This window comes from Rhamphochromis longiceps, linkage group LG11, assembly GCF_057381845.1.
Source record: "Rhamphochromis longiceps isolate RC_006_pf linkage group LG11, R_longiceps_female_GT1.1, whole genome shotgun sequence".
In the NCBI taxonomy this organism is placed as follows: domain Eukaryota; kingdom Metazoa; phylum Chordata; class Actinopteri; order Cichliformes; family Cichlidae; genus Rhamphochromis; species Rhamphochromis longiceps.
This window is the reverse complement of record NC_140567.1, coordinates 5,531,369-5,675,547: the sequence shown is the minus strand read 5'-3', so window position 1 is coordinate 5,675,547 and position 144,179 is coordinate 5,531,369. Positions and strand designations below refer to the sequence as shown.

At 43.1% G+C, this 144,179-nt stretch overlaps 1 protein-coding gene and 1 long non-coding RNA gene across 2 annotated transcripts; both read right to left on the bottom strand.

The window, feature by feature from the left end:
* Positions 1–48,072: 48,072 nt before the first annotated feature.
* Positions 48,073–110,541, bottom strand: LOC146658449 (uncharacterized). Its single transcript, XR_014913635.1, has 3 exons — positions 110,305–110,541; positions 109,562–109,643; positions 48,073–48,246 (listed from the first exon to the last, which is right to left on the bottom strand). It is a non-coding gene; the product is annotated as an uncharacterized LOC146658449 (long non-coding RNA).
* Positions 110,542–116,788: 6,247 nt separating this feature from the next.
* LOC146658448 (uncharacterized) lies at positions 116,789–120,351 on the bottom strand. The gene is made up of 4 exons (XM_085421952.1): positions 120,264–120,351; positions 119,892–119,970; positions 117,068–117,243; positions 116,789–116,969 (listed from the first exon to the last, which is right to left on the bottom strand). The coding sequence occupies exons 1-3, from the start codon at positions 120,349–120,351 to the stop codon at positions 117,108–117,110; spliced, it is 303 nt and encodes a 100-aa protein (XP_085278078.1). The 3' UTR covers positions 116,789–116,969; positions 117,068–117,107.
* Positions 120,352–144,179: the final 23,828 nt, after the last annotated feature.

The following is a 144,179-nucleotide window of genomic DNA, read 5'->3' as shown; positions in this document are numbered from 1 at the left end:
TATCATGCACATTTCAGCAGATCCAGTGGTGTTGACTAAGGCCATTCACATTACACCAGGGTGTGTTGTGCTGACCAATACCATCCATATTTTACCAGGGACAGTGTTGTTAGATGAGGCCATCCACATTACAACAGGGTCTCTGCTACTGAATTAGGCCAACTACATTTCACCTGGGTGTATGTTGCCAGCTCATGCCATCCACATTTCACCATTGCTACTGCTCCCTGTCAGGCCATATTCACCACACCACGGCCTGTGCTGCTGGCTGACACGATCCACATTTCACCCGGGCCCGCGTTGCTGGATCATGCCATCCACATTACACCTGGGCCTGTGGTGCTCATCGATATCATGCACATTACACCAGGGCCTGCGTTGCTGGCTGATGCCATCCTCATTTCACCAGGGCCTGCGTTGCTGGCTGATGCGTTCCACAATAAACAAGGGACTGTGCTGCTGGCAGAGGTAATTCACTTTACACCAGGGCCTTTGATGCCGGCTTCTACCATCCACATTACACCAGGGTATGTGGTGCTGTCCGAAACCATCCACATTTCACCAGGGCTTGTGATGCTGGCTGATGCCATCCACATTTCACCAGGGTCACTGCTCCCTGTGAGGCCATATTCACCACACCAGGGCCTGTGCTTCTGGCTGATACCATCCTCATTTCACCACGGCCTGCGTTGCTGGCTGATGCCATTGTGAGATTATTCTTTTATCATATGTTATCTTACACCTGTAGTTAAAATAGTTGAATTATGTTAACTGCTGTAGGTCATATATTATCATTTAGTTTAGATTGTGTGCTGTGTATGTAGTTTAGTTCTCATTATACTTTTGAGTTAAAAGAACATATTCACTTATTAGTTTATTAGATAAGTGTGCATCACTCTGTATCCTTGATCTGCTGTGAATGTGTTACACTGTTTTCGTGACATGCTTTACTGTTGAATCATAAAAAGAAAGATTGTTCAGGAGACTCTGTGTCTAAGACAGGGGAGATAGACCACATTCCATACCCCCACCTTACAGAAAGCAGAGAAACAACTGCCGAGGTCTTAACTTATGCGCCGTAAGGGAGAAAGAATGTGAATGTTTGGGCTTTTACGACTAGGTGGGGGCCACTAGCGGCTATAAGAAGCTGAGTAACACGTCACCATTTCGAGACTCGCTGTGACCCTCTGCAGGCGGGTCTCCCCATCATGATGGTACTAAATGCTCTTTGTGTTGAAATGTATGGAAATAAATGATTGTTGATTGAGCATTTATACACCGAGTATTGTCCTTCCTTCAGCCCAAAGATCAAAAGAATTGGGAGATTTCAACACCATCCACATTACACCAGGGTCAGTGTTGTTGGCTAAGGCCATCCACATTACACCACCGCCAATGCTTCCTGTGATGCCATCATCACCACACAAGGGGCCTGTGGTGCTGGCTGATGCCATCCACATTACACAAAGGAACAGTGCTTCCTGTGAGGCCATCTTCACCCCACCAGGGCCACTGTTGTTGGCTTAGGCCATCCACATTGCATCAGGGCCTGTGATGCTGGCTTCTACCATTCACATTACACACGGGACAGTGCTACTGGCTGAGGACATTCACATTACACCAGGGCCTTTGGTGCACAGCAAAATCTCCAGTGTTAAATTAACACTGGAGAGTGTCTATATGGGTCCACACCTCTGAGTGTTAAATAAAACACTGTTGAGTGTTAAATTAACACTTTTGACAGTGTTTTATGTTTAAAAGTAACCTAGTCAGTTTTGAAGATTAACAATGGCTAACACTGAGCAGTGCTGATTTTCTAACACTGGAATATTTCTAACATTTTGAGTTATTTTCCAGTGTTAGAAAATCAGCACTGCTCAGTGTTAGTCTTTGTTAATCTTCAAAACTGACTAGGTTACTTTTAAACATATAACACTGTCAAAAGTGTTAATTTAACACTCAACAGTGTTGTATTTAACACTCAGAGGAGTGGACCCATATAGACACTCTCCAGTGTTAATTTAACACTGGAGATTTTGCTGTGTGCTGGCCAATATCATCCACATTTCACCACGGCCAGTATGTTGGATGAGGCCATCCACATTACACCAGGGACAGTGCTTCTTTTGAGGCCATCATCACCACACCAGGGCCTGTGCTACTCGTTGATACCATCCACATTACACCAGCGCCTGTGGTGCTGGCCAATACCATCCACATTTCACTAGGGCCAGTGTTGTTGGCTGATGACATCCACATTAAACCACTGCCAATGCTTCCTGTGATGCCATCATCACCACACCAGGCCTTGTGCTTTTGGCTGAGGCCATCCACATTACATCACAGCCTGTGATGCCGGCTTCTACCATCCACATTACACCAGGGCCAGTGCTTCCTGTGAGGCCATCTTCACCACACCAGGCCTTGTGCTTTTGGCTGAGGCCATCCACATTACATCACGGCCTGTGATACCGGCTTCTACCATCCACATTGCACCAGGGACAGTGCTACAGGCTGAGGATATTTACATTTCACCAGGGCCTTTGGTCATGGCTGAGGCCAACCACATTTCACCAGGACCTGTGGTCATGGCTGAGGACATTCACATTACACCAGGGACAGTGCCTTCTGTGAAGCCATCTTCACCACACCAGGGCCTGTACTGTTGGCTGAGGCCATCCACATTACACTCACAGGGAGCACTGGCCCTGGTGTAATGTGGATGGCATCAGCCAGTAGCACAGGCTTTTGTATATTGTGGATAGGATCAGCCACCAACACAGGCCCTGGTGAAATGTATTTGGCCTCAGCCATGACCACAGGCCCTGGTGAAATGTGAAAGTCGTCAGCCAGTAGCACAGGCCATGTTGTAATGTGGATGGCCTCATCTAACACTGTCCCTGGTGAAATATGGATGGTATTGGTCAGCACCACACACCCTGGTGTAATGTGGATGGCCTTAGCCAACACCACTGGCCCTGGTGTAATGTGGATGGCATTAGCCAGTATCACATGCCCTTATGTATTGTGGATGTCATCAGCCAGCAACACAAGCCCTGGTGAAATGTAATTGGCCTCAGCCAGTAGCACAGGCCCTTGTGTAATGTAGATGGCATGAGCAAGCAACGCAGGCCCTGGTGAAATGAGGATGACCTCAGCCAGCAACAAAGGCCCTGGTGTGGTGAAGATGGCCTCACAGGGAGCACAGGCCCTGGTGTAATGTGAATGTCCTCAGCCAGCAACACAAGCCCTGGTGAGATGTGGATGGTATCAACGAGTAGCACAGGCCCTGGTGTAATATGGATGGCCTCAAAGGAAGAACTGTCCCTGGTGTAATTTGGATGGCCTCATCCAACAGTACAGGCCTTGGTGTGGTGAAGATGGCCTCACAGGAAGCAATGTCCCTGGTGTAAAGTGTATGGCCTAAGCCAACAACAGTGTCCCTGGTGAAATGTGGATGGTATTTGCCAGCACCACTGGCCCTGGTGTAATGTGAATCTCCTCAGCCAACAACAGTGGCCCTGGTGAAATGTGGATTATATTGGCCAGCCCCAAAGGCCCTGGTATAATGTGAATGTCCTCAGCCAGTAGCACAGGCCCTTGTATATTGTGGATTGCATAAGCCAGCAATACAAGCCCTGGTGAAATGTGGATTTTATCAACGAGTAGCACTGGCCCTGGTGTAATGTGGATGGCCTCACAGGAAGCACTGGAAGTGATTTAATGTGGATGGCCTCAGCCAACAACACTGGCCCTGGTGAAATGTGCATGATATCTGTCAGCACCACAGGCCCAGTAGTAATGTGGATGGCATCAACGAGCAGCAGAGGCCCTGGTGGGGTGAAGATGGCCTCACAGGAAGCACTGTCCCGTTGTAATGTGTATGGCGTCAGCCAACAACAGTGTCCCTGGTGAAATATGGATGGTATTGGTCAGCACCACACACCCCGGTGTAATGTGAATGGCCTTATCCAGTAGCACAGGCCCTTTTCTATTGTGGATCGCATCAGCCAGCAACGCAGGCCCTGGTGAAATGTGGATGGTATCAACGAGTAGCACAGGCCCTCGTGTAATGTGGATGGCCTCAGCCAGCACCACCGGCCCTGCCGTGGTGATGATGGCCTCACAGGAAGCAATGGCAGTGATGTAATGTGTATGGCCTCAGCCAAAAGCACAGGCCCTGGTGTGGTGAAGATGGCCTCACAGGAAGCACTGTCCCTGGTGTAATGTGAATGTCCTCAGCCAGTAGCACAGGCCCTTGTGTATTGTGGATGGCCTCATCCAGCACCACAGGCCCTGGTGAAATGTGGATGGCCTAAGCCAACAACAGTGGCCCTGGTGTAATGTGAATGTCCTCAGCCAACACCACTGTCCCTTGTGTAATGTGGATTGCATCAGCCAGTAACACAGCCCCCTGTGTATTGTGGATGGTTTCGGACAGCACCACATGCCCTGGTATAATGTGGATGGCATCAACGAGTAGCACAGGCCCTGGTGAAATGTAGTTGGCATCAGCCAGTAGCACAGGCTTTTGTATATTGTGGATGGGATCAGCCACCAACACAGGCCCTGGTGAAATGTATTTGGCCTCAGCCATGACCACAGGCCCTGGTGAAATGTGAATGTCGTCAGCCAGTAGCACAGGCCATGTTGTAATGTGGATGGCCTCATCTAACACTGTCCCTGGTGAAATATGGATGGTATTGGTCAGCACCACACACCCTGGTGTAATGTGGATGGCCTTAGCCAACACCACTGGCCCTGGTGTAATGTGGATGGCATTAGCCAGTATCACATGCCCTTATGTATTGTGGATGTCATCAGCCAGCAACACAAGCCTTGGTGAAATGTAATTGGCCTCAGCCAGTAGCACAGGCCCTTGTGTAATGTAGTTGGCATGAGCAAGCAACGCAGGCCCTGGTGAAATGAGGATGACCTCAGCCAGCAACAAAGGCCCTGGTGTGGTGAAGATGGCCTCACAGGGAGCACAGGCCCTGGTGTAAAATGTACGGCCTCAGCCAACAACAGTGGCCCTGGTGAAATGTGGATGGCATCAGCCAGTATCACATGTCCTTGTGTATTGTGGATGTCGTCATCCAGCAACACAAGCCCTGGTGAAATGTAGTTGGCCTCACCCAGTAGCACAGGCCCTGGTGTAATGTGGATGGCCTCAGCCAGCAACAAAGGCCCTTGTGTGGTGAAGATCGCCTCACAAGAAGCAGTCTCCCTGGTGTAAAATGTATGGCCTCAGCCAACAACAGTGGCCCTGGTGAAATGTGGATGGTATTGGCCAGCACCACTGGCCCTGGTGTAATGTGGATGGCCTCAGCCAGTAGTACAGAAACCTTGTATATTGTGGATGGCATCAGAAAGCTACACAAGCCCTGGTGTTGTGAATGGCCTCACAGGAAGCACTGGCAGTGGTGTAATGTGGATGGCGTAAGCCAACAACACTGGCACTGGTGAAATGTGGATGGTATTGGCCAGCACCAAAGGCCCTGGTGTAATGTGAATGTCCTCAGCCAAAACCACTGGCCCTGGTTTAATGTGGATGGCATCAGCCAGTATCACAGGCCCTTGTGTATTGTGGATGATTTCCGACAGCACCACATGCCCTGGCGTAATGTGGATGGCATCAACGAATAGCACAGGCCCCGGTGTAATGTGGATGGCATGAGCAAGCAACGCAGGCCCTGGTGTGGTGAAGATGGCCTCACAGGGAGCATTAGCCCTGGTGCAATGTGGATGGCCTCAGCCAGAAACGCAGGCCCTGGTGTGATGATGGCCTCACAGGAAGCACTGGCAGTGGTGTAATGTGGATGGTCTCATCCGACAACACTGGCCCTGGTGTAATGTGGATGGCATCAGCCAGTAGCACAGGCCCTTGTGTATTGTTGAACGCATCAGCCAGCAACACAAGCCCTGGTGAAATGTGGATGGTATCATCGAGTAGCACAGGCCCTAGTGTAATGTGGATGGCCTCAAAGGAAGAACTTCATGATTTGAATCCTGGGTTGTGTTAAATCTCAGAAAAGCACCCTAGACAAAGTGAATCTGTGAACTAAGGTGTAGGTGTGTTAGGTTATGTTGTGGTGATCTCGAGTTGAGGGATGGGTGTTCATACTGGAGTGCAAAATTAAAACCAATGGAAGATGGACAAGAAAAGCTCAAAGCCATCAGGTGCTCAGTTTAGAAAACAGAGAAAAGAAGAGGAGGAGAAACGAGCAAAAGATACAGGTAAGCAGATGTGTCATTGGATAATGGCAGGTCATCCTGAAACAATCAGAATCAGAATACCTTATTAATCCCAAAGGAAATTATGTGGGTTACAGTTGCTCCAAGACGAAATGGTAAAAATAGCAACAGTAACAGACTAAACCCCAAAACAATACATTATGTTACAGATTTTAATATTAATTAGTCATTGTCAATTGTTGATTTGTTCTGTTCTCATTGTATGACGAATTATGTTGGCTGTTTGGTAGCGTTTTGCATACAATGCATACTCTCTCTCCTCATATGTGTGTGTACAACAGTTTTATGTTAATGTACAATCCTTAATGTTTTCTCTGTGTGTCTGTTGTGTGTGTGTGTGTGTGTGTGGGGGGGGGGGGGGGGGGGGGGGTGCCAGAGGGAGTGTTCGCCCAGGGCGCCAAACAGGCTAGGACCGCCACTGGATGGCATAAGCCAGCAACACAGGCTCTGTTTAAATGTGGTTGGTCTGAGCCAGCAATACAGGCCCTGGTGTAATGTGGATGGCATCAGCCAGCAACGCAGGTTCTGGTGAAATGTAGATGGCCTCAGAAAGCAGTACAGGCCCTGGTGTGGTGAAGATGGCCTCAAAGGAAGTACTGTCCCTGGTGTAATGTCGATGGTAGAAGCCGGCATCACAGGCCCTTGTGTGGTGAAGATCGTCTCACAGGAAGCACTCTCCCTGGTGTAATGTGTATGGCCTCAGTCAACAACAGTGGCCCTGTTGAAATGTGGATGGTATTGGCCAGCACCAAAGGCCCTGGTGTAATGTAAATGTCCTCAGCCAGTAGCACAGGCCCTTGTGTATTGTGGATCGCATCAGCCAGCAACACAAGCCTTGGTGAAATGTGGATGGTATCAACGAGTAGCACAGGCCCTGGTGTAATGTGGATGGCCTCAGCCAGAACAACACACCCTGGTGAAATGTGCATGATATCGGTCAGCACCACAGGCCCAGGTGGAACGTGGATGGCATCAACGAGCAGCAGAGTGGGGTGAAGATGGCCTCACAGGAAGCACTGTCCCTGGTGTAATTTGTATGGCCTCAGCCAGTAGCACAGGATGGCCTCATCTAACAATACTGGCCCTGGTAAAATGTGCATGATATCGGCGCATGTAACAGTCAGAAACGCACTGTCTTGACGAAATAAAGCGTTTTTGTACAACTTCATATAAATAGCTGTAACTTTTGATAGAAGATTCAGATATACGTATTCATGGCTTTATCTTATAGAATTCAATATCCCCGTGCTGGGCAAACAGGTTTTGCAGGTGTTTGAGCTAAGATTTTCAAGTTATTCACAAAATTGTTACACACCGGCCTGGGGAAGGGGGGGGGGGGGGGGGGGGGTGGGGGCTGGAGTACAGCCACAGCTTTACAATGACTAGTCGTTTTATTAACTTGACAGGTAGCGAGCGTCAGGGTGGGCATGGCCAAAACAACAAACAAAACACACTGGAAATGAATCAGAACTAACTTACCTATAGTGAATCAACCTCAAAAGAAAATACAAACCTCTAATCTGTCTCCCTACCCGAAACAGGAGAAAAAGGTTGAAAAAGAAACGGCTTCCCACCCCTACAGCTACCATGTCCAGATACGACTCTCTAAACTGTTTTTACTGCAGCCCAGCTCTGTCACATGTGGAGTGCCAGGACTGCCATAATGAATTAATTAAATACACCATTAAATAATGAATTAAATGTGGCAATAATTAATTAAAATTGGAATTAATTAATTAAATAAATAGTTATGACACATGTAATTAATTAATTATTTACACATTTAATTAATTATCTATGTATTTCACATTTTAATTAATTATTGACACATTTAATTAATTATTTAATGATATATTTAATTAATTATTTATGTATTTCACATTTTAATTAATTATTGACACATTTAATTAATTATTGACACATTTAATTCATTATTTAATGATATATTTATTTATTTCATTTTGGCAGTCCTGGCGCCTGGCTCTCATCATGAAATAATTTTATCTGTCAGCCTCACCCATCAAACTCAGGGGGCGGGGTTAACGCTGATCGAGTCAAAACCATTGCTTTGGCCTGGTGGCCATTGTTTCTAGCACACAACAACCGGCATGTGGAAGCATTAAAAACATGTTTAAGGAGGAGAGAGAGCAAATAAATCTGTTTAACATCTGATCTTTGGGTTTTTGTTCAGTAATCAGTGTGACCTGTGTATAAACGCATAAAAGAGATAACGTTGGTGTTTCTGTCATGTAGTAACTGTTGGCTTTAACTGTACAAAGGTTGTTCGACACTATGAAACACATACAGACTTCATGATGTTCGGCTAATACTTTTATTGTGAATATTAATTATGCTGACCTCGCTTTGTACACCACGCAGCGAGGTCAGCATATGCATGATATCCACAGGTCCATGAGTTAACACAAAGTTTCCCAGCTGACTATCTAACTATTCCAGAGACGTGAAAATATACAGCATAAAGAAAAGTGTAAGAAACTCAGCAGCAGATTAGAATAACAGTTATACATTTAATAATCACCAAATGAATCCAAGAAACGAGCAAACCTGTTCCAACAATTTGAGTTTGTATTCCCTCAGCTGCAGACTCGCTGCTGTTTAAATGTTTGAAAAGGAAGATTAGATATAAAAAACGTCAAACATAGACTCAGTCTGCCTTCACATTTGATATGAGGCCAGCACGTATAGTGGCTGTGTCCTGTTTTAAGATCATACATGTAAAATTGTTGTCTGACCTCCGTCGATCCAGCCACTCAGAGTCCGTGGTTACCATGGTTACTGCATAAGCAGCTATAATGTTAACAGCTGGCACTGAGGAAACCTACCGGCAGCATGGGTGTTTATGTTTTTTATTGCAAAAGAACTGTCTGAATGGTTAACTGAAGTTAACTTGGATGAATTATAGTTAAGGAGTATCACAGATAACGCCTACGTGAGCTGTGCGACTGTTCACCACTACACTGAAATCAGCAGGCTATTACTGAAATACACGTGCTATATCATAAACTATGATATAAATAGGGAGGTTCTATTAACATGTTTAGTTTTAAAGGACACCTTCCTGCCTTTAGTCTCCTTCATGAGCAGTATTAGTTTTCTTCTAACATCCAGAAGTCTGCACGATGTGTTTCATAATTTGTAACAAGCCTTTGACAGGTAAACATAACATGACCGAAAAAGCAAAAAAAAAAAAGCAAAAAAAAAAGAGAGAGAGTGTTGACTTAAGAGGAGAAAATGCTCTCAATTATGGAGACAGGCAAATGGTTCATTTATGTTTGATGTGTGTTTATTCCTCCCTAAATATCGTCAGTGAAGTTTGCCATGCACGTCAGATTTTCCTGCGCATTTTTATACCTCTGCCAACAGAGAGAGAGAAAAAAAATCACATTCTAACAGACAGCTGGTGCTTAGAATACAGTTGAATAACTATTAAAAAACAGATGATATTTAGATGATAGTTCAGTCTAACACATGTGCCAGTGAACCATTAAACGTCTGTGAAACTATGCAGTTATGAAACGTAACTTTAACCTCAGCCAAACCGATTTGCTCAGTTGTAAATAAAACCGCGAAGTAAACGTGACCCGACAGACAGAACCTGAGTGAATGAAGTCCAGCGTTTAACCACTGAGAGCTAAAACTCAGCTGAGGTTTCAAAGCTGTGTACCGGTGATTGGACATCAGCCGCTGATGAAGCTGGTTCGCCTATAAAGTGCTCTGTAAGGAAACAAGCTCCAGCAGCTCTGCGCTCGGGGAAAACACTATATTTACTTATCTTGTGCAGAAAAATGCGCTGACATTGCTTTATATCGAGCACCGGCTGCCCAGTTAAACTGTGACTATCACCAGGTAACGTAGGCGTGTTTCTTGAATTAGCAGCAGGTGTTAAACAGCTGACAGATGAGGAGAAGAATGCATGCAGGTAAACTGAGGGTCTGTTGAGCTGATCGCTGGTTTCGTGAGAAAAATGTCAGCTCGTTCTTTATGTTACAGAAGCACAGAGACACAAGACCAGGCGGAAAGAGACGATCGTTCGGTGAAAATGAGAATCTGCGAATGCAACATGTGGAACACGGAGAGTGGAATATGTAAACAAACCGGTTAACGTAACCCCCTGGGTGCACTCTGCATGCTAATTGTTAGCAGAGCTAGTGAAATCTCTGAAAACATCTGAGCACTTTTGCAAACATGTTCTGTGTTGACAACCTGACCAGACATACGTCGCGACATTCGCGGCTAAAACACTGTTAAAAGTGTAGCTGGTGACAGAAAAACGGGGTATTTTAAAACTACACCACCACCATTGCTGCCTGTGATTTGATCTGAATTCTGGGATACCTGGCTGCCCCAAGTCTACACAAGCAATCGATTATCTAGGATCGACCTGTTTTGACTTACTTTGCATGGCAACCAATCAAATGTTAGAGAAGCTGCATGGGCAGCGTTAACCCCGCCCCCTGAGTTTGATGGGTGAGGCTGACAGATAAAATTATTATTATTATTATTTTTTTTTTTTTTTTTCGCCTGTCCCATTTGGTTCTTTAGCCATCAGAATTGTTGTCTGAAGACCAACAAGGATACCCAATGGATTTACTTTGGATCATCGTGGCATTGCCGTGTTGGTCCATTTGGTCGATCTTTGTTTTTATTATTTATTTTATTTTATTTTCAGATGTTACAGACGGGACAGACATGAGTGAGGGATAGGAAAGGGAGAAAGAAAGAGGAAAGAAAGGAAAAACAGAAGGGGAGAGGGACAGTGAGAAAGGGGGGGAGAAAAAAAAAATCTGCTGGATCACCTGTTGAGAGAAGAATAGAAAACAAGCAAAAAAAAAGACAAAAAAAACAAAGCAACATACTAAACACAACACCATCGCATTAATCTAGCTAAGTGTAAACAGCAGTAAATACTAAATATTCAATGTTGTTGTGCAGCACGCAGGACAGATGTGCTTCGAAGTAGCAGCCAAGAAAGGTGTAATTTAGGTCTACGAGCAGTGAACATGCATACCTGCATACCTGTGTGGATCAGCGCGCTTGTATTCCAAAGGTTTCTCCATGTAACGATCTGCTAGGGAGTGTGGGGGGGCCACAGCCCCGTGCTCCAGGGTGTGAAGCAGGTATGGAGGAGATCAAAAACTCCAGACATCCGGAGGTCCCCAGAACACAAGAGACCATGGAAGACCAACAGAGGGGCAGCCGCGCCACTGTTCCAGTAAGAGCTGAGGAGAGTCCCAGATGAGGGTTCACTCAGCAGCCGCGGAGCAGAAGCCAGGGGGAGTTGCAGTGACGCGCCCATGAGCTCCGCCGGCCGCCAGCTGTGCCTGAGTGACCGAGCCCCAGGCCGAGAGGCCGGGGTCACCCCACCCCTGAAGGGGCCCGAGCGAGCCCCAGGCTCCAGGCCCCGATAAGCGGCCGCCAAGGAGTGAGCCGGTGTGTACCTGGAAGCCCACCCCCAGACACAAAGAACCACCAACGCACCGACACTTGAGGGAGTCCGCCACTGGCAGGGGAAGTGGTGGTAGGTGGAGATAGGCCTCCAAACCTTGGAGGGCCTGAGGTGTCCCCAGAGAGGTGGCGTCTGATACCCAGCCTGACATATAGACACAGACATACAGGCAAACACAGACACAAACATCCATTCCCCCCCTCATGCTCTCATATGCACTTACTCCACACTCAACCAACGTGGAGACAGACATAAAGAGACGCTGTACACACGATCACACTCCCCAAGCGTACTCTACAAACCGGGTCTAGGTACCCTTGCCCCTGGAGGGGGGAACTGCACCCAGACCCAGGTGGTGTTACCCTTTTCCCTGCGGTGGGGAGAGGCAGACCACCCCGACTCCGTAGCAGCAGGGAGGCCCCACACTCCAGACCGCAGTCGGACGGCCAACTCCACCTAGCCCTCCCGCTCCAGCAGGCCACAGAGAATGGGGGTGGGAGAAGACTCCAAACCTCCCTCCTCCCGCTCATTGTAGTGTTGATGCATGTATGTTCTAAGGTGCAATTAAAACCCAGGAGGGCATGGAGCTACCTGTCAAGGAGCAGCAGGTAAGCACATAGTCCCTCCTGATAGCCCTCAATGTCTAAGTGTATTTAAAATTGAGAGGTGGGCAACGACGCCAGGGGTGAGGTGTACACCCTGATGGTAATTTGGACTCCGTGATTGTGCCCACCCCCAAGATCCTATATGTATGTGTAATGAGAGTGTGAATAATGTGAATGTCTAAGTTGTGGGATAAAATTGAGGCAGAGGCAGCCAGAAGGGGACAGAGGGGGGGGGGGGGGTGGTAGCCTCCTCTGCACCCTGGTGACATACCCCTACTCCAAGGCCCTGCATGTGTGGGTGGTTGTGGTGGAGCGGGAAGAGGGAGGCAGCTGGAGATGGGGAGGGAAGGAAGGGAGGGGCAGGTAACCCCTCTCTGGGGCCAGCTCCCCCGCTGACCCCAGTAGGCACTCCCACACTCCGCGACCCGCCAGGGAAAGGGGGCCCAGGCCCATCCAGACCGGGGCCCAGTGCAGCAGCGCCTCCCGGCCCCACAGAGCCCGGGACAGTCCACCCAACCCCACCACAGAGAAAACTGCACCTCTCCTGTATCTCCCCCTCCTGCAGAGAGAGCCCCTGAGGAGAGGAAAGCTCCTGCAAGATGTGACAATCTTCCCCACCAGTTGAAGAGCCCCCCAGGTGGCTCGATGCACCGGCGGCACCCTGCTCCAGGGCTGGGCCCCCAGGCGATCCAGTCCTAACGGCAGGAACGGCAACAGTGGGTGGCGATAGCCGCAATGCACAACAGGGCAGGGATGCCCTTCTGCCTGCATCTGACGGTGAGACGAGGGAGGCCGTGTTCAGGTGTGGAGTGGGGCGGGACTGTGCGGCGACGCGCTGTCCGGAGGAGACAGGTCTGCGATAGGAGCCTCCTCCCTGGTCTGTTGCTGGTGAGTTTCCCCATCCCGGAAGAGAAGTTCCTCTCCTGTCTCTTTCAGATAAGGACCATTCGCCCATTTGTGGCTGGATTGTGGGATTATGGGACTGTGGGAGGGTAATTTTAGCATATGGAAAACATGTTTTAGCCTTGTTTTAATAGTGTATAGTTATTTCTGCCGGCAGGGTTTTTAGCGGGTTGCAAACACTATTTTTATTGTATACTGGGATTTTTAGCTTGTATTTGGGGTTCTGACTGTGTTTATTTTATGGAAAATAATTGGTGTGTTTGAAGCCAGCTAAGTTCTGTGCCCTGAGCGCTGACCCACCCACTCCCCTTTCTCTGCTTGTATGTATACAGACGTGGTGGTGAAGATTTAGGTCCACCAGTCTTAGCGGCTACAAAGGCACAGCCATGAAGTCATCCACCAGACAGTCCCAGATGGCCGTCGCTACCTGGGGGGTGATCTGGCACACCGTGGACACACCGACTCTGAAACTGAACGCGATGGTCCTACAGGACTCCCCGGTGGCAAGGAACCTGGACAAAATTTTTCAAAATTAGTATTATGTGTACTGCAGTTACAAAATACATTATTCAAATTCCAAAATATTTTTGTGATGTCAGATTTAAAGTACAAAACATAAATCTTACATAAAACATTTTGTAATTATAAGGATAATTTAATAATAAATATTAGATATAATATAAAACAGTCAGTTGTGTTTTGTTTTAACTTTAACATGTCATAATTTGATTGGTATCAACTTTTACCACTACAGTGAGCCAATCACTCATAATTCCTAGACATCTCAATCAGGTAGGAATGAAGTAAGACATTAATAGAAAAAAAGAGTTGTATGTTGACATTGTTACGACCCCCTCTGCTAGGCATCAGGGAAGGAGTAACATACACAAGCCCCCAAACAAAATTGAGTAAAGAAAAAGGTTTTAATCTCAAACTTTGAACTGAAAACCGACAGGGCTGTTCAACAGACCACTGGGCAAACAATTATTACATAAAGAAAAAAACAGTCAAGAGTAAAAGCTAAAGGTTAACTAAGGCAAGCTGGCCACACACAAAACAAAAGCTAAAGGTTAACTAAAGCAAGCCAGCATCACAAAATTCTACTCACAGCCAGCTAGCAGCTCAAAACTCTAATCAGGCTAAGTTCAAAGCATCCACCAAGGTTTGACAAAGTTCAGCAACAGTGGCGTGCACAGACATTTTGGGGGGCAAGTGCTCCAGGGGGGAAAAAGGGCACTTTTTGCATATGTGGAAAACCTTTTCTTTTTATAATAAAAAAATCGCACAGGTTAAATGCAATTTGACTTTTATTTCAAAACATTCTCTAAAAATCAAAAATCACACCACAAAAAGATAAAATCTGTATCCAACTCTAAACTATATACATACATATTCTCAAGTGTCCATTAAATGGAGTGTACTGCTCTAAAGAAGCATCCTTCTTGGTGCCATGTCTTTGTAGATGTTGATGACCTCGTTGTAATTGATCTCCACATCTTTCTCAATGGCCAACAAGAGGAGATCAGACAACCTTTCTTCTCCACACAAACTTCTTAGTTTATTTTTGATTATTTTTAGCTTTGAAAAGGATCTTTCAACTGTCGCAGTTGTCACTGGTAGTGTTGCGTAGATCTGAATCATTTTGACAAAGGCAGGAAAGATCAGCTGGCCATTGTTTTCCCTCAGTATCAGAAATATTTCTCTGAGGTCTTTTGAACTAAAGCTGGAGTGGAAGACCTTTAATTCTGTTTTGAGCTGGTCCTCATCTTCTCCATAGAATTCACAGAGGATGTGGACAGCTTCAATGGCTTCTGGGTTTGGTGGGCCTACCCAGTTAGCATGCACAGTTAAGGGCTGGAAGGACTGAATGATTCTGGCCGTTGGGCTTCCAGTATTGTCCCCTTTGAACCTCCTGTTCAGTTCCCCAGTCATGATGTCCAGAAAGGTGAAATATACACCACTCCTGAAATATGCCTCCACTGACTCAAACTGAGCACCTACTTGAGACACTGTGGTGCTGTGTTGGAAACGCACTGGAACTTTCCGCTTTCTCTCCTGACCAGGCACCACGGTAGGTACTGGAATGTTGAAACTCTCTGCCTTCTCTGATGCACATCTAAATATCTCTCCAAATTTCTCCTCAGACCTCATGGTTTGCAATGTGTGAAGCACACCATCAATTACCTTGTAGGCAGTGGAATGGTCCAACCCTTCTTCCTGCAGAGAATCTGATGCCAAAGCAGTGACTTCGAATACTGGTGTGGTGATTTCCATGCAGAGAATGAACATAAAATTAATGGCATTTCTGTACATCTGAGCATCACCTTGGGCCAGGTCAGGTGGGTCACTGTCACTGATGTCATCAAGGAGCATCAAAATGGCTTTCAAATTTCTCTGAAGTGCCTTCAGTGCTTTTTCCCTGCAAGCCCATCGAGTATCTGACAGCTGCTGGAGCTCCATAACACGTTGTCCAGGAAAGAGAGACTCCTGAAATTTGACCAAGGCAGCATGACGCTTTGGGGAGCCTGAGCAAAAGGCATACAATTTCTCCACCAAGTTGAAAAATGTCACAAAATGCTTGCTGGACTTTGATGCCTCCACTAGTACCAAATTGAGGCAATGGGCTTTGCAGTGCACATAGAGGGCCTTCTCATTGTGTGCACGGATTCTAGCTTGGAGACCTTTATACGTGCCACTCATGTTGGCTGCTCCATCATAGCCTTGACCATACATGTTCTTCATCTCTAGGCCATTCTTTTGCAGAAGCAAGAACACTGTATTCTCCAGCTCCTGGCCTGTAGTTGTATCAACATTGCACACTTCGATGAATCTCTCCTTTATTTGCATATGATGAAAATATCGCACAACAAATGACACTTGCTCTTTGTGTGAAACATCAGAGGTTTCATCAAGTAGAATGGAATACATTTCAGCCTCTTTTATTTCACGTTGTATCTCCTTCCTGATGTAAGTTCCTAGTGCTGCAATGATGTCATTTTGACTTCTGATGGAAAGCAGTGACACCTGGGGCCTTGTCTTGGTGGCTTTAACTGTGGCAATTTTTTCCAAATGCATTTTTAGCACACTATCGTAGCGGGAAAATACATTGACTAATTCACGAAAATTGCCACGGTTATCACTGGACTCACTCTCATCATGACCTCGGAATGCTTGTCCCTGACGTGCAAGATACACTGTTAGGTCAATTAATCTTGTCAGGATTTCTTTGTTTGTCTGCCTCTCTCGCTCTCTAACTTCCACCCCTTTTACGTCTGAAACATCAAATGCAGACTGAAGGGCCTTTTTCTGGAAATTGATCCATCTAACCATGCTTGTCATGTGCATCTCTGCGCTGGAGTGTTGTTTGATTTTTTCAAGAGCAGTACTCCACTTTCTGATGCCATCAGTTGTCCAGGCTGTTCTGCTTTTATATTTTTCATCCGAGAGGAAAAGCCGACAACTAAAACAATGCATTGAATTAGCAGTGGGTGAGTATTCCAGCCACACATTAGCAGAAAACCACTGTTTCTGGAATGATCTCCCCTCAGTTTTTGGGTAAGGTATATCAGGCTGACATGGGCCCACATTGCAGCACATTGAAACGTATCTGTCATTGCGCTTTATTTTAAATGTATGGATGTGTGTTGGATCTGTTGGGTATTGTAAAGCTGCTAACTTTGACATTATGTGATCGATCTGTTCTTCCTCATTGTGGTCTTCAGAGAGCACTACATCAGTGTCTGTAGGCCTAACTGAACCTGTTGCTGCATTGGTCGCGGCTTCATCTGTTTCTATATCTCCCTCTTCTGCTATGCTGGTAGATGGCATAGAGCTGCTTCCCTGCTGTGACTGACTACAATGGAACAATAATAATAATAATAGTATTATTATTTATCATAATAATAAGCTTAAACAGATAGTTTTAATAATAACCCATACTGCAAGTCTTGTAACATAGAAATAACTTTCGTAGGTACAAAATAATAGTTAGCTCAATGCCTGCTGATTAAGTTCATTAAAAACTAAGTGTGAACAGCTTTTAAGATTTTTCAATAGAATTAACTGCAAGGAGCAGGTTACATTAAAACATTAAAATAGAACCTGACTCTGCCCTTGACTCTGACCTTTCATCTTCATTTTCCTTTGCTTTCATCCAGGAGAGCAGAGAACTGCTTCCCTGGGCTGCCTGTTGTAGATCCCTTTCTTTCCCCTTTCTCAGCCTCTCTTTCCTAGGCATTATGCTTGCTGAAATTAGTAAATAAATAGACCAAAATGTATGAGAACGAATAAGACTGACTGTGGTCATTACAAGAACAGGGCAGAATGGTCGTTTTCACAGGCAATTGGGAACTGCCTATTTTTCCTTTAGCAAATTAATGTGTTAATGTTGCCAATATGTTACACCAAAAAAAATTAACATGTCTAACCAGTGCTTCTCAAAACTTTTAACATGCACCACCCCCAACACCGTACCCTTCAAACTACCAATAACAACGTCACTGTTCTGTCACAATCAGATCACAACACAGTGCGTAGATGTCTGCAAGCATCACTGAGTCAGTAACAACCAGTTAGGCTAAAGACTGCATCTTTAGACAGTTGGACGGTGTTCTAACTTTCTCACAGGAGACACCTACTAAAGACAGTCAAAGACATTAATTTCAATCTTACCAAAGTAGGACAGTAGTTGACGTTAGTTATGGAAAGGCTAATCCACAAAAACGGAGAAACGTCCATAATTCTATTATTCATAATCATGGCAAGGTTTTAGGTTTTTCTGCAGTTCCATCTCTAAAAAGTGTGATGTCTTCCCGTCACTGACTTCAGTTTGAAAACTTTGTATTTATTCACAGATTTCCGTGAGATCATCCTAAAATTTGTAACGAAAAATGGGCTCAAAAGAGCCCTCTGCCTAACAGCATGTAGCCTATAGCATAACGTGATATTTTCAATAGTGTATGCAAAAAGGTCGGAATTGATGGAGAGTGGGGTTGCCTAAATGATTTAGGTTACATTTTAAATGTGTCCTTTTTTTGTTTTTCCATATGGATGGATGGAGGGGGCAAGCTGGCAAAGTTTGTCATGTGCAGTTTCTGACAGGCTACTTCACAACAAAACAATTGCAGGTTGGTCTTAGAGGGCAAACAGAATAATTTCACTCGATTCATGGGTTACCTGACTGGTTGGGAAGGGAAAGAGCTGCCGTGTTGTCCGCCGTGGCTCCCAGTCGCTATAGTTAGCCTACTATGCCTACTCCAAGTAGTCCTATGTCATGCCGCTGCTACACGCCTCACAACAAATGAACTGCAAGCGTGTTCACGTGACGCGGTGACAGTGAAAAAGCGACAGGGTTCGGGTGTCTTTGAAGAAGGGGCACAAATCAAGCCATTATTTTCACACCTTTTTAAATCGCGCAGCTTTAAAAAAAAAAAAAAATCACGTCTTTCAAAAGGGCACTTTTTTGGACTGAGGGCAAAAGGGCAAGTGCTTCAGCACCACCTCGTCTCTATCTGTGCACGCCAGTGTTCAGCAATATGAACTAGTTCAACAAAGATCGAAGAGGGAGGCACGAAGGGCAAACTGCATGTTCAGTCCTAAGCAGCAGCCACTGAGTGAAGGACCTCGAGCCTTTTGTAGCCACAGGTGGGCACGATCAGCCACTGATTGCCTCTTGGAGCATCACGGGATCCCCGGGCAGCCAATCGTCCGTGGCACACTTCATTCTGCATAAGAGAGGGTTGGCACGGGTCTCCCAGTAACCAATCACACACAAGTCATGGCACACATGGATTTGCATGAACACAAAAAGACAGTCTCACTCCCAGGGCCGTAACAACATGTAGCCCTTTCCTTGCTTAAATCATTGTTAATATTTTTGAAAAATTAATCCGTGATAAGACATAGCATATCAAGATAGAATATGCTAGATAGAACCATATAACTAAAGATGAACCAAACTGTTCACAATTTTATCTGGCTCTCAGTTTTAAGAAAGGCTGGTAACCCCTGTTATAGAGTCTGACAGCTGTGGGGATTATATACAAATATTCAACTTTACCAGAAATAAACCAGGTCTAAATAAAAAAAAAGGAGTGAGTATCACTACAAAGGTTAACCCACAGTGGTCCTCATACCACAGTTTGATATCAGCAAACACCAAGAGCCTACATTGATATGACACCACAGCCATGCTATCATTGCAAACACTGATAACAGCATAAATCAAATTAAATCGGGACTTGATGAGACCTTTTGAGTATCACTAGAAATATTATAAACAGTCGCATGCAGATTGACAGGCGCTCTGCAGGTGGGATTGAGCGCCTGTAGTTGGTATCTAGGCGGGCGATGCTGGGACCAACGCGGGACAGCAAGTCCTCAAACTGGGTGAGGGAAAGACGGTGGTACTGCTGAAAGCCGCGGTCGTCCAGGCGCAGCTCCTGGAGCAAATGGTGAAACTCACCAAACTGCTCACGCCTCTGGAGGACATGATGGACCCAGGTACGGCGAGGACGTCCTTAACGCCGCTGCTCTGCTCTCCACAGTAAATAGAGAAGGGAGACTCTCTCTTCAAATGCTAGCTAGACAGCTGCCATCTTGCAAAGATACCATCTGGCACAACTTCCTCACACATTCCTCCCACATTTACGGTTCACGCGCGATTGATTTGTGTTGGACACGCGTCGAGGTGCGAATGTGCTCCCGTCAAATTAGGGGCGTCTGGCGCATTTTTCATTCGCGTCTATTGCGTTCAGTGTGAACACACCGTAAAAAGAGCCGGAAATCCCATCACTAGAGCACTCGGCTGTCGGGGAAACTTGTTTTGTAAAGTCTGTTTAGCTCATCCGGGCAGGTGAATGACTTTAGCCTGATTAAAGAAATCAAGACAAAAGCACCGGGCTGCTCAGTCACTGACTAACTACCGTTACTGTACTGTAATATTAGTACTTTAGTATTATACTGTAAGAGCATCAGGCTTCAGCTCCTGTGCAGAGCCGATCATTAAATATGTGCAAACAGCAGCATGTTTTCAGTCTCTTGCCACATCTGAAAAGACAGTAACACCAAATTTTTAAAAAAGAAGCTTGCACTTAAGTACCATATTTTTCGGACCATAAGGCGCACGGGATTATAAGGCGCACTGTCCACAAGCGGGTCTGTTTTCATACATATGGCGCACAGGATTATAAAGCGCACTTTTCTATGATGCCAGGTCTCTCTTGGAAATGAGATTTTTAATCTCAATGAGATTTTTTACCTGGATAAATAAAGGATTAATAAAAATTAAATGAAACAAAACTGTCCTCTTGCTTCCTCCACTACCATTGATTAATTAATGTTGAATTCTCTGGTAGCTGCTCTATAAAGACTGGAACAACAGTATATGTTGTTCAGTATATGTATATATATAACAGTATATGTATATACACACCACTCAGGAAAAGGGCAAAGCCCACCATTAGAACTATCAACACCTTTTCTGAAGATGCTCGGGCTCAGCTGCAGGACTGTTTTGCCCTCACAGAGTGGAGTGTCTTTGGATATGTTGACATTGAGACTCACATCACTGAGGTGCTGGGTTACATCAATGGACACTGTCACCATGGAAAAGTGGGCCCGGGTGTATCCCAACCGTAAACCCTGGATGACAAGTTAGGTTCAGACACTGGCATACAACTTTGCATATAAATCTGGGGTCCAGAATATGTACAGCAGAGTAAGAGCAGACCTTAGAAAAAGCACCAGAGCAGCAAAACTGGACTATTCAAATAAACTATCGGATCATCTCTCAGATAATAACTCCAAGAAGGTATGGGAGGGCCTGAACACATCACCAACTACAAAGGCAATGGGACAAATACAGATAACATGGACATTTCATTAGCACAGGAACTTGACTACTTCTTCACCCGCTTTGAGAGAACTATAGACACCCCTACCATGCACACTGCCCTGCCCATAGCCTCCCCTGAGCACAGCCCACACACACTTACTCTCCAAGAACATCAGGTTCGCAATGTGTTCAGAGCAGTTAATCTGTCACGGTCTGGCTGGCAGACCGTGGGGGTGTAGGGAAGGAGGACCCAGGCGCGGTGCTCTGTGTATAAGCGGTGCGTTTATTTACAGTGTGGTAAATATCAATGCACAATTAATCCCTGTGTTCCCCAAAACTCCCGTGTGTGTCTTCCAGTGGCGTCCGTGTTTGTGCTCCCCACTGTCGTGGCTCTGCACACCCTGTGCGTGCTGTCCTTCCTCTCCAAGCTCCTCCTGGGGGAAAACAATGGAAGCAGCTGTTAGACACTGACCCCTGCGGGCAAACACGATCAGTATTTGTCACACTGACTTGGAAGTCTAACTCAATGATCCCGCGTCGGTGGGAGCTCCAAGACTCTCCTAAGTACCTCCCCCGATGAGCCCTGATCAGCAGCAGGTGTGTGGCTTTGGGTGTGGCCAGCAGTGTTGGTCAAGTTACTTGAAAAAAGTAATCAGTAACTAATTACTGATTACTTCCCCCAAAAAGTAAAGTTACTTTACTGATTACTTATTTTCAAAAGTAATTAATTACTTAGTTACTTTTTAAAAACACAATTTACAACCTGAATAGGTGATAAAGCGATAGATCTGTCAGCCCAATTCTATTTTTCTGCATAATACATCATACAAAATGTAATCAAATGGAAAAGTCTCTTTTTTTTAAAACTTGTTTTATCAGTTTTAATCTTTTAACTTTATGCATCAAGTAAAAATTGTATTATATGCACCATTCTCTGACTTGAAGAAATTATATTTCTGCACATTCCAGCACTTAAAATAAAATATTTTTTGTGTTTACACTGTCTTTCAAATAGATGCAAGTAAAACACAGCAGAAAAAAAAAAAAAAAAGACTAGCGGTCCTGTTGCTCTATTTTCACCTGTAAAGCAGGAGTGGGGTAGGCGGTGTGCTCTGGTGCAGCGGTCAGTTGAAGAATCCACGAGTTTCTCTGTGAATTTCCCATTACGTTGTTGCGCACTCGGAGCTTGTTTAGGGTTTTTTTTCACTGTAAAAAGAAGTTTTCTTCCCACGCACAACGGACACTAATGTTTTTGTCACTTTTTATGGAATCAAACTTAAAGTAAGGTCAGTACTTCCACGCTTTAAACGCTGCATGCTCATACTCTCTCCCGCACTCGATATATGATCCACTGTTGATCTGCACACAGCTGTTGTCAGGAATGGCGCACTCACTTACATCACTGTCATGAAACATTCTCGCAAAAAAATCACAGTTTTAGTAACTCAGTAACGCAGCCTTCCTACGGGAAAGTAACGGTAATCTAATTACCGTTTTTGCAATAGTAATCCCTTTACTCGTTACTTGACAAAAGTAATCAGATTACAGTAACGCGTTGCAAGTAACAACGCGCCTTTAAACAAGAGTTCAGACACACCTGCACCCATACACACACACACACACTCATATCTACAAACATGGAGAAGAGGGGCAGCAACACCAAAAATACATATAATATAACAAGTCCATAACTGCTCAGGGATCCTGGGTCACTCAGACCCAGGACCCTGACATAATCAGAGAAAAGCAGCTGGCCCTGACAGAATACCTGGGAGAGTTCTCCACCAGCTGGGTCCTGTGTTCACTAGACTATTCAACCTCTCCCTCACTGCCTGAAATCAGCAACAATAGTCCCAGAGATCATCCTCTCTGTCACTCAGCACTGACTCACCACAGGGATGTGTGCTGAGTCCTCTCCTATACACCATTTACACCAGTGACTGCATCTCCACACGTCCCTGCAACATCATCATCAAATTTGCAGATGACAGCACTCTGATGGGACTCATCACCAACAATGACGACACCGCCTACAGAGATGAGATCCAACGTCTGACAGAATGGTGTGACTACAATAACCTAACCCTCAACACCAGGAAAACCAAGGAAGTGGTCATGGACTTCCGCAAGACAAAAACTGATCCCCCTCCCCTCTCCATGAAAGACAACTTTGTGGAGAGAGTGTCCTCCTTTAAGTTCCTCGGTACCCACATTTTGAGGACCTTACAAACACATTAGCCCAGGTGAAGAAAACCCAGCAGAGCCTCCATTTCTTGTGGGTTCTGAGTTGTAACAGGCTGCAGACTGACCTACTAGTGTCCTTCTATCGAGCACACCATCCCCGTATGGTACGCTGGTTGCACAACACCCAATAAGAAGAGACTCCAGAGGGTCATCAGAACTGCAGAGAAGGTGATCAGGTACCCACTCTCCTCCCTGCACTCCATTGCCAACTCCATCCTAACGACCATCTAGTCAACATCCTGCCCTCTGGAAAAAGGTTTAGATACATCAGGTGCAAAACCAACAGACTAAAGAACAGCTTCTGCCCGTGGGCTGTCAGAATGCAAATTAAGAGTGTGAGCAGACCTCTCCCACACAATCATTCTGTCGCTGCTATTTGCTATTTATTATGTTGCTGCCATTTTTTTCCTATGCAATAGCCCTTCCACCCTTATTTATTATTTATCATACTTTATTACTTTATTACGATGCCCTTGTACACCCCCCCCCCCACTCCACCATTCATTCCACACAAAACAGAGATGATCTTAGAGCAGTGAAAGTTGAACAGGCGGCAGCTTGTCTATGATTCTGCTCTACGCCACCATATTTCCAACTAAAAACTTAACCACACTTAATCTATCAAATTAACCCAGCATCAACCAAATACTTCAGAGTAACAAAATTTTGCCTTGTTATGTCATCTATTATGTGTACTTGTAGACAAATATAAATGAGAAGAGAGAAAGAGAGAGAGAGAGAAAAGAGGCAGGCAGGAAGGGAGATAGGGAAAGGAAGAGAAAGGGCAAGAGAAACAGCTGAGAGGAGAGAAAAAAATGGAAAGAAAAAAGGAGACAAACAGGAAAAAATTAATTATGGGTTGACAGTAATAAGAAAAATAAGAGAAAGAGGTGTAGTTACAGAAGACATCAAGAGAGCAAAGACAATGAACAAAAGGAGAGGTTAGAGAGACAGAGAGAGATGGTGAAGGACAGCAGAAGGAAAGAAAAGTGAGGGACAGAATTTGCGGAAGATCCCATTGTCAATCCACCAGAGATCAAGAATGGAAAAAGGAGAAGAAAAAAGGAGAAGAAAGGAAAAAAAAGACAGACAGGGAGAGAGAGAGAGAGAAAAAAACAGCGAAAGGGAGAGGGAGAGAGAAACAGAAGGCTGAAGACATGGTAGTGGTAGCTGTGGTTACATCTGACAACCACAACCAGGCTTTCACTGGCTCCTCCCTCTACCTTAGCCCAACTGCAGCAAAACTGTGGTTATGGGTTTGTCTGTGAAGGTTCTCAGTCATCCAGGTCATCGTAGTCAAAGGAGCTTGCAAAGAAAAGCGTCTGGACTTCTTTAAGTTGCTTGAAGACGTTTCACCTCTCATCCGAGAAGCTTCTTCAGTTCTAAGGTCAAATGGTGGAGAGTCCCAGATATAAACCTAGTGGGAGTGACCCCCCACAGAGGGACAAAAGGACCCCCTGATGATCCTCTAATCGCCTGAGCCAAGGTGGGAAACTGGGCGTGGGTCCCAATCAGCCAGAGTTTCGGGTGTGTTCATTGTGAAACCTGGCCCCACCTTATCATGCGAATTCCTGAGGTCAGATGGCCAGGATGTGAGTGGGCGTTAAGGCGTCTGGGAAGGGATCTCAAAACTGGATTATAGATGGCAGAGAGTTGGTGTCGTAAACCCCCGCCTCTGTTCAAAGATGGTCGCTCACAGTGGACATAGATGGCTTCTTTCACTCCTCTTTCAAACCATCTGTCCTCTCTGTCCAAAATGTGAACATTGGCATCCTCGAAAGAGTGTCCTTTATCCTTAAGATGCAGATGGACTGCTGAGTCTTGTCCTGTGGAGGTGGCTCTTCTGTGTTGTGCCATGCGCTTGTGAAGTGGCTGTTTGGTCTCTCCAATGTAGAGGTCTGAGCATTCCTCGCTGCACTGTACAGCATACACCACATTGTTAAGTTTGTGTTTTAGCGTTTTGTCTTTCGGGTGAACCAGTTTCTGTCTGAGCGTGTTGCTCGGTCTGAAATACACATACATGCTTGGAGAAAACTCTCCTGAGTTTCTCTGATACACCGGCTACATAGGGGATGACAATGTTGTTGCGTCTGTCCTTCTTATCCTCCCTCGCTGGTGTCTGGTCTTCTTTTCTGTGCCTCTTTGCTGACTTTAAGAACACCCATTTAGGATAGCCGCATGTTTTGAGTGCTTCCTTTACATGTGTGTGTTCCTTCTTTTTCCCTTCAGGCTTAGAGGGAACATGTTCTGCCCGGTGGTGTAGGGTCCTGATTACTCCAAGTTTGTGTTCCAAAGGGTGATGGGAGTCAAAGAGGAGGTACTGGTCCGTGTGTGTGGGCTTCCGGTAAACTTCGATGTTGAGTTTGCCGTTCTCTTCAATGTGCACAGCGCAGTCCAGGAAAGGCAGACAGTTGTCCTTTGTGTCTTCCCTGGTGAACTTGATGTTTTTATCCATAGCGTTAATGTGCGCAGTGAAGGATTCCACTTCTTGTGTCTTGATTTTGACCCAGGTGTCGTCCACATATCTGTACCAGTGGCTGGGTACTCTTCCTTTGAAAGAGCCAAGAGCCTTCCTTTTCACTTCCTCCATGTAAAGGTTGGCTACAATAGGTGACACGGGGGAGCCCATGGCACAGCCATGTTTTTGTCTGTAAAAGCCTTCGTTATGGGTTTAAAAATCATACTCCGGGTTGCGCTCTACCTTTACGCTGCTGATTTCATTAGTTGGGAGGCCAAAGAGAAGTTGAAGACAGGGACCAGTGGTGGGAGATGTTGTTACATCTGACAAACAGAACCGTGCCACATTAGGATTTTTCAAATGGAGGACTTTGGATAGATAGCTGGGTGCTAAATTGTTTAGAATTTTAAAAGTAAGCAAAGCACATAGTTCGCGGTCTATCTTGCGTGCTGTACAATAGCATTTAATATTTAGTATCTACTGTTATCTACTGCTAGCTAGTTTATTGTAATGGTGCTGTATTTATTATGTTGCTCTTTCTTTGTTTGCTTTCTCTTCTGTTTTTTTTTCTCCATACAGGTGGATCCAGGTGTTTTTGTTTGTTTTTCTTTCTTCCTTCCCCCCTTTCTTACCATCTCTTCTCCCCTCTGTTTTTCTTTCTCTCCCTCTCTTTCTTTCATTCTTTCTCCCTGTCCTATCCTCCAGTCATGTCTGTCCTGTTTGTAGCAACCAAAAATGAAATAAATACATAATTATAATAAAGGTCAATCAAATGGACCAATATGGCAAGGCCATGATGATCCACTTGGTAAAATAAATCCGCTTGGCATCTTTATTGATCTTAAGACAACAATTCTGATGGCTAAAGATTCAAACGGGACAAAAAAAAAAAAAAGTAAGAATTTTTTAACAGGAAGCCAACCGGAACCGGAGTGATGTGATCATAGATTCTAGTACCACTTAAGAGACGCACAGCTGCATTTTGAACTAACTGGAGCCGGTAAACAGAATCGTGTTCGAGGCCCAAGTAGAGGGAGTTACAGTAGTCAAATCTGGGAGTGATAAATGTGTGAATATGCTTTTTGAGGTCCTTCAAAGGAAGGTACGGCTTTGCTTTAGATATCAGGCACAACTGGTAAAAACTGTTTTTTGTTTTTTTTTACCACAGTGGAGACCTGTTTCTCAAGTTTAAATGAGCTTTGCAGGAACACTTCAGAAACACAGGTTTCTGACGGTGGGCAAGAGATGGCTAGCAAGAGGACCTAGGGCATCAGCTAACTAGTCCTGCGGAGTGTGACTATGAAAAACTATGACTTCTGTCTTATTCTCGTTCAGTGTAAGAAAAGTATGTGATAACTAAATTTTAGCCTCATGGAGACAGTTGAACAGAGGTTGCAAAGAAGCAAAGACATCAGATGTCAAAGGAGAATAAATTTGGATATCATCACCGTAACAGTGGAAGGAGATGATATATTTTTTAAAAATTATTCTCAATGGCAGCATATACAAGAAGAAAAGAGCTGGACCGAGCACAGACCCTTGAGGCACACCACAGTAAATAGAGGCAGAGGCCGAGGAGTGTTGCCCCATGGCAACAGAGAATGACCTCTCAGAGTGATACGATTTAAACCACAACAACAACAACAACAACAAAAAAAGGAAAAAAAGATTTAAACCAGAATAAAACTATGCCTTTAAGACCAACAACATGTTCCAATCTAGATAAAAGAATGTTTTGGTCAACCGTGTCAAAAGCAGCAGTAAAGTCTAGTACAACTAAAACCGTGGAATAGCCTGAGTCAGCGGTTAACAGAAGATAATTTAAAAAAACTCCAAGTAATGCTGTCTCAGTACTGTGGTGAGGTTTAAAACCAGGCTGAAATTTTTTGTTGATGCTATTTGCATCTGAAGGTCTAAAGTTTTAAAAGTTATTTTAAAACTACTTTTTTCCAATATTTTGGATATAAAAGGGAGTTTGGAGATTGGCCTGTAGTTAGTGAGAGGTTGATAAGCAGTTAATGAGACACTTGACATCTTGAGGAATAGGAACAAGTCCAGCAAGATTTCTGTATTTGTCTCTGCTTTGCTGATCATTCACTAGCGGCATGTGATTATATTTTTTCTTTATCTTGCCAGCTTGTGCTACGTAATGTTTGCTCTAAGAGAGCCTCTTGGAGACATTAATGATGACCCAACGTTTCTTCTAACAAGCAAGAATATTTTGTGTCATGGTCCTGAATCTGGTGAGTCAGTGTTTGTGTTTTTGATTATTGATATTCTTTGTTTCAGTTAGTTTCTGGTTATACTTTTAGATCTTAGGTTTTTGTTACTTTGCCTCACGTGTGTTCCATGTGTCACATCGAATATGTTTTCTTGTCTGTTCTTTCCCAGTTTCTAAGCTCATGCATCTCCTGTGTCAGTCGTGTCTCCATGTCACAATTTGTTACTCTTGTCTCTGTGCTCCATGTTCGCCCTGTTTTCCTGTTTTATTACGACAGTCTCATGTCCTGTGTTCACTGTTTTCAGTTTTGCTTCCACCCTGTCTCATTTTGTCAGAGTATTCCCAATTGTGTGTCCCTCCTGTTTCCCATTCCATTGTTACTCCCCGGTGTAATTAAGCCCTTTTCCTCTGTCCATTGTCACGTTGTTACATCATGTCTCTGTGATTTCCCCTGTCTTCTTGTTCCCCATAGCTGAGTGTTTCCTCCGAGTTCCCAGTTTTAGTAGAACGAGAAGTTGTAGTTCCAAAGTCTCTGTTTCTAGTTTTGGTTATGTTTTCTTGTATTGAGTTTTTCACAGCTATTAAAGCTGCCTGCTACAGTTAAACTTTTTGTTTCGAGTCCTGCATTTGGGTCTTCCTGCCATACCACTAGTCATGACATTGCTGTTGGGAAGTTCAAGACATGAATTCAGGAGGCTGAAAGGTCACCCTGCCACCTATTACAACATGTAAATTCTTAACTTACTGAGATATACAGTATACAATCTGAAGGGGAGTATGTTTTTAATGAATGAGATGTTACATCAGAAGAACCATGTGAAATTACTGATCTTAGACGTGAAGGATAAGATGAAGATGAATGAAACAGTCGGAAGATAAATGGGGAGTAACCATGGAGAGCTGACAATATGTCTAAATCCTATCAGCTGGGAGCACATTCCACTGATTGATTTGGTCTGTCTGCCCTATTTGCTTTGATGGGAAGAGTTCTGGCCTGGTGAATCCACTTCATCACTTTTTTCCTGGGAAAATACAGAATGTCTGCTGAGAAAGAAAGACAAAAATAGACTATTTTAGGAAAACTCTACATTTCCCGTGATGGAGACAGATCTCCATGCTGCTGTCTGTTCCTCCTCTGGGCTGAATGCTTGAAATGACAGCTTATCCAACGGCCACTGACAAGGATGACATGCCCTCACATATACTTGTATGTTATCTTGGCTCTTGTTATCATGTTGAGAAATCTTCCCGATGCTGTCAGTCATGGTTTTATGCCATGCCCACACAGATAAAGCTATGCCAAATAGTCCGAACATTTATTCAGTTTAATCCTCTACAGCAGGGGTGTCAAACTCCAGGCCTCGAGGGCTGGTGTCCTGCAGGTTTTAGATCTCACCCTGGGTCAACACACCTGAAACAAATGATTAGTTCATTACCATAACTTAACAAGCATGACATTTATATGTGTCTACAAAGTACACATAATAGATGGCAACAAGGCAAAATTTTGTTACTCTGAAGTATTTGGTTGATGCTGGGTTAATTTGATAGATTAAGTGTGGTTAAGTTTTTAGTTGGAAATATGGTGGCGTAGAGCAGAATCATAGGCAAGCTGCCGCCTGTTCAACTTTCACTGCTCCATCTCCGTTTTGTGTGGAAACAGGGCTACCATTAGCAAGTAGACGAATAGTCTCACTTGTCATTACAAAAAATTTGTTTTCCTTTCCTACCATGTGAAAGAAATTTTAGGCAACATATGATGTGAGAAACTTTTAAAAACTTGTTTATCATGCTAGTAATGAATGCTTTGATGATGAAGCGGCGAATTTTAGGATTGATTATTAAATTCTGGCTCTTTACTCATTTACTTATGAGTGCAAAGATAATTACATCAATAATACCAGGTAATTATATATCATTATTATTATAATTATTTTTACTATTGAAATATAGTGAACTGTGAATAAAGCCTTTACCTATCCTTAAAGATGGTTCAAATAAAAATGGCTGTCCTTGTTTGTCTGTGTGTTCTAACACTGAATGTCTGCATCTGTATGTAGTCTGTGTCATATTTACTCCCCCAGGTCATATGAAAGGTGTCTGGATTGGTGTTTGAGAATAGTACACTGCACTTAGGTCTGTATTTATATTAAATATTAAATCCAATTTAAATACAAAATTACCATATGAAATATTAAGTGACATAAATATTTAATGTGAGCCCTTTACCCATGGCCTGGCATTCATTATTACGTAGTGCCAGATTTTAACAGGGAATTTCCCTTGAGACTGTGTTCACAGGGATCCGTACTCATTATGTGAAGCAGCAGGGGACGCTGTTGCTCTGCACTCCTTTCGACAGTGCCTCCAAAAATTGAAAGAAAATAGAGGAGATGAACTGAGAGACAAGTCTGAGTAAAAAACTTGCATGCTTTGCAAAGTCACAATAACTGTTATGCTAACTCTCTGACTGATGATGGATTTTTCAACGACTGAATGAAAGAAGTTACATGTATTGTATTATCTGTTTTATGTGAATTAAAATAAGCTGGAGTGAAGTCTAACTTTACAGAACAAATAGGTGCAGAAGAGAAAATATGAACTAGACTCTTTCCTGGTAACTCCTCTACAGAACCTTCAGCATTTCTATTCCCATTTCTGCCACTTGGGGTCAGGCTTACACTATGAGATGACACCTTTAAGACACAGTTTATGTTATTTAAATGACAGTTTTTAGAGGGAGAAGTGCCTGACTGTTTCTGTTTGGTTCTCTCTATGATTGATCCCTTCAGCACACAGCCCTGGCGTTTATTGTCTTGCCATATTACAGTATGAGGGGATTTCCACCTAAACCTTTGCACTGTAGTGGCTTCAAATGAAACTGGATGTACTTCTCAATACACTGTCTTTACAAAAAATTAAATCCATTATTTAGTAACAGTTGACTTGTTAGAATTGAATTAAAATAAAAGCAGATGTTTCACAAAAGAAATATAAATAAAGAAAAGACAATACGAAATGCAAAAAAAGAGAAACTGTGGGGTGAAGAAATTGGCTTTATTGAGTGCTGCGGAGGTGTCCAGGGTTAGAGATGCATAGGCATGCAACCCCTCTGAGGAAAGTCAGGGAGGAACATTAATCATTGGGAAACATCTGTTCATTCTGCTGCTTTAAAGTTCTGTCAAAGAACTTGGACTCCCCCCACCATCCCAGCCCCAAACCATCTACTCACAGAAAACTTGTCTTCTGTTAAGCATGGACAGGCAGAGTGAAACATCAGAGCTAGTCTCCACTAAGCACTGACTTCAATTTGATTTCTATTCGATTCTTTTTTAAACAAACAATACACATGAATAGAGGAAAAGGTTGCAGTACATAAATAAGTTCTGTTATCGCTGGGGCCATAAGTTTCATGGGCAGACTTGCACATCATGGGGCAAACTGCTGGGCATTCTTTTGTGATGCATGGTTAAAAGCAAACTTCAAACTGCGGTATGAAAAGGGGGGAAAAAAACCCAATACGCTTGGACACTGCTAGCACGGGCGCCCACACAAACGCAAAGCAGGAGATGAAGCATCACTGAATATGTTTCCAAACCAACTTCATTCTAAGCCAAAGACTGCACAAGTGCCAAGGTAGGTCTCCCCAGCATAATTGGTTTTCCCTTTGTCGGGAGCACACACTGGGCTCTTCAAATCACGGACAAACAGTAGCCCACATTCTTGATTTTTAGTTCACAAACACTTGTTGTAATGACTAACTATTCCTGACATTTCGGAGATGTTAGCTCTTTATACAGTAAAGTTACAGCGGGATACAAACAATATCAGGCTGATCCTGCCACGATTTGTTCCCCCGGTTCAAATCGCGGACTAACATTATCCCACCGTTGTTTATGTTTTTGAACCCATTTTGCACAGAGAGGCATTTTTTGAAAAATGTATTGATAGCAATGTTGAATATTACACAGGAAAAAAAAACAACTACACGTAAAATAATTACACTGTGACGCCTCTGCCTTTCTAAATGGAGGGACAGTAACTGCGTGTGTATATGTAAGCATGTAAAAACTGAAGATAGTCAGATTAACAGTAACAGTATTTTGTCTCTTATCTGCCATTCTGCAATTCATCTCTGTCATGGGCTGGGTCTGTGACCCAGTGTTTGAGTTCTTATATATTTTGGTATTCATTTGTGCCCTAGTTTAGTTCATCTAGTTAATTTCGAGGTTGCTGTTTAGTCCTTTGTTTCTTAGTTGTTTATGTCATCTCCTCCTGTATTCAGTCTCCCTGATCCGTGTGTCTACCTCGTCATGTCTGTGTAGTCAGTGTTGGGGAGTAACGGAATACATGTACCGCCGTTACGTATTTAAAATACAAAATATGAGTAACTGTATTCCTGTCACGGTTCTGGGTCAGTTTCCACCCAGTATTTTGAGTTTATTATGTTTTGGTTTAATTTTGCATCAGGGATTGTTTTCTTGTTCTCTTGTTGTGTTAATGATGATGATTATGATGTTTATTATTAGAGTTTCATGTTTCTGTTTGTGTTTAGGATTTGTTCTTTGGTTGTGTCTGCTTAGTATATGTCTAGTTCCATGTGTCATTTTCTGTCTGTCTCTCAATGTCGAGTCTGCGTCTTAGTGTGATGGTTTCTTGTTCCTGTTTTTTTTCCTGCGTCTCATGTGAGTGTGTTCAGTTTTACCTCTCGTCTCATTAATGACTCCCAGCTGTGTCTCCCACCTGTGTGTAATCTCCCTGTGATTCTCTGAGTGTATTTAAGTCGTGTCTTCTGTGTTTGTAGTTGCTGGTCCGTCTGCATATCCACCATGTTTCATCCGTGTGTTCACTGCCGTCATCATCATGTACCATCGTCTTCCTTCCTTCCTTCCTTCCTTCCTTTCTTTATGTTCAGGTTCGTGTTTGTGCTCAGTAGTTAGTTTGTTCCCAGTTTAGTTTAGTCATTGCTCCGTTCGCCGTTTGTCCATTTCCTTTTTGTGTTTAATAAACCACCCTCACACCTGTGCCTGCGTTTGGATCCTCCTTTATTTTCCACACGGCTCATCTCACTCGCTGTGACAATTCCCCTACAGTTACCATTTAAAAAGGTGGTATTTAGAATACAGTTACTTTGTTGAAATAAATGGATAACACGGTGGTATTTATATATATGTATATATTGTACTATTCTTAGTTAGCGTATTGTCTGTCTTGTCTTAATGTTGGTTTAAAATGGAGCACTGTAACAAAAAAAAATTTCCCCCAGGGATCAATAAAGTATTCTGATTCTGATTCTGATTCTGATATTTTCCTGTTTCATATTGTCTCAGGTCAGGACTGTTTTGGTTTTGTTTGACAGCTACAGTATGTTCTGTTGTTCCAGGCTGCAGCGTTACGGTTGCCATGGTTACAGGATGACGCGCGCTCCCTGGGACTGTTTCCTGGGTGAGAGAGCGCCTTTTTGTTGTTGTGCTAAGCTAATAGGCAGAATGCTACAGGTATAACCCTAAAGACTGTAGCCTCACGGGCAGTGTAGTCCGTGCTGCAGGGAGAATGGACTGCCATACCCGTTATGTGTCTGTGAGCGTGAGGAGGGAGAAAAAGGAGAATTGAAAAGTACGAGCTGTCATCGAGCAGAAACGGGAGCTGGAAGGATGTAAATATATTAATAACCACTGCAGCCAAGAAGAGTGCCTGATGAGCCCAGTTGCAAGTAAGCTATTAAGACTCGACTGTACACTGTGTTCGTGTTTTCCTCTGAAACAATAAGCTCCTTTGGAGCAGCCTTTCACCGCCTCTCTCTGTCTCTGGCTAACAAAGTTGACCCAGACAACAAAGTAAAGCCAGTTTTCGGCTACGAACCCGACGTATTAGCAAGAGGTCCCTTTGCTACGGTTCGGAGCCGCGGACCTTCAGTAATAGTAATACATCACACAGCAATAGTACATTCATGTAGTTGTAAAAAGCATGATAATATATTAAGTAATCTCATTGAGTAACGGAATACGTTAAATACATTTTGGGGCATGTATTCTGTAATCTGTAGTGGAATACATTTTAAAAGTAACCTTCCCAACACTGTGTGTTGTTATGTTCAGTTCAGGTCACGTCTAATCCCCATGTTTCCTGTTTTACTTTGAAAGTCTGTGTCTAATTTCAGTATATGTAGTTTCACTTTCCCTGTCCTGTCATTAGGTTCATGTGTATCAGCTGTTCCCCCTCATGTGTTTCCACTTCCCTTGATCATCCCTTATGTGTATTTAGTCTCTGTGTTTCATTCAGTCTGTGTCATGTCGTCTGTGTTCCCACCCTCCATGTTTTCACAGCCAGTCTTTGCAGTCATTGTCATAGTTCTCTGGGTCTCCATAATTTATCACAGTATTAGTTTCCCAGTTTAGCTATAGTTTAGTCACTGTATTTCTGCTTTGTTTGAACTCTGTGTCATCAGCCATAATAAAGGCTTGCTTTCAGTTTAAGTTCACTCCCGTCTACTCAGTTGTGTACGCACCTGGGTCCATCACACACACCACCGCACGGCCTGTCTCCACAGACTGTGACAGTACGGCGCAACCAGCGACACAAGAGAAGGAGATCACCCGGACAGTGGAGTCGCTATGCGGCAAATGGCTGCAGTGTTCCAGAGAGGAGGAACGGGAAAAGTTAGCTCGCCAAGTAGGGGTATGCGTGTCCGTATTCCCCTGCTCGCAACAGCCGCTGCCCTTCGTGCGTGCTTCGTCGCCAGAGCCATGCTGTTGCGCTGTTTCTCCGCTGCCTTGGGAGCCAGAAGCAGTCAGAGTCGGAACGGTGAGACTCGCTGCCGACACACAGTTGGCTCACGCTTCATCGGCTTCCGCATCTTCGCCACCGCCTGACTGCACTACGCAGGAGGAGCTCTCGCCAGCCGCCCCGCCTCGAACCGGCCGCCCACCCTCCTGCTACCTTTCTATCATGGATGTGGTCGGAGGACAAGGAGCCGGTCGCCATGGAAAGTCACGTCTTGTCCACGGCCGCTTCAAAGAGGAAGCGGCGTTCACGCCGCCGCGCATCACTATGGCATGTCTCGCCCTCCACAGTGCGACAGGAAGCTGCTGTGGAGATCATAGACTTGGACCTTGTTGAGCGGCAGTGGGCCGCATGTGCTCAACTAGAGGAGGAGGTCCAGTGGAAGCTGTGGCTCACTCCTAACTATGAGGAGGTTTTCCACAGTACACGCGTGGCTCTTGGGGGCCCCCGGAGTTTCTAGGAGCTCCCACCTACCGCTCCGCCAACACTCGCCTCCCCAGCCTCTGTGACGCTGCAAGAGGCTCCACCGTCTATTTCAACGAGGTCCACAGCCAAGAAAAAGCGGCGTTCGCATCGCCGTCACACCGCCCAGCACTTGGAGGTGAGTGAAGGTGTTCTGTCAACCAAGCCACAGTCTAGAAACATTTCTTCTCAATCAGTCATGAATAATTCACTCAATCTTGTAGGGACCTCAGAATCTACACATAGACTAAAAGAGACTTCCACTGATTCTCATGTTAATAGCGTGAGTAGTGGGATGGAGGTGCTTCCTTTTGTGTCTTCATCAGACAAGTTCAGACAAGTCTGAGCTGTCTGTGGCAAATATCTTCCTTCCTGAGTCGGCTCTGCTCCTCCGCCAGTCACTTAATGAAGGTAATGATAGTATAACTCAGTCACTGGTGAAGGTCATGTCTGAAGACCATGTTCAAAATAAAGGTTCAAATGTACCAGAGCTGACCGGCTCCCAAGCCACACCCTTCATCAATGGGCCAACAGGTGTGTCGGTGTCGGAGCCAGACCTCAAGAACTGTGTTTTCCCATCTCCGGGGCCCTCTGAAGCCACTGTAAGCAAGGATATTGCAGAAGTGGCAAATCATGAATTAAAGTGTGACATGACTAGTGATCCTGTTTTCCCAGCTACTCGTGTTTCATGAACTGAAAACTGTAAACGCTGATCATGAACTCATGTTAATTCATCAAGATGAAAACATAACTGCAGATCATGGCCCTTGAGGGCCCGAGGAGCCCGTCCAGCCTCAAGTCTCATCAGCTGGAGGGCCTGAGGTGTCACGGTTCTGGGTCCGTTGGACCCAGTATTTTGAGTTTATTATGTTTTGGTGTAATTTTGCATCATGGATTGTTTTCTTGTTCTCTTGTTGTGGTTGTGATGATTATTATTAGAGTTTCATGTTTTTGTTATCCATGTTTTAGGTATTGTGGTTTCATGTATAGTTCAGTTCCATGTGTCATTTTCTGTCTCTGTGTTGAGTCCGTGTCTCTGAGTTGTGATTCATGTTTCCTGTTTTATTGTGAAAGTCTGTCTTATGTTAGTGTGTGCAGCTTTGTTCCCCCCGTCTCGTTAGCCCTGATCTCCCCCAGCTGTGTCTCCCTTCTGTGGCCCATTCCCTCATTACTACCCTGTGTATTTAAGCCCTGTGTTTTCCCATGCTCGGTGTCGCGTCGTACCCTCAGACCCTGCCTGTGTGTTCTAGTTAGTGTTTTCATGTTTGGTTTCTGTTTTGTTGGTGCCAGCAATAAAGCTGTGGTTTTCAGTTATATTTCCGTCTCAGAGTCCTGCACTTGGATCCACATCTCCACCTCCCCGCACACAGAGCCCTGACAGAACGACGCGACCATAAGATGGATCCAGCGGACTCACTTTTTGCCTCAGAGGGAAAGTACCTCGCACAGTTGTGGGATTATTGCTGGCGCATAATTCACGCTGTGGATAACTACAAGAGGCTTCCAGAGGTAGTGTTTCTAGACAACTTCTTGTCATCCCCTACCTTCACCATAACCTTTCTGGACATTAACGGATTAAAAACAATAGTAACAGCTCTGAGAGCCAGTTTTTGTTTTGAACTGTTTGGCATGGGCGGCCCAGGGAAGGAGGATTCAGCTGCTCTCCTGGAGGCCCTCGCCACTTGGTGCTCTCGACGTCAGCAGTATGTTTTGCCAAGGTTCATTGCCAAGTCGTTCGATCCACCTTTAAAGAAGAAATGCAACCCTCACCATCATCATCCAACCACACTTCCATTCTCTCCTGTGGTACGGACTGAAGCAGTTGTCATTTTCACACCACAGCAGGAGCAGCCACAGCAGAATTTCTCCAAGCCGCCTTCAGCTCAGTTAGCTGATCAGCAGCCGCCTTCAGCTCAGTTAGCTGATCAGCAGCCGCCTTCAGCTCAGTTAGCTGATCAGCAGCCGCCTTCAGCTCAGTTAGCTGCCCAGCAGCCGCCTTCAGCTCAGTTAGCTGCCCAGCAGCCGCCTTCAGCTCAGTTAGCTGCCCAGCAGCCGCCTTCAGCTCAGTGTCCAGTGTTTCCTGCCCAGCAGCCGCCTTCAGCTCAGTGTCCAGTGTTTCCTGCCCAGCAGCCGCCTTCAGCTCAGTGTCCAGTGTTTCCTGCTCAGCAGCCGCCTGTAGCCCAGTCACCAACTCCACCACCATCACTTTCATCTCAAGTTCAGTCACCCATAGCTCAGTCTTCACCCCCGCTATCCATAGCTCAGGCTCTACCACAATCAGACTTTCTCCAAACCTTGTTACAGTCCATAGCCCAGTCAGTAGCACAGTTAGTGGAGGAATCATTAGCTTTGTCATCTGCTAAGTCAGCCACTCATCTTCACCCTCAGTCAGAGGTCCCTATTGCCTCTGGCCCTGCATCTGCTCCAGCTGGAGGGCCCGAGGAGCCCGTCCAGCCTACAGTTTCGTCTGCTGGGGGTTCGGGAGAACCCAGCCAGCCTCATGTCACGTCTGCTGGAGGGCCCGAGCCGCCCATTCAGCTTCAAGCCAAGTTAGCTGGTGGGTCCGAGGAGCCCGCCCAGCACATCCTCACATCTGCTGACGGTCCGGGGAAGTCTGTTCAGCCGTCATCTGCTGAATCATCCCCCGCGACTTCTACATCATCACCATTCGCATCACCAACTGCAGCATCGCTGCCGTCAGGTTCCGCAGCCGTCCCGCTGCCGTCATCCACGCCTGGTCCAGCCTCCGCGTCTTCATCCACGCCTGGTCCAGCCTCCGCGTCTTCATCCTCGCCTGGTCCTGCCTCGCCTGGTCCTGCCTCGCCTGGTCCTGCCTCGCCTGGTCCTGCCTCGCCTGGTCCTGCCTCGTCTGGTCCTGCCTCGTCTGGTCCTGCGGTTGCCACACCGCCGTCAGAGCCAGCTCGACCCGTTCCGCCTCGCCTCTGCCGGCTGTTTTCCGGGCCTCTAAGTTGGTATCATGGCCTTCGGGGACGGCCTCCGGAAGGAGTTTATCGCCGCGGCTGGCATCGCGGCCGACCTCCGGACCTGCTCAGTGGCCGCCACTGCCTTCCAAGTGGTCGGCCTCCTGATTGGTTTTGCCTGCGCTGCAGCCGTTGCCGTGTGCACCGTCGGCCTCCAGAACTGTTCGCCCGCCGTTGCCGTGTGCACGGTCGGCCCCCAGAACTGTTCGCCCGCCGTTGCCGTGTGCACGGTCGGCCCCCAGAACTGTTTGCCTGCCGTTGCCGTGTGCACGGTCGGCCCCCTGAACTCTTCGTGGACTCTCGTTGAGCTCTGGTTTCGTTTTGTTTTTGATGTGCTTTCCTGCGTTTTTGGACTCTGGTGCTCCTTGTTTTTTGTTTGGCCGTCTCCACAGGCGTTTCAGAGAATATGGCAGCACATCCAACCGGCCTCACAAGCGCAGACCTCATGTAACCACACCAGCCCCGGACCTCCACATCCAGCAGGTTCACCTCCAAGATCGTCTGAGACCAGCCACCCAGATAGCTGCTGGAACAATTGGTTTGCACAACCAAACAATTTCTGCACAAACTGTCAGAAACCGTCTCAGGGACGCTCAACTGCATGCCCGTCGTCCTCATCGGGGTCTTGACCTGACTCCAGCTCGTCGCCGTAACAGACTTGTGTGGGCAAATGCTCACATTCGATGGCGTCTGGCACGTTGGAGAGGTGTGCGCTTCACGGATGAATCATGGTTCACATTGTTCAGGGCAGATGGCAGCTGAGAATGTCCCAGTTCTTGCATGGCCAGCATACTCACCGGACATGTCACCCATTGAGCATGTTCGGGATGTGCTTGACCGGCGTATACGACAGCGTGTACCAGTTCCCACGTACACTCAACAAAAATATAAATGCAACACCTTTGTTACTGCTCCCATTCCCCATGGGATGGACGTAGAGACCTAAAATTCATTCCAGATACACAATATAACCATCCCTCCCAAACAGTGGTCACAAATCAGTCCAAATGTGTGGTAGTGGGCACATCTGCCATATTGAGATAATCCATCCCACCTCACAGGTGTGCCACATCAGGATGCTGATCTGACATCATGAGTAGTGCACAGGTGTACCTCAGACTGCCCACAACAAAAGGCCACCCTGGAATGTGCAGTTTTTTGCGCTATTGGGGGTCTGGGGACCCAGAACCGGTCAGTATCTGGTGTGACCACCATTTGCCTCATGCAGTGCAACACATCGTCGCATGGAGTCTATCAGATTGTCAATTGTGGCCTGTGGAATGTTGGTCCACTCCACTTCAATGGCTGTGCGAGGTTGTTGGATATTCGTGGGAACTGGTACACGCTGTCGTATACGCCGGTCAAGCACATCCCGAACATGCTCAATGGGTGACATGTCCGGTGAGTATGCTGGCCATGCAAGAACTGGGACATTCTCAGCTGCCATCTGCCCTGAACAATGTGAACCATGATTCATCCGTGAAGCGCACACCTCTCCAACGTGCCAGACGCCATCGAATGTGAGCATTTGCCCACACAAGTCTGTTACGGCGACGAGCTGGAGTCAGGTCAAGACCCCGATGAGGACGACGGGCATGCAGTTGAGCGTCCCTGAGACGGTTTCTGACAGTTTGTGCAGAAATTGTTTGGTTGTGCAAACCAATTGTTCCAGCAGCTGTCTGGGTGGCTGGTCTCAGACGATCTTGGAGGTGAACCTGCTGGATGTGGAGGTCCTGGGCTGGTGTGGTTACACGAGGTCTGCGGTTGTGAGGCCGGTTGGATGTGCTGCCATATTCTCTGAAACGCCTGTGGAGACGGCTTATGGTTGAGAAATGAACATTCAATGCACGGGCGACAGATCTGGTTGACATTCCTGCTGTCAGCATGCCAGTTGCACGCTCCCTCATTGCTTGTGGCATCTGTGGCATTTTGCTGTGAGACAAAACTGCACATTCCAGGGTGGCCTTTTGTTGTGGGCAGTCTGAGGTACACCTGTGCACTACTCATGATGTCAGATCAGCATCCTGATGTGGCACACCTGTGAGGTGGGATGGATTATCTCAATATGGCAGATGTGCCCACTACCACACATTTGGACTGATTTGTGACCACTGTTTGGGAGGGATGGTTATATTGTGTATCTGGACTGAATTTTAGGTCTCTACGTCCATCCCATGGGGAATGGGAGCAGTAACAAAGGTGTTGCGTTTATATTTTTGTTGAGTGTATATATATTGGTTGGATGATGTCAGCATCCAACTGAATATTCTGACTGAATAATTTCATTTTACATAATCTGAAACAAACACATACAGACAGAAACTATTTATAAATTAACGTTCAATAAAATCTAAGAATTAATCATTTATTAGATGCCAATATAAATCTGTCTACCATAAAACTTGTGTGGAGTGAAGTTACATTCAATCAAGATGGTCTCTCAATGTCTTCGATACAGATGTAATAATTGGCTTATCTGTCATTTCGTATTTTTTTACCCTCAAAGTCTTACTTTTAACTTATGCTATCTGTTTAAGTTTAGATAGTATTTGTAAAGATATTGATCATATCCTTTTCTGAAAGTGTGGGTGTAACGGATGGGGTTAGGTACTGGCATGCTACAACTTTATTGTTGTTAAATTCTGGGTACAAGTATACATGCCCATCGTGTACATGTTTTTTCATATTATTATTATTATCATCCTACCCAATTAAATGTTTCTTTTCATCAGAGTATGCTGTTTTAATGAATTTACAATATAATTTACATTGTGCTCCTTCAGTTTTCCCTAATTGTATGTTATATTAATCCTATATTTCCGTTTTAATATTTCTAATGTTTGCCTTGTTTTCACTGTCTGGTCTGCCTCTGTCTCGCCTGTATGGATGCATTTACACCTAAATTTCCCCAACAAAGGATGTTTTAATTCACCACTATTCCAGTGAAACATGAGTCTCCCATCTTCCTGCTACCGGTCTAGAGTTTTTGTGCATCAAAGCACACACCAACTTCATACTGACAGACATATCACTGCCCTATTCCTGCCTTTTCTGACCGTGTTTTGTAGCTTTGGTTCACTTCACCTCACTTTTCCCCATTCTTGTCATTAAATCAGGCTGTTCTGCAACCATGGCAGCCATTCACTCTATGGCTTTATTCATGGTGTATTTTACCCCTTCACCAAATGCCGTTCTCGTTTCCAACCTTTTATTTGCATTGTTCATCTACCTATCAATATCTGCGGAGTATGGTTTTGTACCGAGTGTCCTATTTTCTAAAGCACAGCATGTAAAGGGTAGCTCGGTTAGCAGGATGCTAGCATGTTGTGCTTAGTAGGACACGCCTCAGACGAGTTGAGCAAAGACCCTGTCTGTGTACTTTATAAGTAAGCAACGGATTTAAATAAAATTAACGTTTCAAAAGACAAACTTGAAGATAAGAAACAATATACTTACTGGAGAATCGCCAGGGTTTGCCGCCGCCATCTTCAAAACTGCCTCTGCAGACAGAGAGGGGAGGCGCGGAAATTGTCTGTGGGTTAGTCAAACGTTTTCCTCAGTTCAAGTAGATGATAAAATAAAAGGAAAATGAATGGGATTTTAAGTAGGACTAGGCAGACTGTAATGATCTCTATTTAGGAGAAAAACTTCACACTTCACTCACCTTTAAACAGCTCTCTTTTAGGAGACACACTGCTGGCTAACAGTGGCATGTGATCAAACAGCGTGATTTAATTGGCTGAGAGCCGCTCAACTCGATTTAGTGCTGATTGCTCTCGTTTGGGTCATTTAAGTTCATCACTTTTGCAGTTGAATTTTTGCAGGTGGATATTTTTGCAGGGAAATTTGGAGGATAAAAATTCAGTGTAATAAATTCAATGTCTAAAAATAGTTGAATTCTGATGATACTTGGTCTTTTTTATAAATGATCATTTAAATGACCGTTTATAATTTATTTATTTTTTTTATAAGATTAGTTAATACTAGCAGGCTTGGCATGCATTGGAGAAACCAAATAGCCACTCCATAAAAGCATGGCACAATATAGAAGAGCCAACTCAAAAGGATGAGACTCAGCTATACGTATGCATCTAAAGCAGGGGTCGGCAACCCTGGGCACATGTGCCACAGCTGGCACGTGAAGGGTTAACTGATGGCACGACCATAGCTGGACTGGCCATCAGGCATACCCAGTGGGCTGATGGTGATTTTGGTGGTGGATTGGCCAGATGCTGGCCGATGTGTAAAAATAACTCAGTTGTTTGGTGGTGGCTATGGTCAAGCTTTCACAGAGGCCAGCAGGTGAATGAGGGAAAGGGGAGGAGGTCTCCAGCCACTCTGTGCTGGGGGAGGTTTTATTGCAGATACATTCTATCTGGAAGATCTGTTTCTTGTGACGCTGCTTCCTGCTTTTATAATCCTTTTGGTGAGCAGGAAGTCATGCATACAGAGTAGTGATGGGATTTCCGGCTCTTTTTAGAGAACCGGCTTTTTCGGCTCGGCTCACTAAAAAGAGCCGGCTCTTTCAGCTCCGAACCGGCTCTTTAGGTTGTTTTGTTGCTTTAATTAATTTATTATTAACAACAATATAAAATTATGCACAAAAATATTAATAATGTAAAAAAAGAAGTGGTTTTATTTATACATGTTTATATATAAATATATGCGGTGGCCCCTAGAGACAAAGCACGTACAAACTACAAAACACATTTCTAGCGTTAACTGAACTTCCAAAACAGAGCTACCTAGATCACTTAAATTACACAATTGAAAGCATATGTGTATTGTTTGTGTATTTATACACATGCACTCATATATATTCAAATAATTCAAAAAATTCATTTACCTGTTACTACCACACACCAAATCCGGTCGCTGGTACTTGCTGGCTTGTGTAGCCACTAGGTAACAAAAGCTCAACACTGCGCCTAGCATCCTGGAGCACTTCTGTTGTCTTTTGTACGTGTTTTTACGTGTTTTGGAGTTTGTACGTGCTTCAGGGTTTGTACGTGCTTCAGAGTTGAGACGTATTTTAAAGTTTGTACGTGCTTTGTCTCTAGGGGCCACCATAAAAAATGTAATAAATAAATAAATAAAATAAAAATAAATAAATCATATAATACAAAAACCAACTATTCACATTTCAACTTTTAACTATTTAAATTTTCAGCTTTTTCCTTTTAAACAAATTTAAAGTGAAACAACACAAAACACTGCAAACCACAACGCAATTAAATATAAATTCAAATATGAAAACAAAAAGAAGATGCACATTCTCTGTCATATGGGCCTGCATGAATAAACTTTCCTTTATCATCCGCAACTGAAAATAGTTGTGGATGATTACCTATACCTTTCTAATGTGACGTTGTTGTCCCTGGCTCTCTTTCTCTGTCTCTCCCTCCCGCTCTGTTCCTGTGCTACTGCGACTGTAACTACCGCCCCTACCCCGTCTTCCCAGCGCAAGCACAAGACTCGCGTGCAGAGTGAAGCGAAAAACAGTGCGAGAGAGAGGGTGAGAGAAAGGAAAAAAAAAAAGCCCACGGCTCGCGATAAGGAGCTGGCTCGCGTCGTTCACATCAAAGATCCTTCTCTAAGAGCCATTTAGTTCGCGACCGACACATCACTAATACAGAGACACATGCATACAGAGAGGCACACACACACACACACACACACACACACACACACACACACACATTCTCACATGACACACACACACACACACACACATTCTCACATGACACACACACACACACACACACGTTCTTACACATGCATACGTGCTTACACACACACACATAGTGCCTTGTCTTAGAACCATTGGGGGGTTTTACGGTGGGAGGTGCTTGTGTTGTATTGTGTATTGTAACTGTCATGTTAATAAATAGCTATGGGGACAGCTGCTCTCTGAAGGATTTTGGGCTGGAGACAGGTTAGGAGCGTGAGCTCCAAGAGCTGGTTCTTGACCAAAAACTTCCCTAGCGGGTTGAAGATGTTCTGTTAGTCTCTAAACTAGCGGGGCTTGTGGAAACACAGATCCAACATTTATTTGGTCCTCTGAGCCAGAACCCAACACATCACATCCACCGAGGAGAGGGAGATGACGCCGCCAAAGTCTGCTAGCAGCCAGCGTCTGGGACGCCTGTTGAAAGAACTGGTGCTTAACTTTGTCACCAGGTGGACAGTTTGCGTCTGAACTCCCCTCAGGCTGGATGGCGATTGATGGGATCCAGAGACTCTTCCCGTGAACGAAAACAACACGAACAGTGAGTACAGAAGGCCTTATGGTGTGTTCACACCGAACGCGATGGACACGAACAAAACGCCCCAAACGCCCCTAATTTGACGCGTGCACATTCGCACCTCTACGCGTGTCCAAGAAAAATCCATAGCGCGTCATTTTGACGCGCGTGAACCGGAAATGTGGGAGGAATGTGGGAGGAAGTTGTGCCAGACCGGTATCTTTGCAAGATGGCAGCTGTCGAGCTAGCGCTTGAAGAGAGAGTCTCCCTTCTCTATGTACTGTGGAGAGCAGAGCAGCGGCGTAAAAGACGTCCTCGCCGTACCTGGGTCCATCATGTCCTCCAGAGGCTTGAGCAGTTTGGTGAGTTTCACCATTTGCTCCAGGAGCTGCGCCTGGATGACGGCGGATTCCAGCGCTATCACCGTCGTTCACTCTGCCAGTTTGAGGACCTGCTTTCCTGCGTCAGTCCCAGAATCGCCCGCCTAGACACCAATTACAGGCGCTCAATCCCACCTGCAGAGCGCCTGTCCATCTGCCTGAGGTTAGTAAAAGTGTTTAATACGGTAGTCCTTTATTGATACCTGTGCTAATATATGCTAAACTATCGTTTATACACTGCTAACATGAATGTGATATGCTAACAGTGAATGCTGTCGGTGTTTACTGATAGAAAACTGTGGTACGGAGTAGAGATGGACCGATCCGATATTACGTATCGGTATCGGTCCGATACTGACCTAAATTACTGGATCGGATATCGGAGAAAAATAAAAAATGTAATCCGATCCATTAAATATCACGAAAGCACCTCACAAAACTTGCAACACGCCGTAACTCGCCTCAGAACGTTAGCACGTCGGAGCAGTATGCATCACGTGATAGAGCGGCTGTGGCATGCGGGACCTGTCGGTGGTCTGGATAGCATGTGGAGCTTCGCTAGCAACCCGGCATTTCATCTCCGACAAAGTTATCCCCGAGAGAAGTAAAGCAAGTGTGTAAGTCCATCTCTGAATGTAAAGCATTCCTGCGTTAAGTTTACCAAACGATATATGGAGCGACTGCCTCTCGCTCTCCGGCTGCTACTTCAATCGTGAAACTGCTTAATGATCAGCTGATCGGCTTTTCTGTCGCGACTCCGTCTCTCTTCTTTGTTTTTGGCCCACTTTGCACCAGAAAGAGGAAACCAGCAGCTGAACAACAGCAGCACGTTTAAGCTTGATAAGCTGTTGTTAGAATGTATTTAATATTACTTTCTACTCGAGGATCTTTTTCTACGTAGCTGACACTGGTAACTGTGCAGGGTCTAGCAAAGTTTAGCCAGGGGGGCCGATAGGGCATGAACAGGGAAAAGGGGGCACAAAGACATACTTTTCTTTCTTATTCTCATTTAAAATGTCTAGCTTTTAATAAATAATTATCTGACACCCAAAGTTTTAATTTGATGTAAAAGGAATAGAAGTCAATTACTGTATATAGTGACTATTAAGTCTAATATATATACCCTAGTAAGCTATAGTACTTTTTCCTTTGGGAAGGTACCATCTGTGCAGTCTGCAATTGTGTTGAAGAAAGATGTTGAATCTATTTAATATTTCTTGAAAAATAATTGATTTCTGTGCATTTTTTTTTCACACTGCATCAAATTAAGGTTGATTACGTCGATTAAGCATCATGAGGTGGCGCGTGAGGGGTGGTTCCCTATTTTTTATTTATTTATTTTTGTTGTTGCTGGGGGTTGGAACCCTATTAGTTAGGTTGCTTAATATTTACGCTAAGTACTCTTTAAAATACCAGAATAGGGAGGATGGTGTAGGTTTAAGTTTATTAGATTGATCAGTATTGCTGAACTATGAAATATTTTTTTTTGCATACAGGTATAACAGAATAGCTTTAGTGTAGTTGTTGTTTTAAACTTGAGTATGAACTTGCAGACTTGCAAAATGCAGCAAGATATTTTAAAAAACACTTTTGTTGATTAAAAAAACACTATCGGATTTATATCGGTATCGGCAGATATCCAAATTTATGATATCGGTATCGGACATAAAAAAGTGGTATCGTGCCATCTCTAGTACGGAGACGACTGTTTATAATATTTCTAGTGATACTCAGAAGCTCTCATCAAGTCCCGATTTAATTCAATTTATGCTGTTATCAGTGTTTGCAATGATAGCATGGCTGTGGTGTCACATCAATGTATGTGCTCGGGGTTTGCTGATATCAAACTGTAGCATTAGGACCACTGAGATAACCTTTGTAGTGATACTCACTCCTTTTTATTTAGACCTGGTTTAATTCTGGTATAGTTGAATATTTGTATATAATCCCCACAGCTGTCAGACTCTATAGCAGGGGTCGCCAGCCTTTATTAAAACAGACTTAGATAAAACTGAACAGTTTGGTTCATCTTTGGTTCTATCTTGATAAGCTATGTCTTATCACAGATTAATTTTTCAAACATATTAATGGTAAATGGCCTGCATTTGTATAGCGCTTTTCTAGTCCGTAAGGACCCCAAAGCGCTTCACACTACATTCAGTCATTCACCCATTCACACACACATTTCTTGCTTAATGATTTAAGCAAGGAAAGGGCTACATGTCAACATACAACTCTTTATTTCTATTAATGTCTCACTTCATTCCTACCTGATTGACATGTTTAGGAATTATGAGTGATTGGCTCACTGTAGTTGTGAAAGTTGCTACCAATCAAATTATGATATGTTAAAGTTAAAACAAAACACAACTGTTTTAGATATTATCTAATATACATTTTGTAATTATCCTTATAATTACAAAATGTTTTATGTAAGATTTAAGTTTTGTGACTTAAATCTGACATCACAAAAGTATTTTGGAATTTGAATAATGTATTTTCTAACTGCAGTACACATAATACTGATTTTGAACAATTTTGTCCAGGTTCCTTGTCACCGGGGACTCCTTCACCAAGCGTTCAGTTTCAGAGTCGGTGTGTCAGATCATCCCCCAGGTAGCGACGGCCATCTGGGACTGTCTGGTGGACGACTTCATGGCTGTGCCTTCACCTGGAGACTGGCGGTCCATCACAGAGGGATTCCAGGAGCGCTGGAACTTTCCTCTGTGCTGTGCAGCTCTGGATGGGAAGCACGTCCAGACAAAGGCACCCCATATATAATTTAGGAGACACACACATTGATATACACTAAATATTTATTTCATTTCTTTTTTGTGGTGCCCAAATTTATGCACCTGCTTGATTTTGTTTAAACAATTATTGGACACTTTTTGTAAATCCAGTAAACTTCTTTTCACTTCTCAAATATCACTGTGTGAGTCTCCTGTATGATATATTTAACTGACATTTTTTATTGTAACAACCAACGATTTATAAAGGAAAATAATGTCTATTAACAAGGTTGCCCAAACTTTTGCATCCCACTGTATTAGTATATTTTGTCATTAGTATAATATGAAATAAATTCTACATGTGACAAGTCGTGTGCCAACATTTGCTGTGTAGTAGAACTGAGACATTAGTCATTATAAAAAATTTTTTGAAATAATATTAAAATTCTCAAACAGAAAAACATTAAACATAAATATGTAAAACATAAGTATTTACAGAGAGACAGGAATAAAAAGGACCAGCTGCTCTCCAGAGCAGGAACAAGGCTGAGGAGGAAATGCTCCGTTGGAGACTGGTGTGGACTCTTCAGGGATACCAGGATGGCCAGCTCCAGCGCCGATGGACCGTCCTGGGACCCGTCCCTCATCTGCCTCGGAGCCATCCTCCCTTGTGGGCCTGTAAAACAGCACAAAACACAAAGAAATGAGAAGGCTACTAGATTTTAATTTCAACATTGAAAAAAAAAACAAAAAACAAAAACAGGATATAATCAGACTGATTGTAGATATTTAGTAAAGGTGATCACAAGGCAATCCCACCAACTAAAAAGCTATCAGTGCTTGCTGTACATACCTGTGGGTGCAGCAGCAGGAGCTCAGGGACTGGGGATGCTCTGCTGCAGAATCAGTTGGTTCTATCAATACAGTATTAAATAATAATCATAGAGTAGACAGTGGTCTTGGGTTAGCAATCCTGGGAAAAAAGGAAACTGCTTTAAGTGGGAAAATTGTGAAGGAGTCTGAAACACTGCAAAAAGAAACATATACAAAATCACACACACAAACAGAAAATGTGTTAACCTTACTAACACTTACAAACACAAGAGAGCTCATGAAGATTAGACAGCATCTTAAGCATGAGATTCTGTTTGTCATCTTGTCCAAGTCACTTAGTGTGATGAAAAGTGATGCAAAGACCAGTGGACTAATAGCAAATTAGTTAAGAAATGATCAAATAATAGCAGAAAAATGTGTAGGAAAGGCAGCTTTAAGAACATGCCCTGCTGGATATACAGCTCCACAGACATAGATTAAACCTGCTTAATAACACACACATGCAATGAAAATCAGCTTGTTATCAAATGCTGAATTTATCCAATGCTGACAATTAACTCTCTAGGTTACAGGACAACATTTTAACTTTTGTGGGAAAAAAAAGATTCTGGTTTGACCAACCAGTGATCAGACAATAAATTTAGTTGTTAATATAGTAAATTAGGAGATGCTTTCTGCTTGACTGATGCAGCAAAAGTAATTTACTGTATGAGGGAAATACTATTTTTGTGATAATATTTTGAACATGCATTTCTGTTGTCCTGTCAACTTGGTGGGTTAATAGCTGATATGCAAATTAGTTGATCGTTCTTAGATTAAGGAAAGGTGACTGAATTCTAGCAGAAGTGAATGGGATGTGTTGGAGTCTGTTAGAGTGGAGACTCTAAAACACTGATTTTCCTGTTTTGATGTGCGGGTGAATCCTGCACCTAGATACAGTACATATCTGTGTGAGCAGATTTTCTCTCACACAAAGAGTAAATGGTAAATGGACTGATTCTTATATAGCACTTTTTTACTCTCCCGGAGTACTCAAAGCGCTCTATACAACATGCCTCATTCACCCATTCATACGAGCACTTATTCATACAAGCACTTATATACACAAGTGCAAACTAACCTGTGTTCATACGCATTCACACTCCGATGAATGCATCAGAGGGCAATTTGGGGTTAGTATCTTGTCCAACGATACTTGACATGCAGACTGGGGAAGCCAAGAATCGAACCACCGACCTTCTGATCAGTAGCTGATCTGCTCTACCTGAGCCACAGCCACCCGTTAGGTAGCCGGACACTATGTGTGAGAGTGGACAGGTAATGCAGGACACTTGGAGACCTGTGTCTCTGAGTGTGAGATCAGAGATCACATTAACATGTGTGTCTCTGTATTAACAAACATGCCATATTGGCCCAGTTTATTTTTCTTATCATTGTTGCATTTTCTGTTGTACAGTTCATTTGCTGTTATGGAGTTCTTGTTATGGAAAAAAAGTGTCTGTTTTATGTTTCAAAATAGCTGAAAACTATTCGCTGATAGCTGCCAACATCTGCAAACAAATATAATTCTATAAAGTGGTTCTATACAGTGTGTAACTGTTAATATAGAGCGTTATTAAATGTATTGCTAATGCAGTCATATGGCACATTGACTTCTGAGGAAATTTTAGATGGCACTCATCATCAGAAAGGTTGCCGACCCCTGATCTAAAGGATAAAGATGACTCTTTTGCCAGTGCTCACATTCTGCACATAGAATACAGATGGTTTGAAAGAGGAGTGGAAGAGGCTATGTTCACTGGGCACTGAACTCTTTTGTTATTAGGATCATTTGTATCACAGACAAGGCACATTATAACTGCACTGAAATGTTCCAAAAGCAGTAGAATTTAAGTCTAAAGGTATATTAGTTACTTTAATTAGTATCTGCTGAATACATCCATTAAAGAATTAGTTTAATGGTTATATCCAGTAGTCACTGGATAACTTCACAATTATACATTTTTACATGTGGTTTGATGTGTTGCACGCATGCATACAGCTGGATTATATATGTCTGATTGTTGGATGTCAAGCTTATTTCACACAATTTTACCAGAAATACAAATCACAAGACAGTGGTGCCCTGTGCATCTGTATGGATGATTAGCTGTGAATCAACTAGGTAATTTATGTATGAGGGCATTTATCATGACCTGAGCCTCTAACCACAGATTGGCATGCCACATTTCATTTATTGTGAGCGGATGGTGGAGTCCCCTCAGAGCAGCTATTCCATAGGCCATGAAAACTGCACTCAAACGATTTAATCTCTCAAACAAATAAAGGTATAACGGAGAGTGTAAGATGAAAAAAAAGAAACGCATTGGAAACAATAAGGGACATTTGCTCCTGTAACCTCGCTCCATCTGTGCCGACTATATGGAGCTGTAATGAAAAACACAATTTCAATTTAAGATCCATTTCTTTTTACCATGGGTGCTGTGTCACATAATAATTAATTATAATTTCTTTATTCATTAAGTAGTAACAAATGTCAAGGTAAATTTAAATTGTCAGCAGATCTTTCTGGACAAAATTCTAATGCTATGGGAATTTATTATGTGAGAATCAGTAAAATGAACAATGGAGCATCTAACTGCTTCGTCATTAATTTTAATGATTAAAAATTAAGTATATGGACCATTGTATCATTTTTGCAACATCTGGACAACATTTTTGCATCTTTTTTTATTGGTTGATGGCAGCAATGCAATTACTGTGCACTATTTGCTCACAAAATTCCAGGAGAAAGTTCATACATGTTTGTACACACATGTACAGCAGGTTTCAAAATAGTGGCTTTTTTTGGAATTGTTATTCTTGTGTTTCCAAATGAGTTACACTCAGGTATTTGCTCCAGAAAACTGCACTGAAACACTGCTTTCAAATTGTAGACATTCAGTAAGAGAAATGCTCATGTTACACTTTTCATTGTTGTCCTTCACTGACTGTGAGTTTTAAAATTACAGATTTTACTGCTTGTTTTTAACACCTTGAATTCTGAAACATTCTGGCTGATATCTGCTGTCAGCTAACCCCTGAAGAGTGCAAATCTTGCTCAAAAATTTGAGGCAGGGCCCCATTAAACTCAACTCAACATGTTACTAAAGAGTGATAGGACAGCCATTCAAACTTCAATCCTGAAACTAACTCAGTGGTTTCTTTTATTTTTCACTTATGGAATGGAATGACATTAATATACTACCTTAAAGTATTACAGGCTAATTAAAAAATGTACCCTTTGTCACAGTCACCATTTCATACAGTTTATTCTCTTTACATCCATTTACTTCCCTTTACATTGAATCCCAATTGACTTCAGAATTTGTTTTAAACTCATCATACTTACAAACAAAACAGTAAATGGACAATCTCCATCTGCTTGCTTTTTCCACAAGCTCAAAATCTATTAGTTGCTTCTTGTACAAGACAGAAGACTAAAGGGGATAGTGCCTGTCCTATTGAGGTGTCTCTTTTACAGTGGGGCAAAAAAGTATTTAGTCAGCCACCGATTGTGCAAGTTCCCCCACTTAAAATGATGACAGAGGTCAGTAATTTGCACCAGAGGTACACTTCAACTGTGAGAGACAGAATGTGAAAAAAAAATCCATGAATTCACATGGTAGGATTTGTAAAGAATTTATTCGTAAATCAGGGTGGAAAATAAGTATTTGGTCACCTCAAACAAGGAAAATCTCTGGCTCTCACAGACCTGTAACGTCTGTATGAATGGCACCTGTTTGAACTCATCATCTGTATAAAAGACACCTGTCCACAGCCTCAAACAGTCAGACTCCAAACTCCGCCATGGCCAAGACCAAAGAGTAGTGATGGCCAAATGAAGCTTTCCGAAGCACTGAAGCTTGTATTGAAAAACGGTTCATTACTCGAAGCTTTTCAACACAGTCCTCTCCGGTGACATCTGGTGGTGAAAATTTTGAAGAGCAGCTTGAATCTGCAAAATAAAACGGACTGCTCAATTATCACTGCTCACTCAAGAGTGGAGTTCTCTCTGATATTGGGCCACCGTTCCGTTGCTTTGAACATGTAATTGGTTTTGTTTTCTCGATTGGGGGGCTGAAAAAAATGTAATGCGTATCTGCGTAATACATTTTGATCAATAAACTTTCCCTATTTAAACATGCACTATGGTGTGGCCTTTCTTTGCTCATAACTCCTTGATGTTGGTAAATACAATAAGTGAGCAATATATATAATATACATATGAGAATGCACAGCACATTATGGAGTATGCCCCTGCTGTGAAGTCCTGCCTCCATCTACTTGTCGTTTAATCACTGGACAGCTGGACAGGTTCATACAAAATATTAGATTAGGCCAATTCCTATACATATTTTTGACCTAGGGGTGGGATTGATTGTGAACTGGAAAGGGAAAATGCTTAGGGGGCTGAGTACGGCTGCATCGTCACTGATTTGTAGAATCATTTTGATTCGATACAAGATCCGATTCAATTTGATTGGAATCTGGAAAGTTTTGCCTCAGTCAGAAATATTACAATTCTGATCATTTAACAGTATATATCCATAATTTCGTATCTATTAAAAGAAAGCTGACACATGTGAGACTTAATTAGAGATGTAAACAGAGAGTTATGAAACCTGCAGCTGCAGAAGCCAGCGAAAAAAAAAGAGGCAAACACAGCGCGGACCCAACGACACACCAAAATCTGATTCTGACGCGTCGGGTCCGCGCTCTGTGTTTATGTTTGTATGCAGAATCCGTAAACCTGCTCCCAGTTACTGTTTTAGCTGTATGGTGTTTGACGACATGTTGTGAGGTTTAACCTGAGATGCTGGCGTTTCAGGCATAATAACGTTAATTTACAAATCGACACGGGATTTTAATGAATCAATATCACTTTATTCAATTTAGCATGGATTGTAATCAGAAAAGCGATAATCAAAACCCACCCCTAATCAAGAACTTGCAAAGTAAAAACATGATCTATGTAAGGTAGCCCTTTTGTTATTTACATTTAAAAAGAGGATTAGTGTTACTGTGCGCTGGCTGAGTCTGTTTCTTTTCTTAGAAATAGTTTCTCCTGCCCTGGAGAAAATCCACTTGCATGGAACAGAAGAGGCTGTGGAGTGCAGGAACCACACTGCAAGCTGGTAGATATGCAGGTATTCCTGGGTCCTGCAGACTATCACCTAAAAACAATAAACAAAATGATTTTCTAAACTGTGTAGCAATGTAATGTACGTATAGTGTCAAATACATTTTTGTAGTCTTCATTAGCTTTAATTCACATGGAAGTGTTCCTAAAGTCATATGCTGTAATGATATTTACATTATGAAAACATGATTTTGGACATTTCAAGTTTTGCACTTCGGCAGATAAAATGAATTGAGCAAAATCAACTCAAAATATTCCCACACGCCAGAATGTCCTCTCTTCCTCGCTGGCTCCATATCTGTCAGTGGAATGATCACCTCGTCGCTATCTGTCACCATCAACACACTCCACGAATCCCGTGGATGATTCACTTCCTTATATCCGTTTGAATCAGGTACCGAAGCAGTTACGTGCGTAATGAAGCTTCGGACGTCACTGGTCACGTGACTTTTGCCAAACGAAGCAAGCCTCGACACAGTGCTTCTGAACCAGTGTGTTGTTTTTTTCGACACACGCTCCGGAGCGTCAGCTTCAAGCGGGCCATCACTACCAAAGAGCTTTCGAAGGACACCAGTAGACCTGTATTGTAGTATTGTAGACCTGCACCAGACTGGGAAGAGTGAATCTACAATAGGCAAGCAGCTTGGTGTGAAAAAATCAACTGTGGGAGCGATCATCAGAAAATGGAAGACATACAAGACCACTGATAATCTCCCTCGATCTGGGGCTCCACGCAAGATCTCATCCCGTGGGGTGAAAATGATCATGAGAACGGTGAGCAAAGATCCCAGAACCACACGGGGGACCTGGTGAATGACCTGCAGAGAGCTGGGACCAAAGTAACAAAGGTCACCATCAGTAACACACTACAACGGCAGGGAATCAAATCCCGCAGTGCCAGACGTGTTCCGCTGCTGAAGCCAGTGCATGTCCAGGCCCGTCTGAAGTTTGCCAGAGAGCACATGGATGATACAGCAGAGGATTGGGAGAATGTCATGTGGTCAGATGAAACCAAAGTAGAACTTTTTGGTATAAACTCAACTCGTCGTGTTTGGAGGAAGAAGGATACTGAGTTGCATCCCAAGAACACCATACCTACTGTGAAGCATGGGGGTGGAAACATCATGCTATGGGGCTGTTTTTCTGCCAAGGGGACAGGATGACTGATCCGTGTTAAGGACAGAATGAATGGGGCCATGTATCGTGAGATTTTGAGCCAAAACCTCCTTCCATCAGTGAGAACTTTGAAGATGAAACGAGGCTGGGTCTTGCAACATGACAATGATCCAAAACACACCGCCCGGGCAACAAAGGAGTGGCTCCGTAAGAAGCATTTGAAAGTCCTGGAGTGGCCTAGCCAGTCTCCAGACCTCAACCCCATAGAAAATCTGTGGCGGGAGTTGAAAGTAAATGGCCTGTATTTATATAGCGCTTTACTAGTCCCTATGGACCCCAAAGCGCTTTACATATGAGCACTGTGAGGGTCATGTTTTTTGACTTTTCCAGTGCTTTCAACACCATCAGGCCGACCCTCCTGGGTGATAAGTTAGCAGCGATGCAGGTGGATGCTTCTCTGGTGTCCTGGTTTGTTGATTACCTGACAGGAAGACCACAATATGTACGTCTCCCACAGTGTGTGTCTGACAAGGTGATTAGCAACACAGGGGCACCACAGGGGACTGTCCTCTCCCCCTTCCTCTTCACCCTCTACACCACAGACTTCAGCCACTGCACAGAGACCTGCCATCTTCAGAAGTTTTCTGATGACTCTGCGGTGGTTGGATGCATCAGCAGGGATGATGAGACAGAGTACCGGGCTGTGGTCGACTCCTTTGTCACGTGGTGTGAGCAGAATCATCTGCAGCTCAACGTGGCAAAGACCAAGGAACTGATCGTGGACTTCAGGAAGACCAGGAAACACTTGACCCCTGTTTCAATCCAGGGGGTCAGTGTTGACATTGTGGAGGACTATAAATACCTTGGAGTACACATTGACAATAAACTGGACTGGGCTAAAAACACCACAGCACTTTACAGGAAGGGCCAGAGTCGTCTCTATTTTTTGAGGCGACTGAGGTCCTTCAACATCTGCCAGAAAATGCTGAGGATTTTCTATGAGTCTGTTGTGGCCAGTGCGATCCTCTATGCTGTTGCATGCTGGGGGAGCAGGCTGAGGGTCGCAGATGCCAACAGACTTAATAAACTGATCCGTAAGGCCAGCAATGTTGTGGGGATGGAGCTGGACTCCCTCAAGGTGGTGTCGGAGAGGCGGATGCTGTCCAAGATAAAGACAATGTTGGATAACACCTCCCACCCACTCCATGACATGTTGGTCAGTCACAGGAGCTCGTTCAGTGAGAGACTGAGATTACCGAAAAGCACCACTGAACGACACAGGAAATCATTCCTGCCTGTGGCCATCTCCCTGTACAACGCATCCACTTAACACACTGTTTGCTGCTACAGCTACACATGTTTCTTTTCCAACTATTTATTTATAAGTGACTTATGTATGTATGTATGTATATATATGTATATATTGTACTATTCTTAGTTAGCGTATTGTCTGTCTTGTCTTAATGTTGGTTTAAAATGGAGCACTGTAACAAAAAATAATTTCCCCCAGGGATCAATAAAGTATTCTGATTCTGATTCTGATTCTGATATCCAGTCATCCACCCATTCACACACACATTCACACAAAGTCCGTGTTGCTCGGCGACAGCCCCAAAACATCACTGCTCTCGAGACGATCTGCATGGAGGAATGGGCCAAAATACCAGCTACTGTGTGTGCAAACCTGGTAAAGACCTATAGTAAACGTTTGACCTCTGTTATTGCCAACAAAGGTTATGTTACAAAGTATTGAGTTGTATTTTTGTCATTGACCAAATACTTATTTTCCACCCTGATTTACGAATAAATTCTTTACAAATCCTACCATGTGGATTCATGGATTTTTTTTTCACATTCTGTCTCTCACAGTTGAAGTGTACCTCTGGTGCAAATTACTGACCTCTGTCATCATTTTAGGTGGGGGAACTTGCACAATCGGTGGCTGACTAAATACTTTTTTGCCCCACTGTATGTTGTGCAGTCCGTTTATGAAGTGGCTGTTTGGTTTCTCTAATGTAGAGGTGTGAGCACTTTCCCTGCACTGAACAACATAAATTTCAATAAGAAGTAATCATTAGAGGGAGACTTCCGGTAATGGCGTTTACTGGGTAGACGTGTTTTAGGTCCGCTCTGCTACATGGCTCAGCATTTACCTAACGAACCTACTTCTTTGAGATTTTGATTCCCAGTTTTGAATGTCTTTTGCCTTTGTCGATTACCGAAGATTTAAAGAATGTCCAAGTCAAGGGGCAAACAAGACCGAGAAACCTCGACACTTGCGGCGCCTGTAACTGCAGCCGAGATTAGCTTAATGCTCGAGGAGCATAGAGCTGCATTGCTAGCGGACTTCAAGTCATCCTTTCAGGACTTGTCCTCTAAGTTAGACACTGTGCAGTCTGCAGTGAAGGACCACGGTCAACGCATTGATTCTTTGGAATCGACATACACTGAATTTGACCAACGTCTGGACCAATTAGAGTCCGAATGCTCTACGCTTCGCAAAGACAACAACTGGCTAAAATCCAAGGTGGCAGACTTGGAAGGTCGCAGCAGGAGGCAGAATATACGACTTGTAGGACTACCTGAGGACATTGAAGGCCCACGCCCGACAGCTTTCTTTTCTCAGCTCCTCGTCGATGTTTTCGGAATGCAGATACTTCCCTCGCCGCCCGAGCTGGAAAGGGCGCACCGGAGTCCAGTTCCGAAATCGACGAAACCACGGCCGGTCATTCTGCGATTTCACCGGTACCAAATAAAAGATCTTATAATCCGGGAAGCTCATAAGAAAGGCGAGCTCAGCTACAACGGCCATAGGATCCGGCTATATGAAGATTACAGCCCGGAGGTGGTGAAGAACCGAGCTGAGTGTCTGTGAAGGTTCTCAGTCCGAGCTGAGTATAAAGACGCGATGTCTGAACTTTATAAGCGGGGATTTAAACCTGCGCTCCTCTTCCCGGCTAAACTGCGCATCGTTCTTCCCGCAGGGGAGAAAAAGTGGTTTACGTCTGCTTCAGAGGCCGATAAGTTCGTGCAAGGCTTGAGGAACGAGGCTGAAGCTCAAAGGCCACAGTGACTGACAGCTGCGAGTAAAGTGACTTGAATCCATGTTGACTTGCAGGCAATCGGACGATTGCAGAGAAGGCAGGCAAGCACTACATGTTTCTGTTACTTCATGGAATACTAGTTGTCACCGTTCTAACACTTGGTTCTTATGTTTCTTTTGTAATATTTTGAATTTATGTTCACTGATCCCTAGAAGGTTCGACTTATACTGGGACATACACTTAGCACTTCAAAGTTAGGTTATATGGAGTTTCTATGTAGCAGGAGTTTGGGCTAGGAGGTTGAAGCTGTTGGGAATATACTGCGGTCACCTTAGTTCAGAAAGGGGACCTAGTGGGTGGGGGGAACTATGGCCCCGAGATATTGTTCCTGTGTTTGTTTGCTTTGGTTGTATGTGGGTTTGTGTTTTTTTGTTTTGTTTTGTTTTGTTTTATTTTCTCTTGTCCCCTCCCATGTACGGTCAACTTGTTATTGTCACCAGATTTCAGTAAAACATATATATGGCTAGTTATAGCACTAACAATAGTACTATTAGATTCTTGTCTTGGAATGTGAAAGGCTTGAATGGTCCGGTAAAGAGATCTCGGGTTCTCAGCCACATAAAACATCTCAGTGCAGATGTAGCTTTTCTCCAGGAGACTCATTTGCGAGCCAAAGATCATAAAAGACTTAAACCTCCATGGATAGGTCATATGTTTCACTCAAACTTTGATATTCGAGCCAGAGGAGTGGCAATTTTAATTAGGAATAAAATACATTTTTCTCTCACTAAATTGATTGCTGAGAAAAATGGGTGATATCTAATTGTAGTAGGGACCCTCATGAATAACCCAGTTGTTTTAGTGAACGTCTATGCCCCAAACTTTGACAACACTCTGTTTGCTAATAATCTTTTGAGGATGATTCCTGACCTAAATACACACCTCCTAATATTCGGAGGTGATTTAAACTGCGTTATTGACCCAGCTTTAGACAAATCTGCCACTGGCTCTAAAGCATGATCTGCTATGTCCAGGGCTTTCTCACACTTTATGACCCAAAATGGATACATTGATCCTTGGAGATTTTTTAATCCCCAAGCCAGAGAATATTCCTTTTTTTCAAATGTTCATCACACATATTCTCGGATCTATTACTTTTTTATAAATGGCTCCATGGCTTCTAAAGTTTGCAACTCTGAATATCTTCCGATTGTTATATCTGATCATGCTCCATTAATCCTGGATATGGCTTTGTCTCCTGGCTATAGACCTCAGCACCCATGGAGGTTGAACTCTCTTCTTTTGTCTGATTCAGCTTTCTGTGACTATATCTTATCTGCAATTGATAACTTCTTAACTACAAATGAGTCTGAGGACATCTCAAATTCTCTACTATGGGAAACTCTTAAAGCATACCTCAGGGGCCAAATAATTTCCTATTTATCTCACCTATCTAAATCTAAGAAAGCTAAGCAAAATGAACTTTCTGCCAAAATTCAAGCTCTAGATCGGCAATACGCTCAAACTCCCTCACCTGAAATATATAAGCAGCGTCTTAACCTGCAATCGGAGTTCAGTCTCCTGTCGACCCATGATGCAGAGCAATTGTTATTACGGTCCCGTGGCAACTATTATGAACATGGTGATAAAGCCTCTCGTCTGCTAGCCCACCAGCTACGTCACCAATCGGCATCTCGCCAAATATTGCAAATTAGAAATGAATCGGGAACTTTGACTTCTGATCCAACGGAAATCAACTCAATTTTTAAGTCATTTTATAGTTCTCTGTATACATCAGAGTTCCCCTCTAATTCTATAGATATGAACCAGTTTCTTAACAAATTGGATACCCCTACAATTACAACCTCAACAGCAGCAGAAATTGATGCACCGCTCACTTTGGATGAGGTCATATCATCAATCACATCCTTACAGTCTGGAAAGTCCCCTGGTCCCGATGGGTTCCCTGCCGAATTTTATAAAAAATTCCACTTAAAACTGGTCCCTTTGCTGCTGTCGGTTTTTGAGGAGTCACTGAAATGCGGCTCTCTCCCTCAGACACTAAGACAGGCTTCTGTCTCATTACTGCATAAAGAAGGAAAGGATCCTACCTGTTGTGGCTCCTATCGACCAATAAGCCTTCTTAATGTAGACTTTAAAATCTTATCCAAACTGCTAGCAACCCGTTTGGAAAGAGTTCTCCCTTCTATTATATCAGACGAACAGACAGGCTTTATTAAAGGAAGACATTCCTTTTTTAATATACGGTCCCTTCTTAACCTTCCTGCCTTCTTGGGACCTTTTTGTGCCACTGCTATGTGTTAAATGGCTGCCATTTCCACTGTGTTCAGTGGAATATAACCAAACTTGCCACAGGATAGTTTTTACCTGTCAATGTTAATATTCCAGTGTGAATTCCTTAAATCAGCCTAAAATGGCTGAGCAGCAGAAATCCCCACACCCATCACCCTGGGGACCATTTTCTGCCCATTGACTTCCATTATAAACACTATTTTTCAACCCCAAATTATCATCATATGATTTTATTTTTTCTTCTTTTCTTGGATGTCAATGAAGACTCAGGGCCTTGAAGTTTTAATTTTTAAATTGCAAAAAAAATGCAAAAAAAATAATGGCAGGTCAAAATGTATGTTGGTGCCAATCTTTGGTCCATCTAAAGGCCTACTTATAATGACAATCACATATTACTTCAACTGGTTTTTTGTGGAAATATTTAGTTTCGTTTTTTGGTTTTTGGGGCTTATAACACAGGGCGCTCATGTAATAACACTGGGATTTGAAGGGTTAAAACAACGAAAATATAATTAAAACTTTACATGAATATTTCAGGGAGAAGTAGTTTTACAAGGTTGGCTAATTTAAAGTGGAATAAAATATGGATATATGGTCTTTTTATGGCGTGGCTGAGAATGGTCCCTAGGGTGATGGGTGTGAGTTTTTTAAAGGATGGCAGGAGGGTTAATATAATATATTCCAAAAATCATAGCACTGTCCCTGAGGTGGTGATCTCATTGGATGCTGAAAAAGCATTTGATCGAGTGGAATGGGAGTATCTTTTTGCAGTCTTGAGGAAATTTGGTTTTGGTGACAGTTTTATATCTTGGATTCATCTTTTATATACTACGCCACTGGCATCTGTTTGTACTAATAATGTGAATTCTGAGTATTTTACTCTATCACGTGGTACACGTCAAGGCTGCCCACTCTCACCTTTACTTTTCACTTTAGCAATAGAGCCTCTTTCTGTGACTCTCAGAACCTCGCCTCTGTTTCAAGGGGTTATTCGTGGTGGTACGGAATATAGGGTTGCTCTGTATGCAGATGACTTATTACTACAGTGGGGCAAAAAAGTATTTAGTCAGCCACCGATTGTGCAAGTTCCCCCACCTAAAATGATGACAGAGGTCAGTAATTTGCACCAGAGGTACACTTCAACTGTGAGAGACAGAATGTGGAAAAAAAAATCCATGAATCCACATGGTAGGATTTGTAAAGAATTTATTCGTAAATCAGGGTGGAAAATAAGTATTTGGTCAATAACAAAAATACAACTCAATACTTTGTAACATAACCTTTGTTGGCAATAACAGAGGTCAAACGTTTACTATAGGTCTTTACCAGGTTTGCACACACAGTAGCTGGTATTTTGGCCCATTCCTCCATGCAGATCTTCTCGAGAGCAGTGATGTTCTGGGGCTGTCGCCGAGCAACACGGACTTTCAACTCCCGCCACAGATTTTCTATGGGGTTGAGGTCTGGAGACTGGCTAGGCCACTCCAGGACTTTCAAATGCTTCTTACGGAGCCACTCCTTTGTTGCCCGGGCGGTGTGTTTTGGATCATTGTCATGTTGGAAGACCCAGCCTCGTTTCATCTTCAAAGTTCTCACTGATGGAAGGAGGTTTTGGCTCAAAATCTCACGATACATGGCCCCATTCATTCTGTCCTTAACACGGATCAGTCGTCCTGTCCCCTTGGCAGAAAAACAGCCCCATAGCATGATGTTTCCACCCCCATGCTTCACAGTAGGTATGGTGTTCTTGGGATGCAACTCAGTATTCTTCTTCCTCCAAACACGACGAGTTGAGTTTATACCAAAAAGTTCTACTTTGGTTTCGTCTGACCACATGACATTCTCCCAATCCTCTGCTGTATCATCCATGTGCTCTCTGGCAAACTTCAGACGGGCCTGGACATGCACTGGCTTCAGCAGCGGAAAACGTCTGGCACTGCGGGATTTGATTCCCTGCCGTTGTAGTGTGTTACTGATGGTGACCTTTGTTACTTTGGTCCCAGCTCTCTGCAGGTCATTCACCAGGTCCCCCCGTGTGGTTCTGGGATCTTTGCTCACCGTTCTCATGATCATTTTCACCCCACGGGATGAGATCTTGCGTGGAGCCCCAGATCGAGGGAGATTATCAGTGGTCTTGTATGTCTTCCATTTTCTGATGATTGCTCCCACAGTTGATTTTTTCACACCAAGCTGCTTGCCTATTGTAGATTCACTCTTCCCAGTCTGGTGCAGGTCTACAATACTTTTCCTGGTGTCCTTCGAAAGCTCTTTGGTCTTGGCCATGGCGGCGTTTGGAGTCTGACTGTTTGAGGCTGTGGACAGGTGTCTTTTATACAGATGATGAGTTCAAACAGGTGCCATTCATACAGGTAACAAGTGGGGGACAGAAAAGCTTCTTACAGAAGACGTTACAGGTCTGTGAGAGCCAGAGATTTTCCTTGTTTGAGGTGACCAAATACTTATTTTCCACCCTAATTTACGAATAAATTCTTTACAAATCCTACCATGTGAATTCATGGATTTTTTTTCACATTCTGTCTCTCACAGTTGAAGTGTACCTCTGGTGCAAATTACTGACCTCTGTCATCATTTTAAGTGGTGGAACTTGCACAATCGGTGGCTGACTAAATACTTTTTTGCCCCACTGTATATGTTACAAATCCAACAATTTATTTATCCTCTATAATGGAAATACTTCTGAGTTTTGGCTCTTTTTCTGGGTACAAGATTAATATACAAAAAAGTGAATGATTTCCTATAAACCCAGCTGCAAAGGAGCTTAGACAGACAGATTTTAATTTCCATTTAGCTTCCTCAGGTTTTAGATATCTAGGAGTGTATATTACCAGTTCATTTAAAGCTTTGCGAACAGCTAATCTTAACCCTTTGCTGACCTATGTCAGGTTGGCTTTTCAGAGGTGGGCAAATCTTCCTGTGTCACTTCTTGGCAGGATTAATATTATAAAAATGAATATTCTACCTAAATTCCTCTACCTTTTTCAGTGTATCCCATTGTTTCTACCTAAGTCCTTTTTCAAATCTGTGAATCGAATGATTTCATCATTTATATGGGCAAATAAGACCCCCAGGATTAGTATGACCTCACTACAACAGGGTAAGCTCAGTGGGGGTCTTGCTCTGCCCAACTTGATCTTTTATTATTGGGCAGCCAACATTCAGAAGTATACCTATTGGCTGAATGATCCTCAAGCTACTTGGTGTTGCCTTGAGGCTCAATCGTGTTTCTCTTCCTCACTCCCAGCACTATTATTTTCATCCATTCCGGTTTCCCTGTTACGATTCACAGACAACAGAGAGCCATATTTTGGCTCTCTAAAAATATGGTATCAATTCCGGCGTCACTTCAATTCTATCTCTGCTTCTGCTCTGACCCCAGTCTGCAACAACCACCTCTTCCCCCCATCCCTGGTGGACTCCTCCTTCAGTATATGGGCAAGAAAAGGTATCAAATGTTTTCATGACTTCTTCAAAGATAACATTTTTCTCAGCTTTAGTGAACTTTGTTCTTTGTACGATTTGCCCTCGTATCATTTGTTCTGCTACTTTCAAATAAGACACTGTGCATCTTCTATCTGGTCAGAGTTTCCAAGTCAGCCTCTCAAGCCTTGGTGGGAAGACTTATTCCAGTTGAAGCCTCACAGTAAGGCTCTAATATCACAAATCTATACTGTCATTCACCCACCGAATTAAAACAAACAAACAAAAACAAAAAACAAAACAATTAACACAAAAATACTACCACATAATCAGTAACATTCATTGTAAACTAACAATTTTCATTCATCCACTGTTAAAAAAACCTAAGCTTGATGCTTCTCTTCTTAGTAGCTACTGACCGATTTCAAAATTACCATTCATTGCTAGGATTTTAGAAAAGGTTGTGGCTAAGCAGCTTATAGCTGTTCTAGATGAATACAGCATTCTGGATAAATTCCAATCTGGCTTTCGTAGAGCTCACTCTACTGAAACTACACTTCTTAGAGTCTCCAACGACATTTTGATGAGATGTGATGCAGGAGAATGCTCCGTTCTATTGATGTTGGACCTGACCTCCGCCTTTGATACTGTGGACCATCATATTCTGCTAGATAGGCTGAGACACTGGGTGGGTATATCAGGGGCTGCTTTGGACTGGTTTGAATCCTATTTGCATGAACGATCCTGTTCTGTGGCTACCTCTAAGTACAGATCCTCTTCTACTTTTCTTGCCTATGGTGTGCCACAAGGTTCAGTTTTGGGGCCTTTATTGTTCTTGCTGTATTTACTTCCTCTTCAACACTTATTGAGCACTTTTAAGGACATTTCGTATCACTGCTATAAAGATGATATTCAATTATATATCTCCTTTAAGCCCCATGATGTTTCCAAGCTACAGATTCTGCATAAGTGCATAGACTCCATTAGAGGTTGGATGGCTGGAAACTTTCTTCAACTAAATGAGGAGAAGACTGAAGTCCTTGTTTGTGCTCCTAAAAAATTTGTACCTAGTGTTATGGAAAACTTGGGTCCACTTGCTACATTTGCCAAACCGTCTATCAGGAACCTTGGTGTTACTATTGACTCAGCTCTGACTTTGGATGCTCATGTAAAATCTCTGGTTCGCTCCTGTTTATATCACTTGAGAAACATTGCTAAGCTGAGTCCCATTGTATCGCGCTCCAAATTAGAAATTGCCATTCATGCATTTGTTTCATCTCGTCTGGATTATTGTAATTCTTTGTTTACTTGTTTATGTAAAGCCTCTTTGGAGCATCTGCAACTTGTTCAAAATGCTGCTGCAACGCTTCTGTCCAAGTCCTCCAAGTACTCCCATGTCACACCCCTGCTGATTCAGCTGCACTGGCTCCCCGTTAAATTCAGAATCCACTTTAAGGTTTTGACATGACTTTCAGGGCTCTGCATGGATAAGCACCAACATATATAAGTGAACTTTTACATCCATACATTCCCAGCAGGTCCCTGAGGTCATGTGACCAGGGCTTGCTGGTTGTCCAAAGAGTCGGGGTGGTGGTGTCTTTTAGGTTATGCTGTCACTCACTTCCACCTTTTTTGCAATGGCTCTGGTGGATCCAAAAGGGCCTCTCAGCGATTTTGCAAACTGTTGGCGTCGTTAGGAGTACTTGGCATGGACCTTATCGCCTGGTTTTAATCTGCAAGAGACTTGAGAAGCGTCGCACATAGGGATGGGTATCGTTTAGGTTTTATCCGATACCGGTGCCAAATCGGTACTTTTGAAACGGTGCCGGTGCTCAAACGGTGCTCAAACCGGTGCTTAAAGAATGGAGAACACAAAATTGGTCCAAAAACCTCTCATGTTCAGCTGTTTTTTGTAAAAAGATAACAATGTTAGCCTTTTCTGCAGCTATGGGGCATATATGGTATCACTCTTGGCTGGAAGCAGGGCTTAAACAATGGAAAAAACACAAACTTTGTCCTAAACCTCTCATGTTTAACTGTTTTCCACTTTTTCTTTGGTCATTTTAGCCTTTTTGGCCAGGGTGAAGGGAGTATCTGCCATCAAACAAGAGGACAGCCGCATGTAGCTATGATGATGTTTGCTAGTTCACCTTACATGCATTAATGTAATAACGTGGTTAGCCTACTCAACGTAAATTACACTCGAACAACATGAAGCTACTCACGCAGAGAAGAGCGGCTGCTGCTGCCATCATCATCCTCATCATTTCTGCTACACTGGCAGGGCTAGGGGCCAGGACTCTCCTCTTCATGTTTTTGGGGGTAGTAGATGCGCTCGGTGTGAGGTCTCGCAGCAAGCTATCAAATACGGCGCATTTCTGGGCTTTAAAAAAAACGCTATGCGTCGCCAGGTGTTTCATCGGATTTGAGGTGTTACCTCCTTTGACAGTATCACAGTATCAGCTTAAAGCACTTGTTGCAGGCTGCTGAGTTTGCATATTTTGCTGTGAAGTACAGCCAGACTTTTGACCGCTTCGCCTTGGACATTTTTAATCTGTAGCTCTGCATAAAAGAACGTACGTACCTGGGCCCGCCTACTATCCTCGGAAACGTAAAATGATTGGCTAGAATCTAAAGTGTATCACAGCTCAGGAAAAAAAAGCACCGAAATAAAGCACCGAAATGTGCACTGCTTTTCGGTCTGGTTACTACCGTTTATGTCAGAACCGGTGCCATCATGGCACCGGACACCGGTACCCATCCCTAGTCGCACAGCAGTTCAAAACAATATCCCTATTTTCTACTAAAGTTGTCTCTCTAACAGATTTATCCATTGGTTCACTTGTATCAATTAATGCATCTTTTCACTGAGGTCTGATTCAAACTTTCTTACTTCTGATTCTTTCCAAAAATAATTTCACATGTAACAATTTATATATGTGTGTTTTCTATTTTTATTTACCTCTTTGTTGTGATCTGGTGGACATCTCTAAACACCATCATGAGTTCCGGCTTCAATTTCAACCCAATTATACTCCTCTGGGCTTCACCTTCCCACTGGCCCCTGTGCCCTTCTCAAAGTGTCTTTTGTTGTCTTAAATCTCCAGCAAACACAGTCTGTTTCTTCTCCATTTCTTTTCAGTATTTTCCTTTTAGATTAAGTCCCAGCCAGGCAAAATATCACATTCAGTGCCTTTAAACAGTTACAGTGGGGCAAAAAAGTATTTAGTCAGCCACCGATTGTGCAAGTTCCCCCACCTAAAATGATGACACAGGTCAGTAATTTGCACCAGAGGTACACTTCAACTGTGAGAGACAGAATGTGAAAGAAAAATCCATGAATTCACATGGTAGGATTTGTAAAGAATTTATTCGTAAATTAGGGTGGAAAATAAGTATTTGGCCAATAACAAAAATACGACTCAATACTTTGTAACATAACCTTTGTTGGCAATAACAGAGGTCAAACGTTTACTATAGGTCTTTACCAGGTTTGCACACACAGTAGCTGGTATTTTGGCCCATTCCTCCATGCAGATCTTCTCGAGAGCAGTGATATTTTGGGGCTGTCGCTGAGCAACGCGGACTTTCAACTCCCGCCACAGATTTTCTATGGGGTTGAGGTCTGGAGACTGGCTAGGCCACTCCAGGACTTTCAAATGCTTCTCACATCATAACTGACTAGGATACTTCTTATTAAGAAGTGTCCGGCAGCCTCGCCTCTGTCAGTGCGCCCCAGGGCAGCTGTGGCTACAATGTAACTTGCCATGACCAGTGTGTGAATGTGTGTGTGGATGGGTGAATGACTGAATATAGTGTGAAGCGCTTTGGGGTCCTTAAGGACTAGAAAAGCGCTATACAAATGCAGGACATTTACCATTTAATATTATATCATTATTATCATCATCTTTTTCTTTCTATATAATAACAATAGTATATTACAATATTTTATTAGTGTATATCACCACACTACTACTGAGCCAAATTAATAGTTAGGATCATCTTACTCAGCAAACAGATAATTTAGAATTCATCCAATCTGTACAAATTAGCTTTTTCTCTGAACAGGTTTGTGCCTACTTTTTAGACTGGTCTTCTGTTTGCCTCATCTCAGATCAAACCTTCAGTCACATTCATTCTCTCTGTTGCATGTCGAACCAAGCAGTTTATTACTATATATTTTATATTTTATTTTGTATCCATCAAGGGCTTCGGGTGATCTGCAGTTTCACCCTTTCCCAAGCTGGAGACATTTACCTTTTCACACACTTTCCTTGGCTGAACAATGACACGGCCTTAATGTACCTTATGCATCTCTCTATTTTATTTAAAAGGTTATCGTGTGAATTTTTTCATTTTATTCATTTTATACATTCTGGGCATGGTCGTCATGCCAACTATGTTTCATTGTTAATATCAGTTTACAGGTTGTTATCCTTCCTATTATTAGTTTCAATACGTTAAAAATAAGTTCTAATGTAATTTTCTCTTTGTTTATTTTATTTTTGTACTTCTTATATTTATATCTATTCGTTGGGGTCTGTTTCCAACCTTTTTAAACTACTTTAATCTACTTTGATCTCTGGTTTACTTAATAAGGGTTTTGTCAGTCACTGCACTGTTGTCATGATCCTGGGTCTTTTGACCCAGCGTTTTAAGTTTGAGTTTATTTTGTTCATTAGGTTATCTAAGTTCATTTGGTTATTAGACTCCTTGTGTTTTCTTCCCCTGTATTTAAGTTTCCCCTCAACCTTCGTGTTTCATGCTGCGTGTCTTATGTTATCAAGTTTGTATTATCATGTCTGTCTCATGTTTCCTGTTTTATTTTGAAAGAGGTCCTGTGTTCCTGCATTTTGTTTTACTCTTCCCCTGTGGCGTTGTTATGTTCATGTTGATCTACTGTGTCTTTCTGTTCCATGTTTCAGGTCCCTATGTTCTGTCTCCCCCAGTCTGTTAAGTTCACATGTCTTGAGTTCTGTCAGTGTGTTTCCTGTTTTACTTTCACAGTCTGTTCTATGTTAATGTTTCTAGTTTTGCTTCCCTTGCCTCGTCCTGCTTAATTACTCTCAGCTGTGCTCTCCTCCTGTGGCTCATTCCCCCTCGTTATCCCTCAGTGTATTTAAGCCCCATGTTTCTCTTTGTCAGTGTTGCGTCCTCCCTCATAGCTGTGTGATTTTTCCCTGTGGCTCCTTGTGCTTTAGTTTTCCCAGTTTAGTTTATTTTGTATTGTTTTTCGTGTCCCACTCCACGCCAGCAATAAAGCTGTGTATTTTGAGTTTACCTTTTGACTCTGTGAGTTTGCGTTTGGGTCCTACTCTTGCCTGCACACAGCTGTATTGTGACAACTGTAGTGTGACCTGATGCTGATTTTACTATTAAAGTATCTTCTGAGAATTGTACTTCCTGTGTTTTGTTTTTTTTAAACGGTTTTACATACCCCTGTATCACGTAACATCTGCACTGGTTTGCCATTGACATATACTGTCAGTGTAGGTTTGCCTTTTACTTCAGACACTAATTGATAGACATTAAATACTTCTGCGTCACTTTTGTCATTTTCATTTGACTTTTTCTCATTTAGTCATTCATTTGAATATTGCCGTTTGTCCATTTTATGTCTGCAATCTCTGGCGAAATGCCCTTCCTTGCCACAGTTCCAGCACATATTATCTCTTTCTTCACTTCTTTCGCGTATGTCTGTCTGTCCTACATTTCTCTGGCCCTTCCCTCTAAGTCCTCCTCTTCCTCTGCCTCTATTTCCTCTCCTCTGTCCCTGTCTGTTACCTTCTAAATCCTCCTGAGAATGATAAACTCTGTTTCTGGATCTAATGTGAAAGTACCTGTGCTTGCAGTTTTTTTTTTCATATATTACATGGAGAGCGTGCTCGGCATGTTGCAATGCGTCGGTTAGTGGTCATTCATTGTGACCTAGTGTTTTTGTGACCACGGCCGGAACACGAATATATTTGGGTTATTATCACGTTGTGCCTCTCCACCTTCTTTACCTTCCCCTGTAGGTTGGCCGTATCTGGGGTTTGGTACTGCTATCATGGGAAAAATGCCGGGAGGACCAGGTGGATCGACATCACCTCCCATCTCTCGTTCGTAGTGACCTTTTCCTATTTTTTTTTTCCTGTGGATTTTCACCTAGTGCCATTTTATCTAACATGTTTTGTGCCTCTTCATAAGGACCAGGTTAAAAATCTAAACGGATCACATGATAGTTTAAGGGGGGTCGCAGCAGCAGGAGTGGGGGTTGGCCGTGCAGCAGCGGAAGTGGGGGTTGGCTTCACAGCAGCAGGAGTGGGGGTTGGCTGCCTTTTTCATTTTTCTTTTCTTGTTTCTTTTTTTTTATTCTCACATCGTCTATCTGCCTCTCGCTTCCATATTTGGAAATATTTAATTCTTACGTGCGTTTTCCTTTTTTATTTAAATCTTTTGTTTCTCCTACTTGTTTCAGTAATGCTCCTTTAAGTTGTGATAGTGCAGATGGGCTACATTTTCCTTCCCAGGTGGAACATTTGATCTTTTTAGGATTTCTCCATCTTTGCACACTAATTTGTCCGGTGCATGGACATTTTTTCCTCTAACCACTGTTCGTCAACAGTAAACTTAGTGGGCTGATTACCCATTAAAACAGAACTGCAGAGCCTTCTCTGGTATTAGACTTAAGAGTGGTTATTGACACGCCCTTCAACTCCAGCTATTCTGGAGCGGTGTCAATTTTATGAGGCTGAACTCAACCTTTCTCTTTTGTCACCAGTACTTCAGCTACTAACAGGAAATAAAATGACAATAACAATGAGAGTGATTCAGCAGCGTATTGTGCTGTTTAAATCAATTCACTCTCAACACACAGAAAACACAAACATTTACACAGACATTTTACACAGTCGCGCAGACCTTTTCGGCAGGTCAGTAGAGAGTGATATTATACCCCTTATGTCAAACTGAGTGATATATGGCCCCCTAATTGATTTATGACCCCCAATAAATTATTCATGAGGTCAGGAAGTAGGAAGTAATAAAAATATGATATTCATAAAATTATGATATTCATAAAAATATGATATTCATAAAAAATATGATATTCATAAAAATATGCTAGTTCATAGCTCATTGCTTTCCCCCCCTAAAAACAACTAATTGATTATTTAGATACTTTCTTATATATCAAAGAGCATTCTTTTATTTTTTTAACCCATTAAAATTTTTTTATTTTTTATGCTCAAAAAACGCCATCTGGTGGCGGGTCAGTGCCTGGGCGCGCCCCCGGACCGTGCTCTCTCGAGCTCCGTGCTCATGTGTTTAAAAATGTATTAAACCATATTAAAATTGTTTAGTTAAACTTGTGCTTTTGTAACGTTCAGTATGGCCACAAATACAGGCTGCATGCCTTGGGGGAAAACTTTATTTCAATTTATATGCATTTGTAGATTTAGAATAAAACTCATACTCAGAAAAAAACTCTCGCGATCCCCGCAGCCCCCTTAACCTAATCCTTAGAAACATAAGCAGGGAAAACTCCTTAAAAAACCCTCCGCGTTTTCTCCAAAAACCCTAGAATAACTTGTTAGGGTACCCCCTCTATTCCCAAAACCTTATATTCGATAACAGGGGAAATCCTGAAAAAATCCTTAGTCTTTTTTCTCAAATTCAGCGCCCCGTGGCTCCCGCCCACCGATCCTCCACCGAGCAAAAGGCAAAACTCCTTTAAAAAATCCTCCGCGTTTTCTCCAAAACCCTAGAATAACTTGTTAGGTACCCCTCTGTTTCCAAAACCTTATATTCAAAACAGGGGGAAAAGTCCTTAGTCTTTTTTCTTCAAAAACTTCCCTCTTACTAGCAACCTCTAAAATTCAACGCAGAGTCTAAGTTCTACCTCGCTCTTAATCTCCGATCCACAACTTCTTGCAGAGCACAATTTTTTCCTGCTTGTTCGCTCCCCGCTCTGCTCCCCAATGCGCTGCTTACCTCATTCGAAATTTGCGCCGGATACCAACTCCGCCTCACTTCGCCCCGCTGCCAATCACATAACAATCGCGCCGCTCCCTTCGCACCCCGGTTAGCCAATCCGCTCCAGGTCCGATTTACCTTCTCAGCGATAAGTTTATTCTCTTACTGGCATTCAGGATAAATAATCTAACATTTCAGCTTAAATTTAACTCTTTTTTTTTTTCTCTCTCAGAAAAAACAAGCAAGTTTTCTCTTTTCTTCGCAAAGAAACATGGCCTCCAGACCTACCAACCTAACTGTGCTCTCTCAAACGCCTGTAACTAGCTACAGGGCCTCCGGTACGCCGTCAGAACTCAGACGACTACATCTCTGCAGAGTGCAGTCAACACCAGCGGCCAGCCGTTTGAAGCAAAGATTCAGCCTCAACAATGGGGGGTTATGCCTTCAGCCTCCCAGAGAGTGAAATCTTTTTCTATCAGCTCAAAGTGGGTGAAAGTTTTGGTCCACTAACACCGCGGATCGCTTTTACTTGCTCTGACTGGGCTGTTATTACGCTCATTACCACCCCTGAAATAGAGAGAAGCGTGCGGGAAACAAGCTCGCAGCAACCGCGAACCAGAGACCAGCAAACACAGACGCATCGGGTTTTCAAAGAGGCCTACTCGTTCCCCCGATTCACCCAAGAACACAAACCACTCCGGACTGAAAACACGGTGAGCAAAACCGTCACATACACCCAGTGGGAGACCAAGAGCACTCTATTTTGCAGATGGATATGTAGAGCTAGTCGACAAGCATGCGATCGAGCTTGCACAGATGATTTTGTGTTGGACCTTACAAACACCCAATCCGGGGTTTTCAGCACATTGCTTCGGATTCCGACTCAGGACTGGCTCAAGATGATGGCCGAGAACAATGCGACAATCTTAAAACTGTTCAAAATGAGTAAAAGTACAACTGAGCTGGTCATGGTTGGAAATAACCCGCCACGCTCTACATAACCCCAGCCCCACATCCGGTCCCCCTTACCCCCGCCTCCTCCTAATCCTAACCCTTAAAAACCGCTCTCTCATCCACAACTTAAAACAACCATGACTCACCACAGCTTTGGAACCCTCAGCGCTCTATCTCCATCATCCCTCCGACCATCAGCTGCTTCTACACCACCACCCAGCCCGCCAATGGATCTGGCTACGCCGCCACCCACTCCGCCAATCGATCTGGCTACTCCGCCATCGAGTCCGTTGATGGAGAGCCCGCATCAGGCCTCAGCGTCTCTGGCCGCTATGCCTCCACCCCCGCCCTCATCACCTCAAGGATGGAACTCGCCCAGCCACCCACAACTAGCTGCTCTCGGGTGGCAATCACCGGAGCAGACCCCCTCAAGCACCGCAATCTCCGGTGCATCGCTGTGGGCCTTGGGCGACCCTGTGTGCCGGGCTCTTTTCCGAGAGTCTGAAGACAATGAGCCTTCGCCCGCGGACAACGATGAGGCCACGACTCTACTCCCTACTGCTGTGTTTGAACTTATAAAATTGACTGTAAAGTACCTCGTTAACTCCTTGCTCCAGAAACACAGACAAGATGTCTGTCAGGGATGTGAGGTGTCACATCCCTCACAAAGACGACATTCATGTCTTTTCCCACTGGAAAAATATTACTTTTTCAAGTACTATGATGAACTCTGCACAAGATTATGGAATGGACATTTCACCAACACATTATTACAAATTTTGCGGTTAGAGGGTTTTTCACCACCAGCGGCTCAAGTCAGAGGTGTGGCCCAAGCATATCTCTTTGAACTCCGAGATGCCCGTGATATAGAGACCGCACTGCTAGAAATTGACTCAAGCGTTACAGAAGTTACCCGGACCATAATTGATAAAGTACTATATGACAAATACTCCCTTTGGCTCCCCTAGTAATCGTTCTCTCTCTCTCTCTCTCTCTCTCTCTCTCTCTCTCTCTCTCTCTCTCTCTCTCTCTCTCTCTCTTACCATTTATTTTTCTTAACATGTTTTATTTTTCTTGTTTTTAGTTTTAATGTTTTTCTAATGTTTAATGTTAGTTTTTTTCTTACTTTTCTTGTTCATGTTTATTGTTTGGAGACGGCCGAAGCTGCTGCATTGAGCTGCGGCCGCAAGGTGGTTGGTGCCTGCCGTGGTGGTAATCCCCGAACCAAATGGTGGACACCAGAGGTGAAGGGAGCCACCAGGCTGAAGGAGGATTCCTATCGGGCTTGGTTAGCCTGTGGGACTCCGGAGGCAGCCGACAGGTATCGACAGGCCAAGCGGAATGCGGCTCGGGCAGTGGCTGAAGCAAAAACTCGGGTGTGGGAGGAGTTCGGAGAGGCCATGGAAAAAGACTTTCGGACTGCCTCGAAGAGATTCTGGCAAACCGTCAGACGTCTCAGGAGGGGAAAGCGGTGCTCTACCTGCACTGTGTATAGTGCTGGCGGAGCGCTGCTGACGTCGACTCAGAAAATTGTCAGGCGGTGGAAGGAATACTTCGAGGACCTCCTTAATCCCACTGACACGTCTTCCGAGGAGGAAGCAGAGTCTGGGGATGAGGGGAATGACCCGCCAATTTCCGGGGGCGAGGTCACTGAGGCAGTTAAACAACTCCTTGGTGGCAGAGCCCCTGGTGTTGATGAGGTCCGCCCCGAGTTCCTGAAGGCTCTGGACGTTGTAGGGCTGTCCTGGTTGACACGCCTCTGCAATGTTGCGTGGAGATCAGGGGCAGTACCTGTGGACTGGCAGACCGGGGTGGTGGTCCCCATCTTTAAGTGATGGGAGAAGGGAGCTGGAGATCGACAGACGGATTGGGGCTGCAGCTGCAGTAATGCGGACGCTGCACCGGTCCGTCGTGGTGAAGAGGGAGCTGAGTGTAAAAGCGAAGCTCTCAATTTACCGGTCGATCTACGTCCCTACCCTCACCTATGGCCACAAGCTGTGGGTAGTGACCGAAAGAACGAGATCGCGGATACAAGCGGCAGAAATGAGCTTCCTCCGAAGGGTGGCTGGCCTCTCCCTTAGAGATAGGGTGAGAAGTTCGGCCATCCGGGAGGGGCTCAGAGTAGAGCAGCTGCTGCTCCACATCGAAAGGAGCCAGCTGAGGTGGTTCGGGCATCTGACAAGGATGCCCCCTGGGCGCCTCCTGGGTGAGGTGTTCCAGGCATGTCCCACCGGGAGGAGGCCCCGGGGCAGACCCAGGACACGCTGGAGAGATTATATCTCTCGGCTGGCCTGGGAACGCCTTGGTATTCCCCCGGACAAGCTGGAGGAGGTGGCTGGGGAGAGGGAGGTCTGGGCCTCTTTGCTTAGGCTGCTGCCCCCGCGACCCGGCCCCGGACAAAGCGGATGAAGATGGATGGATGGATGTTTGTTTGTTCATTACATCAGATTAAATAGTTTGTTGAAAACCATTACATCAAATAAAACTTTTTGGAAAAGCATTGCAACAATCAATCTTGTTATTTGTTTCACCCCCATTCAAATCTATTGCTTTCATGACATCAGATTAAATAGTTTGTGGAAAACCGTTACATCAAATAAAACTTTTTTGGAAAAGCATTGCAAGAAATCAAACTCATTATTTTTATTTTACTAGAAAATAAGTATAATGTTATTAATTATATCAAATAAAAATATATTTGCAAACTCGTTACATGAAACCATAGTTAAACATAACTTCAAAGATCACACATGGCAAAGCAGAATCTATTGAAACGTGCATATTATGACCCAGCTCACCCTAGTAGTTTTTGCGGTGTGGAAAAATTGATTAAAAGCATACAGGATGAAACTGGTACAAAGATTAACGCGCAAACAGCCCAAAAATTGCTCTCTGGACAAGACGCTTACACCTTACACCGAGCTGCACGCCTGCACTTTCCGAGAAACCGTGTGTTCGTCCCCAGACCTCTTAATCAGATCACACATCAGCAGACCTTTGTGATATGAGAGCGTTATCCGAGCATAATGATGGCTATCAATATTTACTTACAGTTATAGATGTTTTTTCTAAAAAAGCTTATGCAAGAGTCTTAAAAAACAAAACAGGCGTTCAAGTCACTAAGGCATTTGAATCTGTCTTGAAACATAGCCAAATCCCACAAAAACTCCAAACAGATAGCGGTAAGGAATTTTTTAATTCCAGTTTTCAATCTTTAATGAAAAAGCATGGTATAAATCATTTTGCTACAGGGAGCGATCTAAAAGCCTCAGTCTGTGAAAGGTTTAATAGAACTCTTAAAAGTAAAATGTATAGATATTTCACTGCTGCAAATACACGTAGATATATCGATGTGTTACAAGATTTATTAGACAGCTATAACAGTAGTTATCATCGTTCCATAAAAATGGCCCCGAATCAAGTAAATTCAGACAACACAGCCTTAGTATTTTAAAACCTGTATGGCACCTCTTCTCGCTGTAGAAAAAAGCCCATGAAATTTAAAAAGGGTGATCACGTTAGGCTGTCTAAAGTCAGAGGTGTGTTTGATAAGCGGTATGAGCAAACATTCACAAGCGAGGTGTTTACTATTGACCAATGCATACCTAGAGATCCTCCCGTTTATAAAATCAAAGATTATCACGGGGAAGAAATTATCGGTAGTTTTTATGAGCATGAGCTGCAGAAAATCACTCTTGTCAAGGATAAGCTCTATCACATAGAGAAAATTCTCTCAAAACATAAACAGAGGGGACAGGTTTATTTCCTGGTCAAATGGAGGAGCTGGCCTGAGAAATTTAATAGCTGGGTTAAAGCCAGTGAGCTTAAAACCATCGCATAACAAACTTCGGGCCACACACGCACCTTGGTAACGGGTCAGCAATGACTGTCAGGTCGCAGAGTTTTTACGTCACGCTTCCATCAAGTTTGAATGTATTTAAAAATAACAGCAGCAGCTGCTTCCGTGTGGATCTCGCCCAGCATCTCAATCTCGATGGGGCATGGGAGGTGGCTCTCACTGAAATTTCATATCCCTATACATGGCTTAATCTCCCTAATGATAAGGCTTATTTTGAATGTAGGAGAAAGGGTGATGCTGAGCAGAGGTCTGATAACGTGGTTAAAACCAAAATACGCGCCGGGTTTTATGAGGATGCTGAAACTTTGAGAACTGAGATTGAGGCCTGCCTGAGATTGAGACTTTGTATTTACACTATCTCTTACCGTATATTACTAAATCTCCATTTGCACTACTCTGCCTGGTTTACACTCAATGTCATTTACCCTTACTTGAATATTGTATATTGTATATTGCATAGCTTTCTTGTTATACATAAAATTGTATTGTATTTATTTAAATTTTTACTTTTTAATTATTTTATTTGCATTTTTTAATCACTCTCTTAAATTTAAATGTTCATTTGCTATTTCATCTAGGGTTTGAGAGTAACGGAATTTCTATTCTCTGTATGTCCTGTACATGTGGCAGAATTGACAAATAAAGTTGACTTGACTTGACTATATAAAACGTCAGACAAAGATAAACCACAGACCTTTCTACACTTCTGTGTCTTCCACACTGCACAACAGGCAGAAAATCACCGATTAATCACAGTCTATTCAATTTATACTTAACATCACAACAAGAGAAAAACCTGCTCTTTTCACAACTCTCACAGCTAAAGTCACCAACTCCAGAACCACAGAAACCAATCAATATAATCAAAACTCTTACACACAGCCTCTGAAATAATAAAAAAAAATCACCAAACACTCGGTTACTCTTTTCACTCGCTCTTTCTCACTCCCTTCTTCCCCATTCTTTCCCCATGCACGCTCGCTCCCGCGGACCCGCTCGGCCCCGCGGACTCACTCGGCCCCCACCTCTTCTCTCACAGACAGACACACACACACACACACACACACACACACACACACACTCTCTCTCTCTCTAATGCTCCTTTCAAGAAAAAAACTTCACAAACTTCTAGTTCAAGAGTTTAACCACCCAAAACCAGCGAAAATTCACTCTCACATTCACTTCCCTAACAACTACAAAGTTTTCACACATGAAAATAATCCAGTCAATCTACTATGCACGCCGTTTTCCTCCTTATAGCGAGAGACTCAACCGATCTTTAAAAGACTTTATATACACAACGTCAAACTAAAGCCCAGATCTCTGCCTTTTCCAGGTAGAGAAAAAATATGACCCAACCAGAAAATCTCCCAGCAATCACACAAAGTTCTCAATTTTCACCAATATATTTAGCAACACACTCCTACTTTACGGGAGTTTTACACGAGAGATCATTACTCATTAAATTCCATTAAACCATACTCACATTAGGAAATCACAAACACAAGACTACAAGGTTTAGTTTATTTAATATACTCAAATCTTTTAACCACACTTCTGAAACACACTTTCACCTAACCAAAAAGAAACTAAGAAGCATAGAAATGGAGAAATAGGGAGATGAGACCAAGCCAACAGCTACACACACCCCGCGCGTACTCGCGAGTGTGCCCGCTACAACATAGCAGAGCACAGCCCCTCCTTCTCCTAAGAAGAAATACACACACACTCTCCTCTTCTCTGACAGCGAGAGAAGAGAAAGGCGTTTTCGTTTTTTCACACTCTGGATCCACACAGATGGAATTCAACAACAAAAGACAGTTTATACAGTTTACACTTTTAAATTCACACACACGGGTAATTTATATTCTATTTACACACAGGCCCGCATAGACATAAGAAAACACTATATGCCAGACAGCTTATCTTCTTTATTTCTCTATTTCTATACCGGTATTCCTGACTTTTAGACCAATTTAAAAGCTCTAAGCCCAGGCCGCACCTTGCTGGTCAATACCCCGCGTCGGGAACGCCCTCGCCGGCCGCGGTCAGATTTCTAAACACTAATTAATTTATAACTGCTTCCCGTCAGGCAAAACCAGGAGCTCCACCAGCCGCGTGAAATATCCCAGATCACGCTTTTGGCTTTACTTAAAGTTCACAAGTTCCTGACGTTTAAATAGTCACAGCCGAGTCCAACTCTGTCAATCAATCAATGCAGTATAAGGCCATCACTCATAGATTGCCTAGCCTGTTAAGCGAGCGTCCCAAGTGCTCGACGGAAGGCCAACTCCGGGGTAAAACCTAACCACGCGTCCGCGATTAGGGGTCAGTGCCACCTGCTGAATGAAAACTGCATTCCTAGGGGCCACGCCCCCATCCTAAACAAATTTACTCAAGATATTATAAGCATCACTGCGAGGTCTCCACCTCCAGTTTAATTACCTGACGCCGAAACCGCGTTTCTGCTGATCAATTAAACCAAATTCCCTACACTACCGGGTGACTGGCTGGCATCCAGTCAACCCACATCTTCTTTAAACACTTTAAACCGTATTGTCTTAAACACATATAACCTCTTAGCTCAAAATTCACCCCCAAAATAAACAACAATAAATTTAGACAGACCAATATTCAATATTCCCTGTTTTTAACACTAATTACCAAGATCACCACGGACAGAACAGAAGCCCCACTGAGTGAACATTTAATTTATCTTAATTTCCAATTCAGCACCTTTGGACGTTAACAGACGGTGCTTACCTCTCCTATTCCGGGGCCCATCACTCAGTCGACCTCCTGGCCGTCCGTCTGACACCACTTATACCTCAGCCAAGCTCCATTTGTCCCTCCTCAAACCAGGTTTTTCGGCACCAGAATTGTCATGGTTCGTACTTTGAGGAAGAGACTATGACTGGTATACAGCTGGGTCAGCACAGATCATTTTATTAAAACACACATTACAGTGTGGGAAGAGCCGGACTTCTTCGAGCAGACTGCTCCCCATCCTTATATATTCCCACTGACGTCACAGTTAGATCTTACTGGAAATGATAACAGTTCCCCACACTCAAAAAGTTCTCCTTATATGGACTCCAGATGTTTCCACTCAGTCCAGCACTCCGAGAAAACCAGTGTGTGTGGTGTGTATATCTATTCGTGTCGATTGTGAGTGTGTGTGTGTGTGTGTGTGTGTGTGTCAAACAGGGAGCATGTCCTGAGACGCCCTCACAGTTCTCCATAAGTGTGTTTGTGAACGTGCGTGTTTTACATAACTCCCTGTGCGTGTTGGTGTAAGGCTGAGTACGTGCAAAACTAAATGTACGAGGCCCATAAGCAAATATTAAAGAATGATACAGAACAACAATAGACTGAATTAAAGTGATGATAATCTGTATACATTAATATCTTACTCAGATTAACATGGATATAATTCAAAGATTATTCTGTCAACTGATTCAACAATGGTAAATGATTAATCAATGATAATTCTGATTATAACTGTGATCATAAGAATACAAAATAAAATATCTCCTGTCCACAAGTGCCATCTGGACACCTCAGTGTGAGGAGAGTTTTGTGGCCTTTAAAGCAAAGCTCGTGTCTGCCCCTGTGCTGGCGTATGCCGACTTCACACGCCCATTTATCTTGGAGATTAATGCCAGCCACAGTGGTTTGGGTGCAGTTCTCTCCCAAGACATTGAAGGTGGTTTTAGGCCAGTGGCTTATGCTAGTCGAGGTCTTCGACCCCATGAGTGCAACATGGACAATTACTGCTCCATGAAGTTGGAGTTTCTTTCGCTCAAGTGGGCTATGGCCGAAAAGTTCCGGGAGTACCTGCTGGGGCAGAAGTGTGTGGTTTACACTGACAATAATCCACTCAATTAACTCTCTTCAGCTAAGCTGGGTGCCACCGAGCAGAGGTGGGCGTCCAAGCTGGCGGCCTTCAATTAAGTATTGGTCAGGCCGCAGTAATAGGAATGCTGATGCTCTCTCCCGACAGTATGAGATGAGCTCCAGCCTGGCCGAGGGCGTGTTGCCTGGGACTCCTGTCCTGATTTCGCTTCAGCAGGCTCCGTGTCCAGCAGTGTAGCCCTCTGTTACTCAGTTAGAGATTGGGGCCTTTCCGTCTCATTCTCCGGGGGATATTCATGATTTGCAGGAGGGTGGTCCCCTCCTGAAGGGTTTCTTGGTATATTGGAGGAGGCAGTCCCCGCCCTCTCTGGCGAAAGGAGCCAGGTCCCCAAACCAGTCATGGTTCTGCTGCATCAGTGGGATCGTCTGCTGGAGAAGGATGGCATCCTTTATCGCCAGATTTTGTGTCCGGGTGGAGGTGAGGAAGCCCTACAAGTTGTTCTTCCAGAGGCTCTGAAGCCTGAGATCTTGAGGCAGCTGCACCAGGACCATGGGCACCAAGGTCAAATCAAATCAAAATCAAATCAAATCACTTTTATTGTCACATCACATGTGCAGGTACATTGGTACAGTACATGTGAGTGAAATTCTTGTGTGCGAGCTTCACAAGCAACAGAGTTGTGCAAATACAATAATGTAAACAAGCAAAATACAAGAATGGCTACATCTGAAACTAATAAATATATGTACAATATATAATAGTATATGCATTTCTGGATGTGTATACTAAATATTTTTCTACGTGTGTTTTTGTGTGTGTGTGTGTGTGTGTGTGTGTGTGTGTGTGTGTGTGTGTACACACATATTTTACAAATTAAATAGAGTAAACAATAAATAAAATATATAAAAATATACAGAGTTGAGACATGTGCAAAACAGTGGCATTACTGTACAGTATGGAGTGCATAATGTTGAAGTTCCAGTAGTGAAGGTGAGGTGTCTATGACGTGTTCAGCAGTCTGATGGCCTGGTGGAAGAAGCTTTCTCTCAGTCTGCTGGTACGGGACCGGATGCTGCAGAACCTCCTTCCTGATGGAAGTAGTCTGAACAGTTTATGGCTGGGGTGACTGGAGTCCTTGATGATCCTCCCCGCTTTTCTCAGGCACCGCTTCCTGTAGATGTCTTGGAGGGAGGGAAGCTCACCTCCAATTATCCGTTCAGAGCACCACACTACTCGCTGGAGAGCTCTGCAGTTGTAGGCGGTGCTGTTGCCATACCAGGTGGTGATGCATCCAGTGAGGATGCTCTCAATGGCACAGTGATAGAAGGTCCTGAGGATGCGGGGGCTCATGCCAAATCTTTTCAGTCTCCTGAGAAAGAAGAGGCGCTGCTGCGCCTTCTTCACTGTTTTGTTTGTGTGTACTGACCACGTAAGATCCTCAGCCAGATGTACACCAAGGAACCGGAAGCTGCTCACTCTCTCCACAGCAGCGCCGTTGATTGTGATGGGGGTGTGTACTTCTCTGCACCTCCGGAAGTCCACTATCAACTCCTTTGTCTTTGCGACGTTGAGGGTGAGATGGTTGTCTTGACACCAGTGGGTCAGGGCGTTCAATGAGGAGATGGTGGAGGATTTGGGTACAGGGACGATGGTGGCCATTTTGAAGCAGGCTGGGACTACAGACAGAGAGAGGGAAAGGTTGAAGATGTGTGTGAACACTCCAGCCAGCTGAGCCGCGCATGACTTGAGGACGCGGCCGGGAATCCCGTCCGGACCAGTAGCTTTGCGTGCGTTCACCTTCCTGAAGCACTTCCGCACATCCTCCTCAGACACAGTGTGCGCACTGACGTCATCCGCGGTGCGCACACTGTCCGGTCTCATGGTGTTCGCTGTGTCGAATCTAGCGTAGAATACGTTTAGATCCTCACACAGAGAGGCCGTGGTCTTGAGCATACCACTGAAATGGTCAGGCAGCATTGCTATTGTCCCGGGATGTCCTCTGACATCAAGCAATGGGTTCAGCGTTGTGAAGGTTGTCAGGTCGCAAAAGACTGAGAGTTGGGGACTCATAGTTACATGGGTCATCTGTTGGCGTCTAGGCCAAATGAAATCTTGGCCATAGACTTCACGGTGTTGGAACCCTGCCGTAATGGTTTGAGAATGTCCTGGCCATGACTGATGTCTTCAGTAAATACACTGTGGCAATCCCTACCCGGAATCAAAGGGCTTCAACTGTAGCCCAGGTCCTTCTGACCGAGTGGTTGTTTAAATTTTAGGCCGGGTTCAGGACCCAGTGGGATCACAGCATTAGAGGCCAGCACAAGATCCAGGACTTGTGGAGCTCTGCAGTGTACCAGGTACTTAGGGCGCCCCGAAGGGGAGGGGGCTGTTTATACCATTGCCCCCGCAGGAGACTTGGAGAAGGTTCGACATATTCATCGCGACATGTTGAAGGCACAGGTCGGCCCTGCACCTTGTCCACAGGGTCCACCCCCGCCTGTGCCTGCTGATTTAGAGCGGACCTCTCTGAGTGACGATGAGTTGTGGTTCCTCGTCCCTGAGGTACCCTCAAAACCTGCGGCACCCGTGGCGCCACTTCCCGACACCTGGGCTACACAGTTCCATCGGTGTAGCCCAGGCCTATTTCCAATGTGCCTGTAGCACCCCTGACCTCTGCTCCCCACATTATTCCTCAGGTTCTGTCGGACAGTCTGAGGTGGGTGGTCCACAATTCCGGAGAACAGCACGTTCCACAGCTGAGTGGCTTCGGTCCGTATAAAGGGAAGCCGGTGTTCTCCTGGTTTATTCCTCCTGTGCTTTTGGCAAAAAGCAGCAGTAAATGCTGGCACACCGCTATGGATCGATCAGCAAGTGAGCAGATCGCATGACAGCTACAGCGCGGCCATCTCTTTTTCACTCCAGCATTGCGGAGAGAGGTGCTCGAGTTATCTCCGGTAGTGCAGGATAGTGCCTCCAGTCCTGGGGTTTGATTGCTGCCTTTACCTCTCCATGGCAAACCGCCCGACCTTAATTGGAAGAGTGAAACGCCTTCCCAGCCGCTGTTATGAGGGGTCCTCCTCGGTGGAGCTGCTGTCTTGTCTTGTGTCATCTTTTATTTTCGTGGGACTGTTTTTATTAAGTGGGCTTGCCTTTTCTTTTTGGTTCGCCTGGTTTTATTCGATTTTATTCTGGACTGCTGCTTACACCCACTCTTCTGTGATCGGGCTAGAGCAATCCTCTGCCCGAGTGTTGTGATGGGAACTTTAAACCACCTCAGTTGCCGGTTCCAGTCTGTGGGGAGCTAGATGGGCCTGTGATCGAGGCTTGGACAATTACAACCAGTGAACGGAGGACGTGCCAGGGGCCCTGGGACCTCAGGTGGTGGGTAATTTTCACACTTTCCTTTGTACAGCACTGGGTGCAGGCTGTTGTGATTTTCTTTCTTTGTGATTTTCCTTTTGGGTCCGCGGCTGCTGGTAAGTCCCAGTTCCACGATTGTTTTGTTGTGATTTGAGTACACTGATAACAACGTTACATTCAGTATTTCCTTAATGTTTTATTCTTCATTGCTTTATAAACATAAATAAAACTATATTAATATTGGAGCCAACCTGCCTCTCTGTACATCCTTGACCCTGTGCAACCCCCTTCTTAATTGCTTTTATCCTTTTTTTCAAAATATATATTTCCGAACACAAGCGTGGAAAGACCGGCTCTCCGAAAACAGCATGCGTCTGAACATCAAGAAGACTGAGTGCCTTGAATGCGGTACCCAGACCAACAGTACCATCACTATCGATGGCGAGCCGCTGACTAAAGTTGCCCAATTCAAGTACCTCAGGTCCCTTGTCAACTCGCACTGCGAAACTCTACCAGACGCCAGATCCATGTCAATACAGCATGGATGAAGTGGCGTCAGGTCAGTGGAGTCTTATGCGACAAGAGAATGCCAATCTATATTAAGGCGAAAGTCTATAAGTCGATCGTGCGCCCAGTGGCACTGTACGGGTCAGAGTGCTGGCCAGCGATGACCAAACACGAACAAGCCCTTCACACCATGGAGATAAAGATGCTGAGGTGGCCTCTGGGTGTCACATGACTTGACCTAGCAAGGAACGAAGATGTCAGGAAACGATGGGGAGTGACACCGATCACAGACAAGATGCGAGAGGGGAGGCTTCGATGGTACGGCCATGTTGTCCGTAGCAATAAGAACTCCATCGCAAAGACAGCCCAGCAATTAGATCTGGGTAGAAACAGGCCATGAGGAAGCCCAAAAAATTGCTGGATGGACCAAATCAAAGATGATATGAAGGCTGCGAATGTTACACCAGAAGACGCCCTGGATAGGAAGAACTGTTCAAGTTGCTGTCTCCTTGCTCATCTTGTTGTTCCTCTGATATTTGCTCATCTTGTGACTCCTGTTGGTTATAAAACAGCAGTTCTAATGTTGCATAATGTTGCTCTGTTGTCTGCAACTCAGGTTCATGTACCTTTCTGTTGCCCTGTAAGTTAGGGTCCCTGTCAGCTGTTTGAGGCTCCCCTAGTTGTTGTTCACCCACCTATTGTGGACATTCCCTTTTTAACCCTTTGTAAATATGTCTTACTTTTAAAAAAGGCTAGAGTAACCTGTAACAGAACCTTGGGGCCTATTCTCTGGCCCACTAAATTTAAACCCAGTCATATTCCAAGAGCACTGATCTACATGGAAACTGACAGGATGGGTCTGCCTGGGTCCTCTCCATATTTACTGCCAAGAAGAACTGTTACAAAGATATTTCATGAGCTCAGAGCTACAGTTAACAATTAAGAATGAGAAATCTATGTTTTTGAAAGGTTGTCTTAAGAGTAATGTTTTAGTGTATATTTTTAACTACATAGAAATATAATGACTAACACATACAGAGCTCTTAGGGCTCTCCTTGAGTTGAAACTGGCAGCTGTCGAAAATCCTTTCTGTGTGAGTGTCTCTGCCTGTGTGCTTTCTCTCTAGGTACTTCAGATTTCTCAAGCTTTCTAAAGCCATGCATGGTAATGCAGGATAACTGGTGTTTCTAAATTGGCTTTAAATCTGTGAATTTGTGAATCTGTCCTTTTGTGTTTTCCCTGTGTTGGACTGTCCAACTGTTTATGGTTTTGCTTGCCTTGCGATGGATATGCTGACTTAACTAATAAAGAGTGAGTAAATTAGAGGTGCCTGTGACACAGGTGGTAGAGCAGATCAGCTACTGATTGGAAGGTTGGTAGTTTGGTCCTTGGCTTCCCCAGTCTGCATGCCAAATATCCTTGGGCAAAATACTAACCTCAAGTTGCCTTCCGATGCATTCATCGGATTGTGAATGTTGGTTAGTTTTCACTTGTGTGCTTGGGTGAATGAGGCATGTTATATACAGCGCTTTGAGTACTCCGGGAGAGTAGAAAAGCGCTATATAAGAATCAGTCCATTTAATTACCTGTATTTTTTTGACGTTGAAGTTTTCATTCCTTAAAGGTGATACATTGACTAAAGTACTAGGTATTATTAAGTATTTGATGCTGTTAAATCCTCCCAATTCTTTCGATCTTTGGGCTGAAGGAAGGACAATACTTGGTGTATAAATGCTCAATCAACAATTACTTTATTACATACAATTCAACACTTTTGAGCATGAACCATCCGGATGGGGAGACATGCATGCAGAGGGACACAGCAAATCTCAAAAATGGTGGAGGGTGACTCAACCTCTTATAGCCTCTGTTGGCCCCCACCTAGTTGTAAAAACCCAACATCCACATTCTTTCTCTCACTCAGTGAGCCTAAGTTATGACCTAGGCTTCCTGTGCAGTATGCTCTGTTCTTTTCTAATCAGACAAATAAGGCAATGACTCTCTGAAAACAGTATTTCTTATAACTCAGCAGTATAATGCATCATAAAACAATATCATTCATTCACAATAAATCAGCAGTCTAATTTAATACAAATCAATTTAACAAATGTAATAGTTATCACCTTCTTCTAATTCAGGAGAATAATGCAAACTAAAACTACATAATAATTTCACAATCTTTAATTAGGGGTATAACATAGCATAAGATAATATTATAATCCCACAATGCATACCAATATTTCTGGGCCCCCTCTTTCCATTTAATGAGGGGATGCGCTTCAAAATGAAAGCCCAGCAAATAGCAGAAAAATTTGCTGAGGTAATCATGAAGCAGCACATAAAAGCACCTATACAGTGGTGTGAAAAAGTGTTTGCCGCCATCCTGATTTCCTATTTTTTGTATGTTCTTCACACTCAAATGTTTCAGTTTGTCTAATATTTTAATTTGTTGGACAAATATAACACAAGTAAACACAATAATAAACACCTTCATTTAGAACCTGCATTTTAAGGGGGAAAAAAATCAAATCTACATGGCCCTGTGTGAAAAAGTGATTGCCTCCAAAACCCAATAACTGGTTGGGCCACCTTTAGCAGCAACAATTGCAATCAAATATTTGCAATACTTTTGATAAACATGCTTTTGATTTTTGTTTGATTTTTTTTTGCCTGAAAATGCAGAAAATTCAACACTGTAATGAGTTTCTGGTGTACAGCGAGGGGAAAAACAACAAACACTGATTGCCATTTCAAGCATAAATATGATTATATATATTTTGTTGCCATGTTGCACCACATGGCATGCAGTGGAATCTGACTTTCAGTATGTTCCTGTATATATCACTTTCACAGCTTTAAATCTCTCTTCTGTTTACTAAAAGCACACAGAACAGGGAGTTGTCAGGAGTCTTTGTGGAGCTGTTAGAGATGCTGTGCTCTCTGTCACTTTCTACAAGCTGCCTCATTCAGTGTTCTTCAGCCCTCTCTCTTTTTTTTTTTTTTTTTCGCCTGTCCCATTTGGTCCTTTAGCCATCAGAATTGTTGTCTGAAGACCAACAAGGATACCCAATGGATTTACTTTGCCAAATGGATCATCGTGGCATTGCCGTATTGGTCCATTTGGTCGATCTTTGTTTTTATTATTTATTATATTTTATTTTCAGATGTTACAGACGGGACAGACATGAGTGAGAGATAGGAAAGGGAGAAAGAAAGAGGAAGGAAAGGAAAAACAGAAGGGGAGAGGGACAGTGAGAAAGGGGGGGAGAAAAAAATAAAAATCTCCTGGATCACCTGTTGAGAGAAGAATAGAAAACAAGCAAAAAAAGACAAAAAAACAAAAAACAAAGCAACATACTAAACACAACACCATCGCATTAATCTAGCTAAGTGTAAACAGCAGTAAATACTAAATATTCAATGTTGTTGTGCAGCACGCAGGACAGATGTGCTTCGAAGTAGCAGCCAAGAAAGGTGTAATTTGGGTCTACGAGCAGTGAACACCCGTGTGCATACCTGTGTGGATCAGCGCGCTTGTATTCCAAAGGTTTCTCCATGTAACGATCTGCTAGGGAGTGTGGGGGGGCCACAGCCCCGTGCTCCAGGGTGTGAAGCAGGTATGGAGGAGATCAAAACTCCAGACATTCAGAGGCCCCCAGAACACAAGAAACCATGGAAGACCAACAGAGGGGCAGCCGCGCCACTGTTCCAGTAAGAGCTGAGGAGAGTCCCAGATGAGGGTTCACTCAGCAGCCGCGGAGCAGAAGCCAGGGGGAGTTGCAGTGACGCGCCCGTGAGCTCCGCCGGCCGCCAGCTGTGCCTGAGTGACCGAGCCCCAGGCCGAGAGGCCGGGGGCACCCCACCCCCGAAGGGGCCCGAGCGAGCCCCAGGCTCCAGGCCCCGATAAGCGGCCGCCAAGGAGTGAGCCGGTGTGTACCTGGACGCCAACCCCCAGACACAAAGAACCACCAACGCACCGACACCTGAGGGAGTCCGCCACCGGCAGGGGAGGTGGTGGTAGGTGGAGATAGGCCTCCAAACCTTGGAGGGCCTGAGGTGTCCCCAGAGAGGTGGCGTCTGATACCCAACCTGACATATAGACACAGACATACAGGCACACACAGACACAAACATCCATTCCCCCCCTCATGCTCTCATATGCACTCACTCCACACTCAACCAACGTGGAGACAGACATAAAGAGACGCTGTACACACGATCACACTCCCCAAGCGTACTCTACAAACCGGGTCTAGGTACCCTTGCCCCTGGAGGGGGGAACTGCACCCAGACCCAGGTGGTGTTACCCTTTTCCCTGCGGTGGGGAGAGGCAGACCACCCCGACTCCGTAGCAGCAGGGAGGCCCCACACTCCAGACCGCAGTCGGACGGCCAACTCCACCTAGCCCTCCCGCTCCAGCAGGCCGCAGAGAATGGGGGTGGGAGAAGACTCCAAACCTCCCTCCACCCGCTCATTGTAGTGTTGATGCATGTATGTTCTAAGGTGCAATTAAAACCCAGGAGGGCATGGAGCTACCTGCCAAGGAGCAGCAGGTAAGCACATAGTCCCTCCTGATAGCCCTCAATGTCTAAGTGTATTTAAAATTGAGAGGTGGGCAACGACGCCAGGGGTGAGGTGTACACCCTGATGGTAATTTGGACTCCGTGATTGTGCCCACCCCCAAGATCCTATATGTATGTGTAATGAGAGTGTGAATAATGTGAATGTCTAAGTTGTGGGATAAAATTGAGGCAGAGGCAGCCAGAAGGGGACAGGGGGGGGGGGGGTAGCCTCCTCTGCACCCTGGTGACATACCCCTACTCCAAGGCCCTGCATGTGTGGGTGGTTGTGGTGGAGCGGGAAGAGAGAGGCAGCTGGAGATGGGGAGGGAAGGAAGGGAGGGGCAGGTAACCCCTCCCTGGGGCCAGCTCCCCCGCTGACCCCAGTAGGCACTCCCACACTCCGCGACCCGCCAGGGAAAGGGGGCCCAGGCCCATCCAGACCGGGGCCCAGTGCAGCAGCGCCTCCCGGCCCCACAGAGCCCGGGACAGTCCACCCAACCCCACCACAGAGAAAACTGCACCCACCCCACCATCCACTCATCTTCCAGACTACATAAGACAGTAAACGCCCAGGCTGAGATCTTCCTCCACCTCTCCTGTATCTCCCCCTCCTGCAGAGAGAGTTCCTGAAGAGAGGAAAGCTCCTGCAAGATGTGACCATCTCCCCCACCAGTTGAAGAGCCCCCCAGGTGGTTCGACGCACCGGCGGCACCCTGCTCCAGGGCCGGGCGCCCATGCACCCACCCGCCCACAACCCCGGCAACACACCAACCAGGATCCAAGCCCCCGAGGCCCGGCCCGGGCCCCAGCCCAGAGACGGAGCGCCCCCAGAACCTCACGCCCATCCCGGACCCACCCAGGGCCAGCCAGGCTACCAGGTCAGTAACCCACGTCCGTCAGCACAGACCCTCCCCTAGCCCCGCTGCACGCAGCCGCGAGGAAACAGTCACCTGAGAGCCAACAGAGCCCCCAACCGGACATGACCGCTACCCCGGGTTGAGCCCCCCAAGGAAGATGCCTCCGGGGAACCCCCCGACGCCCTAAGCCTGTCCCTACCCCCACACCAATCACAACAGTGAAGGCGGGACCAAATTATGACCCCCCACCCCCACTAGGTGATGGAGCTGATAAAAGGAGTCCAGAGCAATTGATCTGATGTGGTGGCAGAGGCTGTATCAAGACTAATGTAATCTAATAGATAATTTCTATATTGGTTAGAATTAAGATTATTTTTATTTTTCCAGTTCATGAGGACTGTTTTCTTGGCTATGCATAGGGCAGTGAAAATCATATGGGCTATATTCTTTTCTGAAGTGACATTATCTAAGCTGCCCAGTAAACACACTAAGGGGGAGGTTGGAATGTTACATTTCAGACACTTTGATAAGTCTTCACATATCTCGCGCCAAAACTTTTGCACTGGTGGACAGAACCAAAGAGCGTGGATGTAATTGTCTGGTGTATTGCCTTGACAGTGTGAGCAGTTGTTGGAAGATGTAAAGCCCATCTTGAACATCCGATGACCTGTATAGTGCACTCTATGTAGTATTTGTGTGGATGCCTTAATAGGCATCCACACTATTGAGATCCTGTTTCTCTTTCTTCTTTATTATTATTCCGGGTGTTTCCGTACACTTTTTGCCGTGGATCTACTTCCACAATTTTTGTGCTATTTTCACCGTTCAAACTCTAAACTGTTCTGCTCTTTCTGCTAATGCCGGCTATGACTTTTGGTGTTTATTACTATTATACTTTTTAAAATATTACACTTTTTTCCTTTAATTTGTCCCATTGAAATGAATGGGAAACTTCCACAATTCTGCTAAAACTTTCTTGTCTTTGAAACTTAACTACTGCCTCATACTTTCACCTAGAAACTCCATTCAAACTTTAAAATGTTCTCAAATGATTTGGCTATTCCTGTGTGATTCAGCTTTTTCAGATCTTCTACCGTTTTCATCTTATCTCTCTTTAAGTCTTCAGTTGCAAAATTGTGATTTTTCAGAAAATACATGCGTTGCTATGGTTGCTATGCAATTAACTCAGAGGGGACAGTGAAACTGTTTGAATTTTCTCTTCATGTCCAAACAACTTCTTGCTACTCGCTCAATTTCCACTCAAGCCCCACAAATTATACATCAAAACGTAGGTATTTTTGCTGGCTTTCAGAAAATGTCACTATCATTGTTGTGGGACTCATAGATATTTTGCAAATCTCCTCAGAGTAACACAAAGTCAGAAAACTCTCCATATAAACTCAATGGAGAGTTTGTTCAAAATCACCGCTGGATTTCTCTAATGAGAGGCATTTTCAAATTGTCATATCTCCTTAACGAAGCGAAGTTAAGACATGAGGCTTGTCCCCGTATATGTTCAGACACTCCTGACGCTCACAATTCAAGAATTTCTTTCTCACCTATTACCGTTCTGAAATGAGTTGGACTTGTTTGAGGGTAGGAAATTTGTCCCTCGCTCAGATTTCATCAGATTTCAATCTCTGGAAATGAACCACTTTTTTCTCTCGTCATATCTTTTTGATGGATTTCCACAGAGCCCTGAAAATTTCCATGACTGTTCACCAAAGCCTGCTGTTTCTTACGGTGAAAGAATGATTTTGATGCTCCATATAGATTTAGAGTTACCAAAGGTTGTTTGAGCGCAAGTCAAGGCAGTTTTTGCTTCGCCTCTACTCAGTTACAGTGTATTACAAGTCATATATCTTTAATAATTTATGTTTTATCTCTGAATTATGAAGACCTGAAGATTCCCCCATCTCTTCTGAATAAAACGATGCCTGAATGACCGTTCTAGCCTCTACGGTTAGGAAATTATGGCCATTTGTTCGAGGGGAATCCTGAATGTCAGAAATACACTGAAGAAAACTCACACCTCTCTCTGTGTCTGTGTGTGTAAGGGCTGACTACAGCAGGTGCAGCTAATTTAACTGACCTACATATACCAAGCCCAGACTCTCCACAGCTCCTGTTCCCTTTACTCTCTGTGTATGTGTGTCTGTGTATCAATATTTCTCCTATGTTTAGGTATTACTCCTCAATCATAGTATTTCTGCTAAAGCAAAGTACTTCTACTACATCTTAGTACTTCTGCTAAATCATAGTATTTCTGCTAATTCATAGTATTTTTGCAAAATCATGGTATTTGTGCAAAATCATGGTTTTGGGGCCAAATATTTCTGTTATTTTATAATATATGTGCTGAATATATTATATGTGCCAAATCATAGTATTTATCCCAAATTATAGTATTTATGCCAAATTACAGTATTTCTGCTAAAACGCAGAAATAGTACCTTTTAGCAGGAATTTCTACCAAAAGATAGTACTTCTGCCAAATCATAGTATTTGTACTGAAACATGGTACTTCTGCCCAATCATAGTATTTGTACTAAATCATAGTACTTGTGCCAAATCATAGTATTTATACCCAATCATAGTATTTCTGCTAAATCATAGCATTTGTGCCAAATCATGGTATTTGTGCAAAAACATAGTATGTCTGCAAAACCATAGTATATCTCTTATGTTATAGTATTACTACTAAGGCATAGTATTTCTGCCAAATCATAGTATGTGTGCCAAATCGCAGTATTTATACCAAATCACAGTATTTGTACTAAAACATAGTATTTCTGCCATATTGTGGTATTTGTGCAAGAACATTGAACTGTTATGTTATAGTATTACTACTAAGTCATAGTATTTCTGCTAAATCATAGCATTTGTTCCAAATCATGGTATTTGTGCAAAAACATAGTATGTCTGCAAAACCATAGTATATCTCTTATGTTATAGTATTACTACTAAGGCATAGTATTTCTGCCAAATCATAGTATTTGTACTAAATCATAGTACTTGTGCCAAATCATAGTATTTGTTGCACATCATAGTATTGGAACAAAAACATAGTATTTGTCCCAAAGCATCGTATTTGTATGGAGTAATAGTATTTCTTCAAAATCATAGTATTTCAATCAAATCTCAGTAGTTGTGTTAAAATGCAGTATTATTGCCAAATCATAGTATTTGTACCCAATCATAGTATTTTTGCCAAATTGTGGTATTTGTGCCCAATTAATAATTCTGTTATGTTATAGTATTACTACTAAGTCGTAGAATATCTGTTATGTTATAGTGTATCTGCGGAATATAGTATGTGTGCCAAATCGTAGTATTTATACCAAATCACAGTATTTATGCTAAAACATAGTATTTCTGCCATATTGTGGTATTTGTGCAAGAACATTGAACTGTTATGTTATAGTATTACTACTAAGTCATAGTATTTCTGCCAAATCATAGTATTTGTGTGAATTTGTATACTGTAATATCACTGTAGTATGTAGTGGCTAAGTAGGAGGTGTTTACAGTGTAAATAGGTCATCTCTTGTGTTGGAGTGCCCTCTTGTGGCGCCTTTTGGGTAGTGCCTTAGTAAACGTGAACCCTGTAAGAAGTGGTATCAGACTGATTTGTAGTGGAGGAATTTGTTGCCAGTTTTCTTAATCATAGAAACCACACCATATCACCTCTCCACATCCTCCTACTGTATGCCATGCCTCCCTGTACCATCCATCTGACCGCCAATAAACTCCACCTGTGGTAATCTAATCCCTGGATGTCAGCCTCTCCTTCTGACCGAGGATAGTTACTATTGCAGCACCACCCAGCATTAAACTGACGTACACCATTCTGTACAATAGTATTTGTGCTAAAAAGTAGTATTTCTGCCAAATCATAGTATTACTGCTATTTCATACTATTTAAGCGAAATTACAGTGTTTCTGCAAAAACATGTTTGAGGGGTGGAAATCTGTCCTCCTCTCATTTTTCAAACTCCGAAAATTAAGCCATTTCTTCTCTCGTCATATCTCCGCGACAGAGATACAAAGAGCTATGTAAATCGCAGTCAAAGTACACCAAAGTCCGCTGATTCACCCAGTGCAAGAATTATGCTTCTATCCCACCTAGTTTTTGAGTACAAATTTATACACTATCACAGACCGGTAATTCATATTGATAATTTATTACAATTCTGCAAAGTTTTATGATTTTAGCAGCTTTTCTAATATGGACCTCAGATTCTTGTTAACAGTCTATGGCAGAAATACATACAAGTACACAGCCTGATGAAGCAGACAGAAGCAGTACCTCTGATTGGTTCAGCATTTTCACCTCTTATCAGCACAAATCTCAGCCTCTTCTGCTCTTTTCATTAGAATTGTAAGCTTTTCCACCTTTTTTCAGTTACGTGAGAACCAGTTTGGCTCAATGAGTAGCTGAAAAATATCAGCCTCTTCTGCTGTTTTAGCAGGATTTCAGAGTTCAGCTTTTTCACTTGTTTTAAGCAAAAATTTCAGTTTCTTTACCTCATTTCACAACAAAGTTCTTCCTCTTCACCTCTTTTCTGCTAATTTGAGCTTCTGCTCCACAGTGCACATTGTCCCTCTCATCATATCTTTGCTTGTGACCAGAACTCATTTGGCTCAGAGGGTAGGGCATCTGCCGTGAGACCCGGTGGCAGAGGTTTGAATCCTACCTGTGACAGTTGCTACACATGTTCCCTGCTTGCATGCGCTCTGCTTTCTTGTGTGTCACTGCTCTCCAGTGTGTCATTACACATACAGCCATCTTCAGCAAGCGCTTCTACACCTCTTTTCAGCTCATCTTTTTGCTTCTTTGCCTCTTTTCAGCAGAAATTCTTCTGATTCACCTCTTTTCTGCCAAATGTTTAGCTTTTTCACCTCTTATCAGCACAATTCTAAGCAGCTTCTGCTAATTTCACCACAATTGTCACTCTCTCCACCTCTTCTTTGTGTGAATGAGTTTGGTACAGTGAGGTGAATCGCCGCCTTTAGACCAGAAGGGCCAGGTTCAAATCCTGCTCAGGGCAATGATTTTTGTTTTTTTTTTTCAACTTTTTCAGCTTTTTTCAGCAGACATCTTCAGCGTTAAGGCATCCACACAGCATTTTCGCAGGAAATGCAAATTTTTCTAGTTTGTATTGTATTAATTGCAGACTGGGATTTTTAATTAATTTAAAGGTTTTTAAGCAAATCTGAGACCAGAAGTTTTGGTCTAAGCTGACTGATAAATCTGCTTCCCACTTTGCAATAGGAAGGGATATTGATTCATCTAATTTAGAAAGTGTTCTGTATATTTTAGATAATAAGAGAGCCTGTGTGAGTCTTGTAATGCTCTCTGATTAATTGGATAGGCTCTTTCAGCTCTTCTTTCTGATAGCAATACTGGGAGCTCAGTAATGGAAATGTCATTTTTAAGTGTGTCTTTATTATTGGAAATAAAGTGGCTGGTACAACTATAAAGTGGCTGGTACAACTATAAAGTGGCTCCTCATACGTTTCTGCTTTCCATAGATTGGGATTGGAGCATATGGAACCTACATTTCCTTGACAAAGAGTGGACACAGACACTTTAGCATTACTAAATAAAAATGTCAAAGCATCCTGACGGGGGTGATAGACTACACCAGAAGATTTGTTAATAGAGGAAATTACTGAATAATGACAATGATGTAGGCTTTAGTGTTCCAGCTCAATGAGATAGTATTATTACTTCCTGAAATACACATCATACCTACCTTGTTAATAGAAATTTTATTAAATCTAACAAACTTTAGGTCAGGTTGTTAAAAGGGACTTGTTATGCTCATTTTTACTGGACTCTACAAGAATAACTTTGGATAATTTACAGTTTAATCCTTTATCATTTAACTGGTACAAACTCCTAGTTTATTCTCTGTCTGAAACAAGCCCTTTTATTCCCTTCCCCCCTTAGACTAACTTTCTTCTCATATTCTAGTCTTGCATACAGAAAATTTAAACAGCAGGTGGGTGAGGTTTCAGTTCTCACAGCTAAAGCTGTGTGAATACATGACCTTCCCCTCTCACTGAAATCAAAACTATATAATAGGTAAAATAGATAAATAACTTTCTGAAATTGAGTGTTTTTAGCTCATAGAAAACACTCATTGTTATTTGCTTTTATTTTTAAATAAAGTGCTGGGGGATCAAAACTTACAGAACATGCAAATTCACATCTCCTTCGCTTCACAAATTTTCCAAAGACCTCTCTTTCTGTCCAACAACCAGTACTTTCTGCATAGTGTAACAAACTAAGTAGCTTATAGTGCGTGGCACTGAAGGGAGGGAACCAAAGTCCTGTCCCTGAAACACAAGGCCAAGTTTTTTAACACACACAAAACTCATTCACACATATAGAGGACAAAGACAGAAAGAAAATGGTGAGTCAGGAAAGGAGGAATGAAGCAACACCACAGTATCACCCCATTCTGGTGACCTACTAGGCTCATCAGAGTGCCTATGGTGAAAATACCTGCCCATCACTTTATTTAGGATGGCAGGCCATGACACACAAAAATTGGAGGGGGATAACATATCTTTTGTCTAATTAATTGACTATTTTCTTGAAACATTAATTTCTCACCATGCTTATTGGAAACACGTCTATGGCCAGATGGAATTTGATTTCGCCAAGGATGTTTTTGGCCACATCATATTTCAGTGTGTCTTTGTGAGCTGGATGGGTATTCTTATGTACTATGTACTGCAATAGCCTCACTTTTATAGACATTTGAGTTCATGTTGAACAATTGATTGATTTTAGCAACCACTGCAATGTTTTTTATTCTTACCTTCATGTATGGAGTATACTTGAGTTTGTGGTGTGTTTTCATGCGGTGAAATAAGTTAATTGTGTTCTTTGTAGTGCAGACACACCTGTACAGCATTTCTTCTTGGTTAACCTAACTTGCACTAGATTTGAAGAATTTCCAAACAGCAAACGTCACTTTGAAGAACAACCTGGTAGCCTTCTGCTGAGCTAGACATATAAATGTTGATGCATATCTGTGTGTGTAGTGTTACTCATCCAGAGTAAAACTGGACAAGTCACAGTAGCATAGTCGCACAGCAAACAGTCCGCATTGACAGTATTTCTAAGAAGGGTTTGTTATTAATAAATTAACTGACGTTGAGCCCAACCTGTCACGGTTCTGGGTCATTTTGTCCCAGAATTTTCAGTTTCTTATGTGTTTGGTATTCTTCTGCATTATGACTAGTGATGCCATCACCAGTGTGTGAATGTGTGTGTGAATGGGTGGATGACTGAACATATAAAGCACTTTGGGGTCCTTAGGGACTAGTAAAGCGCTATACAAATACAGGCCATTATGTTCTGATTCTTTAGTTATCCTGTTTTGATTATTATTATAAATCTACGTTTCAGTTTATTCTGGTTTAGGGTTTAGTTCTTGCGTTTTGATTTTGTACCCTCATGTCTAGTTTAGGTTTAGTTCTGTGCTTAGTCTTCTCTGCCCGTGTATTCACTCTGTGTAAAGACCATGTTTCTTAGTCTGTGTCTTTTTGAATTGTTTCCTGTTTTATTTTGAAGGGTTATGATGTCAGTGTTTCTAGCTTCGCTCCCCCTGTCTCGTTAGGTCTCATTCCTCCCAGCTGTGTTCCCCTTCTGTCTCTAATTCCTTGATGACTTCCTCAGTGTATTTAAGCCCTGTGTTTCTTTGTGTCAGTGTTACGTCATACCCTCAGATTGTGTCTATGTGTTTCTGTTCTCAGTGTTCATTATTAAGTTCATGTTTTGTTCATCACCAGCAATAAAGCTGTGGTTTTTAGTTGCAATTCATTCTCCATGAGTCCTGCATTTGGATCCTCACCTCCGCCTGCCCGCACACAGAGCCCTGACAGAACGACACGACCAGCATGGATCCAGTGGACTCACGTTTTGCTTCAGAGGGGGGGGTATTTTTGCGCAGCTGTGGGATTATTGCCAGCGCATAATTTCACACTGCGGAACACTAAAGAGGCTTCCAGAGGTAGTGTTTTTTGATAACTTCCTGTCATCCACTACCTTCACTATCACTTTTTTGGACATTAAAAGATTAAAACAAATAATAACAGCTCTAAGAGCCAGATTTTGCTTTGAACTGTTTGGCACGGTCTGGTCTGTGCAAGGAAAATTCAGATGCCCTCCTGGAAGCCCTTGCCACTTGGTATTCTCAGCGTCAGCCGCCTTTCCCGTCGATGTTTATAGCCAAATCATTGATCCTCCCTTAAGGAAGAAACGGCGCCCTTGCCATCATCACCCCACCAGAACAACTTCACTCACTAAGATCAGGAAAGTTCAGAGGAGTTTTTCTATGTTAACTGCCATTTTTAAGAATGTTTTTGCTGCCAAGCTGCCTCTCTCTAAGAAGAAATCTGGTGTTCCCTCTCCACTTGATTTTGAAACTGAGAAGACTAAGATTTGTTCCGCTATGTTCGAGACTGTTGGCAGTTAGCTTTGAACCTATGAGCTTAAAATCTGTTGAGCCTGTGTCTGTTAATGTTAATGAAACAACTCTGATTTCTGAGTCAGTGGAATCAGAAGTATTCAACCCTGAATCAGGGAGCTCAGAGTCTTGGAGTTTTGAGTTAGACGACGCAAGGTTAGTGGACCTTTCGGCCCAGTCAGGCTACATAGAGACAGAGATTCACCCCAGGGCTTCCCCAGAGGTTGAGTTTGTGTCAGTTGCTACCTCTGCACCCCTGAAGACAGTAGAGCCTGCTAGGTTTCTGCTGTCAGTGCAGCCTGTAGTTCAGTCCTACTCCACTTCCACTTCAACCCTCAGCTTCACTTGGGTTGAAGTGGGTTAGTGTCAGACCAATAGCGGTGGTCTGACACTAACCCACTAAGAGTGGGAGAAGAGGGTTGCATTGACAATCCAACACAATGGGCAGCACATTGAACACATTTTACAAGTGGTCAGGAACTTGTAAATAACTGGTGAAAGAATAAAGTTACGTTGAAACCAAGCACACGATTGTTTTTCTTGTGACATTACCAATAAGTTTGATGTGTCACATGGCCCTCTTCCTATTGGAAAAAAATAAAAGTTGTATCCAAGATGGCCTTCTAAATGGCCACCATGATCACCACCCGTCTTGAGGAGTTTGCCCCCTCACATATACTAATGTACCACAAACAGGACTTTAATATCACCAACCATTCCCATGTTATTACGGTGTATCCATATAAATGGCCCACCCTGTAGTTTGGTTTTGTGTTGATCTGTTTTCTTGTGTTTCTGGACGTATGCTCCTTGTCTTCTTTTTTGTTTCTGTAAACCAGTTAAACTACTTACAAGCTATTTGCTCCCAGGGTCTGTGTGTGAAGGGTTCAGGACTGACAAAAATAATTCCCACCACTTCTAAAATCACTTGCAATAAGATGTTCTTTGCAATTTGCCATGTTAAATCCCTTTGCGTTACTTACTCCTCCATCAAGCTGAATAAAATCCTTCTGCTTTGGGATTTTAATTTGCATGCTGATGACAGCTTATGCCATGCTGCTTCTGAATTTCTTAGTCTTTTAGGCTCTTAACTTTACCCAACATGTGGGCCAATACACAGCCATCACTGGATCTGAATATCAGTCCAGTTTGTTGTGAGGAAATTTTTATTAGTGATCATAAATATCTTTTATTTGATCTCTCCTTTATTTGTGATACACTGCCCTCTGTTTATGTGAAGCATTCACGATTAATTACTGACTCTGCAGTGGAACAATTTGTGGAATTGTTTGATAATAACTTACTTCAAACCGATGGTATAGAACGGCATGTGGCCTCCTTTAATTCGCAATGTCAAAACATTCTAGATAAAGTGGCTCCTCTTAAAATCAGTAAAGGCAGCACTATTAAACCCTGACCTGGTTCACAGAAGCTATTCGCAGCTTTAGGCGAATAAAACTGAGCGCCTGTGGAAAGCCACAAAACTTGAGATTCATAAGCGCCACCTAAAAGAACTATTATCTACCTTTAACAACATGGTGAAAGATGCGAGAGCCACTTATTTCTCGAAACTACTTGCAGTAGGAAAAATAAATCCTAAGGTTCTCTTCGACACAGTAAATAACATAGTCTCCCCCCTATCTCCGTGCACACCTGTCTTTTCAGATAAGGACTGCGATGATTTTCTAAGATTTTTCCAAGACAAAATCAGTGACCTAAGAGGAAACTTAGCTCCCTCAGTCCCTTCAACCATAATCTTCCACAGCCTGTAATTATGGAATCCTTTCACCCAGTTTCTTTAGAAGATCTATCAGAAATACTGACCCAAATCAAACCCTCTGTCATGGCTGTGTGAAGGCAGGCAGGAGTGGCAGACCCAAAAGCAGCACTCACGGAGGCAGACGTAAACTCAAAACACTCAGTTTTATTGCTGGATAGCAACAGAACAGAAAACTAACTAAATTGGGAATACAAAAACAAACTAAACAGGCAGGCAGGCTAGCAAACAGAACACAGAGCGAAAGTGAGAGTACGACGCTGCGACAAGCAGAGGAAGACGCAGACACTAAATACAAGAGGTGAACAGAAGTAAGAGGAAACAGCTGGGAGACATGGCTGATGCTGATTACACTGACGAGACAGGGGCTGTATCCCAATTCAGGGTCTGCAGCCTTAAAGTACGCAGCCTCAACGATCCTCAAGGGCCGCGTACTCAAAGACCGCTAAGGCCGGAAGTGCGAGGCTTGTGAAATGGGACGGTCTAGCCTCCGTTGCGCTGCCCAGGTTGCCTAGCAACCATGATACTAACAGCTGGAAACGTGTCATACAGCTTTGTTTGACAGAAATGAAAGAAAAAATCTTTTGTTCATTTGTTTGTTTGTTTCTACATGAGCTTTGGTCATTCTCTGTAAGATTAAGCTCAGCTATTGAACGGAGTATATTTTAAAGCAAAGGCTTTAAAACCAAGTTAGTACAAATGTCACTAATGTCACATAACTTTGCCGACATGTGGCCAACAGTAATGTTTTAATGTTCTTCGTTATTACACATTTGCACATAAATAAGTGACATAATATTCAGTACTTAAAGTTTACTCGTCGGCCGCCCCTCATCCGCCGGTTTTTTTCCACGCAAAATTATCCACACCCACCACCGCGCTTTGCATTCTGGGATATGTTGGGCCACGAAGTCTACACCGCCACAGCCTTAAAATTCAGGGAAATGAAGGACGCATTTCAGGGCCACATTTCGAGCAGCCTTTGAATTGGGACAGCCTTCGGCGCGCCGCTGTGACGTAATCAGCCTTGAAATGCGTACTTTAAGGCTGCAGACCCTGAATTGGGATACAGCCAGGGAGAGCACAAACAGAGCACAATGACATACGATACAGACCTTCAAAATAAAACAGGAAATGTACAGACTGGACTCAGAGACGCGGTACAGACAGAGAACAGTGGGAAACAGAACCAAAACCTAACAAATAGCAAATCTTAACAAAAGACATAACCAGAATAAGCAAGAACATAAGATAATATTAACAAACACAAAACACTGGGTCGTCAGACTCAGGACCATGACACCCTCAATGAGTCCAGCTGCTGTCCTACCTACTTCTTTATTTTGCAGAGTTTTTGACACCATTGGGCCCTCTGTGGTCACACTGATAAACTGTTCCCTGATGTCCGGCTCTGTCCCCAGGTACTTTAAACAGGGTGTTATTCAACAAAAAAAAAAGCCAAACCTGGATTCGACTCTTCAGTTGAGCTACAGACCCATCTCATTCCTTTCATTTCTAAAATATTAGAAAAAGTTGTTTGGTACCAAGTAAAGAAGGCACTGGAGAAACATAACATTCTTGATAAACTTCAGTCAGGATTTAGAAAGTCACACTCCACAGAAACTGCTCTCCTGAAAGTCACAAATGACCTTTTGATGGCCGCGGACAGAGGTGATTGCTCAATCCTTGTAGTATTGGACCTTAGCTCTGCCTTCGATACCGTTGATCATCAGATCTTAATTCACAGCTTAAATCATATGGTAAGGATATCTGTATCTGTTCTGAAATGGCTCACCTCATTTCTGGCAGATAGAACATTCATTCAAAATGGATTTGTTAAACATAGACAGGGTTTTCATAATGTAAGACGAGTCCTCAACATTCTTCATAATCAAAGTGAACAGGAAGATGCAGCCATTCTCTTGCTCGACGCGGAGAAAGCTTTTGATAGAAACGTACGGCCATATCTCTTTGATGTGATTGTTAGATTTGGGATGGGTAAATTATTTCTGCATTGGATCAAGCTACTACACTGTCAGTCTGTTGCTCAGGTTATGACTAATGAGATAATTTCTGAACCATTTGACATTAAAAGAGGGTGCCCACAAGGTTCACCATTATCTCCACTTTTATTCCTTTTAGCTATTGAACCTCTGGCAATAGCTGTTAGAACAAGTGGACAAATACAAGGTGTTAAGATTGGTTGAAAGGAGCATAAAATTGCTTTATTTGCTGATGATGTTATATTATTTTTAAAGCAACTAAAAACTTCTGTGCCTGCTGTAAAGCATTTAATAGACCAGTTTTGGGCCTTCTCAGGGTATAAAGTAAATGTAACAAAATCATCATTAATGTTACTTAAACAAGGGTATAATCAAAACGTAAGTGAGAATATATCTGGCTTTACTGTTAATTCTGAATTCACTTATCTAGGCATTAAAATAGTTCCTTTACTAAAAGATGTGGTGGTACTTAACTATAATACAATTCTACAGAAAATTTCCAAAGATTTGGAGCATTGGATAAGTTTACCACTATCTATTATTGGACGGATAAGTGTTCTTAAAACTAATGTATTACCTAAACTCTTGTATATGGTAAATAAATGGTAAATGGCCTGTATTTATATAGCGCTTTACTAGTCCCTAAGGACCCCAAAGCGCTTTACATATCCAGTCATCCACCCATTCACACACACATTCACACACTGGTGATATATGTTTCAGAATGTCCAACAAAATGTCCCACTGGCTCTTCCTGTTTGATTGTTTACCAAACTAGCGTCATTAGTCAGAGAGTTTATTTGGAAGTAGAAGCATCCCCACATTCGCTTGTCTTTGTTGTATCTTCCCTTTGATACAGGGGGGTTGAAATGCCCCAATTTTTACTGGTACTATCTGGCTATTCAACTAAGGACAATAATGTTTTATTTTTCATCCCAAAATACCCGGTCTTGGGTGGGGATGGAAGCAAATTCTCTTAAAATGCCATGAAAGGACAGGAAGCGGTGTCTGAAAAGGGCTGGGAAAATCATCAAAGACCCCAGTCACCCATCACATGGACTCTTCACCCTCCCGCCCTCTGGGAGGCGCTACAGGAGCCTCCGGACTAAGACCACCAGGTACCGGAACAGCTTCTTCCCCACAGCTGTCAGACTCCTGAACTCTGCCTCCTGACATCTGACCCACACTAAACTCATGGACTGAACATACACACACACACAATGGACAACCGTACCCTCGAACATACAATAATAACATGGACTGAACCACCACTCACAACCACTAGCACTTTATATAGCCTCTGTAGAAATTATCCACATATCTCACTTATCTTAACTGCACTACTGTATAGTTCTGTGTAAATAATCATTCTGTACAGACGATAATTTTTAATCCTACAACTGTTTGTAACTTGCATAGTTCACATTTCTGTATAACTGTATATCTGAGATTTCTGTATAGTTTTTTATTTCATATTTATATCCTGTTCATATCCTGTACATAGCTTGTACTCACTACAGCCTGTACATACTTATAGTTATAGAATATTCATAACATACTTCATACTGTGTACATTATAACATACCATAATAGACCCATTTCTGTAATATACTTACATATCTATATTATTGCTAATATATATTGTAATATATCTATATCATGGCTAAAGCACTTCTGGATGGATACAAACTGCATTTCGTTGCCCTGTACCTGTGCATGTGCAATGACAATAAAGTTGAATTCTACTCTATTCTATTCTAATTCTAAGCTTGTACTTATACTCTGCACAGCCAAAACAATTAAAGAAAGAAACAAATATTCCTATAGTCCGCAATATGATTGAAGTTTGGTTTACAATAAAAGAAATGATGAATATTAAGAATAATCTCTCTCAGCTTAGTCCTATTTGGGGAAATGCCTTATTTGTACCAGGAAATTTGGACACAGGGTTCCAGGGTTGCGCAGAAAAAGGTGTTAGGAAAGTGGGTGATCTTTTTTGTGATGGAATAATGGTTTAATTTGAGGATTTAGTCTCAAAATTTCAAATCCCCCCAAAACACTTCTTTAAGTATTTACAGATTAGAAGCTTCATTTCTTCCATACAAAATCAGTCTCTCAACGTCCCCCAGTTAACTAATTTAGAGGAGTTAATGGTGAGAAAAATGTGTTAACAAAGGCTTAATGTCAACATTCTAGAACTGGATTGTTAGAATCTTGGAGAGATGACCTAACTATTAATATTTCTGAGGAGACATGGAAGTCAGTTTGCTTAAAATCATAAAAACAATCGATTAATAGTAACCTAAAGCTATTACAATACAACTGGATCATGCAAACACATGTAACACCGGTGAAATTGAAAAAATATAATAACTGAATCCCAGATACATGTTTTAAATGTGGAGAAGCCTGTGGAACATTTTTCCACTGTATATGCCCATATGGAAAAGATATATATAAATCTTATAAAGTTTGTATCTGTCTTGTGTGAAACTTGTATGAAAAGCATATAAGAGTGAAAACAGATATAAGATCCCTTGAAAAATTATATAATGAAACTTGTATGTTTTGGATACTTACTAAAACAATGTATGAAAGTAATGAGAAAGTGGCCACTTTCATGAGTAAATCATGTAAGCCTTATATGATTTACTCATGAAAGTGGCCACTTTCATGAGTAATCACATAAGCTTTTACTATTTCTTTTCCATATGGGTGGGAATGCAGAATTGTCCGTGCATTTTGGCAAGTGGTGATGAACAAAATAAACCACATTTTAAATACAAAGATTGCTTTAGATGCAGAATGTTGCTACTACATATGTATCCTAAAAATCTTAAACTAAGAGCCCATCAAATTAAGTTTATGGATTATTGTACATTACAGGCAAAACATATGATTGCATTAAACTGGAAAAAATCAGATCCTCCTGCTATTGGTGCTTGGATAAATTGTGTATGGCAATGGAAAGGATAACGTATTTTCTCAAAGACAAGTTAACATATTTTGATGATATTTGGAAGTCATTTAAAAACTTTATAAAAGAAGTAAACATCGGACAACTCCTGCAGGAGTGTGGATGAGGGGAAAATTGTTTAGTCTGTGCTAGCTATTTCTATTTTCTTCCCTTTTTGTTTCCTTCAGTATGTATAAATGCCACATATTGTACTAATGTATGCACATTTCATGTGTTTTTATTTGATGTAGGTTTGAGAGAGCAGGGATGGGAGGTGTGTGTGTGTGTGTGTGTGTGTGTGTGTGTGGGGGGGGGGGGGGGGGGTGTTCTTATTACTGCGGCATACTACTGTAAAAACAAACCTTTGTATGCTGTTGCAAAAAGCAATAAAAAAATTTGTTTAAAAAAAAAAGGAAAAAAAAAAAGATGAACATTTCTTAGGTGGGAAACTTTCGCTCAGTTGTAGCTAAATTGTCATGGGGTATCCCACAAGGTTCGGTTCTAAACCCCCTATAGTTTTCATTATATATCCTTCCTTTAGGCCGTATCATTAACAGCTTCAAAATAATTTCCTACCATTTGTATGCAGATGATATCCAATTATACATCTCCTTTAAACCCTGGGAATTAGACAAATTTGTCACGGCTGGGGGCAGTCGTGTGGTGTATTGAAAAAAGGATCCAAAATGCAGGTACTGGCTGGGGTGCGAGTGAGTGTTTATTTACAGCGGTGAGAAGGTGACAAAACAGGAAGAGCAGAGCGGGGAGGTAAACAAAGCTAAACTGGGAAAACTAAAGAACAAAACTTAAACCAGACACTCACGGGAGGAGGAGCAAAATGCACAAAGAGAGATGGCAGAGACACAGAATGAATACCGGGTAACAGAATAATGCAGACTGACATGGAACTAAACAGACGATGCGACAGAGAGCACAGGAAAACACAGGGCTTAAATACACGGGGAGTAATCAGGGAATGGGCCACAGGAGGGAGACACAGCTGGGAGCAATTAGACTAACGAGACAGGGGAGAGGTAAAACTGAACACACTGACATGAGACATGAACTTTCAGAATAAAACAGGAAACTAACAGACATAGAGAACCAGACAGGACACTGAACTTGACAGGCAGACTCATGAGCAGACACAATAACACCATGGACAGACAGAGGGAACACAGAGAAGTGGGAGCAGGCAGGCAAAGAACAGAAACCTAACAAATGGCAAAATCACAACAGAATACACACTTGGAATGAACAAAAGCATAAGGAAACACAAAACACTGAGTCCTCAGACTGAGGACCATGACAAAATTATCCGCTGTAATGGACTGTCTTAAAGAGACTAATGGTTGGATGACAAACAATTTCTTGCAGATAAATGTAGACAAGACTGAGTGTTTGATCATTACCCCAGAGAGTATCAAGCCCCAAATTAGTCAACGTCTGGGTCCTTTTTCATCGTCAATAAAAGCTACCGCTCAGAAACTTGGGGTCATTTTTGATCAATCTCTGTCTTTTGATGCTCATATCAAGTCTGTGACCCGCTCCTGCTTTTTTCATTTAAGACGCATTGCCAAACTCAATGCTATTGCAGAACTGGAGATGCTTGTCCTTGCCTTCATCTCCTCTCGTTTAGATTACTGTAACACACTCTTTTTTTGTCTGTCTAAGGTTTCCCTAAATCGCCTCCAAGCAGTCCAAAATGCCGCCGCAAGGCTTTTATCCCACAGTCATAAATTTTCCCATATCACCCCTGTGTTAAAATCACACACACCCAAAATAAATCTGCCATTATTGCAGCTATCTGCTGAGCAGCATGGGGGTGCTGATGCTTAACCACTCAGCTGGATCTAATGGATAGAATACTTAAAAAAAAAAAAGAAATTCTGTTTGTGAAGAAAGAAATGCAGCTTTTTCTTATAACGGATATAATTAAGCCTAATTATACATTTCTACAGTGCGAAAACAAATTGTTGATGAACAAATTAAAATCATTCACAGATATCAATCATAATAGAAAATTGGTATTTGTAAGTAAATGAAAACAAATCCAGAGTAATTTAACACGCCTTCATATACATATAAATTAGATTACAGAAAATATTAAGCCCCAAATAAATAATAACAAAGAGAAAAACCATATTTTATTTAGCTCTTAACCTTTCCAAAATATTTCTGCATACTAAGCTCTTACACTTGAAGTCTATGGTGCAGGGTGTTACCACAACATGGCAAGGAGCATCCATATATGTCATCCTAGTCAAACATGGGCTTGCTCTTCTCCAATCTACTGTTTGGTTTAACACTTGGTTACATAATAATACCATCTACAGAGCTATAATAATTTTCAATGCTAAACAAAAATATGGGTTCTAAAAAGAAACACTGAAAAATACTAACTGAACTTCAAAATGCAGAATCCAGAGCCAATGAGTAAAATCCCTGTGACTTGTGTCACAGAGTCTCATGTTATTATAAAGCGTTGGTCTAACGGTGTGTTCACACCGAACGCGATGGGCGCGAGAAAAACGCCCCAAACGCCCCTAACTTGACGCGTGCACATTCGCACCTCTACGCGTGTCCAAGAAAAATCCATCGCGCCCCAAAATATCATATTTTAACGCGCGTGAACCGGAAATGTGGGAGGGATGTGGGAGGAAGTTTTGCCAGACCGGTATCTTTGCAAGATGGCAGCTGTCGAGCTAGCGCTTGAAGAGACAGTCTCCCTTCTCTATTTACTGTGGAGAGCAGAGTAGCGGCGTAAAGGACATCCTCGCCGTACCTGGGTCCATCAGGTCCTCCAGAGGTGTGAGCAGTTTGGTGAGTTTCACCACTTGCTCCAGGAGCTGCGCCTGGATGACGGCCGATTCCAGCGCTATCACCGTCATTCACTCGGCCAGTTTGAGGACCTGCTGTCCCGCGTTGGTCCCAGAGTTGCCCGCCTAGACACCAATTACAGGCGCTCAATCCCACCTGCAGAGCGCCTGTCCGTCTGCCTGAGGTTAGTAAAAGTGTTTAATACGGTAGTCCTTTATTGATACCTGTGCTAATATATGCTAAACCATCTATTTATACACTGCTAACATGGATGTGCTATGCTAACAGTGAATGCTGTCGGTGTTTACTGAAAGCAAACTGTGGTACAGAGACGACTATTTATAATATTTCTAGTGATACTCAGAAGGTCTCATCAAGCCCCGATTTAATTCGATTTATGCTGTTATCAGTGTTTGCGATGATAGCATGGCTGTGGTGTCACATCAATGTATGCGCTCGGTGTTTGCTGATATCAAACTGTAGCATTAGGACCACTGAGTTAACCTTTGTAGTGATACTCACTCCTTTTTATTTAGACCTGGTTTGATTCTGGGATAGTTGAATATTTGTATATAATCCCTGCAGCTGTCAGACTCTATAGCATGGGTCACCAGCCTTTATTAAAACAGAGTTAGATAAAACTGTGAACAGTTTGGTTCATCTCTAGTTACATGGTTCTATCTTGATAAGCTATGTCTTATCACAGATTAATTTTTAAAAAATATTAATGATTTAAGCAAGGAAAGGGCTACATGTCAACATACAACTCTTTATTTCTATTAATGTCTCACTTCATTCCTACCTGATTGACATGTTTAGGAATTGTGAGTGATTGGCTCACTGTAGTTGTGAAAGTTGCTACCAATCAAATTATGATATGTTAAAGTTAAAACAAAACAACTGTTTTAGATATTATCTAATATACATTTTGTAATTATCCTTATAATTACAAAATGTTTCATGTAAGATTTAAGTTTTGTGATTTAAATCTGACATCACAAAAGTATTTTGGAATTTGAATAATGTATTTTCTAACTGCAGTACACATAATACTGATTTTGAACAATTTTGTCCAGGTTCCTTGTCACCGGGGACTCCTTCAGCACCAAGCGTTCAGTTACAGAGTTGGTGTGTCAGATCACCCCCCAGGCAGCCATCTGGGACTGTCTAGTGGACGACTTCATGGCTGTGCCTTCACCTGGAGACTGGCGGTCCATCACAGAGGGATTCCAGGAGTGCTGGAACTTCCCTCTGTGCTGTGCAGCTCTGGATGGGAAGCACGTCCAGACAAAAGCACCCCATATATCATATAGGAGACACACACATTGATATACACTAAATATTTATTTCATTTCTTTTTTGTGGTGCCCAAATTTATGCACCTGCTTGATTTTGTTTAAACAATTATTGCACACTTTTTGTAAATCCAGTAAACTTCTTTTCACTTCTCAAATATCACTGTGTGTGTCTCCTGTATGATATTTAACTGACATTTTTTTTTGTAACAACCAACGATTTATACAGGAAAATAATGTCTATTAACAAGGTTGCCCAAACTTTTGCATCCCACTGTATTAGTATATTTTGTCATTAGTATAATATGAAATAAATTCTAGATGTGTCAAGTCGTGTGCCAACATTTGCTGTGTAGTAGAACTGACACATTAGTCATTATAAAAATTTATTTGAAATAATATTAGAATTCTCAAACAGAAAAACATTAAACATAAATATATAAAATATAAGTATTTACAGAGAGACAGGAATAAAAAGGACCAGCTGCTCTCCAGAGCAGGAACAAGGCTGAGGAGGAAATGCTCCATTGGAGACTGGTGTGGACTCTTCAGGGACACCAGGGTGGCCAGCTCCACCACCGATGGACCGTCCTGGGACCCGTCCCTCATCTGCCTCGGAGCCATCCTCCCCTGTGGGCTTGTAAAACAGCACAAAGCACAAAGAAATGAGAAGGCTGCTACTAGATTTTAATTTCAACATTGAAAAAAAACAAAAAAACAAAAACAGGATATAATCAGATTGGTTGTAGATATTTAGTAAAGGTGATCACAGGCAATCCCACCGACTAAAAAGGTATCAGTGCTTGCTGTACATACCTGTGGGTGCAGCAGCAGGAGCTCAGGGACTGGGGAGCCAGGAGAAGCAACTGCGGATGCTCTGCTGCAGAATCAGTTGGTTCTATCAATACAGTATTAAATGTTAACAGGTTGAATATAATAATCATAGAGTAGACAGTGGTCCCTCATTTATTGCAGCAGGGGTTCTCAGAATAACTAGCCCCTGGCCACGCACTTTATACACTTTTTTCCACACACACACATGAACATTGGTCACAGTTCTCACAATTGATTCTCAAAGTGCAAACCTTTGTAGATTGCAAAACGTAAAAGTATTATTATGCCGCGGTTTGTCTTCATCTGCCTGCCACTTTCGTGCGCCTTTTTCCCTCGCGGTGCAGGTGTCTATTTCCGAATGAGGCTCATAGTTATGGGTGTTTTCGTGCTGTTTTTTCTATTGGACGTGATGGTTATCAAAACCAAACATGATAAATTTGACAAGCGCAGGAGATTTGTCAATCAGGCTGCAGAATGCAATGCTGTCCGGTGCAAAAAAAAGAAAATGAAAATCAAAAAAAAGAGGCAGTGACGGATGAACAGCGGGACCACTGTGTGCTGTTTATTAATAAACAATAAAATATATTCCTAAATGACAACATGCCTAAAAGCAGAACGGTATTTGTACGTCAGTGGGAAAATAGCGGTGGCTTGCTAGCTTTTGTGCGGCTTCCCCGGGTCAGTGAAAACTTTAGAGAAAACTTAAGAGAAATGAATGAACTTACCAGGTTGCCCGATCTCTTTACATATCTTCCTCCAAGCTCGGTCCTTTATATTCCTGTCTCGGTCCAGAAAGCAGCTGGTGTCGTACGGCTCCGGGTTGTTTGCTACGGCATTGATTAGCCTTCCTTCTATTGAAGAATAAAGGGCTTTGGCTGGATCTGCCCCTTTGAACTAGGTAACAGCCACGTCACCAGGCTCCTGATTGGTTGTCGCGGCGCGATTTGACGCTGGAGTTCAGATTTTTCCAACTTGAGCGGTGGACGCGAAACGCGTGTATGCACAAAATGCAACACAAAAACTTTTTTTGCGAGTCAAACGCCTGAAACGCGCTACACTCACGCGCGTTTCAGGCGTTTTGGCGTTTTCGCGACGCAAATCTGCTTCCGAATTTTCGCGGGAGCCGCAATCGCGGGTCATCGCGCCTTTCCATTGACTTTACATGTAAGCCTGATGCTCTGCCTGCCTCTATCGCATTCGGTGTGAACACACCGTAAGGCCTGGCCAACCTTACGCTTCTTTATCGTTATACGTGTATTCTATACATGCATATACACTTACTTGATTGAACTGAACATTTCCTAATGTATGACGTCCATGGGCAAGAAAACTATTTTCAAATTAATGGAAGTACTTTTGAAATTTGCAGAAAAAGACCAAGAGTGGAGATGAAGGCAAACTGTTTCACAACTTTCTGCTCCATCAGATCCACTGTGCTTAATTATCTCCTAATTTAATCAAGATTTAACAATACAGTTTGCATATATCAGCACACTTGTTAACATTGCACGCAAGACTGGAGTCTAGTATTTCTTTTTCAAAAATGGGACCTAAGCATTTATTCTAAGTGAGTTCTTGACTTTGAATTTAGTGTTATCAGAAATGTAAGCAGGGGATGCCAGAGAGAACAAATGGTGAAAATGAATGCTCCTGTATACCTCGACCACGGGATATGAGATTTTTTTTCTGTCAAAGAAGTGAAACTACAGCCGCAGCTTTCATTTGCAGTCTTCAAGGTTAAATAGAGATAAAACTTGAATGGTGCGAGCCCTGCTTTGAACCACTGTGAAGGCCCATCTGTAATGTTAAACATGCTCTGCGTTGAACTTATCTCAATATCTTGTTTCTGTTAATCCACCATTTACTGTCAGGGCCTCCGTGCCTGGCACACAGGGGTGACCTTTGGGTGAGAGGAAATAAAAACGGGCTGGAAACAAAGGAGAGTAATACACAACAAAGAAGAACAACAGAAAAATAAGCCTGCAAATAGTGAGCTTTACAGACATTAATTAAAGCTTCCTGGCAGAATGGGGGAGAGATAAGGTTTTATAAAGAGATGGCAAAACCTTTATACCCTGGCATCAACCTGGTGATAGGAACGCATAGGGCAGGGGTCTGCAACCTTTAACACCCAAAGAGCCACTTGGACCCAGTTTCCACGCAAAAGAAAACACTGGGAGCCGCAAATACTTTTTGAAATCTAAAATGAAGATAGCACTGTATATATTGTTTTTTTTTTTTTAACCTTTATGCTTTGTTTGAACAACTAAAGTAAGTAAGTAATTAAGCGCTTTTCACAGACAGGCAGTCGCAAAGCATTGTACAGAAATATTAAAATAAACAATACAATCAATAGACATTATACACAATTTAAAAGATCAAACGTAAATAATGTAAAGAATATAAAATACGTAGATCAACAAAAGGCTGGTTTGAACAGAAAAGTTTTTAACTCCTTTTTAAAAGAATCCACAGAGCAACTAAAGTGTGTTGCTTATGAAATCCATGAAGTGCTACAGAGAAAATTACATTTTATTTATGTAATTAACACATTTTGAACTCTTAAAGAAATATAACAAAAGGAAAGACACCCAGCTGAACTAAAATGATCCATGCAGCAAACAAAAACTGTTGTGAGCCGCCACCCTTATATTGCCTTTGGGCTTTTGGAGCCTTGACCTGACTTTTAAAAAGTAATTGGAAAAAAGCACTATGCTGCTAAAAAAAAATAGATATTTGCTAAATTCTCCCTAAATATGTAGTTTACCTGGTTAATGTGAGTGGCGGGGCGTGGTCTGCAGTGCCGCTGCAAAGGAGTCGGACACACCTGAGTGGCACGCCGCCTTAAAGTCTGTGCTCTCTCTGCTGTTGTGTTGGTATGTGTCGGGCTGTGAGCTGAAAAGCTACAGCCGGCTGTATGCGTACAGCAACCGTGTGTGAGAAAAGTGGTCAATAAAGAGATGCTGAAAAGCATGTTCATGAAAACATTGTCGGGTCTGCCGTGATATGTTTACAATAAGACTTATGGTCCCGAACCTCTGCGCACAGCGTCTGCAAATCGGGGCTTTCATATTTACGCAGGACTGTAAGCTGTCATCTGTGAGGCGTGAGCAGTGTTTGTTTTTAACATAGTTCACGGTGGAGAACAGCTGCTGACATAATGTGGATCCGAAGATCCATAACTGGCCTAACTGGGGTCGAAAGTCTCGATAAATGCATGCCGTTTCGGCGGGTATACCGGCTTCCGCAAGTGTGAGGCTTATTTTGAGCGATGAAAAAATAATAATATATAATTTTATTTTTGTATTTCAAAATCACAATAATCTTCCAATTTAGAACTACAAGTTAAAAAAAGAACTAAACACAAATAAAATACACATCAGCTAAATACTTCTAATTTATTTTCCAACACGTTCTCACTCCCAACTCGTCAAACGTGTGACGCATGGTCAGGCTCCCTCTGCTTCACTTATGGACGCGCAGGGTACCCCTCTCGCGTCGGGAATTGACGTGAAGGGTCCTCCGATTGAAGAGATTGCCGCGGAAGTGCCTGTTGTCGGTATATTTAGACATTTTCCAAATCACATTGTAGTGACGTATACAGAACACAATAAATTATATAATGTAAACAACTACCTGAAAAACAGGTAGAACGATACTTTTGTATCGTTTATTGCATTTACGGAGGGAGTGATGTATGCTGGGTAATGGAACAGCTAGCTACTGGGTGACTTTATTCACCCGCTTCGGCTGTTATCAGTCCATACAATGGGCGTTATTAGCACAAATCAGTCCCATAGATATTGGCCATCTCCTGCTAGATTGTTCAGAAGGTTTTTCTCATCCATCCAGATGGAGGATCACTAACAGGAGCGTGGGAGACTCCAGAATCCACTCTGGCTGGAATCCGGTGGATATGCAGTGTGTACAGGTAAGACCATTTAAACGGACAGCATTTATAGAATAACTATTAAAAGTCAGCGAGTGTCAGTAATGTTAATGTGGTTATCTTAGTAATACACAGAGTGCTAATATAACAGCTTTAAGATGCATTTGTAGATATTATTACGTGTGTTACCGTCTTTATGGTGCTAGCTTAAAGTTATGGTGTAAACGTTAGCTTATATTGGAGTAAAGCTGTTACTGTTTAAACGATGTTAGCACAGAAATATTAGCTTCTGTCATGACTGATGAAGTTACTAGTTAATAAAGTTTTCAGTAAAGTTTTTAATCGCAGCCACAGATTGACAGCAAATATCTCAATTAGCTTCAGTGCATCTATAATAAATATGTGCAAGTTTCAGTGCTTCGTTTAAACTGTATGATACTGTATGTGAATATGTGTGTGAATGGGTGGATGACTGTATATGTAAAGCGCTTTGGTGTCCTTAGGGACTAGTAAAGCGCTATATAAATACAGGCCATTTACCATTTATACTGAGCCAGGGTCAGTGTAAAATACAATCCCAGCTGTGTGAACAAAGCCACTGTAAATTTAATCCTGCACGACAAACCTCAGGATGCAGGTTATTATTACTCTTTCCTGCTGGCACACCTGTCACACCTGAGAGTCAGCTAGAAACTTACAGTGATGTGGACATCGTGCAAAGACTGCCAGACTCTGTAATACTGCAAATGATCAGTGACTCATGTTAACACTAAACTTTAAACGGTACCTCTGTGTCTCTGTGTGCTGAACATCTAGGATTGAGTCAGGCTGCATTGACTGTGGGACTTTAATGTGTTAAAAGTAGGTTAAAGACGGCTTTATATTTTAGAGGTTATAAAAAATCAAAATGTATTTATGAAGAAACCTTTAAATAATAGTCATAATTATGATTATTATAAGAAATATCAAACATTTAAGTGGATTTTCTGTTACACATATTGTGTTAGCCCTGCAATAAACTGGCAGCCTGTCCTGTCTCTGTCCTGTATCAGCTGGGATAGGCTTCATCCTCCTGCAACCCTGAATTGGATACATTGTATTCCAATTATGTAATCTGATCATTTACAAACTCAAGGTATCTAATCAAAATGTAAGTAATAATTATAAAATAGGAAAGCAGAAATAAGTGTGACATGAATGTAAATGTGTTAGCTGACATAGAGGACAGCTACATGTAGTCTGAAAAACCTTTGTTGTCAAGTTTGCAGGTATATCAGCACGAGACATTCTTACATAGAAGAGACATTAAAGTCTCTAACTCAGTGAAGCATTATTGGTCCCGTCTGTTTGGATAAATATAGTAAGTTGATGTATGTCCATTTATTGACACATTTTCTTAAGTGCTTATCCAGTTCAGGATCACAGTGGAGCTGCAGCTGGATATGTTCACTAAATAAACCTTACAAAAGTTAACAATAAACCTGCATCCATGTACGTTGTTGTCCACAGGATGAGAAAATCAAACTGGAAGACTGTGGAACATGTTAATAAATGTTTGTGTGTTTATGCCTGTGTCTTTCACAGGAAGCGCTAGAAGGTTTCCCTAATAGTTCCTGGTGAATCAAAGCAGAACCATAAAGATTGCTGGACTGCATGATGGCCTTACCCCTGAGCAGTCATCCTGTTAAAGGAGGAACCAGTTAGAAGCTGTTTTCAAAGTAGCTGAGCAGATTTCATCTCAAGTAAGCAATTAACTGTTTGTTCATCTGTTCTGCCACTTAAAGAGCATTTAAGGACGTCTTTTGAGTGTCCAGTTGAATTAATTCTACTGGCTCTCATGGTCATTTGTTATTATAGACATATTTTTCATGTTCATCCAGCTATTTAGTAAATTCTATCTATTTAGTAATATCCGTCAGCTATAAAATGTAATATAAATATAAAAATATCTAAATATCTCCTGTCCTTTATGTTTTAATGATGTAAGTCTGTTATCGTGTTACATTAGCATTCCTCACATATCAATGAGATGCTGTACAGTACAATCCTACTGACACAGCACAGGGATAACGACGGCTATTCAACATCGGTACACAACACATTCGAGCTGCATGATGCAGACAAAGTGACTAAATCATCTTTTTTGTGGTTTATTGTCTTCTTCAATATAACCAAGCAAATAAATAATATTGAAGATTTACTTACATCATTACAAAAACAGGAAAAACATCTCCCTTTGATTCTATTTCTCCATTCCTACTGAACATCAGGCAACAAATATCTCAATAAATCACAGTAAAATGTAAAGCACATGCTTTCTCTGCTATGTCTAACCTCTGCAGAGCCTCTGTCAAGAAATACATAACTGTAAGCATAAAACAAATATACATTTCATAACACGTCACTGGACAAACCTTGGTCAGTAGATTTCCTCTGTGCAGTGCAGACGAACATCAGTCAGCAAGTGACTCTGCTGGTTCTTCTAAGGAAACACCACCGCCTCTCCACACCGTCACCATCTGTGAGCACAAACTGCTGCTCTGCCAGCATGTAGGAATCACATATCACACACACAGGGGTGAAGAAACATCAGAGCTCAACTTTGGATACGTTAGATCTTAACAGATCAAAGTAGCTCTTAGTTTCAGCAATCAGTGAGCAGACAAACAATGATACCATACTGATTCTGTATGAATACAATATGGTATTTTCAATACAGGTGTCAAATTAATTTATTAAAACTAATACAGATATATGTATATATTTTTTTTAGTTTGCTAAATTATAAGAATATATTTTTATTTTTTTTTCATTTAACAATTGCAACTGAAAGAAATCAAATATTGAACAAAAATATATTGTCACATTCTGAGCATGCTCAGCACGCTGACAGACTTGAAGTTGCTACAGATTTTAAGAAGTGATAATTATAGGGAAGAAACTTCTCTTTTTCATCCGTTTAATCAAACATTTGATGCCTCAGCTGTCTCAGTCCTATAGCATTCTGCAACTACAACTAACCTGAGGCTTGGATTTGGCTGCAGGTGCCCCTGTACATCCTTCTCAGCAGCACACATGTGGGTACCATTTAATCCCACTTCTTCCTGAGCTTTGCTTCATCACAAGACCAAAGGTGGCATCCCGTGTCACAGTCTTATCATCATCCAGAAGAAACATTTGAAGAAACATAATGGAGAAGAAACATTTACGCGCCTCCTGGTTTTGTTTTCTGATCCCGCAAAAAGACTGAGGACAACAAAGCCCAGAGAACACGAGATACACAATATCCAAAATTCAGACTCAATGAAGTGCACCAGGTTGGTTCAGTTATAGTAGATATAAGCATACTTCACATTACTGGGTATGAATAATAATGAGGAGGCAAACTTTGAAGATGCAGAGCATGATGTCCCATCATCAGACTGTAAACAAACTTCCACCAGGCTTCTTTGTTGCCAAAATTGATGATTCTCCTATCAGGGATCAGTAGAGTGTATTAACCTGTGGTATAAGCAGCAGTCACTGAAATATTACTCTTTCAGATAAGAAATTTAGCACATAAAAGCAAGGGTGGGAGGGATCTCTGCAAACTGATTTACCTCTGCAAGTGTGAAGCTCAACAAAAATCTGACTCGCCAGTCACAGACAAACAAAAACTCCAGCTGGGAGATAGAGAACGCTGTCTGGGTCTTGCTGGATGTTGCTGGTCAGAGTCCACACATTAGCAGAGTGCTTCTTGGTCCCACTGACCCATGTGGACAGCGACTGTGGAGAACTGTTCTGGAAAACAGAGAAGAGAATTAAAATAACAAAAAGCCAAACAGGATTTCCACAAAGACTCTCTTGGAATCAGCAATCAAAAAAATCACTGGTTCATATTTCAATTAAATATGAACAGGTTCCTTAAATGTATGCAGTTCAGATCTGATTTAATTTAATTTCCTTCACACAGCACATTCGTCCAGGCTGACAGGTAAACATAGAATTAATCTCAGGTCACATGACTCATAGTAGAGTTTCAGTAAGAAAGATTGCTAGCTCTAATATTATTACCACACAATCCAAGGACACACCAACAGCTCAGAACTATTTAAACAAATGTCTTCTGAATATTCAATTCATGTTCACAGTGGAAGGGTGGGGGGTGTTGTGGAATTTTTAAAATAAAGTCTGCAACACAGAAAGAGCTGTGATCAAGCTATTTATTACTGCGCCAACACACATCAAACATCACAGTTCAGTCAGGTCAGCGCTGCCACAGAAGTGGTGCTCCTACTCCTTTATGCATTCCAAGGAAGAGGGAGGAAGTTACAAACTGATCCTACCACACTTCACGTGTCTCGCTATGAAACCTAACAGATCAATGGTTATGCTGTTTTGTGCCCTTGGCCTTATCAGCACCTGTAAAGGGAATTGTTTTCTCAAACTGCTGACGCTGAAGTAAGTTCATCTAGTTTTAGAAACTTTCACTGAACAGTCTATAACAGTGTCACAACTAAGCATGTGCATAAGCACTTAAATACTTTAAATGAGAATAACAGAAAATTTCTATTACAGAGGCTAGAGCCTGTCCCAGTAGTCATAGGTAGAGCACACCTGGACAGGTCACCAGTCTGTCAGAGGACTAACACAGAGAAAGACATCAGAGTAACAAATCTATTTAAAATTAATGTAAGTTTGCTGCAGCTGTATGTATGAACATGTGTTTCTGTGCTCACAGTCCACCTCTCAGGAACCTGCAGTTCACTTTTAGTCAACTTTAAACAGACCTCACAAAAGGCTGATGTGGCTGGATCAGTAGTCTGATTTAAGTACGATACCTTTGGCCAGGGATTAATCTGGTGCATCGCTTCACTGCAGTCTTACGTATTTTCCCCACACCTGAATAAAAAAATACTGATATATACAAATAACAGCTTCAGCTGATGCAGCCTGACTCAATCCTAAATGTTCAGCACACAGAGACACAGAGGTGCTGTTTAAAGTTTAGTGATAACCTGAGTCACTGATCATTTGCAGTATTACAGAGTCTGGCAGTCTTTGCATGATGTCCACGTCACTTTAAGTTTCTAGCTGACTCTCAGGTGTGACAGGTGTGCCAGCAGGAAAGAGTAATAATAACCTGCATCCTGAGGTTTGTCATGCAGGATTAAATCACTTTAAGCATATTTGCACTGCACAAGACAAACGTGGATTGCACAACACTGGTCACTATATTCTTCATTTCCAGGTAATACTTGTACAGCTGCTGTTATTGTGTGTGTATATATATATTTATTTATTTATATTTCTTCATACATTCTTATATAGTTCTATACTGCGTATTGTGTATTTTGTTGTACAGTTATTTTATTTTCAACTTTAATTTGTATATTTTATCTTATTCTTTCCCAGTTAAATTTAACCTTCATTCTAATTTGTGTTGTACAGTTATTTCATCTTTTATATTTTATATTCTTATATTTTATTCCTTCCTAGTTAAATTTACACTTTTTAATTTTTCATATTTATTTCCTATCTTATTCATAGCCCTTTCCCTTTTTTTTCTTAAGGTCACGAGCAGTTGTCTAAGCATTTCACTGCATATCGTACTGTGTATGACTGTGTACGTGACAAATAAATATTTGAATTTGAAATTTGAAATTTACAGTGGCTTTGTTCACACAGCTGGGATTGTATTTTACACTGACCCTGGGTCAGTATAAGTATCATACAGTTTAAACGAAGCACTGAAACTTGAACATATTTATTATAGATGCACTGACGCTAATCGAGATATTTGCTGTCAATCTGTGGCTGCGATTAAACACTTTACTGAAAACTTTATTAACTAGTAACTTCATCAGTCATGACAGAAGCTAATATTTCTGTGCTAACATCGTTTAAACAGTAACAGCTTTACTCCAATATAAGCTAACGTTTACACCATAACTTTAAGCTAGCACCATAAAGACGGTAAAACACGTAATAATATCTACAAATGCATCTTAAAGCTGTTATATTAGCACTCTGTGTATTACTAAGATAACCACATTAACATTACTGACACTCGCAGACTTTTAATAGTCATTCTATAAATGCTGTCCGTTTAAATGGTAAATGATCTGTATTTATATAGCGCTTTACTAGTCCCTAAGGACCCCAAAGCGCTTTACATATCCAGTCATCCACCCATTCACACACTGGTGATGGCAAGCTACATTGTAGCCACAGCCACCCTGGGGCGCACTGACAGAGGCGAGGCTGCCGGACACTGGCGCCACCGGGCCCTCTGACCACCACCAGTAGGCAACGGGTGAAGTGTCTTGCCCAAGGACACAACGACCAAGGCTGTCCAAGCCGGGGCTCGAACCGGCAACCTTCCGATTACAAGGCGAACTCCCAACTCTTGAGCCACGATCGCCACCATTTAAATGGTCTTACCTGTACACACTGCATATCCACCGGATTCCAGCCGGAGTGGATTCTGGAGTCTCCCACGCTCCTGTTAGTGATCCTCCATCTGGATGGATGAGAACAACCTTCTGAACAATCTAGCAGGAGATGGCCAATATCTATGGGACTGATTTGTGCTAATAACGCCCATTGTATGGACTGATAACAGCCGAAGCGGGTGAATAAAGTCACCCAGTAGCTAGCTGTGCCATTACCCAGCATACATCACTCCCTCCGTAAATGCAATAAACGATACAAAAGTATCGTTCTACCTGTTTTTCAGGTAGTTGATTACATTATATAATTTATTGTGTTCTGTATACGTCACTACAATGTGATTTGGAAAATGTCTAAATATACCGACAACAGGCACTTCCGCGGCAATCTCTTCAATCGGAGGACCCTTCACGTCAATTCCCGACGCGAGAGGGGTACCCTGCGCGTCCATAAGTGAAGCAGAGGGAGCCTGACCATGCGTCACACGTTTGACAAGTTGGGAGTGAGAACGTGTTATATTTTCCCAAACCACCCGGAGCCGCAGTATAAGGACAAAAGGGCCGCATGCGGCTCCAGAGCCGCAGGTTGCTGACCCCTGGCATAGGGGTTCACAGCGAAAGACTGCATATTTGCTGTTTGGTCTCTGAAGCTGGTTTTTGCCCTGTTACGACTGTGATGTCTCTATACATAGAATTTTGTGTGTCAAAGCATGGTAGCCACAAGCATAATTTCAGAAACTAGAATATGTTACCTTTCAGATTAGCTTTTTGTTTTTAATCTGTAATTGTAATTTCAGCTTTTCTGTGATTATGTGAAAGATTTCCACATCTTCAATTTGGGCACGCCAAATTAAAGATGTAAGTGTTATATCCGAAGCTAAACATGTAAGTGGCAACCTGATGGAGTTTAACCAGAAGCACCACTCTTGAGATATAATTTATTTACCTCCTTGGATTCTTGGCAAATTGTTGTTGGTTTTTTTTTTTGGGTGCTGTGCCTTTATTTCACAGTATTGCCCACACTCTGTCTCTGCTCCACCACAGCCTAACTTGTTTGGAAATGTTCCCATTTGACTTCATCTCTGAAGAGTTCCTCAACACTTAAGAACTGTGTGCAGTGAAGTGTTGGACCTCTCTCCACAAGGACAAATAATACAATATGTTTATCACAGATAAAGCAGAAAAAACACAAATTCAGCGACTCTCTTCTGGAACAAAGAAAATTTGCTTTTCTCTGCCATTAAGGTTTTTTGTAGCACTCTGTGTGTTTTGAGCCTGAAATGGGTCTGGGCACAATTCCAGCCAGCGGGCAAAAGCAAAGAAAGGGAAAAGGTTCCTTTGAGCTCTGTGTAATGAATGACTTCTGTGAACTTAAATTCTTGGAGTAGTTGTTTATAGAGGAAACATAATGTTCCATAAATTCCTCCAACTCTTTTATAGCTTTAAGATAACATTTTATCCAATTTGACGGTGGTCCCTGTGCTGATTAAAAACCACTTTCAGGCAAACTGTTTTAAACTCTCTCTCTCTCTCTTCCATTCTTACAATGCCTCATCTTCTTCCTACTGACATTACTACCTCCCCTTCTCCTGGTTGATCATTCATATCTCTTGTATTATTTCCCATCTGTCTTTTCATCCCACTTGGTTGCTTTTAATTTCTATACACAAGAAAGGAGCCTCGGGGCTACTTTTGTGTGTAAAGGTTCCAAATAGATAAATGCAGTTCCTTTCTTTAAAAAAAAAAAAAAAAAAAAAATAGAACATCCTTTTAGATGGCACATATATCTTTAATTTTCTTACCCCTTGTTCAGAGATGTGACCAAAAAGATCTGATATATATGCATTGTGAAACCCACTTGCCTATAGCACACATTTATTGTTTTATGCAGCCTCTGCAGCTGTTCCTCTGCAGCCAGCTCACTGTTATATTTCAGTCTGATGAGTATAGCCAGTTGCAGTAGGACACAATCAGTGTGAGGAGAGAAAGTGAGAAACACAAAACAAATTAAAATACAGAATTGATACATCACAGAATAGATCTTTAATAAAGAGTTTGTTTTAAAGAAATGAAGAGGATAAAAAAATCCGAAAAGGAGCCCGAGAGCCAGTAAAATCAGCAACCAAGCTAATCTACGTATGTAAGACTGCTTTCTTCCATTTGCGCAACATCTCTAAAATTAGAAATATCCTGTCTCAGAGTGACGCTGAAAAACTAGTTCATGCATTTATTACTTCTAGGCTGGACGACTGTAATTCATTATTATCAGGATGTCCTAAAAATTCCCTGAAAAGCCTTCAGTTAATCTAAAATGCTGCAGCAAGAGTCCTGACAGGGACTAGAAAGAGAGAGCATATTTCTCCTGTATTGGCTTCCCTTCATTGGCTTCCTGGTAAATCCAGAATTTAATTTAAAATTCTGGTCCTCACATACAAGGTCTTAAATAATCAGGCCCCATCTTATCTTAATGACCTTGTAGTACCATATCACCCTATTAGAGCACTTCGATCTCGCACTGCAGGCTTACTTGTTGTTCTTAGAGAATTTAAAAGCAGAATGGGAGGGAGAGCCTTCAGTTTTCTATGGAACTAGCTTCCAGTTTGGATTCGGGAGACAGACACTATCTCTACTTTTAAGATTAGGCTTAAAACTTTCCTTTTTGCTAAAGCATATAGTTAGGGCTGGACCAGGTGACCCTGAATCCTCCCTTAGTCATGCTGCAATAGACGTAGGCTGTCGGGGAATTCCCATGATGCATTGAGTTTTTCCTTTCCAGTCACCTTTCTCACTCACTATGTGTTAATAGACCTCTCTGCATCGAATCATACCTGCTATTTTTTTATTTATGTTTTTTTCCGCCTGTCCCATTTGGTTCTTTTGCCATCAGAATTATTGTCTAAAGGCAAAGAAAGATACCTGTCAAAAGAAAATTGTACATAGTGTGATCAGCTACATGAAATGTGTTTTCATTGATCACTAAGCAATCCACATGTCTACGTGACTTTTTACATGAAATCTTGTGTGATAAACAACTAACAGCTTCCTCTTTTCTAAGAACATACAGATTTAGAAAAGGGGAACCTTAGCTCTGAGTTCTTAGAATAACTTTGTTATCTTTGTACACACACAAGCTTGTATAAATAAAGAACGCAGAGAGTGACAGAGCGCGAGTCCGTGAGTGCCTCTTGTGAGTGAGCGCTCTGTGACTTGCCCTCGAGAGTAAAGACAACTGCAGTGTTTGTGTTTTCTAACTCAGGTGTCTCAGCTGAAGAATTGTGGGGTGATTCTTAGAAATCCCCTGTCAATGCAAAACGGATTTACTTTACCAAATGGACCATCCCGGCTATGGAGCGCCAGGACTGCCATAATGAATTAATTAAATACACCATTAAATAATTAATTAAATGTGGCAATAATTAATTAAAATTGGAATTAATTAATTAATTAAATAAATAGTTATGACACATGTAATTAATTAATTATTGACACATTTAATTAATTATTTATGTATTTCACATTTTAATTAATTATTGACACATTTAATTAATTATTTAATGATGTATTTATTTATTTCATTTTGGCAGTCCTGGCGCCTGGCTCTCATCTTGAAATAATTTTATCTGTCAGCCTCACCCATCAAACTCAGGGGGCGGGGTTAATGCTGCCCATGCAACTTCTCTAACATTTGATTGGTTGCCGTGCAAAGTAAGTCAAAACAGGTCGATCCTAGATAATCGATTGCTTGTGTAGACTTGGGGCAGCCAGGTATCCCAGAATGCAGATCAAATCACAGGCAGCAATGGTGGTGGTGTAGTTTTAAAATACCCTGTTTTTCTGTCACCAACTACACTTTTAACAGTGTTTTAGCCGCGAATGTCGCGCCGTATGTCTGGTCAGGTTGTCAACATAGAACATGTTTGCAAAAGTGCTTAGATGTTTTCAGAGATTTCACTAGCTCTGCTAACAATTAGCATGCAGAGTGCACCGAGGGGGTTACGTTAACCGGTTTGTTTACATATTCCACTCTCCGTGTTCCACATGTTGCATTCGCAGATTCTCATTTTCACCGAACGATCGTCTCTTTCCGCCAGGTCTTGTGTCTCTGTGCTTCTGTAACATAAAGAACGAGCTGACATTTTTCTCACGAAACCAGCGATCAGCTCAACAGACCCTCAGTTTACCTGCATGCATCCTCCTCCTCATCTGTCAGCTGTTTAACACCTGCTGCTAATTCAAGAAACACGCCTAGGTTACCTGGTGATAGTCACAGTTTAATTGGGCAGCCGGTGCTTGATATAAAGCAATGTCAGCGCATTTTTCTGCACAAGATAAGTAAATATAGTGTTTTCCCCGAGCGCAGAGCTGCTGGAGCTTGTTTCCTTACAGAGCACTTTATAGGCGAACCAGCTTCATCAGCGGCTGATGTCCAATCACCGGCACACAGCTTTGAAACCTCACCTTAGTTTTAGCTCTCAGTGGTTAAACGCTGGACTTCATTCACTCAGGTTCTGTCTGTCGGGTCACGTTTACTTCGCTGTTTTATTTACAACTGAGCAAATCGGTTTGGCTGAGGTTAAAGTTACGTCTCATAACTGCATAGTTTCACAGACGTTTAATGGTTCACTGGCACATGTGTTAGACTGAACTATTCGCTTTTCTTTATCTGGTGTGTTTTGGATTTAACAGTGAATTTTGAGATTAAACTGACTTTTAAAATGTTTTTATACAAAGAGGAAAGAGAAGGCGCATTTCCACCGAGAGAAGCAGAGTTTGCGACAGCATTTTCATCATGAAGTCTGCAACCTGGACAGAAATATTATATCATCTGTTTTTTAATAGTTATTCAACTGTATTCTAAGCACCAGCTGTCTGTTAGAATGTGATTTTTTTTCTCTCTCTGTTGGTATAAAAAATGCGCAGGAAAATCTGACGTGCATGGCAAACTTCACCGACGATATTTAGGGATGAATAAACACACATCAAACATAAATGAACCATTTGCCTGTCTCCATAATTGAGACCATTTTCTCTTCTTATGTCAACACTCTCTCTCTCTTTTTTTTTTTGCTTTTTCGGTCATGTTATGTTTACCTGTCAAAGGCTTGTTACAAACTATGAAACACATCGTGCAGACTTATGGATGTTAGAAGAAAACTAATACTGCTCATGAAGGAGACTAAAGGCAGGAAGGTGTCCTTTAAAACTAAACATGTTAATAGAACCTCCCTATTTATATCATAGTTTATGATATAGCACGTGTATTTCAGTAATAGCCTGCTGATTTCAGTGTAGTGGTGAACAGTCGCACAGCTCACGTAGGCGTTATCTGTGATACTCCTTAACTATAATTTATCCAAGTTAACTTCAGTTAACCATTCAGACAGTTCTTTTGCAATGAAAAACATAAACACCCATGCTGCCGGTAGGTTTCCTCAGTGCCAGCTGTTAACATTATAGCTGCTTATGCAGTAACCATGGAAACCACGGACTCTGAGTGGCTGGATCAACGGAGGTCAGACAACAATTTTACATGTATGATCTTAAAACAGGACACAGCCACTATATGTGCTGGCCTCATATCAAATGTGAAGGCAGACTGAGTCTATGTTTGACGTTTTTTATATCTAATCTTCCTTTTCAAACATTTAAACAGCAGCGAGTCTGCAGCTGAGGGAATACAAACTCAAATTGTCGGAACAGGTTTGATCGTTTCTTGGATTCATTTGGTGATTTATTAAATGTATAACTGTTATTCTAATCGGCTGCTGGGTCTCTTACACTTTTCTTTATGCTGTATATTTTCACGTCTCTGGAATAGTTGGCAGTTAGATAGTCAGCTGGGAAACTCTGTGTTAACTCATGGAGCTGAGGATATCGTGGATATGCTGACCTCGCTCCGTGGTGTACAGGGCCGTTTACCCTCATGATTAATATTCACTATACAAATATTAGCCGAACATCACAAAGTCTGTATGTGTTTCATAGTGTCGAACAACCTTTGTGCAGTTAAAGCCATCAGTTACTACATGACAGAAACACCAACGTTATCTTAGTCAAAGGAGCTTGCAAAGAAAAGCGTCTGGACTTCTTTAAGTTGCTTGAAGACGTTTCACCTCTCATCCGAGAAGCTTCTTCAGTTCTAAGGTCAAATGGTGGAGAGTCCCAGATATAAACCTAGTGGGAGTTTCCCCCCACAGAGGCACAAATTGACCCCCTGATGATCCTCTAATCGCCTGAGCCAAGGTGTGAAACTGGGCGTGGGTCCAAATCAGCCAGAGTTTCGGGTGTGTTCATTGTGAAACCTGGCCCCACCTTATCATGCATTCGCATGGGCACGGGCATGGGCACGGGCCATCTGACCTCAGGAATTCTCCTGAGGTCAGATGGCCCAGGATGTGAGTGGGCGTTAAGGCGTCTGGGAAGGGATCTCAAAACTGGATTATAGATGGCAGAGAGTTGGTGTCGTAAACCCCCGCCTCTGTTCAAAGATGGTCGCTCACAATGGACATAGATGGCTTCTTTCACTCCTCTTTCAAACCATCTGTCCTCTCTGTCCAAAATGTGAACATTGGCATCCTCAAAAGAGTGTCCTTTATCTTTAAGATGCAGATGGACTGCTGAGTCTTGTCCTGTGGAGGTGGCTCTTCTGTGTTGTGCCATGCACTTGTGAAGTGGCTGTTTGGTCTCTCCAATGTAGAGGTCTGAGCATTCCTCGCTGCACTGTACAGCATACACCACATTGTTAAGTTTGTGTCTTGGCGTTTTGTCTTTCGGGTGAACCAGTTTCTGTCTGAGCGTGTTGCTGGGTCTGAAATACACTGGGATGTCATGCTTGGAGAAAACTCTCCTGAGTTTCTCTGATACACCGGCTACATAGGGGATGACAATGTTGTTGCGTCTGTCCTTCTTATCCTCCCTCGCTGGTGTCTGGTCTTCTTTTCTGTGCCTCTTTGCTGACTTTAAGAATGCCCATTTAGGATAGCCGCACGTTTTGAGTGCTTCCTTTACATGTGTGTGTTCCTTCTTTTTTCCTTCAGGCTTAGAGGGAACATGTTCTGCCCGGTGGTGTAAGGTCCTAATTACTCCAAGTTTGTGTTCCAAAGGGTGATGGGAGTCAAAGAGGAGGTACTGGTCCGTGTGTGTTGGCTTCCGGTAAACTTCGATGTTGAGTTTGCCGTTCTCTTCAATGTGCACGGCGCAGTCCAGGAACGGCAAACAGTTGTCCTTTGTGTCTTCCCTGGTGAACTTGATGTTTTTATCCACAGCGTTAATGTGCGCAGTGAAGGATTCCACTTCTTGTGTCTTGATTTTGACCCAGGTGTCGTCCACATATCTGTACCAGTGGCTTGGTACTCTTCCTTTGAAAGAGCCAAGAGCCTTCCTTTCCACTTCCTCCATGTAAAGGTTGGCTACAATAGGTGACACGGGGGAGCCCATGGCACAGCCATGTTTCTGTCTGTAAAAGCCTTCGTTGTACTTGAAATATGTAGTGGTGAGGCAGAGGTCTAACAGTGTGCAGATCTGATCGGGTGTGAAGTTGGTCCTGTCCTCCAAGGAGCTGTCTTCTTGTAGTCGTTTTCTGACAGTCTCCACGGCCTCCGTGGTGGGTATGCAAGTGAAACGAGAGACTACATCAAAGGACACCATGGTTTCATCTGGATCCAGGGTAAGTTTCTGGACCTTGTCGGTGAAGTCGGTGGAGTTCTTGATGTGGTGTGGGGTGTTCCCCACGAGAGGCGCAAGGATGGTAGCAAGGTGTTTAGCAATGTTGTAAGTGGCTGAGTTTATGCTACTGACTATGGGTCTGAGTGGGACAGCTTCCTTGTGGATCTTAGGAAGTCCATAGATGCAGGGTATGGCATCCCCTGGGTAAAGGCGGTGATATGTAAGGCGGTCAATAATTTTGTCCTTTTCAAAGTCCTGAAGGCAAGCTATAACTTTCTTTTTGTAGCTGCTTGTGGGGTCTCGCTTCAGGGCTTCGTAGGTATTGTTGTCACTGAGGAGGGTAGTGATCTTTGTATGGTAATCTGTAGTGTTTAGGACCACGGTGCATCTTCCCTTATCAGCTGGTAAAACAGTGATGTTGTGGTCTTTGCTCAGGGAAGCGACGGCCTTCTTTTCCTGTATTGTGAGGTTGGATGGAGGGACTTTGGCACTGGAGAGCGTGGCTGAGACTTTCATCCTGATTTGCTCTGCTGTCTGTGATAATTTATTAATCCGTATGGCAGATTCTGTGGCTGTGATGAGGTCCACTATGGGCAACTGTTGTGGAGAAATGGCAAAATTGAGTCCTTTGGCTAATACTCTCTTTTCAGGTTCAGTGAGAATCCTGTCTGAAAAGTTCTTGTCTTCTGAAAAGTTCCTGTCTTCAAGCAACTTAAAGAAGTCCAGACGCTTTTCTTTGCAAGCTCCTTTGACTACGATGACCTGGATGACTGAGAACCTTCACAGACACCAACGTTATCTCTTTTATGCGTTTATACACAGCGTGACGCTGATTACTGAACAAAAACCCAAAGATCAGATGTTAAACAGATTTATTTGCTCTCTCTCCTCTTTAAACATGTTTTTAATGTTAGTTATAATTCAGAATTGGCGACTGAAACACATAGGACACATAAGAACATCAGGAAATAAAACACCGATAAATATAACCTCAGTAAAAGAAGTCAGCGGGGGTTACTACAGCTGTGTACCGGGGCCTGCGCTTTGTCGGTGGGATTGCTTGCGAGGCGAGCGGGTCTATCCCACGCTTTGCCGTGAGACTGGGCAGACATCTCCGAAATCATCAAAGCACTTTTGCAAAGAGGCTGTATCTTGACAAACCGACCAGACACATGAAGATTAAACCACTACATTCTCGGCTAAAAAAATATTAAAACGGTATTTGGTGACACACAAACAGGGTTTTTCAAAGTTCAGTTCTGTTAGCTTCCACATGCCGGTTGTTGTGTGCTAGAAACAATGGCCACCAGGCCAAAGCAATGGTTTTGACTCGATCAGCATTAACCCCGCCCCCTGAGTTTGATGGGTGAGGCTGACAGATAAAATTATTTCGAGATGAGAGCCAGGCGCCAGGACTGCCAAAATGAAATAAATAAATATATCATTAAATAATGAATTAAATGTGTCAATAATTAATTAAATGTGTCAATAATTAAATAAAATGTGAAATACATAAATAATTAATTAAATGTGTCAATAATTAATTAATTACATGTGTCATAACTATTTATTTAATTAATTAATTCCAATTTTAATTAATTATTGCCACATTTAATTAATTATTTAATGGTGTATTTATTCATCCCTAAATTCATCCCTAAATATCGTCGGTGAAGTTTGCCATGCACGTCAGATTTTCCTGCGCATTTTTTATACCAACAGAGAGAGAAAAAAAATCACATTCTAACAGACAGCTGGTGCTTAGAATACAGTTGAATAACTATTAAAAAACAGATGATATAATATTTCTGTCCAGGTTGCAGACTTCATGATGAAAATGCTGTCGCAAACTCTGCTTCTCTCGGTGGAAATGCGCCTTCTCTTTCCTCTTTGTATAAAAACATTTTAAAAGTCAGTTTAATCTCAAAATTCACTGTTAAATCCAAAACACACCAGATAAAGAAAAGCGAATAGTTCAGTCTAACACATGTGCCAGTGAACCATTAAACGTCTGTGAAACTATGCAGTTATGAGACGTAACTTTAACCTCAGCCAAACCGATTTGCTCAGTTGTAAATAAAACAGCGAAGTAAACGTGACCCGACAGACAGAACCTGAGTGAATGAAGTCCAGCGTTTAACCACTGAGAGCTAAAACTAAGGTGAGGTTTCAAAGCTGTGTGCCGGTGATTGGACATCAGCCGCTGATGAAGCTGGTTCGCCTATAAAGTGCTCTGTAAGGAAACAAGCTCCAGCAGCTCTGCGCTCGGGGAAAACACTATATTTACTTATCTTGTGCAGAAAAATGCGCTGACATTGCTTTATATCAAGCACCGGCTGCCCAATTAAACTGTGACTATCACCAGGTAACCTAGGCGTGTTTCTTGAATTAGCAGCAGGTGTTAAACAGCTGACAGATGAGGAGGAGGATGCATGCAGGTAAACTGAGGGTCTGTTGAGCTGATCGCTGGTTTCGTGAGAAAAATGTCAGCTCGTTCTTTATGTTACAGAAGCACAGAGACACAAGACCTGGCGGAAAGAGACGATCGTTCGGTGAAAATGAGAATCTGCGAATGCAACATGTGGAACACGGAGAGTGGAATATGTAAACAAACCGGTTAACGTAACCCCCTCGGTGCACTCTGCATGCTAATTGTTAGCAGAGCTAGTGAAATCTCTGAAAACATCTAAGCACTTTTGCAAACATGTTCTATGTTGACAACCTGACCAGACATACGGCGCGACATTCGCGGCTAAAACACTGTTAAAAGTGTAGTTGGTGACAGAAAAACAGGGTATTTTAAAACTACACCACCACCATTGCTGCCTGTGATTTGATCTGCATTCTGGGATACCTGGCTGCCCCAAGTCTACACAAGCAATCGATTATCTAGGATCGACCTGTTTTGACTTACTTTGCACGGCAACCAATCAAATGTTAGAGAAGTTGCATGGGCAGCATTAACCCCGCCCCCTGAGTTTGATGGGTGAGGCTGACAGATAAAATTATTTCAAGATGAGAGCCAGGCGCCAGGACTGCCAAAATGAAATAAATAAATACATCATTAAATAATTAATTAAATGTGTCAATAATTAAATAAAATGTGAAATACATAAATAATTAATTAAATGTGTCAATAATTAATTAATTACATGTGTCATAACTATTTATTTAATTAATTAATTCCAATTTTAATTAATTATTGCCACATTTAATTAATTATTTAATGGTGTATTTAATTAATTCATTATGGCAGTCCTGGCGCTCCATACCCGGCCTTGCCGTATTGGTCTACTTGATTCACCTTTACTCTTATTGTTTATTTTATTTTGCTTTCACTTGCTACACACGGGACAGACATGACTGGGGGAAAGAAAAGGGAGACAGAAAGAAGGAAAGAAAAACAGCGGGAAAGAAGGACGGTGGTAAAGGGCAAAAAACAAAAACCAACAAAACAACAAACAGACAACCTGTATCACCTGTAGCACCTATTAAAAAAGAAAAAAGAGAAAACCAGCAAAAAAAGAGAGCAATATAATAAACAACATCATCGCGATGATCTATGTGATTATAACAGTAAACACAAAATTTTGAATATTAGTGTGCAGCACGTGGGATCGACAGCGCACAGTGTACTTTGAGGTAGGAGCCAAAAAGGGTGTAGTTTGTGTCTGTCAGCACCCGTGTGTACACCTGTGAGCATGAGCGCGCTTGTATTTAAAAGGTTCCTTCATGTAATGATCTGCTAGAGGGTGTGGGGGACCATAGCCCCGTCCTCCAGGGCATGAAGCAGATATGGAGGAGAGCCAGGCTCCACACATCCAGAGACCCTCAGAGCACAAGAGACTAAGGAAGACCAACGGAGGGACAACCGTGCACTCTCCCGGAAAGAGCTGAGGAGAGCCCCAGATGAGGGGTCACTCAGCAGCCGCGGAGCAGAAGCCAGGGGGGTTGCAGTGATGTGCCCATGAGCTCCGCCGGCAGCCAGCTGTGCCAGAGTAACTGAGCCCCAGGCCAAGAGGCCGAGGGCACCCCACCCCCGAAGGGGTCAGAGCAAGCCCCAGGCTTCAGGCCCTGACAAGCAGCCACCAGGAGTGAGCCAGTGCGTACCTGGACGCCCATCCCCGGACACAAAGAACCACCAATGCACCGATGTCTGAGGGTGTCTGCTACTGGCAGGGGGAGAGGTCCGGGGAGATAGGCCTCCATACCTTGGAGGGCCTGAGATGTCCCTCGAGAGGTGGCGTCTGATACCAGACCTGACATATAGACACAGACATACAGGCACACACAGATACAAACATCCATTCCCACCCTCATGCTCTAATATGCGATTACTCAGCACTCACCCAAAGTGGAGACAGACATAAATAGACACTGTACACACAATCACACTCCCCAAGCGTACTCTATACCCCAGGTCTAGGTACCCTTGCCCTTGGACGGGGAAACTGCACCCAGACCCAGGTAGTGTTACCTTCTTCCCTGGGGTGGAGAGAAGCAGACCGCCCGACTCTGCAGCAGCAGGGAGGCCTCACATATCAGACCCCAATCGGACGGCCAACTCCTCCTCCCAGCCCCCCCGCCCCAACAGGCAACAGAGAACGGGGGTGTATGAAGACTCTAAACCTCCCTCCGCCCGCTCATTGTAGAGTTGATGCATGTGTGTTCTAAGGTGCATTTAAAACCCAGGAGGCCATGGAGCTACCTGCCAAAGAGCAGCAGGTAAGCACATAGCCCCTCCTGATAGCCCTCAATGTATACGTGTATTTAAAATTGAGAGGTGGGCAACGACGCCAGGGGTGAGGTTGTACACCCTGATGGTCCTCTGGATGCCATGTAGCGTGCCCACCCCCAAGATCCTATATGTATGTGTTATGAAAGTGTGAGTAATGTGAATGTCTGAGATAAAATTGAGGCACAGGCAGCCAGAAGGGGACAGAGGGGGGATGCCTCCCCTGCACCCTGGTGACACACCTTTACCCCAAGGCCCTGCATTTTTGGGTGATTGTGGTGGAGCGGGAAGAGGGAGCCAGCTGGAGATGGGGAGGAAAGGAATGGAGGGGCAAGTGTCCCCCTCCCTGGGGCCAGCTTCCCCGCTGACCCCAGTAGGCACCCCCATACTCTGCAACCCACCAGGGCAAGGGGGCCCAGGCCGGATGGAGCTGCTGTCTTGTCTTGTGTCATCTTTTATTTTCGTGGGACTGTTTTTATTAAGTGGGCTTGCCTTTTCCTTTTGGTTCGCCTGGTTTTATTCGATTTTATTCTGGACTGCTGCTTGCACCCATGCGTCTGTGATCGGGCTAGAGCGATCCTCTTCCCGAGTGTTGTGCTGGGAAGTTTAAACCACCTCAGTTGCCGGTTCCAGTCTGTGGGGAGCCAGACGGGCCTGTGATCGATGCTTGGACAATTACAACCAGTGAACGTAGGACGTGTCAGGGACCCTGAGAACCAAATAGAGTTGATATAATTGTCCGGTGTATTGGTTTGACAGTGTGAGCAGTTGTTGGTAGACTTATAACCCATCTTGAACATCCAATGACCTGTATAGTGCACTCTATGTAGTATTTTGTATTGAATTAATTGAAGACTGGGATTTCTAATTAAATGAAAGGTTTTTATGCATATCTGAGACCAGAAGTTTTGGTCTAAGTTAACTGATAAATCCGCTTCCCATTTTGCAATAGGAAGTGATATTGATTCATCTGTTTTAGAAAGCATTCTGTATATTTTGGAAAATAATTTTGGGGTTTTAAGAGTAAGAAATTGTACCACACTTGATGGTGTTTGTAGTTCAACTTGACCGAGTTTAAATTTCTTTTTTACTATGGATTTAATTTGTTGATATTCTAAAGATCTTTTCTTGTTGATCCCATATTGTGTAACTAGTCTGTCAAATGGAATAAATTCTGTTCTTTCTAATATATGTTCTAAGTATTTGATTCCTTTACAACTCCAATCTGGAAAGTTTATCATATTATTGTTTTTTAATATGTCAGGGTTGTTCCAGAAAGGTGTACGTTTGCATGGGATTAATGATGAATCCATCAATTTTAGAAATTTCCACCATGCTGTCAGAGAAGAGCTGATACTGACTCTTTTAAAGCATTCATGTCGTTGGATGTTTGAGCTGATAAATGGTAAGTCTGAAATCTCTAGATTATTACAAAGTGCTTGTTCTACATCTAGCCAAGGTTCGTCTAAGAAGGTATGTTTTAGCCATCCTGAGATAAATTGAAGCCTGTTGGCTAAGAAGTAGTGCTGAAAGTTAGGCAGTTCTAATCCTCCTTTATCCTTGGTCTTTTGTAGTGTTTTTAAGCTTATACATGGGGGTTTGTCTTTCCAAAGGAATTTGGACATATATGAATCTAGAGAGCTGAACCAATGTTTTGGCGGTTTAGTTGGGATCATTGAGAATAAATAATTTATTTTTGGTAAGACCATCATTTTTATAGCGGCAACCCTTCCCATGATTTACATGGGTAAACATTTCTGGGCGCTGATGAAGTGTCGGCGATTGCGTCTCAGGAGTTGACCATCACCTGTTTTGTGTATCACCATGTGATAGCTGCGTGGGGTCTCTGCTGGTTTGACAATAGTGGCTGGCTGCCATGTCCCATCTTCTTGTTGATAGCGTATTAGTGCGCCAGCCTGCGGTGTCGGCAGGGGTCGGGCGGATGTGTCATAATGTCTTTTCTGACGGAGTTGACATTCCTCCCGTCTTTCTTGCACAAGGCTTTGTGGGGTGACCTGAGGGCGGAGCTGTGTAGTTGTTGAGGGCAAAATGGAGCGCAATCTACGGCTCATGAGAATTTGGGCTGGGGATTTAAGGCCATCAACAGGTGTGTTCCTGTACTCCAGCAAGCTCAAGTAGGGATCCATCTTGTCCTGTTTTGCTTTTGTCAGAATAAGTTTTGCAGTTTGGACAGTCTTTTCAGCTAAGCCGTTGTTCTGGGGGTAACGTGGGCTTGATGTAATATGCTGAGAATCCCCAGTACTCTGCAAAACGTCTGAACTCTTGTGAGCTGTAACATGGTCTGTTGTCGCTTATGACTTTCTTCGGAATGCCATGTCTGGAGAATGTGGCTTTCATCTTGTGAATCACAGCTGCTGTGGTGATGTTTGGCAGGCGCTCGAGTTCAAAGTATCTGCTTAAGTAGTCACAAATGACAATGTAGTTTTCAGAGTTCCATGAGAACAAATCGGTCCCCACAGTTTGCCATGGGTTCTCTGGGATTTCTTGAGACAGCATGGGCTCTTTTTGGTTCGAGCTGCGATGCGTTTGGCAGATGTCACATTTCATAACTGTCTGTTCAATCTGTTTGCTCATGCCTGGCCAGAACATTATGTCTCGTGCCCTGTGTTTGCTGTTTTCGACTCCAAAATGTCCAGTGTGTATTCGTTGCAGCATGTCTTTTCTCAGTGAGTGCGGAATTATTATTCTTTCACCTTTCAGGAGAAGTCCATCTACCTCAGGGATTTCATCACGATGGTTCCAGTACTCACTGACAAGTTCTGGGCACTTTTTGCGTGTCTCTGGCCAGCCTGACCGGATGATGCGTTTGAGGGTGGAGAGTTGTTCATCTTGGGCTGTGGCAGTTTTGATGCATTCCAGTTTCTCTGTGCTCACTGGTGCTGTCCGGATGATTGTGTGCACTTGTGTTTCCATTTCCTCACTTAGTGAGCTGTCACTGTCGTCTATTGACTTTCTTGATAGCGTGTCTGCTACTGGGATCTCTTTTCCAGGCCTGTGGACAAGTGTTATGCTGTACTTCTGAAGAGCAAGCAGCATACGTTGTAGTCGAGGCGGTGCCAAGGCTAGCGGTTTGCGTAGTATACTTTCCAGTGGCTTGTGATCCGACTCAACTGTAATATGATGTCCGTAGATGTAGTCATGAAATCTTTTACAGCCATAGAGGACGGCGTAGTTTTGCTCTGTTTTGTTAAGCAGTTTTGAAGCGTATGTGACCGGCCTTCCTTCTTGCATGACTGTTGCACCTAGTCCATTTTTAGATGCGTCTAATTGTAGAGTTACTTCCTTTTGAGGGTTGAAATATGCAAGCACTGGCCCTGGTTCGGCAGTAAGGGTGTCTTTGATTTGCTGGAAAGCACGCGCATGTTCTTCTTCCCATTTGAACGGCATGTCTTGGTGCAGCAGCAGTCTGAGTGGTGCGCTCATTTCTGCCAGGTTTGGGGCGAATCTGGCGAGATAATTCACCATGCCAAGGATTGTTTCCAGCTCTGCAGCATTTTCTGGAGGTTTCATGTTTTTGATGGCTTTTACCTTGAGTGGGTCTGGTTTCAGCCCGTTGGTTGTGAGCTTATGTCCAAAAAAACTCAACTCTGTAACACAGATGCGGCACTTTTCTGGATTGAGTTTTAAACCTTTCTCTCTTGTGCGGTTGAGCATGGCTTTGAGGTTCTTGTCGTGTTTCTCTTTTGTTTTTCCGAACACAATGATGTCGTCAACGATGCCTGCCACACCTTCCAGGCCTTCATATGTCTCATCAATCCTCCTCTGGAACTCATCTTGAGCAGACACAATGCCAAAGGGGAGTCTGAGGAAACGGTATCTGCCGAAGATTGTGTTGAAAGTAGTCAAAAAGGATGACTCTTCACTTAGCTTGATGGCCCAATAGCCGGAACGTGCGTCGAGGATGCTGAAAAAGTTTGCACCTGTAAGCTTGTGTGTCACATCCTCAAGAGTGGGGAGTGGATAATGTGGTCTCATTATGGCTTTATTTAGAGGTCTTGGGTCCAGGCTCAGCCGGAGTTTGGGTCTTTTCGGGTTCTCACAGATTACCAGAGCATTGACCCATTTGGTGGGCTCTGTGACTTTTTCGATAATCTTGTCTCTTTCCATATTGTCCAGATCTGAATTGACCCGATCTTCGAGGGCAAAGGGCACTCTTCTTGGTGGGCACACAACTGGTGCGACAGTCGGGTCCACGGTGAAATTGCACTCACCTTGGAATTCCCCAATGCCTTTGAAAACATCAGAATATTCGCTCATGATGTCTGGTGCTTCGGTGGGCTGCCCTGCTTCCATGCTCTCCGTTACTGCGTACACAACCTTAATGAGTCCGAGGGCTTTGCATGCTCTGAAGCCTAATATTGGTGGGCCGGTGCAGTCAACAACATGAAACGTCTGTTCTGATTTTCGGTCTTTGTATCTGCTAATCAACTCACAGTGTCCGTTGACTTTGAGTGGGTGGCCCCCATAGCCAAACAGTTTGTCCTTGTCCTCCCTGAGTGGAGTTTGTAGCATTTGGAAAGTGTTGGCTGGTATGATGTTCGCTTGTGCTCCAGTGTCCAACTTGAACGTGAGTTTTATCTTATTTGGTCCCAGTAGTATGTCTGCAAACAGACTGTCTCCATTATCCTCTGCAGCTATGGTGTCTATGAACAGCTCTGGCTCTGAATCGTTAGCCTCTAGTACAGTGTGCACCTCTCTGTGTCCTGTTTTTCTTTCCACGTTGCTCTTAGATCTGCATACTTTTGCAAAGTGGTTGAATTTATTGCATTTCAGACACTGCTTTCCTTTGGCTGGGCAATCAGTTCGTTTGTCGTGATTCCTCCCACATGCCATGCAGGCTTTGTTTTGGTGTCTGAAACTTTCACTTGCTTTGCTGGTTCGTGGTAAGTTTTGTGGTTTTGCGCCTTTGCGACGTATGGCATGCATGGTTGTCGTTAGTCATAGCTTTTAGCTGTGACTGTGCTAGCTCATAGGAACGGGCTATGTCTATAGCTTTCTCTAGCGTAAGAGTCCGTCCTTGGCTAAGTAGCTTCTCTCTGACGTGAGGAGAGTTGGTTCCAAAAACTATTCTGTCTCTGACCATTTCTTCACTTTTTTCATAATCACAGTCTTTAACAAGGAGTTTTAGCTCTGTGACGAAGTGCTCAAAAGACTCACCGCTGTCTTGCGTTTTTTCGTGGAATTTGTATCTGGCGAATATAGGGTTAGCTTTCGGCGTGAGGTACATTGTGAAGCCGTTGTAATACGTTAGCTTAGCTTCGTCTTCTGTTAGGTTCCACGTATTACTTATATCTCGTCCTTTGTCTCCGATCCACAAAAGTAGAAAGCTGCACTTTTGTTCCTCTGACTTGTCTTTGAGTGGTCCAGAAAACATTAGCTCCACATGCTGTTTGAAGCGGCGCCAGGCGTCGGGTAGATTGGACGAGTCCCAGTCCATTCTCGGGGCTGGTACACCATAGGCTTCCATTTTCTTCCTCTTTTTTATTTATATATTTGTTTTTTCGAGTGGGTCCGCTGAGGAGTTACTCACTCTGACACCATGTTGTGTCTTCACTGCTTATGAAGAAATCGCCTCGGAACTGTCATACAGGTTCTTTTATTCCGTAGATATAGAAAAACGTATCCACACACTGTAAACTGCTAAGCTAGCACATGAACACACAACCGGCGTACCTATCTACTTCAGGTGATTTTCAAAATAAGAGTTCGAACATTACAGAGTTTATCAATGCAATTACACCAGAGAGATTGGTTTGAGTTTTGGAGAAAAAGTAACACATCAGCCGCATAAAGGCTGATTTTATGTTCCATGTTCTTGCATTTTATGCCCTTAATTACTGTATTCTGTCTAATTGCTGCTGCTAGTGGTTCAATAAAAATTGCAAACAGTGTAGGGGAAAGTGGGCATCCCTGCCTGGTGCCCCTCAGGAGACAGAAGCTGGAGGATGTTTGGTCATTTGTTTTGACGCAAACTGTTGGGGAATTGTATAATATTTTTAACCAGTTAATGAAAGAGGTTCCAAAACCAAATTTGTGTAACGTTGCAAATAGAAATTTCCAGTTAACTCTGTCAAATGCTTTTTCTGCATTTAAAGAAAATATTGTAGCTTCTTTGTTTTTACTGTATGAGTAGTCTATCAAATTAAGTAATCTACGTGTATTTGTTGAGTGCCTACCTTTTATGAAACCAGTTTAGTCAGGATGAATTAAGAGGGGGGTTATTTTCTCTAATCTCTTTGAGAGAGCTTTGCAGATTATTTTAAGGTCTACATTTATAAGGACTAATGGACGATAGCTTGAGGGATATAGAAGGTCTTTGCCTGGTTTTAGCAGGAGATTAATGTTTGCAGAATTCATATTTGGTGGAAGTCTGCCCTTTTCTTTGATTTTCTACAATGTTCTGTAAAAGCTGGTGCTTTTGTTGTCCAGAATTCTTTGTAGAATGTTTCTGCAGGAAAGCCGTCTGGACCTGGAGCCTTATTATTGGGCATACTTATCGGGGCTTCCTGGAGTTCACCTGGCGTCAGTGGCAAATCCAGCGGCATTACTTGAGTGTCTAATAATTTTGGAACAGTTATGTTGTCCAAAAACTGATCATTTTCATTTTTAGATGGGTTTATTTGTGGTGAAAACAACGTTTTATAGAAATCCCTGAAAATGTTGTTTATTTTTTTCGGGTCATATATTGTGTTCCCAGATAAATCTTGAACAGCACATATAGTTGTTTTTTATTTATTTTTTCTTAGCTGGTTCGCTAGAAATTGACTGGATTTATTACCATATTCAAAATTTTGTAAGCGTAGTCTTTGTACTAAGAATTTTGTTTTTTTTTAATTAATTATCTCATTTAATTCTAGTTTTGTTTTGTGTATTTTGCTCTATGTTTCCTGATCTTGGTGTGACACATAGCCTTCTTCTAGGGATTTAAAGTTTTTTTTTTTAAATCCTGAATATTTTTGTTTTCTTCTTTCTTTTTATGTGATGAGAAAGAAATTATTTTACCTCTCATCACAGCTTTCCCTGCTTCCCATAGAACAGAAGCTGATGTTCCGGGAGTGTCATTAACGTCTAAATATAGAGTCCATTCTTTTTTTTAAATATTTAGTCTATATATATATATAGACTAAATGACATTTTTGCCCTGAAAGAAAGTGATGTTGGCTTGACACACTTGGTAGAGCACGTCATTGAGACCAGGGATGCCCAGCCTATTAAAGTGCGCCCCCGCCGCCTGCCCCTGGCTCATCAGGAGGCTGCTGACAGAGAGTTGTGTGAAATGATGAAGGCGGGCATCATAGAGCCATCCGATAGCCTGTGGGCCTCCGCTGTGGTGATGGTGCCTAAGAAAAAAAGCCCAAGGATGCGTTTCTGTGTGGACTACAGACCACTCAACAAAGTGACGAAAAAGGACTCTTACCCCCTTCCCAGGATTGATGAGTCTCTCGATTTAGTAGCCGGATCCTCCTGGTTCTCCACCCTGGACCTGCGGAGTGGCTACTGGCAGGTGCCACTGTCCCCTGAATCCAGACCGAAGACAGCCTTCTGCACTAACAGGGGACTATGGCAGTTCAAAGTCCTGAGCTTTGGTCTTTGCAACGCTCCTGCTACCTTCGAGAGGCTTATGGACAGTGTGCTGGCTGGCGTCCCACGGCAACGGTGTCTGGTTTACCTGGATGATCTTCTAGTACACGGGAGCTCCTTTGATGCTGCCCTGGATGCCCTGAGACAAGTGTTGGGGAGGGTGGCGGCTGCAGGCCTGAAGCTGCACCCCAACAAGTGCCACTTCATGAGGAGGGAAGTGGAGTTTCTGGGCCACAAGCTGGGTCATGAGGGCATCAGCACTTTGGAGGAAAAAATTCACACCATTACTGAGTGGCCCACACCAGCGGACCAGAAACAGCTCAAAAGCTTCCTAGGACTGGCGTCTTATTACAGGAGGTTTGTGAAGGGCTTTTCCTCTATAGCTGCACCACTCTTCCGCCTACTGCAGAAGGACCGTGACTTCATCTGGACCCAGGACTGTCAGCAGGCATTCAACACCCTCCGCAGATCGCTGACAGAGTCCCCAGTCCTCGCCCCCCCTGACCCCTCCCTGCCTTTTGTCCTGGACACTGACACAAGTAATGTGGGGCTGGGAGCTGTGTTGTCGCAGGTTGGGCCGGAAGGTGAGAAGGTGGTGGCGTACTTCAGCCGGGTCCTGAAAAGGAGTGAGCGGCGCTATTGTGTCACACGACGAGAGCTGCTGGCCGTGGTGGCAGGGGTGAGACACTTTAAGTACTACCTGTGTGGCACATCATTTGTTATCAGAACTGATCATGCTGCCCTCCAGTGGCTGATGTCTTTCAGGGAGCCAGAGGGACAGGTGGCTCGCTGGCTGAGGAGCTCCAAGCCTTCAATGTCACTGTGGAGCACAGAGCAGGGACGCACCATTCTAATGCAGACGCCTTCTCTCGCCGCCCATGTGCTGCAGCTGGCTGCCGTTACTGTGAGAAGCGAGAGGAGATAGAGCGGGAACTCACAACAATAGACAGAGTAACACAGCTCGCCTGCAGGGCTCTTCTGGTGGTGGATGCAGCGGAGTGGAGGGCACGGCAGGAACAAGACACTGACCTGCTGCCAGTCCTGCAGTGGCTGGAGAGGGAGGAGCAACCCCTTTGGGATGAGGTCACTGGGTTTTCCATCTGTACCAGGGGGCTGTGGGCCAAGTTTGCCGCTCTCAGGCTGAAGGAGGGGGTGTTGGAGCGTGCCTGGAAGGATCCTGCCACAGGGGATGAGAGGTGGCAGGTTGTGGTGCCAAGGTCGCTGAGGTCAGCTGTGCTGGAAGCCTGCCATGGGAGCACTGGCTCCGGCCACTTTGGGGTCTCCAAGACCCTCCGCCGCCTCCGCCAGGGCTACTACTGGGGTCAGCAGTGGAGGGATGTGGAGGACTTTTGCCGCAGCTGTGATGCATGTTCCTCGCACAAAGGGCCACAGGACCAGTCCCGGGCTCAGCTTCAGCAGCAACCAGCAGGAGCTCCAATGGAGCGAGTAGCTGTGGACGTCATGGGCCCATTTCCTCATACAGACAGAGGAAACCGCTATGTTCTTGTGGCCATGGACTATTTTACCAAGTGGCCGGAAGCATATGCCATCCCAGATCAGGAGGCTGAGACTGTCGCTGATGTATTAGTGGAGGGGATGTTCAGCCGCTTTGGAACAGCAGAGACCCTCCACAGTGACCAGGGGCGTAACTTTGAGTCCAAGGTATTTGCTGCCATGTGTGAACGCCTTGGGATTAAGAAGACCCGCACCACCCCACTTCACCCCCAAAGCGATGGACTGGTGGAAACGTTTAACAGGACGCTGGCCCAGCAGCTAGCCATCCTTACCTCAGAACACCAACGGGACTGGGACTACCATCTTCCCCTTATCCTCATGGCCTACAGGTCGGCAGTGCAAGACTCCACCCAATGCACGCCTGCCCTGCTCATGTTAGGGAGAGAGCTGAGAACTCCTGCAGAGTTGGCTTTTGGGAAGCCCCCGGACGCGCCAGTGGCACCACCAGGCCGGGACTACGCAAGGAAGCTGCAGGACCGGCTGGATTCTGCACATTCCTACGCCCGGGAGCAGCTGGCAAAGGCAGGCCTGTGCCAAAAGAGGAATTATGACATCACCACTAAGGGGAGGCACTTCCATGCTGGGGAGCTGGTGTGGGTCTACAGCCCAAAGAGAAAGAAGGGACGGTGTCCTAAACTGGATAGCAGCTGGGTGGGGCCCTGCAGCGTCCTGGAGCGAGTGGGGGAAGTTGTTTACAGGGTGCAGTTGCCTCCTAGAGGGAGGAAAGTGGCAGTCCCTCCCCTCCTTCCCTGAGGGACGTGTACAGAGCTCCCATGACCCTGCACAGAGGGAGCCCCGGCCGGACCTGCGTTCCCCTCCCTCGGACTTTTCACCTCAAAGCCCCGAAGCTCCGTGTACACCACAGGAGGTCAAGGAGGGAACGTAGGCTACCACCCCACCTCAGAGACAGTGTTGTTCCCTCGGGGACAAGGAACTTATTGCTGGGGGGGGCAGTGTAACGATGGTTAAATGTTATTTTACAGTGACATGTTGGTTATCTCTGCACACTGTTGTTATTTCTTTAAGATACATGTTTGGTTGTGCTGCAGGAAATAGGGAGTTAATGTGTGCAGGAAGGGGAGGGGGGTTCTGGTTGTGGTGGTTGTTGTGTGACTGTGCGGGGCCGAAGTGAAGTGTTGTACGAGGGCTCTCTCCCCAGAGTTAACGGCCCGTTTGCCTGTGTTGCCGAATAAACGGACAGACTGAGATCCAACCGTCTGGTTCTTGTGAATGTTACAATATTTTTAAAAAGTGTATTCCAAGTGTTACAGAGCCTATTTGCATGGCTTTTGAAGATGAAAAAGCTTTATCCCTTTGACCTGTCAATCCATCTGGAGCGTCAGTCACACACACAGGAATAGCATCAATGTGCATGCCTCATCCAGTAAGCAAAAGATTGAGAGAGCAGAGGGGAACACATAAAGATTCCTGCTGAGCTTTTCATGGTGCAATGAGGATTAAGCTGGAGAGAAAGGAGTACCGAGGGTTGTATACTGTATGTGTGAAAAAATATGTATGTTTATACCATACACAAGGTGTATCATAATTACAATTAAACATGATAATCACAGGGGGAAAATATATTGATTATTAAGATTATACACCTGCATTAGAATACAAACTAATCCACAATTCTTTTTAGAGGTATGTGAGAAGCTCTGTCGCTTTAGCTGATTACATCAGGGGTAAAGAAGTTCCCTCAGTGTCACCTGCTGCAGCTCCAGAGTTAATTTTTTTCTGTCTGTCTAAAGGACTGCAGTATTGCTCCTCTGAAGTGTGGATGGTGTTTTGGTTCCCACCGCTTGCCTGCAGCTACTAAGTCGGCCATCTCTGAAGTGTGAAAGCCAGTCTTTAAAAGCACAGGATTGGAATTTTCTTTGGAGTTTTCCAAAGACTGCCACAGACTACAGGATTATGATAGCTAAAGGGTTGTTTTGCTACACTCTGACATAATGAAACAAGCTAAACAGCCACAGGCAAGGCACAGCACTGTGGTAAATCGAGCCAACTCCCCGCATGAAAACAGCTTGTATTTTGAGGTAACACTGCTGCAAAATCTGTTCTAAACTAGATTTTATTTGCAAAAGTACATTCTTCTGTTTAGTTTCACACCATCAGTTATAATGTACCTGTCTTATCAACACAACTCTACAGCTCTACAGCCCTATTTAAAAAAAAAACAAAAACAAAAAAACGTGTAAAGTATAATTAAGCAGAATTCAGTGACCTGGACAGAAGTCATGTAAAAGCTTGGATATAAAAGCTGAAACTGATAAATCTTTTTTTCTTTTTCTTTTTTAATATACGAATCAATTTGGCATTATCTTAGTTAGTCGGAAAACCTTTGTAATGCAACTAAATCGCATGGCAGGATGCTGTAAACGGACCAAACGTCAGAAGTCAGGAGAACAACTGAGAAAATCCATCCACAATAGAAGGTTAGTATTTAGTATTTAGTATTTATTTATTTATTGTCATTGTCAAGAACAATGAAATTGCGTTTGGGGCTTCCATACAACCCAAAAAAAAGAAGAAAATAATAAATACCCCTTAAAACCCAAGTGTACATATTTAACCCAGTGTGACTCCAATGCAATAAGACAATCCTTAGCAATAATGTTCGTAGAAATTCAGACAAAGACCTGAGAAACATGACAAAATACAACAATGCAACCCATTCAATATTATTGTACTGTGAGATATGATATCAGATATGATAGTTATCTATTTAAGAAAGGGGGGGGGGGGGGCAGGAGGGGGAAG

What these genes read in the sequence shown, in the direction of transcription:
- LOC146658448 (XM_085421952.1), bottom strand. Translation starts at nt 120,351, where the DNA reads ATGGACGCGCAGGGTACCCCTCTCGCGTCGGGAATTGACGTGAAGGGT. An exon ending in CGCGGAAGTGCCTGTTGTCG is followed by an intron (nt 119,971 to 120,263) that starts GTATATTTAGAC and finishes TCATCCATCCAG; the next exon opens with ATGGAGGATCACTAACAGGA. An exon ending in TGGATATGCAGTGTGTACAG is followed by an intron (nt 117,244 to 119,891) that starts GTAAGACCATTT and finishes TTTCCAGAACAG; the next exon opens with TTCTCCACAGTCGCTGTCCA.